Source organism: Podarcis raffonei, chromosome 8 (genome assembly GCF_027172205.1).
Source record: "Podarcis raffonei isolate rPodRaf1 chromosome 8, rPodRaf1.pri, whole genome shotgun sequence".
Lineage (NCBI taxonomy): Eukaryota > Metazoa > Chordata > Lepidosauria > Squamata > Lacertidae > Podarcis > Podarcis raffonei.
In genome coordinates, this window is record NC_070609.1 from 3,008,953 (window position 1) to 3,152,663 (window position 143,711).

Sequence of the window (143,711 nt, forward strand, 5' to 3'; positions counted from 1 at the left end):
TTACTCAGAGTATGCCCTGTGGAGTTGAATGGAGCTTGCTGCCAGGTGTCTTAGGGTTAGGATTCCAATCCTGGGGCAGGATCCGACCAATGCAAGGATTTCTTCTTGCACATCAGGGATTTCTCCCTCTCCCTCTCCAGAGGAACCCCAGAACACATTTGGGGTTGGGCTTTGCAAGGTGAAGAAAGGGGGGGACCCCCATTGCACAAGCAGAAATATTTTGCGCTGGTGGGACGCATTTTTATAGCGCTACATTGGAGGCAATCCTGATTCTTTTCAGCATCACCCAGAGAGGGTAGCAACGCTGCGATGACGCCATTGCAATAAAGGCAAGCAAAGGACTTCTGGCCACTTTCCAGCTACGTGCGACAGAAGCGAGGCCATTTTTCTCAGTCGCACTTCATCAAGAGAGGCAGGTTTTAGTCACCAAACATCTCTGCCACAATAAATCTGCGGCTGTTTAAGGCTCCAGGGGCTCTCAGTCGCTTCGGCCTCCAGTCGTATTGATTTGGGTTCTGCTGCTTATATCTCTGCAGGAGCGGGGATGGAGATGCAGGATTAAATGCTTAATAATAATAATAATAATAATAATAATAATAATTATTATTATTATTATTATTATTATTATTATTATTATTATTATTATTATTATTTATACCCTGCCCATCTGGCTGGGCTTCCCCAGCCACTCTGGGCAGCTTCCAACAAAATATTAAAATACCGTAATGCATCAAACATCAAAAGCTTTCCTAAACAGGGCTGCCTTCAAATGTCTTCTAAAAGTCTGGTAGTTGTTGTTCTCTTTGACATCTGGTGGGAGGGCGTTCCACAGGGCAGGCACCACCACCGAGAAGGCCCTCTGCCTGGTTCCCTGTAACTTGGCTTCTCGCAGTGAGGGAACCGCCAGAAACCACAACCTTGCGATTAAGAGTCTCACACTCTACCAACTGAGCTCATAAAGTCCTGTGCACATTTTTTATAAGCCAACCCACGAAACCCCCGTCCCGAACAGCCGTGTGTTTCTCCCAGCCTGGGCGCTGCCTTTCAGCAGCCGAGCTGAAACCTGGCAAGGCAGCAGGGTTTTTTTTACTATTTGACAGAGCCTTCCATTACATTTATTATTTGTTTAAAGCTTGCTTTATAGAGGCTGGCTCTGATGCAACCGCTCCGTTGCCACGCTGCCTTTGGGGACTGGCTAGGAAACCAAATAAATGATGGGCCACATTAACTCCTGACACCGGGGAGGGGGGAGGGGGAAATGGGGGCAGCGGAGAACCCAGAGACTTTTCCTTGCCTATCCACCACGCTGGAACCATCACGCCTGTCAGCTAATTCATCCAGACTGCTTGCGTTTCAAAGCCAGCCAAGTCGAAGGAGGGCTGCCACCTCTGGGAACCCCCCTCTCCCGCTCCCAACAGACCCCCTGGGGCTCTCCACCTGTCACGGCAAAGCTTTCTGTGGGGCTCTGGCCCCCATAGCTGCTCTGTTGCCTTAGAATCACAAAGTCAGAAGCGGAATCAGCACAGGGGGAGGATGCAACTTCGATGCCCAGAGCAGGAATTATCCTTCAAAGCATCACAGGGTAGTAAGAGCCTAAAAGAGCTTGTGGACAACTTGGCGTGTAGTCCGTGCCAGGAAAACTCAGCCCCGGGTTCAAAATTCTGCACAAAAGAAAAGAAAGTGAAGTCTTGGTGGCGGGGAGAGGAAAAGAACCTGGATACTGTATTTACAGCAACCTAATTTATTTATTGCAAACATGCACTGGATTATGGAGAAAGCTAGAGAGTTCCAGAAAGACATCTACTTCTGCTTCATTGACTATGCAAAATCCTTTGACTGTGTTGACCACAGCAAACTATGACAAGTTCTTAAAGAAATGGGAGTGCCTGATCACCTCATCTGTCTCCTGAGAAATCTCTATGTGGGACAAGAAGCTACAGTTAGAACTGGATATGGAACAACTGATTGGTTCCATATCCTCACTCAGATTGGTACTGAGTGAGTACGACAAGGCTGTATATTGTCTCACTGCTTATTTAACTTATATGCAGAATTCATCATGCGAAAGGCTGGGCTGGATGAATCCCAAACTGGAATTAAGATTGCTGGAAGAAATATCAACAACCTCAAATATGCAGATGACACAACCTTGAAGGCAGAAAGCGAGGAGGAATTAAAGAACCTTTTAATGAGGGTGAAAGAGGAGAGCGCAAAATATGGTCTGAAGCTCAACATCAAAAAAACGAAGATCATGGCCACTGGTCCCATCACCTCCTGGCAAATAGAAGGGGAAGAAATGGAGGCAGTGAGAGATTTTACTTTCTTGGCCCTATGATCACTGCAGATGGTGACAGCAGTCACGAAATTAAAAGACGCCTGCTTCTTGGGAGAAAAGCAATGGCAAACCTAGACAGCATCTTAAAAAGCAGAGACATCACCTTGCCGACAAAGGTCCATATAGTTAAAACTATGGTTTTCTCAGTAGTGATGTACGGAAGTGAGAGCTGGACTATAAAGAAGGCTGATCGCCAAAGAATTGATGCTTTTGAATTATGGTACTGGAGGAGACTCTTGAGAGTCCCATGGACTGCAAGAAGATCAAACCTCTCCATTCTGAAGGAAATCAGCCCTGAGTGATCACTGGAAGGACAGATCCTGAAGCTGAGGCTCCAAGACTTTGGCCACCTCATGAGAAGAGAAGACTCCCTGGAAAAGACCCTGATGTTGGGAAAGATGGAGGGCACAAGGAGAAGGGGATGACAGAGGACGAGATGGTGGGACAGTGTTTTCGAGGTTACCAGCATGAGTTTGACCAAACTGCGGGAGGCAGTGGAAGACAGGAGTGCCTGGCGTGCTCTGGTCCAGGGCGTCACGAAGAGGCGGACACGACTAAACGACTAAACAACAACAGCAACAACAATTTATTCTACTTCTCTTTCCCACCACTGTGTAATTCTCTCTGCTTCCAGTAATCCTGGGGAGACGTGATTGCCAGCAGGGTTTGTCTCCACTTTGGGAAAACATGTTTACTTAGTTGCCCCTTCCCCACATCTCGCATTTTTCTCCAGAGAGAAGAGGCAGCTGGATTAGGCCAAGTTTCCCTCCGCCCATCCCAGTACCCTGTTTGTAGTGATCAGGTGGGATTGCTATGAGGAATTATAAAAAGCCTTGAGCAGACCATTTGTGTCAGCAAGGAAAGCATTGCGTTGACTGGGTTTGAGCCATTTTGATATGATTTCTGATCAACCCACGCCTCTGCATCTCTGTCCTATTTCTCAGCCTGACAGGCATGTATAAGCATTCGAAATACACAGGCCAGTTGCTTCATCAGGCATCCTGGGTCATAAATATGATAGTCAGCTTTGATGCAGCTATCGTTAGGTTTGTTAATCTTAGGGCCAGGAAGAGAGTTCAGGAAGAGAGTTCACAAAGAGATGGTAAATACTACCCACGGACACGAAAGCAATGGATCCAAACTACAAGAAAGAAGATTCCACCTAAACATTAGGAAGAACTTCCTGACAGTAAGAGCTGTTCGACAGTGGAATTGGCTGCCAAGGAGTGTGGTGGAGTCTCCTTCTTTGAAGGTCTTTAAGCAAAGGCTTGACAACCATATGTCAGGAGTGCTCTGATGGTGTTTCCTGCTTGGCAGGGGGTTGGACTCGATGGCCCTTGTGGTCTCTTCCAACTCTGTGATTCTATTATTCTATCCTTCCTCTCCTGTTTATGACCTCCGGAGTTTCCTAAAAGCATTCCTCCTTGCTTCCTCTTTTATTTACTCTGAATTACATATGCATGCTCAAGTAGGAAATAGCTTCTTTGTAGTTAAAATAATTTCTTCTGATCTGACTTTGTCCCACGTGAGGTTTTTGAAATGCTCAGAGGAAATCTGATTGGTTCTTAAGAACACTGTGTAAAAAGTTCTTTTGTGAATACCCCTGGGTATTCACTCTCTACCCCTGGGCCGAGGGGTAGAGAGAAATTATTCAAAGTGTTGGTGCTGACCTTGAAAGCCCTAAACGGCCTCGGTCCAGTATACCTGAAGGAGCGTCTCCACCTCCATCGTTCAGCCCGGACACTGAGGTCCAGCTCCGAGAGCCTTCTGGCGGTTCCCTCACTGTGAGAAGCCAAGTTCCAGGGAACCAGGCAGAGGGCCTTCTCAGTGGTGGCGCCCGCCCTGTGGAACGCCCTCCCACCGGATGTCAAAGAGAAAAATAACTACCAAACTTTTAGAAGACATCTGAAGGCAGCCCTGTTTAGGGAAGCTTTTAATGTTTAATAGGTTATTGTATTTTAGTGTTTTGTTGGAAGCTGCCCAGAGTAGCTGGGGAAAACTAGCCAGATGGGCAGGGTATAAATAAATTATTATTATTATTATTATTATTATTATTATTATCATCATCATTATCATTATTATTTATTATTGGCACCTCCTCCCAGTGTCTTGCTGGTCAAGCCTCTTGTGTATTCTATTAATCAGACTCCAATCCCTCCTTGTTTTGGGAACGCAACACTGTTGTCATCAGAAGAGTCCTTCAGGATCACAGACCCTCCCAAGTGTCCCGATTTCCCAGGGACAGTCCCCGGAATTACAGAAGCCGTCCCGGTTTCTGATTTGACCCCAGACTGTCTCTCTTGCCCTTTCAGAGAGACGTCCCTATTTTTTTGTCCGAGAAATCCCAGAGAGGCTGCAATAGGAACTCTCTTATTTTCACCTGAGGAATATTGGAGAGGATGGACTCATTCTAGTCCAGCATTCTCTTTGCAGACCGGCTAATCAGAGGCCTGTGGGAAACCAGCAAGCAGAATTCGAACGCAAGACTCCACGCCTGCAGCTTCCAGCAACTGGCATTCGGTTGGTAGAGCATGAGACTCTCAATCTCAGGGTCCTGAGTTTGAGTCTCAGGTTGGGGGAAAGATTGCTGCATTGCAAAACAAGAATCACAAATCTGTGATTCTGTAGAGTTGAGAAGCACTGCTGCCTTCTAGGCAAAACATAGCCATTGTGGCTAGTAGTAGCCAACGATAGCCCTCTCCTCCATGAATTTTTCCATTCTTCTGTTAAAGGAATGTGGAAAAGGCATTGTAGGGGAGTGACTAAGGGAGTAAGAGACACTTTATGAGGTTGACAGTGGTACCTTGGTTCTCAAACATCTTGGTTCCCAAACGCCGAAAAACCAGAAGTAAGTGTTCTGGTTTTCCAAACATTTTCGGAAGCCAAACAACTTTTTCGGAAGCTGGCTATTGTTTCCGGGGCGCCTGCACCAATCAGAAGCCGTGCCTTGGTTTCTGAACATTTAGGAAGTTAAACAGACTTCCGGAATGGAAGTTATCTAGTTATCACTAGTTATCTCCCGCTTGGACTACTGCAATGCGCTCTCCGTGGGGCTACCTTTGAAGGTGACTCGGTAACTACAACTAATCCAGAATGCGGCAGCTAGACTGGTGACTGGGAGTGGCCGCCGACACCACATAACACCGGTCCTGAAAGACCTACCGTATTTTTCACTCCATAGGACACACTTTTCCCCTCCAAAAATGAAGGGGAAATGTGTGTGCATCCTATGGGGCGAATGCAGGCTTTCGCTGAAGCCTGGAGAGCGAGGGGGGTCGGTGCGCACCAAGCCCTCTCGCTCTCCAGGCTTCAGGCAGCTATCCGCAAACTTTCGGAGCACTCCCCCAGCCCGCAAGCTCTGGGAGTGGCGGAAAGGCTGCGCAACCTTGCCTCCGCTCCCGGACCTGTTCTGGGGGCTGGGGTCGGGGGAAGTTCGGGCTTCCCCCGCCCCAGCCCCGCTGCTAAAAACTAAGCCGCGCGCAGCCTGGAGAGCTGGAGAGGTTGTGCGTGGCTATAGAGGAAGCCAAGACAGCCAGCGGGATGGATTCCGCTGGCTGTCTTAGTTTCTTTGCTCTTTGGGGCTGGGGGGGAAATAATTTTTTTTCTTTATCCCCCCCCCTAAAAACCAGGTGCGCCCTATGGTCTGGTGTGCCCTATGGAGCGAAAAATACGGTACATTGGCTCCCAGGACGTTTCCGAGCACAATTCAAAGTCTTGGTGCTAACCTTGAAAGCCCTAAATGGCCTCGGTCCTGTATCCCTGAAGGAGCGTCTCCACCCTCATCATTCTGCCTGGACACAGAGATCTAGCACCGAGGGCCTTCTGGCAGTTCCCTCCCTGCAAGAAGTGAGGTTACAGGGAACCAGGCAGAGGGCCTTCTCGGTAGTGGCACCCACCCTGTGGAATGCCCTCCCAGCAGATGTCAAGGCAATAAACAACTATTTTACTTTTAAAAGACACCTGAAGGCGGCCCTATTTAGGGAAGTCTTTAATGTCTGATACTGTATTGTTTTTGATATTTGGTTGGAAGCCGCGCAGACTGGCTGGGAAACCCCAGCCAGATGGGCAGGGTGTAAATAATAAATTATTATTATTATTAAGTTTGGCGCTTTTGTTTTTGCTATCTATTTTGCATTTTTGTTTTAGACGCTTTTTCTGTTCATTTGTTTTTGTGACTGTGTGGAACCCAGTTGAACTACTGATTGACTGAATCTGTGATTGTGGAAATGGATAAAACAGGTCCCCCCCCCCAAACATCATCAGCGCAGGTAAGAAAAAAGAATTATTTTTAATTTTTATCATCTACAATACTACTTTATTTATTTTATAGTACAGAACATTGATTATTGCTTTTGTTTTATGGATCGATGGTCTCGTTAGATAATAAAATTCATGTTAGATTGCTGTTTTGGGGGTTGTTTTTAAAAGTCTGGAATGGATTAATCTGTTTTGCACTACTTTCTATGGGAAACCACACCTTGGTTTTGGAACAGACTTGTGGAACGGATTAAGTTTGAGAACCAAGGTACCACTGTACAGACATATACAGCGGGCTTTGTCACATGGCCAAACGGGGTGTGGCCTACTGCAATGAACCCGCCCCCATTTTTGGTCACATGCACAGGGCTGCAGTGTTTGGGAAACTTAGGAGGGAGGGAGAGAGGATGCCATTTTTGTGGACAGTGCAAACTTTTTGCTGATTTGGTTCTCCTTTTATTGCCAGGCTTGAGCCAATGGAGTTTGGGGGGGGGTCATTATTAAGAAACAGCTTGGTTCATGTTATCCTTTACTCGTTCTGGAAAGAATCATCGCTGTCAACTTACAGATCTGAAAATAAGGGACCATCAGCCTCAAAAATAAGGGATCAGCAGCCAAAATAAGGGATTTTCCAAGGGGCACAGCTATGTTCAACTTCTGAGCCCCTCCCAGCCAAAGGCAGAAAGCCCAGCCAGCAGCCAAACGAAGCCTCAAGCGGTGGTTCCCACAGCGCAGCAACCCGGCAAAGGGGATGCGGCAAGGAAAACCACCGTCACCTCTCCGCTGGGAAGCGCTGAGCAAAGGCGAGTCCCCAGGCAACGCGGCCGATTTGATGGGCACAAGGCATGCAAGCTCCACCCCCAGTCGTTCTTAGACTCCTTATTGGGTGAGCAACGCAGCCAAGCAACACAGTTGGAGCCTCCCTCCTCCCTGGCCGGCAGGGAGGGAGGGAGAGGAGCTGCTTCCTTTGAAACCCAGGAAATTTAAGGGACATCCATCAATAAGGGACAGCAGCGGGACACGGCACTGGGATAAGGGACTTTCCCACCAAATAAGGGACGGTTGACAGCTATGGAAAGAAGCCACACAGACACAGACAGACACCCCTTTTTAGGGAGCTTCCCGGTGCCACCCCGTCCGTCGCTGGTTTCCAACTCTGTTTATTAGAAAATTGCGGAACACAGTTTAGAAAAACGGGAGCGAGCTTCGTAGAAAAGAAAAGCGGGGGTCCACGAATGAGAATCCAGTAGAAACAGCACATGGGTGAGACCTCGGCAGGCGTGGAGCCCAACTCTCCCACCCCGCGGGAGGCGTGAATGAGGGTCTGGGGCAGGGGCTGCTGGCCCCACCCCTCAAATTGTGATGGTGTGATGGGCAGCACCATTGTGATGGGAGAGAGAACGGAGGAGTGATGTGCAGTCCGGAAATTCAACCTGGGGAGGGGGAGAAAATAGGAAAAGGCCTTTAGATCCCGTGATGCTCTGAAATAATAATAATAATAATAATAATAATAATAATAATAATAATAATAATAATAATTTATTATTTATACCCCGCCCATCTGGCTGGGTTTCCCCAGCCACTCTGGGCGGCTTCCAACAGAACACTAAAATACAATGACCTATTAAACATTAAAAGCTTCCCTAAACCGGGCTGCCATCAGATGTCTTCTAAAACTTTGGTAGTTATTTTTTCTCTTTGACACCTGGTGGGAGGGTGTTCCACAGGGAGGGTGTCACCACTGAGAAGGCCCTCTGCTTGGTTCCCTGTAACTTGGCTTCTCATAGCGAGGGAACCGCCAGAAGGCCCTCGGTGCTGGTCCACAGTGTCCGGGCAGAACAATGCGGGCAAAAGTCACGGAAAGCAATTTTTGGGAGACAATGTGAAAATCTTCCCCTATAAGAATCTGGGCTCTCCCTCTCTCCTATAGAGGAGGTGCAATGAAGCTGAATGCTGAAATATGCAGGACAGGTAGCACAACGGAATTCTTCACGGAGCACGAACTATGGAACTCACTGCCACATGAGGCAGTGATGGCCACTGACCTGGATAGCTTTAGAAGAGAATTAGACATGTTCATAGAGGAGGCAGCTATGCTTCTGAACACGAGTTGCTGGAAACCGAAGAGGAGAGTGTGGGATGTGAAACTCAAGAGCAGTCAAGTACAACCTTCCTAGAGGGAACATGTTTACACATGGGGAGGAATGTTTGTCCAGCCAGTTTGTCCTCTGCATGTGACTAGACATGGGCGTGGCCTCTCTTTTTGACTACATGCATCGAAGAAGCAACATCTGCTTAGCCAAAGATGCTCTCTTGGCCTCCAGCCCAGAGAGGACAAAGGGACTGTCTCCTTAGGAGATAGTTTCCAGGTGCATGTTACTTTTCTAAGCTAAGTCTGCCTTCTGGGATCCGACTGTGAACAGAATGTGAGTGAGTAAACTCTTTTTATACTTATATAGAAGACTGTGCCGTGTCTTATCTTTTATGAGGGAATAAGGGGAAAATACCAGAACAGTTATTATAGAGGCTTTAGCGAGCCTGAGCAAACGCATCCGCTGTGAGTTTAAAAGGGGGGATGGTACTCTGCTAAATTGTGAACTTGTTAACACAAGTTGGAAAGGCTATAATCAAACAATATATCCTCTCCTGCATTCCGGAACATTCCCACAGGTTTTAGGTTTTCCTTGCTCTGGATGGCTGCCCTGCCCTGTGCTTTTGTCGTTACCTGCACAGGTGAGGCCACGCCCACCTCTAGTCACATGCAGAGGAAGTCTGTCCCAGCCCAGAAGGAAACAGGAGGTTTACCTGCTGGCTGGACAAACATTCCTCCCCATGTGTAAACATGTTCACTCTAGGAAGGTTGTACTTGACTGCTCTTGTGTTTCACATCCCACAAAACCATGCAATGAAACCATTAAAAAGATAAAAAGCAAGTTTCTTCGTAAGGGAGCCGTTTCACTCCCTTTTTTTGTTTCGGTCACCCTTCTCTGAACCTTTGCCAACTCCACAATATCCTTTTTGAGATGAGGCGACCAGAACATTGCCCTCCATATTATTTTGGGCTACCACCAGCCCCAGCTGGCACTTGCCCCGAGGCATTGTGGGAAAAGAAACATGCCACGTAGCACAAGATGGCCGACAGAATGGTCAAAGCGGCCCCCGGGCCTTCTACCCACAATGCCATGGGGTGAAGGAACTCCAGGGGCATTGCGTTCGGGGCAGGCTTCGCACTCGGCACCCAAATTACCCTTCTGTGTTGCACGGCTGCAGAATCACAGAGAACCCAGGCAAACCGATGTGTCGCATTTCGAAAACGGGACCCGAACTCACCTCCCAGCCTCTTTGCGTGGCCCCCCCTGGCAGCCCCAGCTCAGCCCCCAATCCGGTCCACGAAGGCAGGACTTTGCTCCTGCTGCTGATTCGCTGCCTGGCGAGAGGCCGGGAGGTTGGAGGGACGCGCAGGAGGGGTGAGCTGCAAGTCCCAGCTCCGATCTGAGGAAAGAAAAAGAGAGAGCGCTTGTCTGAGAGTGGGGTGGTTTAAGTCCCCCTGGGAGACCGTTCCTTGAAAGCCACTTGCCCAGAACTCCAGAACTGGCTCCATCATCATCATCATCATCATCATCATCATCATCATCATCATCATCATAATTTATTATTTATACCCCGCCCATCTGGCTGGGCTTCCCCAGCCACTCTGGGCAGCTTCCAACCAAATATTAAAATACAGTAATACATCAAACATTAAAAGCTTCCCTAAACAGGGCTGCCTTCAGATGTCTTCTAAAAGTCTGATAGTTGTTTTTCTCTTTGACATCTGGTGGGAGGGTGTTCCACAGGGTGGGTGCCACCACCGAGAAGGCCCTCTGTCTGGTTCCCTGTAACCTCACTTCTCACAGGGAGGGAACCGCCAGAAGGCTCTCGGAGCTGGACCTCAGTGTCCGGGTAGAACGATGGGGGTGGAGACGCTCCTTCAGGTATACTGGACCGAGGCCATTTAGGGCTTTAAAGGTCAGCACCAACACTTTGAATTGTGCTTGGAAACGTACTGGGAGCCAATGCAGATCTTTCAAGACCGGTGTTATGTGGTCTTGGCAGCCGCTCCCAGTCCCCAGTCTAGCTGCTGCATTCTGGATTAGTTGTGGTTTCCAGGTCCCCTTCAAAGGTAGCCCCACGTAGAGCGCATTGCAGTAGTCCAAGCGGGAGATAACCAGAGCATGCACCACTCTGGCCAGACAGTCTGTGGGCAGGGAGGGTCTCATCCTGCGTACCAGATGGAGCTGGGAGACAGATGCCCTGGACATAGAACTGACCTGCGCCTCCATGGACAGCTGTGAGTCCAAAATGACCCCCAGGCTGCGCACTTGGTCCTTCAGGGGCACAGTTGTCCCATTCAGGACCAGGGAGTCCTCCACACCCGCCCGCCCCCTGTCCCCCAAAAACAGTACTTCTGTCTTGTCAGGATTCGACCTCAGTCTGTTACTCCTCAGTTAGGAAAAGGAACGTGGCACATGCCCAGAGTTTGCCTTAGAAATGTAGAGTCGGACGGGACACCCAAATGTCATCTAGACCAACCCCCCATCATGCAGGAACCACGTCTGAAGATTTCCTGACAGCTCGTAGAATTCTACCGTTCTGTAATGTGTTTGATTTGCTTAAATCAAATCTTTGAAAAACCATGGAATATATTTTTAAAAAATCGTTTCCCCCCAAAGGATTCTGGGAACTCCAGTTTACCCCCCACAGCGCTAGGATTCCCACCCTTAACAAAAATAGAATTCCCAGGGTTCTTGGAAGGTAAAATGATATGCTTTAAAAGCATGGCCAGCCCATGCCAGCCCCAATCCAGTTTATTTTTATTTTTTTATTTTTTTTGCCATATAAATTTTTATTCATTTACTTCAAATAAGGAAAATAAACAGAAAATGAAAGAAAAGAAAGAAAAGAAAAAACACACATTAAATATTTCACATCAAAGATTTTACATTACCGTCTCTTTTGAGACTTCCTTCAGCTTGTCCGTAAATCATTCGTGGTAATAATTAGAGTTACGCATTTCCTGGCTTGTATTGACATTATATATCTCTCTCTTTTCTATTCCCTTTAGACAATAACTCTTAGTCTTTCACAATGCTTCTTTAAATCCCATTAACGTTGTTTGTCCCTCACTTATATGTTCCAGGTAATCTACATATTTTCCCCATTCCTTAATGAACTTTTGGTCTCTTAAGTATCTAATCTTTCCTGTCAATTTATCCAACTCCGCGTAATCTAATAACTTTGCTCTCCATTCATCCACCGTTGGTATTTCCTGCTGTTTCCATTTCTGGGCTAGCATTACCCTTGCTGCTGTAACTGCATGGTACACAAATTTGCAATCCTTCTTTTTTATCTCATTCCCTAATATCCCTAACAGAAAGATTTCTGGTTTCTTTGTAAACGTATATTTTAAGATCTTCTTAAGTTCAATATATATTTTTTCCCAGAATTCTTTCACTTTTCTACACTCCCACCACATGTGGTAAAAGGAGCCCTCCTTGTCTTTGCATTTCCAGCACTTATTACAAACCTTATACATTTTCGATAATTTTATAGGTGTTATATACCACCTATAAAACATCTTCATGACATTTTCCTTTATTGTCATACATGCCGTAAAGTTTAAGCCAGCCAGCCCCAATGCAGTTTAGCTTTTAACGCGTTCTTCTCTCACGAGGCTCTCTTCTCTGTTATTTGGGTTATATGGGTAAGATTTAATAAAAAATACTTTTTTCCTTTTTCTTTTAAAGGCCCAAAGGCAGGAGAAGGAAAAGAGCTGTCTGGAGGCAGGCTTGAAACCAGCCCTGGTCTTCCATCCCTCAGTGAATTCAGAAACCTTTTCCATGCCTGCTATATTCAATTACCCTGCAATAGCCTGTCCGCTATTGATTTAGAAGCCAAGAGCAGGCTTGGTCTGGGCACTGAAACTCATATATATATGAGCAGCGAGCGCAATTCTCCACGTACTCTTCTTCATGTGGACAAAATGATGTCACCAACCCACAATGCGGGGGGGGGGGGGATCAGCCTGCTTGGGGAAAAGAAACTCTGATGCTTGCAGAAGTACAATGGATGGATGGCGGCTAACAGATTGAGGTTGAATCCTGACAAGACAGAAGTACTGTTTTGGGGGGACAGGGGGCGGGCGGGTGTGGGGGACTCCCTGGTTCTGAATGGGGTAACTGTGCCCCTGAAGGACCAGGTGCGCAGCCTGGGAGTCATTTTGGACTCACAGCTGTCCATGGAGGCGCAGGTTAATTCTGTGTCCAGGGCAGCTGTCTCCCAGCTCCATCTGGTACGCAGGATGAGATCCTACGTGACCGCAGACTGTCTCGCCAGAGTGGTGCATGCTCTAGTTATCTCCTGCTTGGACTACTGCAATGTGCTCTACGTGGGGCTACCTTTGAAGGTGACCCGGAAACTGCAATTAATCCAGAATGCGGCAGCTAGACTGGTGACTGGGAGCAGCCACTGAGACCATATAACACCGGTCCTGAAAGACCTGCATTGGCTCCCAGTACGTTTCCGAGCACAATTCAAAGTGTTGGTGCTGACCTTTAAAGCCCTTAACAGCCTCAGTCCAGTATACCTGAAGGAGCATCTCCACCCCATCGTCCAGCCCAGACACTGAGGTCCAGCTCCGAGGACCTTCTGGTGGTTCCCTCCCTGTGAGAAGTGAGGTTACAGGGAACCAGGCAGAGGGCCTTCTCGGTGGTGGCACCCGCCCTGTGGAACGCCCTCCCAGCAGATGTGAAGGAAATAAGCAGCTATCTTCTTTTTAAAAGACACCTGAAGGCAGCCCTGTTTAGGGAAGTTTTTAATATTTAATGCTGTATTGTTTTTAACACTTGATTGGGAGCCACTCAGAGTAAAGGTAAAGGTAAAGGTACCCCTGCCCGTACGGGCCAGTCTTGACAGACTCTAGGGTTGTGCGCCCATCTCACTCAAGAGGCCGGGGGCCAGCGCTGTCCGGAGACACTTCCAGGTCACGTGGCCAGCGTGACAAAGCTGCATCTGGCGAGCCAGAGCCACACACGGAAACGCCGTTTACCTTCCCACCAGTAAGCGGTCCCTATTTATCTACTTGCACCTGGGGGTGCTTTCGAACTGCTAGGTTGGCAGGTGCTGGGACCGAACAATGGGAGCGCACCCCGCAGCGGGGATTTGAACCGCCGACCTTTCGATCAGCAAGCCCTAGGCGCTGAGGCTTTTACCCACAGCGCCACCCGCATCCCAAGATGGGCGGGGTATAAATAATAAATTATTATTATTATTATTATTATTATTATTATTATTATTATTATTTTATTATTATTATTATTATTATTATTATTATTATTACAAAAGCATATTTTAGAGGGAGGAAAGTGGGGGGGTGGAGGTGGGGAGACCCTATAAATCAGGGGTAAGCAAACTAAGGCCCGGGGGCCGGATGCGGCCCAATCGCCTTCTAAATCCGGCCTGTGGACGGTCTAGGAATCAGCGTGTTTTTACATGAGTAGAATGTGTCCTTTTATTTAAAATTCATCTCTGGGTTATTTGTGGGGCATAGGAATTTGTTCTTTTTTTTCTTTTCAAAATATAGTCCGGCCCCCAGCAAGGTCGGAGGGATAGTGGACTGGCCCCCTGCTGAAAAAGTTTGCTGACCCCTGCCCAAGAGGCTCAGTGGTTTAGACCACAGCGCCACCCATGTCCCTCTATCTTAAAATATCCGAAGGACTGTCACATGGAAAACGGACCTGAACCAATGGATTCAAATGATGAGAAAGGAGATTCTGGCTACGCTATAGGAATACTTTCTGCCAGCCGTTCGACGGTCAAACACCCTCGGAAAGCGGCAGGCTCTCCTTCACCGGAGATTTTTAAACAAGAGTTTTGGTGTCCGACTGCCAGGGATTATTTAGCTCTGATTCCTGCGTCGCGGGGTGTGTGTGTGTGTGGACTAGATGACCCTCGGAGTCCCCCCTGTAGCAGGAACCCCCCCACCCCAATCATTCTGTTTGTACAAACTTCACACACACTCACACTCACACACTACATACGCCACATTTCTGTTATAAATTCATAGAAACTCAACCATACATCGGATTTGCACTGTTCCATTTTATTTTACTCCATATGACAAGAACTATCAAAGGGGGGTGGCTTGGTCCTGGTCAGCCATAATCCCTTCACCGTCTCAGCACATCCACAGGAGCCCTGCCCAGTTGCTATGCCAACCCTGATGATCCCAGACAGAAGACAATCAAGATCACAAAGAACTTGCATATGGGAGTGGATTCAGCATGGACTGAAACAAAGGACAATGATCAGATCTTCCCTCTGGGGGCAGGAAACTGCAAACTCCCCTTTGTCTCCTGGAAGTGACTCATGGGGAGGGGGAAAGGAGGAACCAGCCAGGTGACAAGACACTCAGGTTACCACCAACTCCTCCCTCAACCCCTCCTTTCTGTGATGTATGCATGATGTTTCTGGGGGTGGGCTTGACCTAGAGGAGGGGAATTTCAAAAAGTTTTTATAAGACCTTGCACACTATTTTTCGGGGTCTTTCCTCTCTCTTGCAAGTGAGGGGAACACCCTGTTGCAACAGTTCAATAAAGGCCAAGCCTACAGCCTGCTGTTTTGCTCCAAGTTATCCTGGTTGGTGTCTTTACTTTTGTCCAAGGGAGCCCTCGGATTTTTCCGGTAACACCCCCAACTCAGCAGTTCTAAGATTCCAAAATGCATTATCAGCAGCTGCAGACTGCACAATCCTTTAGTCTGCATGCACAGACATGCCCCACTCTGAAATTCAACTTCGGAAGGCTCCAGGGGACTTGATATTGTTAAGAGAAGCGCTGAGATATTGCAAATGGAAATGTCGGCAACAGGATTTGGGTTGCGGATGCTGTTGTTCCAAAGAACTTTATTGGATTTCCCCCCAGCCAAGGGTACATCCAGATTAAATTGGTGGAGAGGGAAAGAAGTAGCATTGTCTATTATTATTGTTTTATTGCATTTCTGTCCCAACTTTTCCTCCGAGTAGCTCAAGGTGGCTTAACGTGGTTCTCCCTCTCCGCATTTTATCCCCACAACACCCCTGCGAGGTAGACTGGACTGAGAGGTATCAGCCGGACCAAGGTGGTCAATTTCATGTCTGAGGGGGGTGGGATTCGAACCCTGGCCTCCCATCTCCTAGTCCAGGGGTCAGCAAACTTTTTCAGCAGGGGGCTGGTCTACTGTCCCTCAGCCCTTGCGGGGGGGGGGGGCGGACTATATTTTGAAAAGAAAAAAAAAAGAACAAATTCCTATGCCCCACAAATAACCCAGAGATGCATTTTAAATAAAAGGACACATTCTACTCATGTAAAAACACGCTGATTCCTAGACCGTCCACAGGCCGGATTTAGAAGGCGATTGGGCCGCATCCGGCCCCCGGGCCTTAGTTTACCTACCCATGTCCTAGTTCAGGAGTGGCAAAATTCACCGGCCATGGGCTGGATCACTCCCATGGCGATCGTCCGTGGGCCGGGCCGGCGCAGCGCAACGCCGGAAATTGCGTCTGCGCATGTTGATGGTGCCGGAAATTGCTTCTGCGCATGCCCAGACAGCGAAAATCACGCCTGCAGAGAAGCGATTTCCGGCGTCTGGACATGCGCAGATGCGATTTCCGGCGCTGCTCGGTGAGTCCCCACACCACGCTGTGGCGGTTTAGCGCAGTGCGCAGGGGACTCGCCAAGCAGGCGACTCGGTTCGGGGGCGGCTCTTGGACTAGTAAAACGGTCTTCGTGGGCCGCACCTGGCCCATGGGCCGCACATTGCTGACCCCTGTCCTAGTCCCACAATCTGACCACTACGACACACAGGCAGGTTTTTTGTTGCCCAGAATAGCAAACCCCTTGCGCACTTGGGGAACATCCATCCCATTAAAAAATTAAAAAACTCATCTGTAGAGAATTTACCCCCTTCCGCAGGACAAATACAACTCACCACAACAAATCGGGTTGAACAAAATTCTACGATTCTGTGATTCTATGGCATTACTAAAAATATGGCATTTTCTGAAAAAACCATGGGACTGTTCCTAATAAATGCCTTTGGAAGATGGACGGAATAAGGCTTCGATTGCTAAATTTATGGGGCGCAGGCTGCTGCGAAAATGGATGGATGTGGGAAGCAAAAATAGGATTTGCGCTCGTGGAAGAAAAAGACCATCCCAGCCAAGGGGAACATTGTAAGAACATATAGGAAGAGTCTACACTATGGGATCAGATGAATGGCTCAGCTAGTCCAGCCTCCTCTTCTCACAGTGGCCAAATACCCCTAAGAACCAAGGGATCCAGATAGACTGCGCCGAGACCTGGAGGTTCCATAAGAAACTATGAAGAGTCTGGTTGCGAGCGCAGGCCAAAGGCCCAGCTAGTCCAGCCTTCTGTTCTCACGGTGGCCAACCAGATGTCCCAATGGGAAACTCACAGGATTCGAACACAAGACCCTCTTCCCCTCCTGCGGCTTCTGGCAACAGGGATGCAGAAGCATCGGTGCTTCTGACGATGGAAGCAGAGAACAGCCGTCCTGGCAAGCAGGGTGGATAAAAATCAATGTGTTTTTTAAAAAAAAAAATAAAAAAAATGTAATCGGATTTTTTAAATTTTAATCAGATTTTTTTAAAAAAAAACAACAACCATGGATTTTTAAAATAAAATGGTTTCGGAGGAAAAAATCTTTCTAAAGATCATTTTCTATTTAAGTTCCATTGCAGTCCAAAGGCTATTCATGAGGAAATCAGGATTTGTTTTAAGTTATCCTTGTGTGCTAAAACTCAATCTAAGGTGTGTGTTTTTTAAACCACGTCAGTTAACAAACATGGATGCGTACACTATAATGCTATTGCTTTTGTTAAATGTTTAAATTGTTATTAAGGAAATGGTTGTTTTTCTCCTTCCAGTAAAGTACAGCAGAAAAGTTGTCCAAATATAAACAGTGAACTTATTAAACCTCACCATAATTTCATAATTATCTGGTCTATGTATTTTCAAATTGTATAACCAAATCAGTAATTTTTGATAGTACCGTAAAAACTACTCTGAAAATTTATCGTTCCTTCATCTGGTTGTAAATATTAAGATTATAGCAGCAAGAATGAGTCTGTAAAAAGAAAAAAGATTTAAATCAAGTCTTACTGACTAGTGAATTAAAACGTGATTTAAATTGATTTGATTTAAATCAAATCCACCCTGCTTAGGCTTTGATAAGCCCTATCGTCCTCCATGGATTTGTTTGATCCTCTTTTTAAGCCGCCCAGGTTGGTGGCTATAGCTGTCTCCTGTGGCAATGAGTTCCGCAGTTCAACTACGCCCTGCAATATTCCTCTGCAGTGGCGGATGGGATGTGGGGAAAGAGAGAGAAAGAACTTCCCACCTCAGGCTCCGGTCTGGCCATGCCTTGTTCCCACTGGGGACCCCCAAACGGAGCTCAGATCTTGACGTCCGTCCATTCGCCGCCATTCTTCCTCTCGCCAGCAGGTGGCATCAGCTGGGGATCTGCAGAGAACAGAGACAACCGGGTGGGGGGGTGTTAGAGAAGAGGCCTTGGGTGCCCCCCCCCCTTTGAAGGGTGCACCCGCTCCTCCGATGGGTGCCAGGCAGGTCGGCATGCCGTACTTGCAGCTTCTCCCCCTTCGCACGGTAAAGAAACAGCACCTGATGAACTTCTGCCTGCCTTACAGCCGTTAAAGATTCAAGAGAGCTCTTCAAGCCAGAAAGCCACACAAACATCAAGTTTCTGGTCCATAAGTCCCGGGGATCTCTTCCCCCTCGTCTATCCTTCTCACTTCTTCCATCCCCGGCCAAAGAATCGCATCCCATTTTCTCCCCCACCCCAATTCTACACTTTGCAACCATTTCAATCAGCTCCAATTTTCATTAAACTGCCTACTTTTCAGGTGGCTTTCCCTCTTCTCCACAAGCAGAACTGCATTGCTTCTAGAAAGTCAGTTCTGTGAAATGCTCAAGCCAGCAGCAGGTATTTAAAATCACAACAGAAAAGCAAAAACGTTCGGATTTTGAACGTAATTCCCCCCCCCCAAATGCAAATGTACAAATGCAAATGTTTGAGAGGCTTCGATTTGCAGGCCTCTCGTGAATAGTTTGGGCAGGATTCACGTATAAAACCTTGCACGAGGTCGGGTGCTCAAATTCCGGATGCCATTGCATGTCAGTCATCAAATAATAATAATAATGAAACCCAATATCACTGCAGGTTGAAGGTCTGAAGAACGGGGGAAGGAGAAGTAAAGTGTAAATGGAAAGGGAGCAGCCATATTCCACATCTCCAATTGCAGCCAGCTGTTCAAAACCACTTGCCTTGTGACCATGGAAAGAGAGCCATTCAGAGAGGGCCAAATTTTGGGCAGAGTCTGCTGGTTGCCAACCCCCTGAACCAAGAAAGAATCGTGTGAGAGACAGTGCAAGTCCTCTCCTCTCACAAGAGAGTGCCAGTCAGCAAGCACATAGTTCAAAGATGAAGTTAATTCTTTATTAGCAAAATAAATTTATATATATATATATCCACAGACTTGGTTGAGTGTCAGGCCTAATGAGCAGAGCAGCTCATTCCTCCATGAAAATCAGTTGCCGATACTGAAAGACCTAGCCTCTCCACAGCCATCTAAGTCCCCTCCTATCCAGGGCTTTCCCCAAACAAGCGGAGACTGCGCCTGTGTGCAGCCAACCTCTCCTCCACCCTTTTCATGCCTCTCCTGGTTCTGGGAGACAAGAGGGGAGGGGAGCTTGTTGCAGCCGGAGGGGGAGAAACCTTTGACTCTTCCCCAGCCAGACTCCTCCCTGCCTCTTGGCCTCTCTCCTCTCCAGCCTCTGCGTCTGCCTCTGCTTCTGAACTTCTCTCTGCCACAGAGTCTCCCCGCTCACCAAGTCCTGTTGCCCTTTCATCTTCCAACACATCCTCCTCGCCATCTTCTCCCTCTTACCACTCGTTTTCATCCCACCACCACTCCGGGCTCTGAGCCTTCTCCCTTTGGGGGTTCCCCAGCTGGTTCATCCCACCATTCCTCTGCATCCTGTGGGCATCTACATACCGTATTTTTCGCTCCATGAGACGCACCTGACCATAAGACGCACCCAGTTTTAAGAGGGGGAAAACAAGAAAAAAAATATTCTAAACGAAAGAGTGGATGTATGATTTTTGTGGTTCATGCTGTGGCCACAGACATGTGATATGACGGTGAGTTTGGGGTAGCCCAATGCAAAAATCCTGAGGATCCATGTGGATCCGTGCTTTGTAACCACGTTTTTGCACCATTGCGGCCCCAGGAAACAGTGGGTACGTGATTTTTTTGGTGTAGGCTGTAGCCATGGACATGCTGTGTGATCTGATGGTGAATTTGGGGTGACCCAATGTAAAAATCCTGAGGATCCATGGGCTTTTACCTCCCTCCTCCCAGGCAGCCTCGCTAGCTCCCTTATCTCCCTCCCGATCGCTTGCCGATCAGCTGTTCCTTTCAACACTCCCTTCCCTCTTGTTTGCCTTAATGTCTTTTCCTTAGCTGGAGCAGTTTTTTGCTCCTCCTTTTCTTCTAATTTCTCTCCTTATTGCTTTAGTCTTCCTGTTTCCCCCCTTTGCTGTCTTTACCTCCCCCCTCCCAGGCAGCCTCCTTTATCTCTAGTGTCCCTTATCTCTCTTCCCAATCGGCAAATGATCAGCAGCTTTGTTTCAACACCCACTTCCCTCTTTCAAAAAGAAAAAAGAAAAAAGCACGATCTGCTTTTTGCCCCTGGGCAATTTGGCTCCAGGGACCACACATTTGCTCCATAAGACGCACAGACATTTCCCGTTACTTTTTAGGAAGAAAAAAGTGTTTTTTATGGAGCGAAAAATACAGTATACAATAAGGTAAAGGAACCCCGGACGGTTAAGTCCAGTCCAAGGCGACTATGGGGTGCGGCCCTCAGCTCACTTTTCAGGCCGAGGGAGCCAGCATTTGTCCACAGACAGCTTTCCGGGTCATGTGGCCAACAGGACCAAACCGCTTCTGGCGCAACGGGACACCGTGACGGAAACCAGAGTGCACGGAAACACCGTTTATCTTCCCGCCACAGCAGTACCTATTTATCTACTTGAACTGGTGTGCTTTCAAACTGCTAGGTTGGCAGGAGCAGGGACCGAGCAATGGGAGCTCACCCTGTTGTGCGGATTTGAACCGCCAACCTTCTGATTGGCAAGCCCACGAGGCTCAGTGGTTTAGACCACAGCACCACCCGCGTCCTTTTGGCATTTACAATGCAGTCAAACCAACAATGCACATTTGCTAGATAGGCACATGAAGGAGCTGAAGCTCACAGGTTTTTCCTGTAAGTTTGGTAGAGGGAATTCTGTGAGAATGTCCCTGACAGGAGGAGGGCATAGCTATCTATATTTTCTTACCTGTCTTTTCTTCTCTTAAAGGTAAAGGTAAAGGGACCCCTGACCATTAGGTCCAGTCGTGGCCGACTCTGGGGTTGCGGCGCTCATCTCGCTTTACTGGCCGAGGGAGCCGGCGTACAGCTTCAGGGTCATGTGGCCAGCAGGACTAAGCCGCTTCTGGCGAACCAGAGCAGCACACGGAAACACCGTTTACCTTCCCGCCAGAGGGGTACCTATTTATCTACTTGCACTTTGACATGCTTTCAAACTACTAGGTTAGCAGGAGCAGGGACCCAGCAACAGGAGCTCACCCCGTCGCGGGGATTCGAACCGCCAACCTTCTGATCGGCAAGCCCTAGGCTCTGTGGTTTAACCCACAGCGCCACCCGCATCCTTCTCTTACTCCTCACCAAATCATCAACCCAGGCGTGTGAGAACAAATGCTAAGGCCCAGCCTCCATCTTAAGCAAGATTAAAGCATTTCTTTGTAACTGAATTACCATTTTAAGCTTACCCGAAATGAGCTGCTGCATCTGTTACTCTCCAACAAGTATTCTGAGTGAGCAAAGGTCATTTTTACCTTTTACACGGCTGCCTTAGGGTTGCCATATTTCAAGAAGTAAAAAAATCCGGACACAAAAAGTTATTCAGCTTTTTGGGGGGAAATTGTTGCGCTTTTCTTGGGAAAGTTTCAAAAAAAACCCTGGATGTTTTGCTGATTTCCAGAAATCCCCCCCCCCCCCGATGCTAATTCCGTCATTAGAATCCCAGACATGTCTGGAGAATTTGGTGTATGGCATGTGGGATGTTACATCACTGTAGCAGTCAAGTTCAACGTTTCCTGTTTGCCCAGAGTGGACACACAGGGGGATGTTACTGCAGCCAGGAGGACTTCCTGTCACACCTGCTCTGGAGCATCCTCCCCCTGCATGTGACCAGGTAGATGGGCGTGTGACCCTGGGAGACCCCATAAAAGGACTGGTCACACAGCCATCTGCCTTCTCTTGAAGCTCTTGATTTCTTCTCCAGGTGTTCTTTTGCTGTCTGCTGGCTCTCAGCCAGCAGTACACGGGCTCAATCCCCATATGGGATAAATTCACACTCTGTGTTGTTGTTGTTTAGTCGTTTAGTTTGACTCTTCGTGACCCCCTGGACCAGAGCACGCCAGGCACTCCTGTCTTCCTCTGCCTCCCGCAGTTTGGTCAAACTCATGCTGGTAGCTTCGAGAACACTATCCAACCATCTCGTCCTCTGTCGTCCCCTTCTCCTTGTGCCCTCCATCTTTCCCAACATCAGGGTCTTTTCCAAGGAGTCTTCTCTTCTCATGAGGTGGCCAAAGTCTTGGAGCCTCAGCTTCAGGATCTGTCCTTCCAGTGAGCACTCAGGGCTGATTTCCTTCAGAATGGAGAGGTAACTACAAGCTAAAGCCTGCCTTCAGGATCATACTGTGAACTGAATGTAAGTAAACTTCTCATCATTACTTTTAAAGAAGACGGTTGTGTCCTTATTGTTTTTAAGAGGGAATAAAGGGGAATTTACCAGGAATAATCCAATCTGGACAAGAGAGATTCAAACGAATCTACCAACTAGCTTCCAGCAATATACAGGGGAATGTACTCTGCTACCAGCTCAGTGTAGTGAGTGAGGAAGGATAATATTTAATCAACATATCCTCTCCTACTATCTGCAACATTCCCACATGGCAAACATAGCATCCTGGGTTTCATAGACAAAAAGGCTAAAACTATCCTATGCAAGCTTCTCTTTTAAGCTGAAAAGCGAGGCACCTTGCTGAACTCACAAGCGCAAGGAAGGAAGGATAATTATCTAAGAAATAGATCCTTTCCTGGCACCTATTCACATCCCTACACGTCTAACAAGACCATGACAGTAACCCAGTGAGGAACGTCTTGCTGCCTTAATGTCACCGCTGGTACAGATCGCACCCCCTACTGCCTGGTCCTTGCTTGGAAAGGCCATGTCAGGGCCTGCCCCGAAATTGCAACCCTATTCCCTGTGGGATGTGGTCCATGAGAGGCAGACAAGTACAACATTCCTTGTTTTCCTAGAGTGGACATGCAAAGGGATGTTTGGTCCAGCCAGTCGAAACTTCCTGTTCCTCCTGGCTGGAACATCCTTCCTTTTGCATGTGATAGAAGGTGGGCGTGACCTAACCTGTCCAGGTAACAAAAGGACGAGTCACACAGCACCCCTCTCCTGCGGTACTTGAGGGTCGATTCCAAAAGATCCCGCCTGAGAAACATCTTTGCCCCTGTGGAGACAGTAGCACCGAAACAGCGGCACACCTCCTCCTGTCTTGCGCTCTCTACGAAGACCTACGAAGGAACGAGATCAACACCCCACTCATACGAACCATCCCAGGGCGCTCAACCACTGCCACAATCTCCTTTCTTCTATCAGATCAAAATGAGCAGATAACAGCAAAGGTTGCTAGGTTCATAGCAGGGGCAATCAGAATAAGAGCCACTAACTGACGGCTGATTCAGGACTTTAAATTGTGCTCTTATACCAAATTCCCTTTTCTGCGTATTCTGTAATGTTTTACTGTTGCTATGGCCATTGGCTAATGCAAATAAAGTTTTATCTATCTACATTTGCACATTTGCAGCACCCCTCTCTCTTTTTTCCATCTCCTTTTCGTTCTGCGAACTTCCTGGGATATACTGCTGGCTGCCAGCCAAGCAGTCCCTCTGGTCATCTCCCTTATGGGGTAAACCTGTTTTTATACATTTGTAACTTTAGGCAAACCTATCCATTCCTAAGGAAATCAGCCCTGAGTGCTCACTGGAAGGACAGATCCTGAAGCTGAGGCTCCAAGACTTTGGCCACCTCATGAGAAGAGAAGACTCCCTGGAAAAGACCCTGATGTTGGGAAAGATGGAGGGCCCAAGGAGAAGGGGACGACTGAGGACGAGATGGTTGGTCAGTGTTCTCGAAGCTACCAGCATGAGTTTGACCAAACTGCGGGAGGCAGTGGAAGACAGGAGTGCCTGGCGTGCTCTGGTCCAGGGGGCCACAAAGAGGCGGACATGACTAAACGACTAAACAAACTTTAAGCCTAAAGCCTGCCTTCAGGGATCACACTGTGAGTAAACTTTCTTTTTATTGTATATGAATAAGACTGTGGTGTCTTTATTCTTTTAAGAGGGATTCGAGGGAACTTGCCAGAAACGTACAATTCAATCTGAGACAGACTGGATTGTATAATAGTGAGAGGCTCACACGAGCCTGCGACCAGCTATCTGCTGTGCGTGTGAAAAGGGGAATGTAAACTCTGCTAAGTAAAGGAACTTGCTAGAGCAAGTTAGGAAGGATATTAATAAACAACATATCCTCTCCACATTCCCGACTCGCTTACCTGGCTCTTCTGCTCTGGACACCTCTCCCCCAGGCCCAGAGGGGTTGCTATGGAGGTCCACATTAGTCCGTGACCACCTCCTTCTCCGGGGAGACGGCGCCTCCTCGGCTCCCGTCTCTAAGGGGTGGCTCCTGGGGCCTTTCTCGCTGTCCTTGCCCAAAGCCACCACACTGCAGTCCCTCCTCACCCGGGCGGCCCCCGAGCCGTCCGCGACCCCCCACCCCTCGGGTCTGGAGGCCGAGCAGGGCAGGCCAGCTCCGTGGGGCTGGTTTCCATTGGTCTGCGAGTAGACGTTGCTGACTTTGGCTTTCTTGTGCTCCTCCTGCCCGCTGTAGACTTTGTACCGGATCATGAGGATGATGATGAAGACCAGGACGGAGGCCACGATGATGCCCCCGATGATGATGATCATGGTGCCCCCCAGAAACTGGGTGTGAAGCGAGTGGCACTGGGGGGCGTCCTGTGGGGTGCTGAACTGCACGCAGCCCAGGCTGCGGGTGGCCGTCAGAGACATCACCCCGTCATTGTAGACCGCCAGAACACACAAGTTGTAGTCCCGCCCGGAGGCCAGGTCCTTCACCAGGAAGGCTTTGCTGGACGAAGGGATCATTCTGAGATAGGGGGAGAGAGAGAGAAAAGGAGTTATCAGGGCTCATCCAAACTTACCTTTTACCCCACGCCATCTAGGCACAGGTCCGCACCTTCCTGGTTTGTGGCCAAGCGTTGTTGTTGTATTATTATTATTATTATTATTATTATTATTATTATTATTAAAATTATTTTCAAAAATAGACAAACAAACAAACAGACATTTGACAATCTCACATACATAAACACAAATGAGGAAAAAAGAAAATAATACCACTCCTGAGCCAGTGTGGTGTAGTGGTTAAGAGCGGTAGACTCGTAATCTGGGGAACCGGGTTCGCTTCCCCGCTCCTCCACATGCAGCTGCTGGGTGACCTTGGGCTAGTCATACATCTCTGAAGTCTCTCAGCCTCACTCACCTCACAGAGTGTTTGTTGTGGGGGAGGAAGGGAAAGGAGAATGTGAGCCGCTTTGAGGCTCCTTCGGGTAGTGATAAAGTGGGATATCAAATCCAAACTTCTCTTCCTCCTCCTCCTCCTCCTCTTCTTCTTCTTCTTCTTCTTCTTCTTCTTCTTCTTCTTCTTCTTCTTCTTCTTCTTCATCATCCCTCTCCCACAGCTCGTAGTCTCTTAAACTTAGAGCTCTTATTGTATATTGCATCTTATATATCTTAACGTTAAATGTTCTTAATACAGTGGTACCTCTGGTTGCGAAAGGGATCCGTTCTGGAGCTCCATTCACAACATGAGCAGAACATAACCTGCGTCTGCGCATGCACGTGTTGCGATTTGCCACTTCTGCACATGCGCGTGATCTCATTTTGAGCGTCTGCGCATGTGCGAAAGGCAAAACCTGGAAGTAACGCGTTCTGTTACTTCCCGGTTGCCGCAACCTGAAAACACACAACCTGAAGCAACTTTAACCCAAGGTATGACTGTATAGTTAAATTTTTCTTATTTTCCTTTACAAGCTTAATCCATACATACCACCATTTTGTCCTTAGACCAGTGTTTAGTCATGTACTCTACATAGCATTTCCATTCTGCCTTCAGTTTCTGATTTGTCTGGTACCTTTTGGCTGCTGTTAGTCTCGCCATATCAATAAATTAAGATAATTTACAAATCCAGTCCTCTTTTGTGGGTATGGTGTTTCCGTTTCAATTCTTTGCAAGTACAGTGGTACCTCGGGTTATATACGCTTCAGGTTACATACGCTTGAGGTTACAGACTCCGCTAACCCAGAAATAGTGCTTCAGGTTAAGAACTTTGCTTCAGGATGATCAGAAATCACACGACGGCGGCAGCGGGAGGCCCCATTAGCTAAAGTGGTGTTTCAGGTTCAGAACAGTTTCAGGTTAAGTACGGACCTCCTGAACGAATTAAGTACTTAACCTGAGGTACCACTATACAAGTCTAGCTGCAGCTATTGCATACAAAATAACCCTTTCTTATCTTGTTGTTGCTGTTACACCATCACTTTCCCCAGGAAAACCTGCTCTTTAATGCTGAATTGGAGCAAAAAGCAATTCAAGTTTTTCTGCAGGTTGCCGAGAGAGTTAAAGAGCGCCTGACTCGAAAACTCAGGAACTAAGAGGACAAAAACTTTACAAAAGAATGGGAAATATTTATAACTTTTCTAAGAGACCACTGTAAGCAGATGGAAACATTGGCAGGATTTTTATTTCACTTGCAGTGTAACAATTACCATGGATAATATAGATTGATATAAAAGTTAAGAGTTTGGAAAAAGATGCGGTTTTAAATGTTTAAAATGGGACTCCAGGGGTGGGGTGGGGGTTAAGTCCTGAGATTCAGAGAAATCTCAGTATATTGTTATATATTTGGAGGGCCAAGTTTGGCCGTGCCTGCCCTAAGAGGAAGGCACGCTTGGCAAACCCTCACTATGATCAACTCCCGCCAGGAAACCAATGTCCCCACTGTGGAAGGACGTGTGGACCCAGAATCGGCCTCCACAGCCACTTACAGACACACTGTTAAAACCGTGTTTATGGAAGACAATCTTGCTCAGCTACAAGGGATCGCAGAAGAAGACGCTTTTTCTCTTAGCTACAGAATTCCCAAGTGCTACGTTTCTCCATAACCCTCGATCAGTTTAGACACCCCTTCATGAACCTGTACCGGGGGTGAGACAAGCTAGAGCCATCAACGTCTCTCTAAGTTTTAATGTTTTAAAGTTATATTTTAATCTGGTTTTCCAAGTTGTATTTCAATCAATTTGTTTTTATATCGGTTGTTAGCCGCCCTGAGCCAGGTCTTGGCTGGGGAAGGCGGGGTATAAATAAAATTTTTATTGTTATTATATAATAATAATTTATTATTTATACCCCGCCCATCTGGCTGGGTTTCCCCAGCCACTCTGGGCGGCTTCCAAATGAATATTAAAAACAGTACAGCATCAAACATTAAAAACTTCCCTAAAGAGGGCTGCCTTCAGATGACTTTTAAAAGTAAAATAGTTGTTTATTGCTTTGACATCTGGTGGGAGGGCGTTCCACAGGGCAGGCGCCACCACCGAGAAGGCCCTATGTCTGGTTCCCTGTAACCTCACTTTTCGCAATGAGGGAACCGCCAGAAGGCCCTCGGCGCTGGATCTCAGTGTCCGGGCTGAACAATGGGGGTGGAGATGCTCCTTCAGGTATACTGGACTGAGGCCTCATGCATCTTGTGGCAGGTAAAGGGTAAAGGGACCCCTGACCATTAGGTCCAGTTGTGACCAACTCTGGGGTTGCGGCGCTCATCTCGCTTTATTGGCCGAGGGAGCCGGCGTACAGCTTCTGGGTCATGTGCCCAGCATGACTAAGTCGCTTCTGGCAAACCAGAGCAGTGCTTGGAAACGCCATTTACCTTCCTGCCGGAGCGGTACCTATTTATCTACTTGCACTTTGACGTGCTTTCAAACTGCTAGGTTGGCAGGAGCTGGGACCGAGCAACGGGAGCTCACCCCGTCGTGGGGATTCGAACCGCCGACCTTCTGATCGGCAAGCCCTAGGCTCTGTGGTTAAACCCACAGCGCCACCCACGTCCCATCTTGTGGCAAAGAGATCCACAAATCCATTGTACCCTGCTCAAAGGGAGAGTTCCCTTTTCACTCTCCTGCCTGGATGCCCGCATTGGTGTCTCACTTCACAAAGAGGAGAGAAATGACATCTCCCTGGACATTTTCCAACTCCACAATGCCCTTTTCTGAGGCCGGGCGACCGGGTCTCCCCCATTCCTCCCCACCGCCTCGCATCAACACAGCCTCCGGAGTTCTGCGTTCCCACGCCTGCAAGCGGGATTTGGAGAGGCACGCAGGCAACATGGCTGCGTTCCGCATCGTAAGTAGGTCACTTAACATTAGCCGTTTCTTTCCGGCCAGGCAGGCAGACAGGCTAGTTCTGGGCCATCTGCCAGGGCGCGGGGAGAGGGGGGGGAGGGGGGGCATGGCTACCCAGGGGACAGGTTCTGACAGCCTCTCTGCCTCCTTGCAAATAAGAAGAGCAACTCAGCAGCTTGGAGGGGGGATGCGTGCAGGAAGAAGGAAAAACAGAAGAGGAGGACGGTGCAGGGAGGCGAGGTGGAATATTCCACGAAAGTCTGGGCAAAGGCGGGATGGGTGGGAGAGCGCACCTGCCTTGCATCTAGAACGCCCCGGGTCCAGTCCCCGCTGGCAGCCTCTAGCTCCTGGTCTGAAATCCTAGGCAATTCTCTCTCAGTTCCTGCAGTCGCTACTGGAACAACAGAGTGGCATGCTCTAAGGTCGAGTCCCCTGTTCCTCTCAATTGTTAATGGAGAAACCTGAGAGCTCCCTTGGACAAAAAAACAAGGACACCAGCCAGGAATACCAGAGCAAAACAGCAGCCAGTAGGCTTGGTCTTGATTGAAGACTGTCGCGACAGGACTCCCACCTGCCACAAGGTGGAACAAGGTGGAAGCCCCAAACAAGAGAGAACCCAAACTTTTATTAGCTGGGTGGCGCTGTGGGTTAAACCACAGAGCCTCGGCCCTGCCGATCAGAAGGTCGGCGGTTCGAATCCCCGCAATGACGGGGTGAGCTCCTGTTGCTCGGTCCCTGCTCCTGCCAACCTAGCAGTTCGAAAGCACGTCAAAGTGCAAGTAGATAAATAGGTACTGCTCTGGCAGGAAGGTAAATGGCGTTTCCAAGCACTGCTCTGGTTTGCCAGAAGCGGCTTAGTCCTGCTGGCCACATGACCCAGAAGCTGTACGCCGGCTCCCTCGGCCAATAAAGTGAGATGAGCGCCGCAACCCCGGAGTTGGTCACAACTGGACCTAATGGTCAGGGGTCCCTTTACCGTTACCTAACCCCCATGTTACACCCCCCAAACTACATCACAGTTACATCATGAAAGGGGAGGTCTGGTGGCAGGAATCTGAGCATCCTGGACCCTGCCCCATGGTTCCCCTTGCCCTCCACCAAACACCCATCAAGTGTAACAAAAGAGATATTTACATTTCCCTGTTTCCCAGCCAAGTGAATCACATCTGTCAGGGAACTGCCATCAGTGCCGGAGGGAGAGAGCGAGCTCCAGAGGGATCCCAGAGAGCGTCCCGGGATTGGGAGAGGCAGCCCATCTTCTGGGGAAGGGAATCAGCTCAGCTCCGGTGGAGAAGGGGGGCAGATGGGGGAATCTGAGAGGGAGCCACATGACTCCTTGCCGGGGACCAGCGGGGGGAATCATAGAATCATAGAGAATCATAGAGAATCATAGAGTTGGAAGAGACCACAAGGGCCATCGAGTCCAACCCCCTGCCAAGCAGGAAACACCATCAGAGCACTCCTGACATATGGTTGTCAAGCCTCTGCTTAAAGACCTCCAAAGCAGGAGACTCCACCACACTCCTTGGCAGCAAATTCCACTGTCGAACAGCTCTTACTGTCAGGAAGTTCTTCCTAATGTTTAGGTGGAATCTTCTTTCCTGCAGTTTGGATCCATTGCTCCGTGTCCGCTTCTCTGGAGCAGCAGAAAACAACCTTTCTCCCTCCTCTATGTGACATCCTTTTATATATTTGAACATGGCTATCATATCACCCCTTAACCTCCTCTTCTCCAGGCTAAACATGCCCAGCTCCCTTAGCCGTTCCTCATAAGGCATCGTTTCCAGGCCTTTGACCATTTTGGTTGCCCTCCTCTGGACACGTTCCAGTTTGTCAGTGTCCTTCTTGAACTGTGGTGCCCAGAACTGGACACAGTACTCCAGGTGAGGTCTGACCAGAGCAGAATACAGTGCCACTATTACTTCCCTTGATCTAGATGCTATACTCCTATTGATGCAGCCCAGAATTGCATTGGCTTTTTTAGCTGCCGCGTCACACTGTTGGCTCATGTCAAGTTTGTGGTCAACCAAGACTCCTAGATCCTTTTCACATGTAGTGCTCTCAAGCCAGGTGTCACCCATCTTGTATTTGTGCCTCTCATTTTTTTTGCCCAAGTGCAATACTTTACATTTCTCCCTGTTAAAATTCAACTTGTTTGTTTTGGCCCAGTTCTCTAATCTGTCAAGGTCGTTTTGAAGTGTGATCCTGTCCTCCGCCGCCTACGCCCTCCTTGTGCAGAAGGCTTCCGCGCAGGGAGAGTAGGAGGAGACTGGGTGTGAAAGAACTTCTATGTTGGAAGAAATTTAAGAAACGCCCACTGACGGATTCTGCCAGCGACTGAGACAGCCACGAGAGAGTGGCTGTCCGGACAGGAAAGGTTCACTCAGGCAACCCAGCCAGGTGTTGGCACCGGCTTACGCACGAGCAACCCCTAGAACCATTACAACATCCTTTTGTCTTCATCTGGGATTGTTATTTCTGGAATGGCTACCTGTCTGGCACTCAGGTATCAGGATGCCAGGAGGGGTCAAGTTCACTGCATGTATGGTGTTAAAGGAAAACGTTATGAAAATGATGTATAGATGGTACTTAACCTCTGTAAAACTAGCAAAGATCTACCATAAAAGTGATAATCTATGTTGGAAATGCAAAGAAAAAGAAGGTGAAAGACTTCTGGGGAAAGATTTATAATGAATTGAAAAAAATGTTGAAATATACATTTATCAAGAAACCAGAAGCCTTTCTACTTGGAATAACAGGTTTGGAATTGCCCAAGAAAGATGTCAGATTGTTTTTGTATGCCACAACGGCAGCTAGAATTTTGTTGGCCAAAAATTGGAAATTACAAGACGTACCAACAGTGGAGGAATGGCAGATGAAGATGATGGACTTTTGGGAGCTAGCCGACCTGACCGGAAGAGTCCGCGACCAGAAGGAGGATGAGTACCAGGAGGAATGGAAGAAAATTAAAGACTATTTATCTAAATATGCTAAGATAATCTAAACAGAATTGCTTGCAAGTATCAGATTGGCCTAGGATTTAAATATGGGATGTTATAGAATAATGTGTTTAAAGTTAAAATGAAAAGAAAGAAAGATGTTAATTGACTATGTAAATTTTATGTGAAAATAGTTTTGGAAAACTGCTACAATGATATATATGGAAACTCAGCCAGGGGAATTTGAGGAAGTCACCTAACAATGTTAACAAAAGAGGAATTATTACAGTCAGGATCTATGTTCGTTCGTTTGTTTTTTGATGTTTTCTTTTTATATTTGTTGATATGTTTGCTATAAATTTGGAAAATTAATAAAATTTTTGGAAGGGGAAAAAAAGGAAGATGATCTCAGGGTCCGGGTAGGTTCATATGGAAAGAGGAGGTCCTTGAGGTATTGTGGTCCTGATCCGTTTAACATCCGCTGGCCCCCCAATCTTGGGGACAACCCGGCACCTCTGCCTCCATGTATTTGTCCAACTCTCGTTAAAGCTACCCATATTTGCTGGCCATCCTGTGGCAGAGAGTTCCGCAGGTTAACTAAACGTTAACCTTCCTTTTCTCTGACCTGAATCTTGCAACGTAAAATCCAGGAGTTCTGGTGTCACGAGCGAGGGAGGAAAAGGGGCTATTTTTTTCCATTCCAGGCATATCCAGCTGAGAAACGGCTGAGTTGTCGGCGTCACGGAATCGCTCCATCACTCTCAAAGGAGACGGAATGAGCCACCTGTTGGGTCTCTGACTGAGTCACTGTTCCTGTCAGGCGGCACATCCAGACAGGTGACTCACACAGACAGAGGGGGTGGGACGCTCTGGGGAGAAGTTGTTTTCGTCCTCACACACATCAGAAGCAACCAGTTTCGGGTTTTAAGGGTGACGAGGGACCGATAATTTCAACGCAGGGTAGATCAATCCCAACGCCGCCGTCTGAAGTTCAGCGAATGCTACCTGAAATCACTCCATGCTGGGGGTCATTAGAACAGAAATTGGAAATAAAACTGCCAATAACATAATGACTAATTCAGCCAGCTAGCCCTGGTGATTATCTAATGCTTATTAGATGGATTTCCCCTAAATTGATTTCTGAACTTTGAATTTTATTGTTATTCATGTTTTTATACTGTATTTTATGCTGCTTTTACAATAAATTTGTTGTTAGCTGCTCTGAGCCCGGTTTTTGAACCAGAAGGGCAGGGTATAAATAAAAATTATTATTATTATTATTATTATTATTATTATTATTATTATTATTATTATACTACAAATCTCCAGTGCGACTGCATTTGGAGAACTTTGCACATAATTCTGGTCGCCTCCCCTCAGAAAGGATATTCTAGAGTTGGGAAAGTTTCAGAAAAGGGCGACCAAAATGATGGAGGGAGTGGAGCGATTCCTCTGTGAAGAACAGTTGTAGTATTTGGGACTTTTTAGTTTAGATAAAAGGAGAAAGGGGCGACAAGATGGAAGTTTATTAAATCATGGCTGGAGCAGAGAAAGAGAGGTGTTTTTCTCCCTCTCTCCTCTAGAGGAGGCGCAATGAAGCTGAATGCTGAAATATTCAGGATATTCAGGTAGTACAAAGGAAATCTTCACAGAGCACGAACTATGGAACTCATTGCCACAGGAGGCAGTGATGGCCACCGACCTGGATAGCTTTAGAAGAGAATTAGACATGTTCATAGAGGAGGCAGCTATGCTTCTGAACACGAGTTGCTGGAAACCGAAGAGGAGAGTGTGGGATGTGAAACATGAGAGCAGTCAAGTACAACCTTCCTAGAGGGAACATGTTTACACATGGGGAGGAATGCTTGTCCAACCAGCAGGTAAGCTTCCTGTTTCCTTCTGGGCTGGGACAGACTTCCTCTGCATGTGACTAGAGGTGGGCGTGGCCTCACCTGTGCAGGTAATGACAAAAGCACAGGGCAGGGCAGCCATCTCTCTCTCTTTGACTACATGCATTGAAGAAGCAACATCTGCTTAGCCAAAGATGCTCTCTTGGCCTCCAGCCCAGAGAGGACAAAGGGACTGTCTCCTTATGAGATAGTTTCCCGGTGTATGTTACTTTTTTAAGCTAAGTCTGCCTTCTGGGATCCGACTGTGAACAGAATGTGAGTGAGTAAACTCTTTTTTTACTTTTATAGAAGACTGTGTCGTGTCTTATCTTTTATGAGGGTATAAGGGGGAAATACCAGAACAGCTTTGGTGAGCCTGAGCAAACGCATCCGCTGTGAGTTTAAAAAGGGGAATGTTACTCTGCTAAATTGTGAACTTGTTTACACAAGTTGGAAAGGCTATAATCAAACAATATATCCTCTCCTGCATCCCTGAACATTCCCACAGAGAAGGCACTTGTGTTCAAATCTGGTATAAGGGTTTCCCACTACAGTGGTACTTTGGGTTACATACGCTTCAGGTTACAGACGCTTCAGGTTACAGACTCCGCTAACCCAGAAATAGTACCTCTGGTTAAGAACTTTGCTTTAGGATGAGAACAGAAATCGTGCTCCGGCGGCGTGGCAGCAGGAGGGGGCCCCATTAGCAAAAGTGGTGCTTCAGGTTAAGAACAGTTTCAGGTTAAGAACGGACCTCCAGAACGAATTAAGTACTTAACCCGAGGTACCACTGTAGATGGGCCATTGACTCGCTCAAGTACCCAGGGCTCTTCTTATGGAACCTCCAGGTCCAGAGGCAGTCTATCAACATTCCTAGATTCCTAGATGTATTAGGCCACTGGATGCTGGACCAGATGGTTCCTTGGCATGATCCAACGGGCTTTTCTTATCTTCTTATCTTATCTTAAGCTCCCACTATACATTTTCTCTGTTCCTGCAGAGCTGCCTTCATAATTTAATAAGCCTCCGCCGTGTGCTCCCTGCCTGCCCCGATCAATGCCGCCTTCTCTCGGAAGGAGCAAGGAGACCCTGTTCCAATTAGTTTATTTAAGAGCCGGGCTATTATCAGGACCGATCGCAGCAGCTGCTTGTCTCTGATACGCTCTGCTCTCTCTCGGCTGCTGAAATCTGTTTTTTTGGTGGGGCATCTGTTTTATTTATGCTTATTCCTCTTCTAATGTTTAGCGTCCTATGGTTTTCCCCCAGCTGCCTCTCTAAGTCACCTTGAAGACTTTTTGCACGCTGTCAGAAATAAGGGGAGCAGGCTACACAACTTGGCCAGGAGGAAAGCGCCTTTGGGAGAGTCAACGTGGGAAGCTAGGGAGATCCTTCATGCTGAATCAGAACACTGGTCCATAAAGCCCAATACTGCCAACACGGACTGGCAGAAGCTGTCCGGGATTTCAGGAAGGAGCCTGTGCTGGTCCCATGGTTTTCCGTGAGGTGTGGTCTGAGTCCAGTCCGAGGTTGAGGGTGCAATATTGAGGCCGTCCATCAAAGCTGTAGCTGGGTCCAAGGCAGGGAGTCGGGCGAGGTCAGGAGATTCGGCAGGACAGGGTTCAGGCAGGAACTGGCTACCAACAATGTTGCTCCCGCAACTTGGGACTGGGGCTGGCTGGCTTTTATCTGCCCCAAGGCACAGGGCGGCCCCGATCCTCTGGTGACTCGCCTCTCCTGGCCTGGAGGCAAGCATTCCTCCTGCGGGAACTTAGTTCCCTCCGCCTCTCTGCCCTGAATCTCTGCAGCTCAGGAGAGGCTGGAGGGTTACCAGATCCAGAGGCAACCTCAGCCTCCCCGACGGGGCTGAGAGTGGAGCACCTGCAGGCAGTGGGTCCTCCATCACCTCAGGACAGGTGAGGACCCTTCAGGCTCAAGTCCGAACCCTGGCTCACCTGGTTCAGGAGGCGAAGAATCCTTTGCAGGCTGGGATTCCTCAGGTTCAGCCTCCGAGTCCGAATCCCAGGCCATCACAGAGCCTCTGCCATCGTTACCTGGAGATTCCAGCAGGAATTGAACTTGGAACCGTCCTTCTTGCAAGACAGATTCTCTGCCACTGAGCCACCGGTGCCCTGTGTGTGACTGTGCGCGTGTGTTCAGCAATTTCCCAGAAGCCGCGATCAAATTCCGTGCCTAAATCCAGCACCCTGATGAAGCTTGATACGGTGACCTGCATTAAAATCGTGCAAATCAAGGCCCTGATTGCCTTTGCATGAATTATCCTTCCTTTTCTTCTCAGCTTCTTTGCATAATTCATTTTGCCTCTGAAGCGCTAGGAGACGGAGAACCGCAGTCTCCTGACCCCCAACCACGAAGCTTACATAAACAGCTCCTCCTCAGGGCTTCTGAGATTCAAAGCCTGCTTCTGCAAACCTAAGGACTAGAAGCTTCGTGTTTTCTTTTTTTAAGGGACAGAGATCTTTCGGAAACCGAACTGCTGCGCTTGCCCCTCAAATCTTGGCATATGCCAACAGCATAAGAACATGGGTCTGGTTGCTAGCTCAGGCCAAGGGCCCACCTAGTCCAATATCCATAGCTGTCAACTTACAGATTTGAAAATAAGGGACCAGCAGCCTCGAAAATAAGGGATCAGCAACCAAAATAAGGGATTTTAGTCAACCAGCAGCCAAACGAAGCCTCAAGCGGTGGTTCCCACAGCGCAGCGACCCGGCAAAGGGGATGCAGCAAGGGAAACCACCATCACCTCTCCACTGGGAAGCGCTGAGCAAAGGCGAGTTCCCAGGCAACGCGGCCGATTTGATCGGCACAAGGCATGCAAGCTCCACCCCCCTGTCGTTCTTAGACTCCTTATTGGGTGAGCAATACAGTTGGAGCCTCCCTCCTCCCTGGCCGGCAGGGAAGGAGGGAGAGAAGCTGCTTCCTTTGAAACCCGGGAAATTTAAGGGACATCATCAATAAGGGACAGCAGCGGGACACAGCGCTGGGATAAGGGACTTTCCCGCCAAATAAGGGACGGCTGACAGCTTTGCCGATATCCTTTTCCAGGGGCAGAGTTGGTTAGAGCATGTGCTGATAACACCAGGTTGCAGGTTCAATCCCTGCATGTGTGGGATGCAATATCACCAAAGCAGTCAAATACAACATTTCCTGTTTGCCCAGGGTGGACACGCAGGGGAATGTCGCTCGAGCCAGAAGGGCTTCCTGCCACACCTGGTTGGGAGCATCCTTCCTCTGCATGTAACTCGCTCTACATGGGGCTGCCCTTGAGACTGACCCAGAAACTCCAGCAGGTGCAAAATACCGCGGCGAGACTCCTTACGGGGTCCTCGCTGGGGGGCACATTCACCCGGTGCTTTACCAGCTGCACTGACTCCCGGTGGAGTACCGGATCAGGTTTAAAGTGCTGGTTTTAACCTTTAAAGCCCAAACGGCCTAGGACCTTCATACCTACGGGACCGCCTTTCCTGGTATGCCCCGCGGAGGACCTTAAGGTCTGCAAATAATAACACCCTGAAGATCCCAGGCCCCAGAGAGATTAGACTGGCCTCGACCAGAGCCAAGGCCTTTTCGGCCGTGGCCCCGGCCTGGTGGAACGCTCTCTCACAAGAGACCAGGGCCCTGTGGGATTTGACATCTTTCCGCAGGGCCTGCAAGACGGAGCTGTTCCGCCAGGCCTTTGGTCGGGGTTCAGTCTGATTCTTTTCTTTCTGTATAAGAACAAGCATTAAAGAGGCCTCCTAGCCCGCTCACAGGTCCTTTATAAGACCAGTGGTAACAGTTGGCCCTGGAGAATATTAACCACTCTCAATTTTACCCGTGGACTGCCATCTGTCCAGATTTTAATTTGCTCTGAACTAATTTTAAGACGTATTTTAATGAATTGATTGCCTGTTTGTATGTTCTTATGTTCTTTGTATGCTGTGTTAGTTTTATGATGTTAGCCGCCCTGAGCCCGGCTGGGGTACAAATAAAAAATTATTTATTATTTACTTATGGTCTCATCTTCACAAGAAGATGAACCTTTCTCTGTAACTGTAACTACAAGCTCAAGCCTGTGAAGTGAATGTAAGAAACCTTATCATTACTTTCTAAAAGAAGACTTTGGTGTCGTTATTATTTTTAAGAGGGAACAAAAGGGGATTTGCCAGGGACAATCTAATCTGGAGAAGCCAGACTGGATTGCTTAACTCAAACGCTTCTAACAAATCCATCAACTAGCTTCCTGCAATATACAGGGGAATGCACTCTGCTACCAGCTCACTAGCGTGAGTGAGGAAGGATAATATTTAATCAATATATCCTCTCCTACTATCCTCAACTTTCCCACAGTTTGGGGCAGCTGCATATTCCTGCATTGCAGGGGGTTGGACTAGATGATCCTCAGGGTCCCTTCCTGTGGGAATGTTCAGGGATGCAGGACAGGATATATTGTTTGATTATAGCCTTTCCAACTTGTGTAAACAAGTGCACAATTTTAGCAGAGTAACATTCCCCTTTTTAAACTCACAGCAGATATGTTTGCTCAGGCTCGCTAAAGCCTCTATAATAACTGTTCTGGTATTTCCCCCTTATTCCCTCATAAAAGATAAGACACGACAGTCTTCTATAAAAGTATAAAAAGAGTTTACTCACTCACATTCTGTTCACAATTGGATCCCAGAAGGCAGGCTTAGCTTAGAAAAGTAACACACACCTGGAAACTATCTCATAAGGAGACAGTCCCTTTGTCCTCTCTGGGCTGGAGGCCAAGAGAGCATCTTTGGCTAAGCAGATGTTGCTTCTTCGATGCATGTAGTCAGAGAGAGAGAGATGGCTGCCCTGCCCTGTGCTTTTGTTGTTACCTGCACAGGTGAGGCCACGCCCACCTCTAGTCCCATGTAGAGGAAGTCTGTCCCAGCCCAGAAGGAAACAGGAAGTTTACCTGCTGGCTGGACAAACATCCCTCCCCATGTGTAAACATGTTCCCTCTAGGAAGGTTGTACTTGACTGCTCTTGTGTTTCACATCCCACACTTCCAACTCTGCAGTTCTATGATTCTATAATTCTATATGATTATTTCAGTGACCAAATACCCCAAAGAACCCGGGGATCAAGATAGATTGCCTCTAGACCTGCAGGTTCCGTAAGGAAATTTTAAAAAGCCTGGCTGCTGTATCAGGCCACTGGCTGTTCTCACAGGGGCCAAATTGATGCCCCAAAGGGAAGCAGGATACGACCACAGGAACACTCTCCTCTCCCGGGGTTTCCAGAAACTGCCATTCAGAAGTGTTCCACAGCATAGCCCTGTCCACAGTTCTTGGCATTTGCTGGATCCTTTCAGTGCTGACCGAAGCCAAAAATCCAGCTCACTGACCGCACAACCTGCCCTTCCCCTCCGGCAAGGATGAACCATCACAAACACGGAGATGTCTTTGAGATGAAAAGGACCCCGGAGCTCCCCTGCTACCGGATTTCCACTGATCGCAGCGTGGTTCCCCTGCTCCGGCAGCTTATGAATTATTCTCCTTCAGCCTCCAGAGGGGAGGATTTCAGAAGGTAAAACAGCAACTTTATCTGAGGCTGACTTCAAAAGGCAGGAGCTGGGCACCCAAAGCATGACGGGTACTTGCTGCTCTCGTTCGCAGGCTGCTGCGGTCGGCGGAGCCAAGGTGAAATCGCGCACGGCGGAAAGGGGAAAGCTGTGTTTCGGGGAAACTCAGCCAGCGTGGGGCACCCACAGGTTCTGACTGCGTGGCAGTTTTTTCGCCAGCAACGGCTTCTGTGCCTCTAAGCAGAAAAACCTGACCTTCTGCTGATGGCAAGAAGGGGCAAGGGCTTTCCTCTATGTTGCAAAAAGTGTCACCTCGAATAAGATTCGGGACAGGTAAAAGAAGCAACCTGTTCATGCAGCACAGAGTTAAACCGTGGAACTCACTGCCACAGGAAGCAGTGTAGGAATGATCACTGGGTTGCGGAGCACACTCCCGCCCGCGGGCAGCCTCAGCTGTCTGCACGCATGACCTTGGTGTGCAGAGCACACTCCCCTCACAGATAAGGCCACAGTTGTCTGAACATCTTGCCCTCTGTCTAACCTTTTGCGGTCTCAGTAGTCTGCCGTGTCCGGTCTGTGACCCTTGTCTCTGAGACCTTTCACCAGTGCAAGGGGAAAATGACGGGGTGGAAACAGGTGCCAAAATAACTTTGTACCACCCCACAATCTCGGGACTGGAAGATGTGTAAAGGTCACAGCCCAAAAATGTACCATATTTTTCACTCCATAAGGTGCCCCGGACCATAGGGCACACCTAGTTTTTAGAGGGGGAAATCATGGGGGAAATTCCGCTTCTCCCAGAGCTGCTGGAGCTGCTGGGGGAAGCCCGGGTTCCCCCCACCCCAGCCCCAAAGAGCAAAGAAGCCAGGACAATTTTCGTGGCGATTTGAACCGCCGACCTTCTGATCGGCAAGTCCTAGGCTCTGTGGTTTAACCTACAGCGCCACCCGCGTCTCTTAGTCAGGTAGTCGGTCTCTAAGGTGCTACTAGACAATTTATTTATATATTTTTTATTTCGACTATGTGAACAGCGTCTCACATCAAATGCGACTCTATGAATGAAAAACAGAGATGCTATATAGGTACCTTTGTTATCCATGAAAATCTTTCGGTAAAAGCACACACACACACACACACACACACACACATATATATATCCTCTCCTAATGTCTAAATCCTCTCACTCATATGCCGCCTCTCCTCATTTAACTGCCAGAGATTTTCCCCGACTCTCAACAAGAACTGCCGCTCTCGGGAACCCCGCGATGCTTACCTGTAGACTAAGGTATCATCCGAGGAGCTGTTGTATTGGATCTGGTACATCCGAATACCGGGCACGTGCCACTGGGGGTACCAGCGGATCAGCACCGAGGAGGCCGACACCTCCGAGGCCGCCACCCCCTTGTCCTGAGAGGCCCCCGTTTCGTTGGCACCGGCGGGGAGGGCGCCCTTAGCCGGAGTCAAGATGTCTGAGGGCCCTGCCGCCTCGGGGAGTTTGGGGGCTGTGCCGTTGGCGAGATGCGGCAAAGGGTTTACCACCAGCTCGATGGACGTGGTGGCCTCGCCGGCGGCGTTGGAGGCGATGCAGGTGAAGGCCCCGGTGTCCTGGACGGTGGCGATGAGCACCTCGAGTGTGCCGTTCTCGTAGGACGTCGTTCGAGAGGTGTTGGCCACCACTTTGCCTTCCGGCGAGACCCAGTGGATGGAGGGCTCGGGGTCGCCCACACCGCGGCACCGGAGAACGGCCTCCTCGCCTTCCGTCACCACCAGCCGGCCGGTGTAGCGGGTGATGACGGGCGGCTCGCAGATGAACTCCTCCTCAGGGATGGTCCAGAAGTATTTCCCTAGCAGGTCCGGCGGAGAGGCGCAGGTCTCCAAGTCGTCTTCGCGGGTGAGCCTCCGCAGCCAAAGCAGCTCGCAGTTGCAGTGCAGAGGGTTGCCGCCGAAACTGAGGACCAGCGAGGACAGAGGAGACCCCTTGGATTTGGCGTAGACGGGGATGCGAAGGAAGAGAGGGTCCGGGGGAATCTTCTTGAGCTTGTTGGACGTCATGTCCAAGCGGGCCAGCTTGAGAAGGTTCGTGAAGACCCCCTCGGGGACGTAGTCGATCAGGTTGTGGTCCAAGTTGAGGGAGTTGACGTTGTTGAGCCGGCGGATGGTGTCCCAAGGGACTTGCACCAGGTTGTTGTAGGAGAGGTCCAGGTCTTCCAGGGTGCCGGCGAAGTCGTCGAAGGCTCCTGGAGAGATGTCCTGGAGTTGGTTGTTGCTGAGGATGAGGTGGCGCAGGTTGGGCAAGCCCTTCAGCTGCTCGGCGCCGATCAACAGCAGGCGGTTGTTGTCCAGGTGTAGCGCGCGGAGGCTGCGGAGGTCGGCGAAGGCGTAGGGCAGGATGTGGCTGATGGTGTTGCGGGAGAGAGTGAGGTGGACCAAGCTGGTCATGTTGGAGAAGTCCTTGCGGCGGACGACGGTGATGAAGTTGTCCGTCAGGCGCAGCTCCACCGTCCGCCGGTCGATGACGGTGGGCACAAAGAGGAGGCCGGTCCGGGTGCAGAGGATGGCCAGGGAGGGAGAGAGGTTCTGGCACATGCAGCGCTTGGGGCACACCTGGGCACGGGCCAGGCTGGTGCTGAGCACCACCAGGACGCAGAGCAGGAGCCGCTCCATGGTGCTGCCGTCAGAGAGAGGAACTGCAGAGAAAACGAAGGGAGGGGAGAGGGGAGAAGTTAGAAGGGGTCAACACCATGGCAGCTCACAGGACTTTAGAAGGAAGAGAGCTCAGCTGGGTCGCATAATTAATAATAATAATAATAATAATAATAATAATAATAATAATAATACTCTGGGCAGCTCCCAACAGAATATTAAAAACGATAAAACATCAGACATTAAATAAATAAATAAATAAATAAATAAATAATTTATTTATTTATTTATTTATTTATTTATTTATTTATTTATTTATACCCCGCCCATCTGGCTGGGTCCCCCCAGCCACTCTGGGCGGCTTCCAACAGAACACTAAAATTCAATAACCTATTCAACATTAAAAGCTCCCCTAAACAGGGCTGCCTTCAGATGTCTTCTGAAAGTTTGGTCGTTATTTTTCTCTTTGACATTTGATGGGAGGGCGTTCCACAGGGCAGGTGCTACCACTGAGAAGGCCCTCTGCCTGGTTCCCTGCAACTTCACTTCTCGCAGTGAGGGACCCACCAGAAGGCCCTTGGATCTGGACCTCAGTTTCTGGGCTGAACGAAGGGGGTGGAGATGCTCCTTCAGTATTCCAGAGTTTTAGGGGTGGAAGGTTCCCCCAAGAATCATCTATTCCAACCTTCTGCAATGAATCACAGCTATAGGTTCGCTTAAAGATGGCATCCAACCTCTGCTTAACAACCTCCAATGATTTGTAGAACCGTACGGTTGGAAGGGACCCCAAACGTCATCCACTCGGACCCCTTTGCAATGTGGGAATCAAAGCCAAAGAATCGTATCCATCCAAGCTCTGCTTAAAAAGCTCCAAATTGTTCTATATTATCCCAAAGGGGGGAGGTTTCTACACCAGCCAGAGGGACAGAGTTTTTTCTGTTGCTTAAATGTTACAGTAAAATGGGCCTCTCTTTGGAATGTCTGATTTGGCGGGTAAAAGATAAGAACAAGGTTGAATGGATGTTATTGTGGCCCCAGACGGGGGGAGACTGAAGACAAGGAGGCGAGTTGAAAGGGAGGAGGGTAACGCAGGAGACAAAGCCCCATCTTAATGCTATTAGTATAAATCACATGTTTTACATGTGAACACGTGTCGAGGTTCATAGCGTGGGGAGGCTGGTGCAGGAAGGAAAGGGGGGGCAAGCCCATGTAAGGACATAGGAAGTTGCCATAACTTTTGGTTTACAAGAAATCAGGTGGTATTGTATTCTGCAAATCTATAAAAAGGGGACGCACCCTGACTGGGTGTGCAGGTTGCGAACTTATTGCCCTGTACCTTTGTTCTGCATATATGCACTTCAAATAAAATCCTGTTAATAATCTGCAAGGACGTTTTGCCGCTTTGTGTGAATCTGTGTTTCGGGGACTCAATAGCAGATGTGGTTGGTCCTTCACAACTAATGATAGAATTGCACAGCTGAAAGGGACCCAAAGGCCATCTATTCAACCCACTGCAATGCAAGCAGCACAGCTAATCACAGTCAGGCCAAAAACTGGGAGCCTCTCAGTGGAAAATAGCCCCAAATCTTACACTGGGCGCTTGTTATCACTCACTCTGGAATTTAGCTATAAGGGATAATTTGAGGTTTCAGCAGGGACTAGAAAATGCATGCACTTTTTATACAATTGAATATACAGTGAGGTCCTGATTTTCGAGCCAACACTCATCACAGCCTGGCAAAAATATTCCCCACTTGGCCTTTGTTATTTTAACTCATGAGCAACTGTACTCATCCTATATCCCTGTTTGACAGCTTTGTTTTTCATTTTCAAAATTTTCATCTGTTGTTATACCGTATTTTTCGCCCCATAGGACGCACTTTTTCCCCTCCAAAAATGAAGGGGAAATGTGTGTGCGTCCTATGGGGCGAATGCAGGCTTTCGCTGAAGCCTGGAGAGCGAGAGGCATCGGTGCGCACCGACCCCTCTCGCTCTCCAGGCTTCAGGAAGCTATCCGCAAGCCTTGCAAGCCTGGCGGGAGGTCTCGCGGGCTCACAAGGCTTGTGGGCTGCAGCCTGCAGCCCCTGCAAGTGTCCGCAAGCCTTGCGCGCCTGGCGGGAGGTCCCAACGGGCGCGCGAGGCTTGGGGCGGCAGCCTGCCGCCCGAAGCACGCGGAGCCCTCCGGAGGGCTCCCCGTGCTTTGGGCGAGCGTCCGCAAGCCTTGCGTGCCCGGCGGGAGGTCCCGCCGAGCGCGTGAGGCTTGGGGTGGCAGCCTGTCACCCGAAGCACGGGGAGCCCTCCGGAGGGCTCCCCGTGCTTCGGGCGAGTGTTCGCAAGCCTTGCGCGCCCGGCGGGAGGTCCCGCCGGGCGCGCAAGACTTGGGGCGGCAGCCTGCAGCCCGAAGCATGCAGAGCCCTCCGGAGGGTGCCCCGTGCTTCCGGCAGGTGTGCACAAGGTTTGAGGCAGCAGCCGCGGCTGGGGGGGGATTTTTTTTTCATTCCCCCCCAAAAAAAACAAGGTGCGTCCTATGGGCCGGTGCGCCCTATAGGACGAAAAATACGGTAACCCTACTCTCTGTTTTATACACATTACAAAAGAAAACTTCAAAACTTTACCAAAAAACATTTTAATAGAGAGAAGAGCCCAGCTGGTTCATAGAGTTGGAAGGGATTCAAAGGGTCATTGTCATTTATTATTTTTTTCCTATTTATTGTATTTGTATTCCAGCCTTCACCCACAGATCTCAGGGCCCTTTGCAGCAGCATAAAAATACAAGATAAAAACACAAAATACAGAATCAGTTTCAAAAACGGCACTTTGAATTGGGCCCGGAAACTAATCGGCAGCCAGTGCAGTCAGGTCAGGATTGGTGCAATATGCTCAGACCGTCTTGACCCCGTAAGCAACCTGGCCGCTGAATTCTGCACCAGCTGAAGTTTCCGAACTGTCTTCATGGGCAGCCCCATGTATAACGCATTGCAGTAATCTAACCAGAGCATGGACAACATAAGTCAAACTATCCCTGTCCAGATAGGGGCGCACCTGGGACACCAGCCAAAGCTGATGGAAGGCCACTGAGGCCATCTGAGCCTCAAGCGACAGGAAAGGGTCCAGGACAGGGGTCAACAAACTTACCGCACCTCGGGCCGGTGTCTCCAGCGCCGATTGCGCGGCGGGCCGGATGCTAGGGGAGCGCATGCCCAAATGCGTGCACATACGCTATTTCCGGCGCACTTCCGGGTCAGAGGAGCACTGGAAATAGCTTGTGTGCATGTGCACGGGCCTCCTCCGACCCGGATGTGCACCGGAAATAATGCCTGCGCATGCGCAAATAATGCTTTCGCATGCACACAAGCTATTTCCAGTGCTCCTCCGAACCGGAAGTGGGCAGCCGCGCAGCGCAGCGCCAGTAAGAGCGGGCGATGGAGGTTGCTGCGGGCTGGATAAACGAGTCCCTCAGGCCTTATCCGGCCCACGAGCCTTAGTTTGGAGACCCCGGTCCAGAAGGACCCCCAAGCTAAGCACCTGCTCTTTCAGAGGGAGTGTGTAACCCCATCAAGAGCAGGTGACCTCCCATCCATGCGATAGGGAAAGTTCTCCCTGATATTTACAGTGGTCCCTTCGTTCTCAAACGCCTTGGCGCTCAAACAACTTGGAACTCAAACACTGCAAACCCGGAAGTAAGTGTTCCAGTTTGTGAACATCTTTCGGAAGCCGAACGTGCTCCGTTTTGAGTACCACGCTTCTGTTTTGAGTGTTACATTTCCGATTTGAGCACCACACTTCGGTTTTGAGTGTTACGCTGAGCTCTGGTCTGTTTTTGCTATTTATTTTGCAGTTTTGTTTTCGCAGCTCTTTTTGTTTTGTTTTTGTGATTGTGTGGAACCCCGTTTTATTGCTTTCGTTTTATGGATCAATGGTCTTGTTAGATAGTAAAATTCATGTTAAATTGCTGTTTTAGGGGTTGTTTTTAAAAGTCTGGAACAGATTAATCCGTTTTGCATTACTTTCTATGGGAAAGCGTGCCTTGGTTTTGGAATGCTTTGGTTTCGGAACGGACTTCTGGCACGGATTGGGTTTGAGAACCAAGGTACCGCTGTAGTCGGAATCTCGTTTCTTACTCCACCTTCCATGTGGCAGCCCTTCAGATATTTGAAGGCAGCTGGATGTGGGTGGCGCTGTGGGTTAAACCACAGAGCCTAGGGGTTGCCGATCAGAAGGTCGGTGGTTCGAATCCCCGTGACGGGGTGAGCTCCCGTTGCTCGGTCCCTGCTCCTGCCAACCTAGCAGTTCGAAAGCACCTCAAAGTGCAAGTAGATAAATAGGTACTGCTCCGGCGGGAAGGTAAACAGCGTTTCCGTGCACTGCTCTGGTTTGCCAGAAGCGGCTTAGTCATGCTGGCCACATGACCCGGATAAACTGTCTACAGACAAACGTCGGCTCTCTGTGCCAGTAAAGCAAGATGAGCGCTGCAACCCCAGAGTCAGTCACGACTGGACCTAATGGTCAGGGGCATAGCTTTCAACTTACAGATTTGAAAATAAGGGACCAGCAGCCTCGAAAATAAGGAATCAGCAGCCTAAATAAGGGATTTTCCAAGTACAGGTATGTACAACTTCTGAGCCCCTCTGAGCCAAAGGCAGAAAGCCCAGCTAGAGACCAAACGAAGCCTCAAGCGGTGGTTCCCACAGCGCAGCAACCCGGCAAAGGGGATGCAGCAAGGATAACCACCGTCACCTCTCCGCTGGGAAGCGCTGAGCAAAGGCGAGTCCCCAGGCAACGCAGCCGATTTGATCGGCACAAGGCATGCAAGCTCCACCCCCAGGTCGTTCTTAGACTCCTTACTGGGTGAGCAACGCAGCCAAGCAACACAGTTGGAGCCTCCCTCCTCCCTGGCCGGCAGGGAGGGAGGGAGAGGAGCTGCTTCCTTTGAAACCCGGGAAATTTAAGGGACATCATCAATAAGGGACAGCAGCGGGACACGGCGCCAAATAAGGGACGCTTGACAGCTATGGTCAGGGGTCCCTTTACCTTTACCTATCCCAGCCATCTTCTGTCCCAGCCACACCCTGGAGCGTTCTGCATGCCAAGCAAGTGTTCCACTCTTTAGAAAGGCAGAGAAGGGGCGGTTGAGGCGTTCCTGCACTTTCATCCCAGACATCCATTTAGCAGCTCTATTTCTCTTTCCCAAGAATCTGCGTAATCCTTTTCTAAAGCCATGGGAGCCAGAGGCCATCAACACATCTTGTCATAATGGAATCCCGTAACTTAATTACGTTTCGGGTAGAGAAATTCTACTTTATGCCTGTCCTGAACCCGCCGTTGCTTCAGTTCTGCCGCGTGACCCTGAGGTCTAGCATTATCAAAGAGGGAGAGAGGAAAATTCCTTCTACTCCACATCATTTACAATTTGACAAAGCTCTCATCTCCGGCTTTTTATATCTTTCCACACACACACAAACCTGACGCTTCCTCTAGCCTGCTTTTCTGAATTGCTAAATTGGATTTCAAGATTCACTCCTATTGACACGGCTCTCCATTCAAAACGTTTGTTTATCCCGCAACGCTCATTCCTCTCATCCCATCTGCAGGGCCTTGACATCATTGGCAACGCTTTTCAAACCGGCAAACAGCGGAGCGCAAACAGAGGCATGGAACAATCGCCAGGTGTGACCTTCACCGATCGATTCCCCGACACACCTCTCCCACAACACCCAGTGCAATTGTTCGGCTGCCTTCCCTGCCCACCATAAACTCCTCCTTTGCGGAGCTCCCCAGTTAAGTGCTCCAATTTCTAAGCAGCTCAAATCAACAGGAGATGATGCTCCTTAGGCATGGGAGGGTGTGAGGCAGGAGGCCGACAGCAGGGGGAGCCAGAGTCAATGAGTGAAAGGGCCCCGTCATTCAGCCCGGACGCTGAGGTCCAGCGCCGAGGGCCTTCTGGCAGTTCCCTCATTGCGAGAAGTGAGGTTACAGGGCCTTCTCGGTGGTGGCTCCCATCCTGTGGAACACCTTCCCACCAGATGTCAAGGAAATAAGCGGCTATCTTATATTTAAAAGACATCTGAAGGCAGCCCTGTTTAGGGAAGTTTTTAATATTTAATGCTGTATTGTTTTAGCACTCGATTGGAAGCTGCCCAGAGTGGCTGGGGAAACTCAGCCAGATGGCGGGGTATAAATAATAATAATAATTATTATTATTATTATTATTATTATTATTATTATTATTATTATTATTATTAAAATAAGAGACAAGGCTCCATTAATAATAATAATTATTATTATTATTATTATTATTATTATTTATACCCCGCCCTCCCCGGCCAGAGCCGGACTCAGGACGGCTAACACCAGTAAAATAATAGTAAAAAACATAATGGGGGGGGAGCCAATTTAAATTACAGGTTAAAATGCAAATTAAAATGCAGCCTCATTTTAAAAGTAGCCCATAAACCAAAACCCTAAGGGGAGGGAAACATAAGGGTCAGACTGAGTCCAAAGCAAAGGCCAGGCGGAACAGCTCTGTCTTGCAGGCCCTGCGGAAAAGTCCCACAGGACCCTGGTCTCTTGTGACAAAGCGTTCCACCAAGTCGGGGCCGGTGCTGAAAAGGCCCTGGCCCTAGTTGAGAACAACCTAACCACCTTGCAACTTGGGACCTCCAAAATGTTGTCATTTGTGGACCTTAAGGTCCTCCGCGGGGCATACCATCAAATCCAGCGTCCTGTTCTCGGGGTGGCGAAATACCCCTAATGTCAGGGACTGGCTAGATGAAGAAGACAGGAGGGAGGACATAGAAGATGATGACTTAGATCGTGGTGGTGGGGACACGGAGGAGCAGTCTGGGGAAGGAATGAGCTAGGATCATAAATCGTAGAGTTAGAAGGGATCCCTGGGGTCATCTAGTCCAACCCCCTGCAACGCAGGAATCTCAGCTAACGCATCCATGACAGATGGCCATCCGATCTCTGCTTTAAAATCTCCAAGGAAGGAGAGTCCCCAACTTCCCAAGGGAGTCCATTCCACTGCCAAACAGCTGGGAGGTGCTAGAAGCAGGATTGAGCGATGGTTCAGGAGAAGGAGAGTCTTCCAGGACAGGGCTAGAGGCTGAGAGTCACAGCGGTGTTAGAATTCCTGCTCCGTGATTGCAGTCATGGGATTGCTGTCTATCACATGACGGTGTATGTTTTGACTCCACTGAGTGGGAAGTAACGGAGACAGGATGTTTGTGTTCCTGTGTTCCATGAAGTGGGACAATTGTCTTTTGTTCTTTCTCTCTTTGCTGTCTGATGCTAGAGAGAGACGGAGCCATGTTGCAGTGCTCCGGGGGTGTTTATATTGATGCTTTTGAATTCTGGTACTGGAGGAGACTCTGGAGAGTCCCATGGGCTGCAAGAAGATCGAACCTCTCCATTCTGAAGGAAATCAGCCCTGAGTGCTCACTGGAAGGACAGATCCTGAAGCTGAGGCTCCAAGACTTTGGCCACCTCATGAGAAGAGAAGATTCCCTGGAAAAGACCCTGATGTTGGGAAAGAGGGAGGGCACAAGGAGAAGGGGACGACAGAGGACAAGATGGCTGGACAGTATTCTCAAAGCTACCAGCATGAGTTTGACCAAACTGCAGGAGGCAGTGGAAGACAGGAGTGCCTGGCGTGCTCTGGTCCAGGGGGTCACAAAGAGTCGGACACAACTAAACAACTAAACAACAACAACAAAGTAGATTAGCCAAAATGCTGAGTTGCTGAGGTCTGTCATGCACATGGTGCGCAGACTCTATGGATCCCTAAGTGCGCAGGTGTCTGTTGGCATCGGTCGCTGTGATGTTCGGGCCGAAGAAAGCTTTTGAAGCTCCCGAACGATTGACCAGGAGGGAGAGAACATGCCAGTCGGGTATGTGTCTCTGCTAGGGTCCTACTCGAGTGTAGGCTGAACTCCTGACAAGTGGGAGCGTAGACCCAGACAGAGAGGAGTCGGCCCTGCTACACAGCAGCAGGGCAGGCCCAGTCCTGCTGGCTCTCCTCCCGCTCTGGCACCCCGTTCGAATCCTGCACCTTGCTGAGCAAAGGGCCAGACAGGCCCAGAGGAGGAGCCCACCCTCTCGAGCCTCTAGATCCAGTGGCTAGAAGGTAAGGGCAGGGCCAGTGGTTAGCTTCAGTGCCCGGAAGAGAAACCTGTTTCAACATATTAGAATCATAGAATGGTAGAGTCGGGAGGGACTCCCAGGGCTCATTTAGTCCACCCCCCCTGCAGTGCCAAATTCCTGCCCACAGCCATCCCCATAGCTGTCAACCGTCCCTTATTTGGCGGGAAACTCCCTTATCCCAGGGCCGTGTCCTGCTGCTGTCCCTTATTGATGATGTCCCTTAAATTTCCCGGGTTTCAAAGGAAGCAGCTCCTCTCCCTCCCTCCCTGCCGGCCAGGGAGGAGGGAGGCTCCAACTGTGTTGCTTGGCTGCATTGCTCACCCAGTAAGGAGTCTGAGAACGACTGGGGGGTGGAGCTTGCATGCCTTGTGCCAATCAAATCAGCCGCGTTGCCTGGGGACTCGCCTTTGCTCAGCGCTTCCCAGCAGAGAGGTGACGGTGGTTTTCCTTGCTGCATCCCCTTTGCCGGGTTGCTGCGCTGTGGGAACCACCGCTTGAGGCTTCGTTTAGCTGCTGGCTGGGCTTTCTGCCTTTGGCTCGGAGGGGCTCAGAAGTCGAACGTACCTGTGCCCCTTGGAAAATCCCTTATTTTGGCTGCTGATCCCTTATTTTCGAGGCTGCTGGTCCCTTATTTTCAAATCTGTAAGTTGAAAGCTATGGCCATCCCTGGCTGGACTTGAACCACCAACCTCCTGGTTAATAGCCAGACACACTGATCCACTGCGCCGCTGAAAGTGGATATCAAAGCCAAGGGTCCTGGCAAACCAGAAGTTTCTAAGGAGGCCGCTTGCCTGAACGTACCTCAAGTTCATTTCTTTTCTTATCGAGTTTTATCTGATTCGCTCGCAAATTGGCAAAGCGCAATTTCCCTGCAAATCTACGCCTTCCCGCGCCTTAATTGGATAACCCATTTGTCTCTTTCCATGATAACAAAAACAGATTATCCAAAAGCGGCTCCGACTTCGCAAATAGGTATATAAATAACCCCAAGGAAATTTAAAGGACACCCAAACTCACAGTGTCTTTATCCCAGTTGCTGGAATAGTTGTGGTTAAGGACATAGGAAGGGCCTAGCTGCTGGATCAGGCCCAAGGGGGCCCATCTAGGACAGCATCCTGTCCTCACAGGGGCCAACCCAGATGCCCCTTATGGGAAACCTGCAAGCAGGACCCGAGTGCGAGAGCAGTTCTCCTCAGTTGCGATTCCCAGCAACTGCCCTTCAGAGGCATACAGTTTCGGACGGTGGAGGAATAATATAGCTGTCACAGCAAGTGAGGTAGAAATTCTGACACATCCATTATCAGAGGCCACATTTCACGTACAGAAGGGTACCCTGCCTGGCCGCAAAACTGGTGAGGGTCGGTTTTAGCAGGAGCCTAACGCTGAATGCAAGGGACGCGGGTGGCGCTGTGGGTTAAACCACAGAGCCTAGGGCTTGCCGATCAGAAGGTTGGTGGTTCGAATCCCCATTACGGGGTGAGCTCACGTTGCTCGGTCCCTGCTCCTGCCAACCTAGCAGTTTGAAAGCACATCAAAGTGCAAGTAGATAAACAGGTACCGCTCTGGCGGGAAGGTAAATGGCGTTTCTGTGCACTGCACTGGTTCGCCAGAAGCGGTTTAGTCATGCTGGCCACATGACCCGGAAGCTGTACGCCGGCTCCCTCGGCCAGTAAAGCAAGATGAGCGCCGCAACTCCAGAGTCGGCCACGACTGAAACTAATGGTCAGGGGTTCTGCACATACAGAAAAAAACTTGGGTTGAGTAAGGTGGAATCTAGACACATAATTGTGGGGAACCCAGTTTTATTGCTTTCACTTTATGGATCAGTGGTCTCGCTAGATAGTAAAATTCATGTTAAATTGTTGTTTTAGGGTTGTTTTTAAAAGTCCAGAACGGATTAATCCATTTTACATTGCTTTCTATGGGAAAGCGCAGCTTGGTTTTGGAACACTTTGGTTTCGGAACGGACTTCCAGAACGGATTGAGTTTTAGAACCAAGGTACCACTGTATTCTGTTGGGAGCCACCCAGAACGGGCAGGGTATAAATAAAATTCGTCGTTGTTGTTTCCAGCAACTGGTATCCAGTTCCCAGCATCTAAGCAGGCCTTGAAAGTCTCTCCCAAGCCACGACATCATTAAAAATATCCGCCATCGCGGAACAACAAACACCAAGCCAGCAAACATCCAGTGAGATTACTATTTCATGACCAAACAGGCAGAGAACAAACACAAGAGGAGGAATCTAGCAAATACCCATTATCGATTTAATTAATCTCAAATTACCCAATATCAAATATTTATTTATTTATTTTTAAAGATCAAACTCTGCTCCCCGACGATGTCTAAGTACACAGAACGGCATTTGCAGGCTCGGTGACACTTGACTGCCTTTCCCTCTGCATTCTCCTCCTAGTCAAAGTTTTATTTATTTACGCCTCGTTTGATTTTCTTCAAAAATGCAATTACAGAGAAAGGTTTGTTCCACCTCCTCGTTTCTTTGGAAGTCCTATCCATCCCCCGTATCCAAGATCATCAGCTGTATGGTTACACACACTTTTCATAAATACATACAGTGGTACCTCAGGTTACATACGCTTCAGGTTACAGACTCCGCTAACCCAGAAATAGTGCTTCAGGTTAAGAACTTTGCTTCAGGATGAGAACAGAAATCGTGCTCCGGCAGCGCGGCGGCAGCAGGAGACCCCATTAGCTAAAGTGGTGCTTCAGGTTAAGAACAGTTTCAGGTTAAGAACGGACCTCCGGAACGAGTTAAGTACTTAACCTGAGGTACCACTGTACTTTTATTTAAAATGCATCTCTGGGTTATTTGTGGGGCATAGGAATTCATTCATACAGTGGTACCCCGGGTTACAGATTCTTCAGGTTACATACGCTTCAGGTTACAGACTCCGCTAACCCAGAAATATTACCTCGGGTTAAGAACTTTGCTTCAGGATGAGAACAGAAGTCGTGCTCTGGCGGCACAGCGGCAGCAGGAGGCCCCATTAGCTAAAGTGGTACCTCAGGTTAAGAACGGACCTCCAGAACGAATTAAGTACTTAACCTGAGGTACCACTGTATTCTGCACTGTGTCTTTTGAAGAAGCCGTTCTAGCATGCCAAGAATTAACCATATTTATTTTTATTTATTGCAATTAGATCCTATCTCCAAAGAGCTCAAGGGGACATGGTCCTCCCTCTCCGCACCCCTCATTTAATCCCACAACGACCCTGTGAGGAAGGCTAGGCGGAGAGGCAGCGACTTCATGGCCGAGTGGGGCAACTTGAACCCTAGTGTCCGGAGGTGGAGTCAGGCGTGGGTCAGCAACAGAACAATAAAACGCCCAATGTCCATGAAGTTAACTATTCAAAGCAACTGAACAGCTCGGTCCTAGTGGTCACAGCAGCCCTTCCCAGTGGCCTTTGCCACAATGAGGCAGTTGGGGGGACTGGAGGTTCTTGCCTTCCCACTGTACATTAAGATCCCTCCTGCCTTGGGTCCTTCCCAATCTGAGACTTCTTTGCCTTGTCTGCCTATGCTCCACCCTCTTCATATCTCTTCTGGTTCTGGGTGACCAGCGGGGATGGGAGCCGGTTGCAGCAAGAGGGAGCGACTCCCTGGATCATAGCTGTCAACCGTCCCTTATTTGGTGGGAAAGTCCCTTATCCCAGCGCCATGTCCTGCTGCTGTCCCTTACTGATGATGTCCCTTAAATTTCCCGGGTTTCAAAGGAAGCAGCTCCTTTCCCTCCCTCCCTGCCGGCCAGGGAGGAGGGAGGCTCCAACTGTGTTGCTTGGCTGCGTTGCTCACCCAATAAGGAGTCTAAGAACGACTGGGGGGTGGAGCTTGCATGCCTTGTGCCCATCAAATCAGCCGCATTGCCTGGGGACTCGCCTTTGCTCAGCGCTTCCCAGCGGAGAGGTGACAGTGGTTTTCCTTGCTGCATCCCCTTTGCCGGGTTGCTGCGCTGTGGGAACCACCGCTTGAGGCTTCGTTTGGCTGCTGGCTGGACTTTCTGCCTTTGGCTCGGAGGGGCTCAGAAGTCGAACGTACCTGTGCCCCTTGGAAAATCCCTTATTTTGGCTGCTGATCCCTTATTTTCGAGGCTGCTGGTCCCTTATTTTCAAATCTGTAAGCTGACAGCTATGCCCTGGATTCTTCAGCAGAGATGCTTCACCTGTCTCCTGGCCCCTTAGCCTCTTCCTGCTCACTGAACCCTACTGCCCCTTTGGCTTCCAACACCTCCTGCTCCCTCTCCTCCCTCTGATCCTTCATCGCCATCCCACCACCAACCCCCTGGCTCTGAGCCTTCTTCCCCTGGGGGTTCCCTGCTCTCCCACCGCTCCTCTGCATCCAGCCAGTCTCTCCCAGGAACACTCTAACCACTGCACCACACTGGCTCTCTCTCTCTGTTACTTTATCATGCCTTCTTCCAAGCCTCTTATGCAGCCTGTACAGATTTGCCAGAATGGGATTCTCCAAGGATGGGCAGCCCCTGGGCCCCTGGACAGGGAACAGCCTTACACAGAGGAAGACCACTGGTCCATCTCACTCAGTACTGTCTACACTGACTGGTAGCAGCTGGTCGCAGGCAGGGGTCTCTCCCAACTCTACCTGGAGAAGTCTGGGGTTGAACGCAGGACATTTTGCATGCAAGCCAAGTGCTCTACAGCCCTCACCACCACCCCAGATTACAATTCCCATCCTCCTGGACGTTTACCAAGGTGGATGGGAGATACAGGTTTTCCCCAACTCTGATTCCGGCCCAACAGGGATGCCAGGCCATAGCTGTCAACCGTCCCTTATTTGGCGGGAAAGTCCCTTATCCCAGCGCTGTGTCCCACTGCTGTCCCTTATTGATGATGTCCCTTAAATTTCCTGGTTTCAAAGGAAGCAGCTCCTCTCCCTCCCTCCCTCCCTGCCGGCCAGGGAGGAGGGAGGCTCCAACTGTGCTGCTTGGCTGCATTGCTCACCCAATAAGGAGTCTAAGAACGACTGGGAGGAGGAGCTTGCATGCCTTGTGCCGATCAAATCGACCGCATTGCCTGGGGACTCGCCTTTGCTCAGCGCTTCCCAGCGCAGAGGTGACAGTGGTTTTCCTTGCTGCATCCCCTTTGCCGGGTTGCTGCGCTGTGGGAACCACCGCTTGAGGCTTCGTTTGGCTGCTGGCTGGGCTTTCTGCCTTTGACTCGGAGGGGCTCAGAAGTCGAACGTACCTGTGCCCCTTGGAAAATCCCTTATTTTGGCTGCTGATCCCTTATTTTCGAGGCTGCTGGTCCCTTATTTTCAAATCTGTAAGCTGACAGCTATGTGCCAGGCTCTCTCCAATATTTCGCGTAACAAGGGTCAGGTGGCAACGGTCCCAGACAATATTAGCTCTCTCGCAACGCACAGATGCCATCCTTGCACGAGTCGATAAGAGCAAGATTGATTCACATTCGCGGCCCCGGCATCCATCGTCTAAATTCATATGAATCATGTGGAGATTCTCCGATGTCATGTACCATTAGCACTTCGAGACGGCTTTTTTCGGTAGCCTGGCCTGTGATGAAAAATTACGCCCTTTTCCAAACATACTCCCAGATCTCCAAACAACTATGGCTACTCCCTACTCAGCTCTCCAACGCAGGAGACATTTTCTACAGAAGAAAGGAAGTGCACACTCCATGCACCAATAGGGTTGCTAAACTTCCAGGCCTGACCCAGAGCGCTTGAATTTACGGATGAGCATATATATATATATATATATATATATACACACACATACATGAAAGAATGATTCCACACAGCTTGCAAGATTTCGCTCAGTGGGAGCTAGCTGCAAATTACAGCATAGACTCTGAAGGTCTGCACTTCTCTACTACCCTCTCCCATTTAATTTCCATCACCGCTGGGGGGTCCTCATGACATCACCAGGGGCTGCCCCCCTAGGTCTCAGGTTTGGTCCCTGAAATCTGAGGATCTGGGCAGTGGCAGACTTGGGGCTCTGAAATTCCAGCAACGTGCAACGCCCAACCTGTGACGCCTCCCATCTTTCGGTCCTTCGCTCTGGCGCAACCAGCGTAGGGAAGCAAAATCGGGATGTTTGGGATCGGGAACAGAAGCCAGGTGATGTCCCGAATAAATCGGGAGATTTGAGGGGTCTGGGAGGCCGCCGCAGCACTCTCTTGACTTGGCACCCAGTGAAGGCAAACCAGTCAAACTCCCCAAAATCCACATCTTGAAAGACCTACAATGGCGCCCAGTACGTTTCCGAGCACAATTCAAAGTGTTGCTGCTGACCTTTCAAGCCCTAAATGGCCTCAAAGGCCCAAAATACCTGAAGGAGTGTCTCCACCCCCATTGTTCAGCCCGGACACTGAGATCCAGCGCCGAGGGCCTTCTGGCAGTTCCCTCATTGCAAGAAGTGAGGTTGCAGGGAACCAGGCAGAGGACCTTCTCAGTAGTGGCGCCCGCCCTGTGGAACGCCCTCCCATCAAATGTCAAGGAAATAAGCAGCTATCTTATTTTTAAAAGACATCTGAAGGCAGCCCTGCTTAGGGAAGTTTTTAATGTTTGATGCTGTATTGTTTTGAACACTCGATTGGGAGCCGCCCAGAGTGGCTGGGGAAGAGAAGAAGAGGAGGAGTTTGGATTTGATATCCCGCTTTATCACTACCCTAAGGAGTCTCAAAGCGGCTCACAATCTCCTTTCCCTTCCTCCCCCACAGCAAACACTCTGTGAGGTGAGTGGGGCTGAGAGACTTCAGAGAAGTGTGACTAGCCCAAGTTCACCCAGCAGCTGAATGTGGAGGAGCAGGGAAGCGAACCCGGTTCACCAGATTACGAGTCCACCGCTCTTAACCACTACACCACACTGGCTCTCAGTGGGGAGACTCAGCCAGATGCGCAAGCTATAAATAATAAACTTTTGTTTTGTTTTATTTTATTTATTTTATTATTATTATTAATAATAATAATAATAATAATAATAATAATAATAATAATATTAGACCGAGGGGATGGTGGCACTCCAAACTCCCGATTTAGACTGAGGAGGAGAACATGAAAGAGACAACAGTGGAAGCTGCTGCAAGTATCTATCTTGCTTTTGTTACCTGCAATGAGGACGATAGGCCAAGGTTTTCGCAGAAAGGAGGGGAAGGCTTGAATCTGCCTGTGGGCAGGTGATGCGCAACAGTGAGTGGCACCCTCATCTCTCCCTCCGCCACAGCGGGGGCTGAGTCACCAGCTCTCTTCGCGAAGAGGCCTCCCCCTTCCTGCCTTGGCCTCCCTCCTTCACCGTCGCCACTGGCGATGCAACGCACCACAAGGATGCAAAAGAAAGAAAAAGAGGGCAGGGAGCCACGTGAGAAGAGCATCTGGAACAAAAGGCACAGGGATTCGCATGCCAAGGCCACCGTCAATCGCACAACCGCACCGAGACCCTGGGCTAGGAGGTCCCGGCAGGTGAACCGCGCTCTGCACAAGCCCCAGAAAATCTGGATCCAACGATGCAATGAAGCTGAAGGTGTGGGGATATTCAAGGATGCAGGAGAGAATATACTGTCTGATAGCCTTTCCAACTTGTGTAAACCAGTTCACAATTTAGCAGAGTAACATTCCCCTTTTTTAAACTCACGGCGGATGCATTTGCTCAGGCTCGCTAAAGCCTCTATAATAACTGTTCTGGTATTTTCCCCTTAAAGGTAAAGGTAAAGGTACCCCTGCCCATACGGGCCAGTCTTGTCAGACTCTAGGGTTGTGCGCTCATCTCACTCTAGAGGCCGGGAGCCGGCGCCGTCCGCAGACACTTCCGGGTCATGTGGCCAGTGTGACATCGCTGCTCTGGCGAGCCTGCACCAGCGCAGCACACGGAAAGCCGTTTACCTTCCCGCTATAAAGCAGTACCTATTTATCTACTTGCACTTAAGGGTGCTTTCGAACTGCTAGGTGGGCAGGAGCTGGGACCGAAAGACGGGAGCTCACCCCGCCACGGGGATTCGAACCGCCGACCATACGATCGGCAAGTCCTAGGCACTGTGGTTTTACCCACAGCACCACCCGCGTCCCTTATTTCCCCTTATTCCCTCATAAAAGATAAGACGCGACACAGTCTTCTATAAAAGTATAAAAAGAGTTTACTCACTCACATTCTGTTCGCAATCGGATCCCAGAAGGCTGACTTGTCTTAGAAAAGTAACATATACCTGGAAACTATCTCATAAGGAGACAGTCCCTTTGTCCTCTCTTGGCTAAGAGAGCATCTTTGGCTAAGCAGATGTTGCTTCTTCGATGCATGTAGTCAGAGAGAGAGAGATGGATGCCCTGCCCTGTGCTTTTGTCGTTACCTGCACAGGTGAGGCCATGCCCACCTCTAGTCACATGCAGAGGAAGTCTGTTCCAGCCCAGAAGGAAACAGGAAGTTTACCTGCTGGCTGGACAAACATTCCTCCCAATGTGTAAGCATGTTCACTCTAGGAATGTTGTACTTGATTGCTCTTGGGTTTCACATCCCACAGAAGGGAGGAAGGAATTCTTTATGCAGCATGCAATTAAACTGAGGAACTCCCTCCCACAGGAGACAGGGGTGGCCAAAAGCTTGGACCTCTTAAAAAGGGGATTTGACACATTTATGGAGAGCTATCAAAGTTTATGCTCTGCTCTCACTGATGTTTCTGAAGCCTGCTTGCTGGTTTCCCCAAAGGCATCTAGTTGGCCACTGTGAAAACAGGATCCTGGACTAAACAGGCCCCCTTTGGCCTGATCCAGCAGGCTCCTCTTATGCAGATTAAATGAACTTACATCCTCCTGCCTATTTTTGCGCAATTTATTCGTCTCAAGGCGGGCAAGCCTCTAGCTGCTGGAATTCCTGTTAGTCCCCTTGGCCAGCTTTTTGAGACCGGTCCCATGCTTATTTTGGCAATCATCACCTTGCCAACAAAGGTCCGTATAGTTCAAGCTCTGGTTTTCCCAGTTTTGATGTATGGAAGTGAGAGCTGGACCATAAAGAAGGCTGATCGCCAAAGAATGGATGCTTTTGAATTCTGGTGCTGGAGGAGACTCTTGAGAGTCCCATGGACTGCAAGAAGATCAAACCTATCCATTCTGAAGGAAATCAGTCCTGAGTGCTCACTGGAAGGACAGATCCTGAAGCTGAGGCTCCAAGACTTTGGCCACCTCAGGAGAAGAGAAGACTCCCTGGAAAAGACCCTGATGTTGGGAAAGATGGAGGGCACAAGGAGAAGGGGACGACGGAGGACGAGATGGTGGGACAGTGTTCTCAAAGCTACCAGCATGAGTTTGACCAGACTGCGGGAGGCAGTGGAAGACAGGAGTGCCTGGCGTGCTCTGGTCCAGGGGGTCATGAAGAGTCGAACTAAACAACAAGAACTGTTAGCCAAGGGAAGCCAAATCTCATCACTTGACTTGCCTCAGGCTCCAGACAAGCAAAGGAAGTTCTATTGTACTTTTGGGTGGTGGGTACTTAACACATATTACGCTAATCTGGTACCAAGGACTTGTCTGGACATGTTTGCCAAGGTTAAACTAGTGTAACCCCTGTCTACCCCTCCCCTTTTGTGACATATCAGTGATGCAGCAATGATGCTGTACGAACTGTATTCTGGGATATGGTGGGGAAGTTTTAAAAGTCCTTGTCACCCCATCCTTGGGGTTCAAAATTCCTCTTTGAGCCTGTTGCGCACTAAACTTTGGTCTACAGCTATTTGCTCCAGTTGGTGGCTGCACTCCTTCCTTTATTCCGCAGGGACCCGCGGGCTCTGCCCGACCAGCTGGGGGACTGAGCAGCCTCGGACCTAGATTTTTCCGTAACAGGGGGGAGCCAAACTTGTTGAGCTTCTTGGGGGTGCCCAGTGATCTACCGGTGATCTACCACAGACGTCCAGTGATCTACCAGTAGATCACAATCTACCTGTTGGATGTGCCTGATCTAGTCCAACCCCCTGCAATAGCAGGAATATGCAGCTGTTCTTTATGGGAATCGAACCTGTGACCTTGGCGTTAGCAGCGCGCTCTAACCAACTGAGCTATCCAGCTGGATCTTTTTAAAACAAAGTAGAGATTCTCAAGTTTCTGAATTCCCCAACCAACAGCGCAAGGGCACATGTGGAGAACCTCACCAGAAAATAACTGCAATATCTGGGAGCAAGGCACAGGATTTATAGATCATATTGTGAGAGCGCTGGCAGGCGTAAGCTCAGCAAACCCTCCTGAGTGCTTGGGGGAGGCTGTGCATTGAAATCCTTGCAGATATCAATGACACAAGCATCTGCTTTTGGCGCCACTGCTATCTGACGTGACATATTTAATGAGGACTAGCTCCCCAGGGACGCGGGTGGCGCTGTGGGTTAAAGCCTCAGCGCCTAGGACTTGCCAATCGAAAGGTCGGCGGTTTGAATCCCCGCGGCGGGGTGCGCTCCCGTTGCTCGGTCCCAGCGCCTGCCAACCTAGCAGTTCGAAAGCACCCCCGGGTGCAAGTAGATAAATAGGGACCGCTTACTAGCGGGAAGGTAAACGGTGTTCCGTGTGCTGCGCTGGCTCGCCAGATGCAGCTTGTCACGCTGGCCACGTGACCCGGAAGTGTCTGCGGACAGCGCTGGCCCCCGGCCTATAGAGTGAGATGGGTGCACAACCCTAGAGTCTGGCAAGACTGGCCCGTACTGGCAGGGGTACCTTTACCTTTACCTTTAGCTCCCCAGAGGGGCTGAGGAAACACTGGAGATGGCCTGAGGAGATGGGGGAAATGTCACCCGGAGGCTGCTGGGAGTAGCCAGCGGCTGGCACCCGGCACCCACAAGGCCAATCACGCAGCCAAAAGGTGCATCCATCTGGGCTTTTTAGCCCCTGAACCTGTTTCAGCCAGAGGGCTGAACCCCGGAACAGATGAAGCCGCCGGAGCAATAAAGGCTGTCAGCCGATTAAATAATTTCCAGCAGATTCATGTCAAGATTCTTCCACGCAATCGCCCAATATTTCATATTTTGGCGCATTACCAAAGCTCAATCTAGCTAATGTGAAGTGTTGACTGAAAAAGCAATATCCTTCCGAAACAAAAAACCTGTTTTGTTTTTAAATAGCTTCTTTCGTTATTCCACCGGGGCTTCCAGATGAAGCAGGGGAAGGGGGAAAAAGAGAGCAGCATTTCGATTTCCCCCAGAAAGGGGCAAATCTAGATTTTAAAAGGATGAATTCAGGCTGGAATTTTGACGTCAAGGACATCAGGAACTTGCACGCACGAGATATATTTAAGGAGGGATGCAAGCCTACCCTGAGGGGCCTAGGATCGCTGAAAGATTCAGGGCGGAGAAAATAAAGCCCTTTTTCGTGCAGCTTGCACACCAACTTGCACAGCCGTAGAAAAGGATTAGACAAATTCACGGAGGGCTATTAATGGCTAGTAGCCAGGATCCACATTTGAAGGCGGCAATGCTTCTGAAAGTCAGCTGCTGGAAACCACTGGAAGGGAGAGGGCTCTGTGTTCGAATCCTGCTTTCAGACTTTGGGGCATCTGGGTGGTCACTGTAAGAACAGGTTGCTGGACTATGATTCCTGCACCGACTATGCAGATTTCTGCAGCACTAGAATTCCCGCATTTTAGGCGGGTTGGACTAGATGGCCTTCGGGGGTCCCTTCCAACTCCTTGGCCTGATCCAGCAACCTCACACAAAACACCCCCTCAAAAGCCACCACTCCCCGCACAGAGTAATGGAGGAAAAATTCGGAGGGAATTAAAGCTCCACAAATTAACATCTGTCTTCGCTGGAAATGACAGCCTATCGATTAGAGGCTGCTCCCCAATGTGTTATGTCGATAAGCAGTGTTCTCACATGCTCAAGCCGCTTTGCAAAGATATTATATGAGCAAGCATATAAGAACAACCCTGCAAAGTAGGTCAGCCTCGAGGTCCACTTTGGGCGGGCGGGAAAGCAAAGGAAAAAAAATGGATTGCTTGCCTAAAGCTGCCGAAAGATTTAATAGCTGGCGAGGCATGTAAACCCAGGGTTTCTGCCCTGGCTTTGTAGTAAGTGGGAGCCTCTGAGCATGTGCAAAGAGCTTTTGCAAAATGACCGTAACCTCCACACACAAACACACTTCCAACTCTACAAATCTATGGTTCTGTGATCCTGTGGTTCCTTCTCGCCTGAAATGAAACGATAATTATGGGAGTCGGAATAAGCCTTGGGTTAGGCTCCTGGCTGAAGGCTGAATTTCTGAAGGTGGTTGGAGGATGGATGGCGGCCAACGGATTGAGGTTGGATCCTGACAAGAGAGAAGTACTGTTTTTGGGGGACAGGAAGCGGGCGGGTGTGGAGGACTCCCTGGTCCTGAATGGGGTAACTGTGCCCCAGAAGGACCAGGTGCGCAGCCTGGGAGTCATTTTGGACTCACAGCTGTCCATGGAGGCACAGGTCAATTCTGTGTCCAGGGCAGCTGTCTCCCAGCTCCATCTGGTACGCAGGATGAGATCCTACCTGACCGCAGACTGTCTCGCCAGAGTGGTGCATGCTCTAGTTATCTCCTGCTTGGACTACTGCAATGCGCTCTACATGGGGCTACCTTTGAAGGTGACCCGGAAACTACAACTAATCCAGAATGCGGCAGCTAGACTGGTGACTGGGAGCGGCCGCCAGGACCAGTCCTGAGAGATCTGCATTGGCTCCCAGTACATTTCCGAGCACAATTCAAAGTGTTGGTGCTGACCTTTAAAGCCCTAAACAGCCTTGGTCCAGTATACCTGAAGGAGCGTCTCCACCCCCATCATTCTGCCCGGACACTGAGGTCCAGCGCCAAGGGCCTTCTGGCGGTTCCCTCGCTGCGAGAAGCCAAGTTACAGGGAACCAGGCAGAGGGCCTTCTCAGTGGTGGCACCCGCCCTGTGGAACACCCTCCCACCAGATGTCAAAGAGAAGAACAACTACCAGACTTTCAGAAGACATCTGAAGGCAGCCCTGTTTAGGGAAGCTTTTAATGTTTGATGTATTACGGTATTTTAATATTTTATTTGAAGTCGCCCAGAGTGACTGGGGAAGCCCAGCCAGATGGGTGGAGTATAAATAAATTATTATTATTATTATTATTGTTATTATTATTATTCCCCACACACACCAGGAAGAGAAAGACAATTGAGATGGAACACCTCTGAGCTGTCCCTGTCTCATCTTGAGTCTACTCTTTGCAGTTGAGCTCCTTGCTGCAATCTGCAAAACTGACTCTGTTAAAATAAGGGGCACTAAGAGTGCAGAGGTCAAAGGCACAATCTCATCCGGTCCAGACATGGTTAATAGATCTTCCCATCTGAGTGTCCAAGGCAGAGAGAGATATTTCCAGAAGGGAAAATTACTTTGGTGCTGCTCTTCCGCATAGTTTGTTACAATTAAGAGCAACGAGGTAGGGAATTAAATCCGGGGGTGGATGGCAAGCTACCTCCAGCCATCACCAGCTAATTAATAAATGAAGAGCATAATTAGGAGCTATTTTGCTTTCGCTGACGGCCTGGGAATCAAAAAGTTCAATAGAAGTTCAAGCAAAGAGGCAGATTTCTCCCTTTGTTAAGTCGATTTGCTCCAGCCTACACACGCAAACGTTTTCTAAAATGATGGAATTCAAGACCACTGGGGGAAAGGATAATTATGGTCACATAAAAAAAAAAGTTGAGATTTCAACTCTGGGCAAACCGCCAAGCAGTCTGGAGGAAGAATATCAGGAGATCTTAAACCAGGGTTCAAGTGTACCTTATTGGTTCTGGCCAATATCCAAAAAAGGACGTCTGTGAGAATGCCCTTTATTGTACAAAGACGGTCCCTCGGTGTGTCTTTCTATCTCTAACAAACACCAGTGCCGGATTTACATATAAGCTAAACAAGCTATAGCTTACGGCCCCACTCTCTTGGGGGCCCCAAAAAAATTAAAGGGGAAAAAACTGGATGCACATTTCCAAAATATAAGATAAAAAACAAATAAAATAAAACCTGCATACAGCAACCGTGCTTTGTGTTGTGTAAGGCTCCTATTTTGTGATGCGCAAATGGCTTTATTGGGTCCATCAGTTACCATATAGCATATGTTCAACACAAAAAACAGTGACAATTTGTTGTTGGCAAAGGACAGCTGGACATATAAAGGGCCCCATTACCTTCAGTAGCTTAGGGCCTCGTCAAACCTCAATCCAGCCCTGACACACACACACACACCCATCAAAATCTGGCATGAAATTTTGCAGAGGCTAAGGAGTTAAGAGAGAGTGTTTTCGTCACAGTTCATGAGGACTAGGAACTTAAGTGGAAGGAAAAGGCAGAGAGGCTGGATTTTGCCTCGAGCTCTCTGTCCCAGGGGACGCGGGGTGGCGCTGCGGGTTAAAGCACAGAGCCTAGGACTTGCCGATCAGAAGGTCGGCGGTTCGAATCCCCACGACGGGGTGAGCTCCCGTTGCTCGGTCCCTGCTCCTGCCAACCTAGCAGTTCGAAATCACGTCAAAGTGCAAGTAGATAAATAGGTACCACTCTGGCAGGAAGGTAAACGGCGTTTCTGTGCGCTGCTCTGGTTCGCCAGAAGCGGCTTAGTCATGTTGGCCACATGACCTGGAAGCTGTACGCCGGCTCCCTCGACCAGTAAAGCGAGATGAGCACCACAACCCCAGAGTCGGTCACGACTGGACCTAATGGTCAGGGGTCCCTTTACCTTTACCTCTGTCCCAGCACAGCCCGAACCTGAGATAAAGGGGTTGAGGTTCCACACTATGGGTGGCACACCAGCTTGTATTTTCATGCTGTAACACAAGCTTTGAAAACAAGCCAATTATTTCCCACCTTCTCCTGTGTCCCAAGATACATCACCTGGAGGAACTAGATTTCTGGGGGCGGGGAGCTCCTTTTCACAGAACAAAAACCCAGGGAGGACATGAGTTCCTCGTCAGCAACACTGCATTGCAGGGGGGTTGAACTAGATCGCCTTTGGGGTGCCTTCCAGCCTTACAGTTCCAAGACTCTATTATCCTAACACAGAACCGTGGCCAGTTCTGCTTGCTGCTAGCCTGTTTTTGCAAGGCGCAGCAATTTTGCAAACCCATTTGCCGCATCCGTGCATGCAAACCATTATTAGGAGTCGTTTCTAGAGTGGACTTTGGGGGGAGGGTTTGGAAGCGCAGTCGCTCCCCTCCCCATGGCAAAAAGGGGTCGTGTGGGGCAACAGTCACACAGTGCTCTGGGAGGAGCGGCCGCACCCTGGCCAGGACCCCTGGCTCTTTCGCAAGCGAGGAACGAGTTCCAGATGGTGCGAGGCAGCTGCGAGGGATGGAAGAGGCAGCCCTGAGATAGAAGAGAACCACAGAATTGTAGAGTTCAAAGGGAACCCCAAATGTCATCCAGACCAACCCCCTGCAATGCAGGAATCACAGCAAAAGACTACATGACAGATGACTATCCAAACCCCAACTGCAGCAGCCATTATTATTCTTCCTATTGGGACGCGGGTGGTGCTGTGGGTTAAACCACAGAGCCTAGGACTTGCCGATCAGAAGGTCGGCAGTTCGAATCCTGAGCTCCCGTTGCTCAGTCCCTGCTCCTGCCAACCTAGCAGTTCGAAAGCATGTCAAAGTGCAAGTAGATAAATAGGTACCGGGGTTTCCATGCGCTGCTCTGGTTCGCCAGAAGCGGCTTAGTCCTGCTGGCCACATGACCCGGAAGCTGTACACCGGCTCCCTCGGCCAGTAAAGCGAGATGAGCGCCGCAACCCCAGAGTCGGTCACGACTGGACCTAATTGTTAGGGGTCCCTTTACCTTACAGGGACTCACCTGAGGTTGTTAGCAGCCAGACATATAAGGAGAGGTGATATTTCAGGTATTCTGGGCCCAATTCATATAGAGGGCTTTATAGGTCATAACCAGCACTTTGAATTGTACCCGGAAACAGACCAGTACCCAGTGAAGTTCTTTTATAGAATCATAGGAAGGGATCCCAAAAGCCTCAGTCTCCTCTTTTCCAGGCTAAACATACCCATCTCCTTCAACCGCTCCTCATCAGGCTTGGTTTCTGGACCCTTGATCATCTTAGTTTCTCTCCTCTGCACACGTTCCAGCTTATCAACATCCTTCTTATATTGTGGTGCCCAGAATCGGACACAGAACTCCAAGTATGGTCTGACCAAGGCAGAATAGAGTGGGACTATTACGCTGTGGGTTAAACCACAGAGCCTAGGGCTTGCCGATCAGAAGGTGAGCGGTTCGAATCCCTGCGACGGGGTGAGCTCCCATTCCTCAGTCCCAGCTCCTGCCAACCTAGCAGTTCGAAAGCACATCAATGGTCAGGGGTCCCTTTACCTTTACCTATACTGGGAGCACATCAAAGTGCAAGTAGATAAATAGGTACCGCTCTGGCGGGAAGGTAAACGGCATTTCCGTGCGCAGCTCTGGTTCGCCAGAAGCGGCTTAGTCATGCTGGCCACATGACCCGGAAGCTGTACGCCAGCTCCCTCGGCGAATAAAGCGAGATGAGCGCCGCAACCCCAGAGTCGGTCACGACTGGACCTAATGGTCAGGGGTCCCTTTACCTTTTATTACTTCCCTTGACCTGGACACTAGACTTCACTTGATGTAGCCTAAAATAGCATTAGATATTTTTATTTTTGCTGCAGCTGCATCACACTCTTGACACATGTTAAGCTTGTGGTCTCCTAAGACCCCTAGATCCTTTTCACATGTACCACTGGGAAACCAGGTGTCCCCCATCTTATACTGGTGCAGCTGGTTCTTCCTGCCTAAGTTCAGAACCTGACATTTGTCCCTATTGAAATTCATTCTATCAGTTTGGGCCAGTTCTTCAATCTGTTAAGGTCATTTTGAATTCTGATTCTGTCTTCTGCAGCATTAGCTACCCCTCCCAGTTCATTGTCACCTGCAGATTTGATGAGCATCCCCTCAATTCCTTCATCCAAGTCATTTATAAAGACATTGAACAACAACAGGCCCAGGACAGAACCCTGCAGCCGCCCACTGGTCACTTTCTCCAGGAAAACAAGGAAGCATTAATGAGTATCCTTTGGGTTTGGCCAGTCAACCAGTTACAAAACCACTTAACAGTTACCTCATTCAACCCACATTTTACCAGCTTCCTTGTAAGAATATCATGGGGCACTTTGTCAAAAGCCTTACTGAAATCAAGATACACTATGTCCACAGCATTTCCCTGATCCACCAAGCTTGTAGCTATCAAAATAAAAGAAATGAGATTAGTCTGGCATGACTTGTTTTCAATAAAAACCCATGCTGGGTCTTAATAATCATAGCTCCTTTCCGAAATGTTCAAAGACTCACTGTTTAATTATCCATTCTAGGACCTTTTATGGTGCTGGAGGAGATTCTTGAGAGTCCCATGGACTGCAAGAAGATCCAACCTCTCCATTCTGAAGGAAATCAGCCCTGAGTGCTCACTGGAAGGACAGATCCTGAAGCTGAGGCTTCAAGACTTTGGCCACCTCATGAGAAGAGAAGACTCCCTGGAAAAGACCCTGATGTTGGGAAAGATGGAGGGCACAAGGAGAAGGGGACAACAGAGGACGAGATGGTGGGACAGTGTTCTCCAAGCTACCAGCATGAGTTTGACCAAACTGCCGGAGGCAGTGGAAGACAGGAGTGCCTGGCGTGCTCTGGTCCAGGGGGTCACGAAGAGGCGGACACCACTAAATGACTAAACAACAACAACAAAAAGGACCTTTTCTGGTATCGACACCAAGCTGACAAGTCAGTAGCTACCTGGGTCTCCTCCCCCCCCCCTTTTGAAGATGGGGACAACATTTACCTGCCTCCAGTCTGCAGGGACCTCATGTATTCCCCAAGAATTCTCAAATATTATACACAGAGGCTCCGAGATTATATCCGCAAGCTTCTTTATTACCCATGGGTGCAGCTCATCAGACCCTGGTGATTTGAATTCACTTAAAGTAGCTTGGTAGTAACCAATAACATGGAGAAAGTCTTTCTTAAGACAGGAACGCGTAGCTACGGAAGCTGAATGCTGGAAGATTTGAGCCCAATAAAGGGAAATCCTCCACACAGCTGAACACAGCTGAACCTAGATGGCTTTAAAAGGGAATTAGACAAATTCAGGGAGGAGGAGAGGACTATTGATGGCTACCAACCATGATGACTATACCCTGCCTCTACCGTCAAAGGCAGAAATACTTCTTAAGATCAGCAGCTGGAAACAGCTGGGGGGAGAGGAGAGAATGCAATGCTGGACTAGGTGGCCTTCTTCCCTGATCCAGCAAGCTCTTCTTATGTCTTTATTCAACATGCCCCCTGTTGTCGTCGTTTAGTCGTGCCCGACTCTTCGTGACCCCCTGGACCAGAGCACGCCAGGCACTCCTGTCTTCGAGAACACTGTCCCACCATCTCGTCCTCAGTCGCCCCCTTCTCCTTGTGCCCTCCATCTTTCCCAACATCAGGGTCTTTTCCAGGGAGTCTTCTCTTCTCCTGAGGTGGCCAAAGTCTTGGAGCCTCAGCTTCAGGATCTGTCCTTCCAGTGAGCACTCAGGGCTGATTTCCTTAAGAATGGAGAGGTTTGATCTTCTTGCAGTCCATGGGACTCTCCAGAGTCTCCTCCAGCACCATAATTCAAAAGCATCCATTCTTCGGGGATCAGCCTTCTTGGTGGTCCAGCTCTCACTTCCATACATCACTACTGGGAAAACCATAGCTTGAACTATATGGAGAAGAGAAAAGAAGACTCCCTGGAAAAGACCCTGATGTTGGGAAAGATGGAGGGCACAAGGAGAAGGGGGCGACAGAGGATGAGATGCTGTCTAGGTTTGTCATCACTTTTCTCCCAAGAAGCAGGTGTCTTTTAATTTCGTGACTGCTGTCACCGTCTGCAGTGATCATGGAGCCCAAGAAAGTGAAATCTCTCACTGCCTCCATTTCTTCATGTAACCGATCCCATTCGGAGGTCTGGCTGCCGCTTTCTGGAGGAGCTGGAGCTCCTGAACACTTTTCAAAGACAGCCCACCTCAGAGTGTGTTGTAGTAGCCCAACCGGGAGGTAACTAAGGCATGCGTCACCATGGCCAGATCCAACATCTGCTCGGGTGGGCGGGTAGGCAGGGGGCAAGCCCTATGAATGTGACGCTTTGGCGCATCTGGGACCAAACGCCAACCCACGTCGAGGGCACCCCATTGAGCCAGGGCAAGGCTGGGGCTCGTCGTGGAGCGAGAGAGCTGAGTCAACTGGCATTAAGGCCCACTGGTCTCCTCCTCCTCCTCCCCTGGTAGCAAATTGCTTTTGCCAGGATCCCAGCGCTTCGTTTGGGAGGCTGGATGCCTGCCCTTTCCCCCGCTCGCAACCCCACCTGCTGTCATTAATTTCATAGCCAATAGGGATCATTATGAGCAATGCTTCCAGCTACAGACGGCCTGTTCTGATGACTCGAGCCTTGCGGGCAAAAGCGAGATGAGGGGAGGCTGAAGGGGGGGGATGACACACAATTAGGTTCAGAATTAGGGCACACCCCTCCTTGCTTTTTTTTGCACTTTAGACCTCCTCCTCCTCCTATTTGGGAGCTGTGAGGGATTAAAGGCCACCTGACCAATCATAGAATTGTAGACGTGGAAATGTTGCAGGAATTTATGTATAGGTTGGGCAGGGGGTTGCCCCTCCAGCAGATATCAGGCACATGCAGCCCACTACCAAACCCAGCACAATCACTTTTGTGAATTGTCCCCACAAAACACTTCATCACAGTTTCTTCCTATCTAATTCAAAGGGCCTCTGCTGCAGAATACCAAATGTAAGAATTCACTGATAAATGTATCTGTGTACTGGCTCATTGGGAAAACTTCAGAAATTCATATAGACATGAGCTCAGCTCCTCAGCAGCCCCTCTGCCTGAGGGATAATCCCTGGCATCCTGATACCTGAGTGCCAGACAGGTAGCCATTCCAGAAAGAACAAACCCAGATGAAGACAAAAGGGTGTGATGAACTTGGCTGGGAAACAGGGAAATGTAAATCTCTCTTTTGTTACACTTGATGGGTGTTTGGTGGAGGGCAAGGAGAACCATGGGGCAGGGTCCAGGATGCTCAGATTACGGCCACCAGACCTCCCCTTTCATGATGTAACCATGATGTATGGGGGGGTGTAACATGGGGGTGCTCTGGTCCATGGGGTCACAAAGAGTCGGACACGACTAAACAACAACAACAACAACAACATGGGGATTGTTATGTACTGAAGTTCTCACCCTGGGCCAGCAGGAGGATACTGTAGATAGTTATGCAAATGAAGGATCGGAAGTGACGTTCAGTGATTGGATGGATACTGTAGATAGTTATGCAAATGAAGGATCGGAAGTGACGTTCAGTGATTGGATAGTTTTAGAATGTTGTTACAGTAACAAGGTACTGGAGCTCTATATAAGCAGGCTGACTGAGCCCTTCAGCTCAGTTCAGTTCTGGCCTCAGAATAAAGAAGAGCTGTTTGAAGAATCGCTGTGTCCTCTGATATGTTTGCCCACAACTTAACAGGGATTAGCAGCTAATAAAAGTTTGGGTTCTCTTTTGTTCTGGGCTTCCATCTTGTTCCACCTGGTGGCAGGTGGGAGTCCTGTTGCGACAGTCTTCAATAAAGACCAAGCCGACTGGCTGCTGTTTTGCTGGCTGGAGTCCTTGTGTTTTGTTTTGTTTTTTTGTCTAAGGGAGCCCTCAGATTTCTCCGTTAACAGAAAAAACACCCAAAGGTCATCTAGCCCAACCCCCTGCAATGCAGGGGGCGTTTGGATGGGGCATTTGGAGCAGGGGCTCCTCCCAGATGACCTGTTTATTGAGCATTCGGCCTGATTTCATAGAATCATAGAATCATAGAGTTGGAAGAGACCACAAGGGCCATGGAGTCCAACCCCCTGCCAAGCAGGAAACACCATCAGAGCACTCCTGACATATGGTTGTCAAGCCTCTGCTTAAAGACCTCCAAAGCAGGAGACTCCACCACACTCCTTGGCAGCAAATTCCACTGTCAAACAGCTCTTACTGTCAGGAAGTTCTTCCTAATGTTTAGGTGGAATCTTCTTTCCTGCAGTTTGGATCCATTGCTCCGTGTCCGCTTCTCTGGAGCAGCAGAAAACAACCTTTCTCCCTCCTCTATGTGACATCCTTTTATATATTTGAACATGGCTATCATATCACCCCTTAGCCTCCTCTTCTCCAGGCTAAACATGCCCAGCTCCCTTAGCCGTTCCTCATAAGGCATCGTTTCCAGGCCTTTGACCATTTTGGTTGCCCTCCTCTGGACACATTCCAGTTTGTCAGTGTCCTTCTTGAACTGTGGTGCCCAGAACTGGACACAGTACTCCAGGTGAGGTCTGACCAGAGCAGAATACAGTGGCACTATTACTTCCCTTGATCTAGATGCTATACTCCTATTGATGCAGCCCAGAATTGCATTGGCTTTTTTAGCTGCCGCGTCACACTGTTGGCTCATGTCAAGTTTGTGGTCAACCAAGACTCCTAGATCCTTGCACTATGTCCAGCCTTCATGACTCATTTGTTCTAATTTAATCATATAATTGAAGAGGTGGAAGGGTCTCCCGGGGGTCATCTAGTCCAACCCCCTGGAATGCAGGAATCACAGTGACTGCATCCCTGGCAAGCGGCTATCTAGCCTCCAATGAAAGAGATTACACCAACTTCCTAAGGGATCTGTTCCCCTCTCAAACAGCTCTTGCTCTCGGAAAGTAACTCCTAATGTTTAGTCAGGATAATCATCATCATCATCATCCCATCTGGCTGGGTTTCCCCAGCCACTCTGGGCAGCTCCCAACAGATTAAAAACAGAATAAAACATCAAACATTAAAAGCTTCCCTAAACAGGGCTGCCTTCAGATGTCTTCTAAAAGGCAGATAGTTGTTTGTTTCCTTGACATCTGGTGGGATGGAGTTCCACAGGGCAGAGGGGTTACCAAATGCATGACTGAGTTGAAGGTTGGCGCTCCGAGGTCGAATCTAGGTGGCACCCTCCAGCTGCTGCTGAACTACAATTCCCAGCATGCACGGCCAGTCGCCATGGGAGTTGTAGTTCGGCGACACCCAGAGGGCCAAAAGTTCACCGTGCCCTATCTAATCCAACCTCCCTCTCCCCCAAAAACTCTTTGGGGGCCTCAGAGAGTAGATGCGAATTTAATTGGTTATTACTGACAATTGTCAGTTTATCTACCCAGGGCAGCTGTTGAGAACGTAGATTTGAAGCGAATCGCTTTGCCTGCCTCCTTTAAAATTTTATGCGCCAGATGTCAAGGCCTGTTGGTGAATATTTAGTTTGCCACTTTTGATGTACAGTTGGCTGATAACTTCAGAAGTGCTGACCTTAACGTGCCCTTCATTTATTTTTATTTTATTTGTACAGGTTTGCTGTGTTGCATTAAGCAACTGATAACGACCTCATGCGAAAGGGAGCTGGTTTGGCTCACGCTGAAACACCTTGCGTAAAATGTGGCCTATATCAGATCTGTTAACAGGATGCTTGAATAAATATATGATATTTCTTCTGCTGCAATAAAGAGTTCTGTATTCTCTCTGCATTTTTGGTCTTTCGTTGATGTGGTAACTCGAGCAAGTAAGCCAAACTGCAAGGCAGGGAGGGAATAAAGCACGACGCTCTCTTTGGGTCTGTTGCGCAAAATGAGGCACAGAGCTTCTTCAGAGCTCCGCTGAGGAAAACAACTTGCGGGTTACTGAATCCATAATGCATACGCTACACTCGGATTTCTGCTCAGAGAAAGTCCAGATTCGCTCCGCTCCAACTAATTTATGCAGAACAGCCTTAATTTACATGACGTATTAATATTGCAAGGCTTTGGGCTTGTTTGTTTGTTTGTTGCAGAATTTATTTAGCTCACATTAGCAAGTGAAACAAGGGCATGGGACAAGGGGGGGGGCAGGAGAAGCAAACACACACCCAAAAAAGAGGGTCAGGGAAGGGTTCAAAATGTCCCACCCCTTTACCACGTGAATGTTTCTGCCTGCCTCTTGCAGAATGACTATTTCTGGTGCAGAGTCAAAATGGGGGCTGGGGACACACAAACACTTTGGGGGAAAGTTCACATGTTCTGCGAAAAAAGTTCCAAGTTCGTGCTCAGTGCGGACCCCTAAACTTCTTTCCGCCTTTCTTGAGGACTAGAGACTTGAGAAAGGAAATGAAAGAGAAACAAATGGATATTCCCTATCTACTCCATGGGTAGCCAGCCCTTTGGATATTCTGGACTACAATTCCCATCAGCCTGTGGCTAATTGTCAGGGTGATGGGAGCCCCCCACAACATCTGGAGAGGATCGCCGCTGGATACCCCAGATTCCCAACTTGAGGTGTGCTGCAGCCCAGAACGAAGATGTTTGGATTGTGTCCCTATACAAATGCTTCTCATACTTGGTTCTCTGGCTTTTTTTGGACTACAACTCCCATCATCCCTAGTTGCAAGAGCAGTGGTCAGGGATGATGGGAATTGTAGTCCCTAAACAGCTGGAGAAACCAAGTTTGGGAAACACTGCCCTATAACCTCTTGTCCCTGTCAGAGGAACGAACCAGGCAACCTCGTCTCTTAACCCATCATTTGCCAAGCAGGCGCCCCCCAGATGTTGTGCGCTGCAACTCCCAGCAGTTTACAGGAGTTGTTGCCCAGAACATCTGGATGGCACCAGATTAGCAAAGCCTGCCTTAAACTAGCTGCTCAACAGCGTACATTCCCAAAATACTTACAGCCCAAGATTCTTGCCCTCTGCTTGCAGGAAATTTCAGGTGGGGGTTGGGAATTGCAAGCCCCTTCGCCCTGGCCTTTGACACTTGGGGCGTATATTTTTAGGATTTTTGTGATTGCAAGTTTATTATTATTTATTTGTTGGTTGCATTCATATCCCTTTTTTCTCCCGTGAGTTCAAGGTGATGTAATATATGGTTCTCCTCTTCATTTAACAACCCTGTGCAGGGGGGGTCAGCTGAGAGGCAGTGATTGCACACACACACACACACACACACACACACACGGTCACAGCCACTCATGTCTTGTGGGAGATTTGAACCCTGGTCTCCCAGCTCCTACTCCAACACGTTAACCACTACACCCCACAGTTTTAAACTGTTTTAAATATTGTGTTTTATCGTTGCAACCCATCCTGAGACTTTAGGATGAAGGGTGGGTTAATAATAATAATAATAATAATAATAATAATAATAATAATAATAATGCAAAAGTCACCAGGTCCCAAATGGCTGAAATTTAAAAAAAAATCAGTGTTTGTGGGAGAAATAGAGTTGGAGCCATCCAAACGAAGCTGCGAGATGGAAACCTGGGCTCAGGAACAGGGGGGAAAACCCTTTCAGTCACTTGCCACACCTTATATCACACACATATAGAGACAGCACGCTCCTGAAATCTCGTAAATTTCCTTAATCTCGCTTCATTGGCTCAGCTCTCCTAGCAACTCCGGCAAGAGTGGGCAGCAAATTTCGGGGTGCCAGGAAGGGCAAGGCGCAAAAACGCACACATACACACACGTCACTCCCACACCGCAAGGGTTTTGGGGGTTCACCCCACGCAGTGGGGGAGGGCAGTACAATTTCAAAGTCCGGAGGAAGCGATGTTTTTCCTTCTAGCTTGTTTTAGAAGGGGGCAAAGCAACTTCTCTCTGTGAGCGCCCGCTGGGCGAGGCAGCCACAAAAAGGGGAGATCATATTATTATGAATCACTGTGCGCTCCCATCTCCTCGCTCAAAGGGCTTTGAAGGAATGATCTCACAACAAAACCCAAGAGTTCAGTAATTAAAAACCCCCATTTTACGGCGGGGGAGGGGGTGATTTCTAAAGCATCTTAATCACTCCTCTTTGTTAAGAAGACAGTCGCTGTAAAGCACTTGGGCATGCAAATTACATCCCATAGTAATCGATAGCAATATCATCCTCGGGAGCCAAGGGTTTGATGGCCATTTGGAGAGTTCTTATTTGTGTCTAATTTTCTTTTATTTTAATCTCCACTGATCCGTCTCCTTAGTGTGTGACACACACACCCATCGTGAAAGGGTAGATTAGAATAATTCTGTTTTTAATGAACAGGGCAGGAAGGGGGGGATGGACTGCGAAAAGAAAATCAAGGCGACAGGAAGGGATGAGGTGGTATAGGACTTCCCCATCACTTCCCATGGCCCTTGCAAGGATAACTGAGCCGTGATGGGGAATGGCACTCTGCACATGCTCTATTTCTTCTTCCTCACCTTCCAGATTTTTTTAAAAAAATGGCCAAAGTCGGGCGAGGCCTCAGTGGGCACAGGAATTCAGTGGCAAAGCAAATGCACTCTGCACATGCTCAGAAAACCACATTTATCTGGTTAAAATCCTGGTTCTTCCTCCAACTCCTCAAAAAATAAAAACCAAATCTATTACAAATCCACCCCCCAAAATGTTTCTAGCCGATGGATGCAACTGAGAGCTCTTTAGCAACATTGATTTCTATTTGAGCAAGGTTTTGTAAGACCCACAAGGCAGAGCATGCTACAAATATATTTTATTTTTATTTTTTTACAACCTTGTCTCCAGAACCAATACCCCCACCCAGCTCCCTCGAGATCCCAGACAGGTCGCCTTGCGCTCCAAATCTCCGGAGGAGTCTCTGGGTGCCAAGAAGCCCCGACAGCCCAGCGACGTACCTACCTTGTTCTGCAGCTCCAGGGACCCATAGGCGTTGGGGTTCACTCCCCACGGCGGCCGGTTCCTAGGGCAGCTGCTCCACCATCCATCCCAGTTCCTCCAAGTCCCTAGAACTGGGAGCCCGGCTCCCATCGGGGAAACCGAAGTGCCCGTTCGGAGGAGAGCACTGCACCGCCAGGGATGCCAGGCAGCGTGCCCATTAGCACCCCGGTTGGCCAAAATCCCCTGCGATGAAATAAGATCTGCAGAGCTACAGAGCGGGGAGAGGGGAGTTCGAAGCCCACCGCGCCAGCCTCGCTGCCTTCTGCCAGGCTCTCGGTGCAAAAGATGGGCTGGAGGTCCCCAGGCAGCGGTCTTCTCGCTGCGCCAGGAGAGGTGCCCGTCGCTTCACATCCTGAAACGATGCTGTCCAGAACAAAGAGGAAAGCCCATCTCCTTCCTGCAAGATCTTCCTAGGTTCACCTTTCGGAAGCGATCCTCAAGCCCTGGGAGCCATCCGACGGAGGGATTCCTTCTGCTTTCCTTCAGCTGGTCTCCAATGAGGAAGATGGAGATGGGGGAAGGGATCTCTCTCTCTTTCTCTCGATCTCTCTCTCTCCCCACCAGGGCGTGGAGCTTGCAAAACTGCCCAGAGGTTTCTCTTCGCAAAGGCAGCGGCCATCCAGAGGACCCCCAGAAAACACCTTTTCCGCCTTAGATTAGCAGCCCCGGATAGCAGAGAAGATACACGCGCACGTTTAATGTATAATAAAATCAACCAGCGGCGACCACCACCTCTTCCGTCTGCAATCCCGCCGCGGCGGAGGACAAAGAGTTAATATTGCACGGGGTGCGCGCCCCCCGGGGGGCTCTCCTGTCCTCTGCCCCCTCCCCACAGCACCGCTCCTCTATCGCCCTTGCAGATCTCTCTAGAAGCCAAAGAGGGCGGCTTGGGCGCTGCCGGGCAAAGGGACTGCTCCGTTGGGGGATGGGCGGCCCACGCCCACCCTGAGCATCGCAGCTTGGAGCGGGGTGGGGGGATACAGCGGCGAGCCCCTCTCCGCCGGGCGCTGCATGTGAAGAAAGCCCCCCGAGGAGGGAAGAGGAAAAAAATCCCGGCGGTTCTAGGGCTCGAGGTCGGCGGGGCAAGAGCGCAGCATCCGCAGAGGATGGAGGATGCAGGTTGCCAGGCGATGGGTACCAGATGCGGGGGATGGAGAAAGGGATGCAGGGAGCGCGCCGGCAGGATGGCCCCGCCGAGGGCAGATGGAGAGGGCCGGAGCCGGCAGCCTGCAAGACCCGGCGCGGGCTCCCTGGCCCAGGATGCCCGGCGCCAGCAGCCGCGCCTTCAGGGAGCGCCTCCTTCTGGCTTGCGCCGGCGAACAAGCAGGGCGGCTTCTGGGCTCCGGACCAGGCACCGGGCGCCCCGCCCCGCCGGCTCTTAAAGGCGCAGCAGAAGCCCCACCCAGGTTAGGGGGCTTGCTGCCCCTGATGGTGGCTGGCTCGCTGGCACGCTCACACGCACCCATCACTGGCACCCAGGGTAGGCTGGTTGCCGCGTTTCTTCTCCCTAAGGTCCCATACCCCTTCATGGCTCACTGCCTTGCCCTGGGGAAGGGGCTTGAATAACTCAGAGAAGCTATGAGCTATGCCATGCAGGGCCACCCAAGATGGACAGGTCATAGTGGAGAGTTTTGACCAAACGTGATCCACCTGGAGCAGGAACCGGCAAGCCACTCCAGTATCCCTGCCAAGAAAACTCCATGGACAATAAGGTCCGTATAGTTCAAGCTCTGGTTTTCCCAGTAGTGATGTATGGAAGTGAGAGCTGGACCATAAAGAAGGCTGATCGCTGAAGTATTGGTGCTTTTGAATTCTGGTGCTGGAGGAGACTCTGGAGAGTCCCATGGACTGCAAGAAGAGCAAACCTCTCCATTCTGAAGGAAATGAGCCCTGAGTGCTCACTGGAAGGACAGATCCTGAAGCTGAGGGTCCAAGACTTTGGCCACCTCATGAGAAGAGAAGACTCCCTGGAAAAGACCCTGATGTGGGGAAAGATGGAGGGCACAAGGAGAAGGGGACGACGGAGGACGAGATGGTGGGACAGTGTTCTCAAAGCTATGAACATGAGTTTGACCCAACTGCGGGAGGCAGTGGAAGACAGGAGAGCCTGGCGTGCTCTGGTCCGTGGGGTCACGAAGAGTCAGACACGACTAAACAACAACAAAGGTCCCAGAGCGGGTTATTGAAACGCAATGTTAGAATAATAGAATAGGAGGGACCTCTAGGGTCATCTAGTCCAACCCCCTGCAATGCAAGAATCTTAACACGTGGTCTCCCATCCAACGTGAAACCAGAGCGGACCCTGCTTAGCTTTGCAAATGTGCTAGCATTAGGGCCATAAGGAACAATTTAACTTACATAAGAACATGATATAAGTAGATGGATCAGCATCCTGGTCTCACAACAGCCAGACAGAGAAACCTTTGAGCAGAACATGAGCACAAGAACCTGCAGCTATTGAAATATCTCATCATTTTCCTCCAAGGAGCTCATTTAATCCCCACAACGACCCTCTTCTAACCCTCAAGGTCACCTCCGGAGAGTTTCATGGTCGAGTGGCGGGATTTGAACTCTGGCCTCACCCAGACCCTAGTCCAACACTTGAACCACTACACTGGCTCTTTCTATGCAAAAATTCACCCAGGCTAGGCCTGCCATTCCTGACATGTCTTGCTTTTCTGTGTAAAAATGGCATCAGGAAGATTTTGCGAAATTGGCAAAATGTCCCCGGATGTATGTCAATGCAATGGAAAAAGCACCGGAAACAGCTTAAAACAGGGGTCAGCAAACTTTTTCAGCAGGGGGCCGTCCACTGTCCCTCAGACCCTGTGGGGGGCCGGACAATAATTTTTTTGGGGGGGGAGAACGAATTCCTATGCCCCACAAATAACCCAGAGATGCATTTGAAATAAAAGGACACATTCTACTCATGTAAAAACACGCTGATTCCCGGACCGTCCGCGGGCCAGATTTGGAAGGCAATTGGGCCGCATCCGGCCCCCCGGGCCTTAGTTTGCCTACCCATGGCTTAAAATCACAATTTTCGGTGGAGGTCTCCCCAAAAAGCTCAAAATTTTGGTGGTTTCCTAAAAGAAAAGGGGGGGGGGACTCAACAGCTTTCCAACTCTGCAATTCTATGATTCTAACTTTTAGCCCTGAGATCTGAGATGTCCTCTCCCTGCCCGCTGCTCTACGGCAACAGATTTATAAGCAGCCTAGTTTCCCCAGCATCTCCTTCCAGAAATGCAGGATGAGGCCTCTCCTGCCCACCCTCCTGCTTTTCTTCCCTATGTGCAGGAACTCAGCCATGGCAGTAACCCAGTTTTTGGGTAGGTTTGGGGGAGTCAGCACTTCATGCCAGGATTAAGCCTGGCGGGCTGGCTCAGCAAAGATATTAATAGTTCCTCTCCCTTCCCCCCCCCCCAGAGCTCCTGGCCAAAACCTGTATGTGGCACAGAAATGGGAAAGAGGGTGGTGGTTCTGTGTAGCTCAGAAGCTTGCTAGCATAAACACAGTGGGTCCTATCTGAAGCATCCAATTTTATCTGGGCACTGAAACCTGCAACGTCCTAACGGCGTTGTCACATGGGGATGCAGAAATTGCAAAATGTTGAGTGCTCTCATAAGCACCGCTATGGGGGGGGTCTGTCTTCTGCCTCCCCCTGCGCGGGAATATTCATCAGAATCAGGGATCGGCTTAGCTTAGCTCAGCAGGGAAGCAGCCTTCGACTGCAGAAAGTCCCAGGAATATTCCTTAATCGTGAAAAGGATCTCTGGGGTGGGAGCTCATAAGAAAATTAAAAGAGCTTGATGGATTAGACCACGGGTAGGCAAACTAAGGCCCAGGGGCCGGATCTGGACCAATCGCCTTCTCAATCTGGCCTGCGGACGGTCCGGGAATCAGTGTGTTTTTACAAGAGTAGAATGTGCCCTTTTATTTAAAATGCATCTCTGGGCTATTTGTGGGCCTGCCTGGTGTTTTTACATGAGTAGAATGTGCCCTTTTATTTAAAATGCATCTCTGGGTTATTTGTGGGGCATAGGAATTCATTCTTTCCCCCCCAAAATATAGTCTAGCCCCTCCACAAGGTCTGAGGGACAGTGGACTGGCCCCCTGCTGAAAAGGTTTGCTGACCCCTTGATTAGACCAGGGCCCACCTAGTCTAGCATCCTCTTATCACTGTGGCTGCGGGGAACCAGAAAGCAGGATTTGAGCCCAAGAGCAACTCTACTCTCCTGCAATTTCCTGCAGCCAGAATTCAGAAGCATCACTGCCTCTGACCGTGGAGGCAGAACAGAGCCATCCTGGCTAGGAGCCATCGACAGCCGTCCCCTCCGTGATTTTTTTCTCCTCCTCCATGAAAGCCATCCAAGTTCATGGCCAACCAGCACTGTGGCAGTGAGTTCCATAGTTTAACTATGTTCTGTGTGAAGAAAGCCACTTCCGCCTGCCCAGGAGTTGGGGTTGCGGGCTTCACGCCCACCCCCCACGTGAGCGGGGGCTGCTTTCAGCCCCCGCGAGAGCAGGGGAATCCCGGCCGTGTCTGCCCCCCCAGCCAGCCAATCAGCTGGCTGGGGGGGTGCGTGACCTGCCCTATTTAGGGCTGAAGCAGAGGGGGCTCGCCCTCTTTTCGCCGGCTAGCCCCCACGTTTTTCCCACCCTCCCTCCCTTTAGTTGGGCTTTAGGTAGGTCTCTGACTTTGCTATGGACTTCGGTCTGTCGCCGCAAGGGGCCTGGTAGGAATTTTTCCCAATTGGCAATTTCAGCCATTTGGTTTTTCGCCTACCTCGACTCGTCACAACTTTTCAGCATTGGCGGTAGGCATTGGTAAGAAGGGGTTAAGAGGATGTGTGTGGGGGGAGGAACGCCATCACCTCCCCCCAGTGAGCGAAGGGTGGTCCCTTAAAGGACTCCGGGGGGCGTGGCCCTGTCCGAAGCCTATGGAGGTGTGGGCCAAAGGCACGCCCCAGAGCGGTGACCCGGGGCAGGAGACTCCCCCGATATAGTGTTAACCCTTCCCCATGTCTCCAGCAAATGGGCTGGAGCCGGATAGTCGCTAGGACCAATGCCTAAGCCAATGCCTCTCATTCCTGAATTCAATAAAGTTGTGGCCTAATTCGCCCATTTAACCTTAAACTATGGTGTCTCGTGTCTTTATTTATCCTGGTGGGGGGCGGGAACTCGCCACGCAAGTACTGGGAATTAATGACAGGAGAGCCGGTCTCCTGATAGCTGAGGACCTCTCTCTGTTGCTTGAAATGAGATCCCCAGTGCAGATTGCTTCTCCAGATGCAATCTTCTGAGCTGAATGGGAGAAGCTGAGCAGAGAAGTTCTTGCAGGAAAGTTAGCAGGAACTGGGCAGGGTGTGTGTTTCGGTATATTGCTCCCTGGGAAATTTGCTGCAAGAAGGCTTCTTTGCTTCCAATACGCTCTGCATGCATATTGGGAAACAAAGAAAAAAATTTTTTTATCAAGCTCTCTTATTGAAAAGAAGCCAAATTTTGTATATCCAGGGCAGATAAACGATAGGATTTATTCACGCAGTGGATAGCTAAAGTGAGGGATTTCCTCCCACAAGAGACTGTGATGGACTAGGATGTTGGACTAAGTGGGTTTAGGTTCTTATCCACCCATTCAGATCTGTGGACCATATACCATATACCAGCATATACCAGCACCCTTCATCTTGTCTCTGTGTTAATGAATTTTCCCTGCCATCATCTTAAGGAACAGGAAGTGGAGGAGAGCTTGCATATGGACGCACTCCCACTCAAAGCTGCAAATAAAGTTTTGTCTAATTTTTGCATTGGGGGAAAAAAGATTGCACAGCATTATGCACAGCAAAGTGATGGTAACTGCAAGGCGATTGGGCCAGTAGTGAATGTGTTTGGTCTGAAGCTCCTGCCAGTTGGGGACACCTCCAGCGCTGCTTTGACCTGTGTCATTTAATAATAATAATAATAATAATAATAATAATAATAATAATAATTTATTATTTATACCCAGCCACTCTGGGCGGCTTCCAAAAATATATTAAAATACTGTAATACATCAAACATTAAAAGCTTCCCTAAACAGGGCTGCCTTCAGATGTCTTCTAAAAGTCTGGTAGTTGTTGTTCTCTTTGACATCTGAAGGGAGGGTGTTCCACAGGGCGGGTGCCACTACCGAGAAGGCCCTCTGCCTGGTTCCCTGGAACTTGGCTTCTCGCAGAGAGGGAACCGCCAGAAGGCCCTTGGCGCTTGACCTCAGTGTCCGGGCAGAATGATGGGGGGTGGAGATGCTTTTTTGGGGTATACTGGGCCTTTGAGGCCGTTTAGGGCTTGAAAGGTCAGCACCAACACTTTGAACTGTGCTCGGAAACGTACTGGGAGCCAATGTAGGTCTTTCAAGACCAGTGTTATATGGTCTCGGCGACCGCTCCCAGTCACCAGTCTGGCTGCCGCGTTCTGGATTAGTTGTAGTTTCCAGGTCACCTTCAAAGGTAGCCCCACGTAGAGCACATTGCAGTAGTCCAAGCGGGAGATAACCAGAGCATGCACCACTCTGGCAAGACAGTCTGTAGGCAGGGAGGGTCTCAGCCTGCGTACCAGATGGAGCTGGTAAACAGCTGCCCTGGACAAGGATTTGACCTGTACCTCCATGGATGGCTGTGAGTCCAAAATGACTCCCAGGCTGCGCACCTGGTCCTTCAGGGGCACAGTTACCCCATTCAGGACCAGGGAATCCTCTACACCCGCCCGCCTCCTGTTCCCCAAAAACAGTACTTCTGTCTTGCCAATCTGTTAGCCGCCATCCATCCTTTAACAAAAAAATTCTCTTTCTCTCTCTCTCACACACACACACACACACACACACAACACACCCTCCACCCTGCCGGCCTGGTGAGTGTGGAATTTTACAGAGAAGAAAAAGCGGCAGATAAAAGCAGCCTTTGCCATTCACTGACAGTGTGGCATAGTGGTTAGAGCGCTGGACTAGAGACCCAGGAGACTCCAGACTCCGAATCCTCACTCACCCGTACAGCTCACCTTGGGCCAGTCAGTCGAACCAATCTCGCAGGGTTGTCGTGAAGCTCAAATGGGCAAGGAGAGAACTGTGTGCCGGCACCTTGAGTTCCTTTGAGAAATGTAATAGACTATATGGAACTTGCCGAACTGACCGGGAGACTCTGAGACCAGAGAGAAGAGACAATGGAAGAAGACTGGGAGAAGTTTAAGGAATGTTTGAAAAAATAAGTCAATATTTAAATCTGAGAAGTGGATATAGGCTGTAGTGTTAGAAGTAGAAGACAGGGTAGTTTAAAATAGTATTATTTGTAAGTGATAAAACGTGAAGTTGTTTTAAGTGTGATTTTAAAAAAGATGGTTAGAAATTATGATATATGTGAACTGCTAAAGGGGATGCAGGTGGTGCTGTGGGTTAAACCACAGAGCCCAGGAGTTGCCCATCAGAAGGTCGGCGGTTCGAATCCCCGCAACGGGGTGAGCTCGCATCGCTCGGTCCCTGCTCCTGCCAACCTAGCAGTTCGAAAGCACGTCAAAGTGCAAGTAGATAAATAGGTAGCGCTCTGGCGGGAAGGTAAGCGGTGTTTCCGTGTGCTGCTCTGGTTTGCCAGAAGCGGCTTAGTCCTGCTGGCCACATGACCCGGAAGCTGTACGCCGGCTCCCTCGGCCAGTAAAGCGAGATGAGCGCTGCAACCCCAGAGTCAGTCACGACTGGACCTAACGGCCAGGGGTCCCTTTACCTTTTATAAACTGCTAAAAGATGAAAATGAAAATCAGATAGGTGGGACTTAGGGAAGCCCACTTAATGTTTAGAAAAATAAGGATATGACACGAATTTGTTTGTACTGTTTGTCTTTTCTGTTTGTCTTTTTTATTTGTGTTATAAAATGAATTAAAAAATTGGGGGGGGGGATGTAATAGATAAATACATACTACAACTCCCATCAGCCCTGGGACACCCCTCTCCTCTCTGCCTCCCAGCCTCCTCCTCTTCTCCCTCCTCCCCTCCCTTTTCTTAGCCAGGAAAATAATTGCTAAGTTCTAAAGAGATCTCCCTCCTTTTCCCCTTGCCCTCCCTCCCTCCCAATTTAATATCGGCAGCTGCACCAAGTTGGCCTCTGGGAGAGGAGTCCGTGAGTGGGATTAATAACCCAGCATCCATAGCCAGGCGCATGTGATGGGTTGTCTGGGAAATGTGGTGCATTGAGGGCAAGGGGTGGGGAGAGAGAGAGAAACAGAGGCTGGCTCCACGAGACCCAAATAATCCTGTATAAAGCATGTCTGATTAGGAAGCTCAGGGACGTGGGAATAATAGGCCTGTCAGTTGCTCTTAATAAAACAGGTACTCTGCGGGGGGAAATGTGCCTGTTCTGCGCAAGTTTCTGGCTAGTTAGTCCTGGGGCATTTGAGAGGTTTAACTTTGCAAGCGAGGTTCTGCCGGCGTCCCAGGCGGACACACTTTCTGCCTCACAAGCTCCTCCGCTCCATTCTGCTCATGCGCTTTGTTCATGCTCAGATGCACCGCCGTCTTTGTTACTGCATTACGTGCCTTCGCACTGCTGGCAGGTTCTGGGGCGATGCCTCTGTTGAATGCTGGACTCATGTTGTTGTTGTTTAGTCGTGTCTGCCTCTTCGTGGCCACCTGTATCAGAGCATGCCAGGCCCTCCTGTCTTCCACTGCCTCCCGCAGTTTGGTCAAACTCATGTTCGTAGCTTTGAGAACACTGTCCCACCATCTCATCCTCTGTCGTCCCCTTCTCCTTGTGCCCTCCATCTTTCCCAACATCAGGGTCTTTTCCAGGGAGTCTTCTCTTCTCATGAGGTGGCCCAAGTCTTGGAGCCTCAGCTTCAGGATCTGTCCTTCCAGTGAGCACTCAGGGCTGGTTTCCTTCAGAATGGAGAGGTTGGATCTTCTTGCAGTCCATGGAACTCTCAAGAGTCTCCTCCAGCACCAGAATTCAAAAGCATCCATTCTTCGGCAATCAGCCTTCTTTACGGTCCAGCTCTCACTTCCATACATCACTACTGGGAAAACCAGAGCTTGAACTATACGGGCCTTTGTTGGCAAGGTGATGTCTCTACATTTTAAGATGCTGTCTAGGTTTGTCATTGCTTTTCTCCAAGAAGCAGGCGTCTTTTACTTTCGTGGCTGCTGTCACCATCTACAGTGATCATGGAGCCCAAGAAAGTAAAATCTCTTTGTTTTATTTGTTTTTGTTAAAATCTGTAAAACTCAATAAAAAATTATTTAATCAAACACAGTCAACATTATCTCAAAAACAAAACAGGATATAAATCCCCAACCATTTCCCCCCTCTCCACGACTTCCCTCAACTTCATTTTCTGGTTCCTTGAATATTTGCTTGCCCTGCTTGTTTTATTCTACCTTAATATGCAGTCTTTAACTTAAGTATTATTATATTCTTAGCATTTTTATACCCTACTTATTTTCATATTTCCTCTTGCACTTTCCTATTTTCCCATTTTCCCATTTTAATTTCTATGCTGTTAATTGTAAATGTTTACTGAGTCCACATCTTTACAGTTTTTCTGTAGGTGCAACATAAATGGTTCCCAGTCTTTTTATAAAAAAATAACCTTTATTATCCTTGTCTCTAAGTTTTCCAGTTAACTTTGCCATTTCAGCATATTCCATCAGTCTTTCTTGCCATTATTCTTTTGTTGGTATCTTGGCTTCCAGACCTGTGGTCAATTTGATCGCCCTCCTCTCCCCACGTTTCAGCTTGTCAATGCCCTTCTTAAACTGTGGTGTCCACAGGACTCCAGATAGGGTGTGGTCAGAGCGGTGCCATTACAGTGGTACCTTGGTTCTCAAACTTAATCCATTCCGGAAGTCCGTTCCAAAACCAAAGCGTTCCAAAACCAAGGCGCGTTGCTTTCCCATAGAAAGTAATGCAAAACGGATTAAACCGCTCCAGACTTTTAAAAACAACCTCTAAAACAGCAACTGAACATGAATTTTTACGATCTAACGAGACCATTGATCCATAAAATGAAAGCAATAAACAATGTACTGCAGTCACACAATCAATCAATCAATTAGTAGCTGAACTGGGTTCCACACAAACACAAAACAAAAAGAGCCACAAAAACAAAAACGCAAAATAAATAGCAAGACCTCAGCGTAACACTCAAAACGGAAGTGTGGCACTCAAGTCGGAAGTGTAACATTCAAAATGGAGCACGTTCGGCTTCGGGGGGAAAGTTCGCAAACCGGAACATTTACTTCTGAATTTGCGGTGTTTGGGTTCCAAGTTGTTTGAGTGCCAAGGCGTTTGAGAACCAAGGGATCACTGTACTTCTGTGTACAGTGGTACCCCTGGTTGCGAACGGGATCTGTTCCGGAGCCCCGTTCGCAACATGAGCAGAACGCAACCCGCTTCTGCGCATGCATGTGACATCACTTTGAGTGTCTGCACATGCGCGAGTGGCAAAACCCGGAAGTAACCCTTTCCCGTACTTCCAGATCACTGCGGGACGCAACCTGAAAAGATTTAACCTGAAGCAAACGTAAGAGGTATGACTGTATGTGGATACCGTCATTTACTATGGCGCCACCTACTGGTGGGCTCCCAGCCTTGTACCCTATGACCCCTGCCTGTGACCTTCCTGAGTCACCACCATTCAGGGTAGAAGGTGCTGGGGCAGATTCTGGTCTGAGTTAATATAACACAGCTTGCTTCATATGCTCAACATCTTCTGCAACATCCTATTTTCCCAGGGCACCTGGTCGGGGGCTCCCTCCAGCAGACTGGATCCTTGTAGTGAAGGTTTCTTCAAGCCTTGAATTTTGAAGACCGTGACTCGGCAGCGCTGCCTTTGGGGCTAGCTGACAAGGAAGACGACGAACCCTCTTAATTCGGGATAACGTTTTGGGGCTGGCAGGCATACGCATGTTTTTGCTCGACATAACAAATTAAAATATGGAGAGTTATTCTTCCCCCTTCGCGTTGTCTTATGCTTTATAATAAAAAAAAAGCGCCGCCCAACCCCGGGCGCTTTCCATCGAGTTATAAATTAAATGCATTTTTAAAAGATGTGTACACTCACATCATGCAAATGTGTGAACGGGAGATTACACAAATAAATACAATGATGGCTTCAAGATGCAGATTTAACACCAGGGCCGTCCTGTAAACGGTGAGGATTAAAGGGATCTTTCTGCGCACAGACAGGCGCGCGCAGAGGCGTTCCAAGTGTATTGTGACGGTGTCCAAGCCGCTGTTTTTCAAATCCAGAAGCTTTGTAATTCCCAGGGAATCGGGCACCAGTCATCTACACAGCCAGGGGTTCCACCACAGCACAGCCACTGTTAAGGCAGAGTGCAAGAATGGCTAAGTTAGCCGCTTAACCGTTGAAGTCGCAAGGACTGGCACATTGCAAATGCATGAGGAAAAAAGAAATGACAGTGTCATTTCCATTCCGCCCAAACCCGCTAAGGCTCTCCCAGAGCCTCAAATTCATTATTTCAGGAGGAGGGTGTGGGATGTGCCAATCTCCACTCCTTGATTTCTCAAGCAAAGAGGCGCCGGGGCTCAACGCTCCGGGAAAGTCAAGGTTTCTGCTTCAGAAGACACCCCCTCCCTTCCTAATCCCAGATGTGCAGAGGAACTCCAGCTAAGCTTAATATTGTCTAAGCAGGGGCTACCCAGGATTTCAGGCATATGGGCAGGGCCAGATTTCGGTTTGATGAAACTACAACTAATCCAGAATGCAGCAGCTAGACTGGGGACTGGGAGCGCCCGCCGAGACCACAGAACACCTGTCTCGAAAGACCTACACTGGCTCCTAGGACGTTTCCGAGCACAATTCAAAGTGTTGGTGTTGACCTTTAAAGCCCTAAATGGCCTCAAAGGTCCAGGATACCCGAAGGAGCGTCTCCACCCCCATCGTTTTACCCGGACACTGAGGTTCAGCTCCGAGGGCCTTCTGGCAGTTCCCTCCATACGAGAAGCGAGGTTACAGGGAACTAGGCAGAGGGCCTTCTCAGTGGTGGCGCCCACCCTGTGGAACACCCTCCCATCAGATTGTCAAGGAAATAAACAACTATTAGAAGACATCTGAAGGCAGCCCTGTTTAGGGAAGCTTTTAATGTTTAACAGACCACTGTATTTTAATATTTTGTTGGAAGCCACCCAGAGTGGCTGGGGAAACCCAGCCAGATGGGCGGGGTATAAATAATATGTTGTTGTTGTTGTTGTTGTTGTATGATGAGACCCTAAGCTACTGAAGGTAATGGGGCCCTTTCTATGTCCAGCTGTCCTTTGTCCACAACAAATGGTGCCTGTTTTTTTGTGTTGAATATATGCTGGATGGTCATTTATGGACCTCATAATATATGCTAGATGGTCATTTATGGACCCTCTCTCACAGAGACACTAGCTATAGAATGAGAAGGAACCATGGAATCATAGAACTGTAGAATTGGAAGGGACCCCCAAAGGTCATCTAGTCCAAACCCCTGCGATGCTGAAAGAAGTCGCGCACACATGCTGCTCAAAAGCCCTTTCATTTTCTAGTGCTTTACATTTTCAAGCAATCAAGCCCTGCCGTTCCAGCTGCCAAGCCCTCGACGCTAATTAAAACCTGGATGGGTCCTCTTCCAGCAGGATTTTCTCTACTAGAATCCTGTTACTTTGCATACCGCCGAAGTCTCACTTTTCTGCCTGCTATAAGGCAATTATCTCCATTGGAAAGAAACTTTGGGGGAGCATCAGAAGCAAAGAGGAATGATGCGCAGATGCTCCAGCACAAATCCAACACTCATGCGTTGAAGTGGTGCTTCAGGTTAAGAACAGTTTCAGGTTAAGAACGGACCTCCAGAACAATTTAAGTTCTTAACCCAAGGCACCACTGTATATCCTCTCCTACTTTTAAACCACAGAGCCTAGGACTTGCCGATCAGAAGGTCAGCGGTTCGAATCCCCGCAACAGGTTGAGCTCCCGTTGCTCGGTCCCTGCTCCTGCCAACCTAGCAGTTCGAAAGCACGTCAAAGTGCAAGTAGATAAATAGGTACCACTCTGGCGGGAAGGTAAACGGCGTTTCCGTGCGCTGCTCTGGTTCACCAGAAGCGGCTTAGTCATGCTGGCCACATGACCCGGAAGCTGTCTGCGGACAAATGCTGGCTCCCTCGGCCAAGAAAGCGAGATGAGCACCGCAACCCCAGAGTCGGCCACAACTGGACCTAACGGTCAGGGGTCCCTTTGCCTTTACCTTTACTTTCCTAAACATTTCCACACACTTATATTCTTATAATGAAACATCAAGCAACCATTCAGGACTATCAGCTGAACAAGAGGTTGGCTGTTGAGCATCCATAAAACTACCTGATAAAAGATAAAAAAATCCTGTCTTTTAGAATAATTGAAATGACTTGCGGTTTTTAAAAGCTTCTCCTGCAAAGGTCTTACAAGACTTTTTGAGAGCACAATACAGGAAGGGTGGCGGAAGGGAAGCAGCACCCAGAAAACAAATGACAGAATGGGGTATGTGGGGGGCACACTGCTGGTGCTCTCTGCCCCTTACAGGGGGCGTTGTGGGTCTTCGCATCTCTGCCACATAGCCAGGAGCTGTGTAAAGGATCAGTTGCATGCATCAAACATCTGTTTTTCAGAAAATGTAAGTTTTCAGATTCTCTCCTGTTCGGAGGGGGGGAGAGAGCAAAAATTAAATCAAGTGTGCCAACCCAGCCCATTGTTAAATGCAAACAATGGTGTCAGTACGCAAATTAAGAATGGATAAGAAGGAATATTTAAGCGATAAGGCGGACAGTGGTGGGAAGTAGGGGGAGGAGAGGTGGGGAAATATTGTTAAAAAGGTGTAGTCATAGGTATATCGGGACGCGGGTGGCGCTGTGGGTTAAACCACAGAGCCTAGGGCTTGCCGATCAGAAGGTTGGTGGTTCGAATCCCTGCGACGGGGTGAGCTCCCGTTGCTCAGTCCCTGCTCCTGCCAACCTAGCAGTTCGAAAGCACAAAGTGCAAGTAGATAAATAGGTACCGCTCCGGCGGGAAGGTAAACGGCATTTCTGTGCGCTGCTCTGGTTCGCCAGAAGCGGCTTAGTCCTGCTGGCCACATGACCTGGAAGCTGTACGCCGGCTCCCTCTGCCAATAAAGCGAGATGAGCGCCGCAACCCCAGAGTCGGCCACGACTGGACCTAATGGTCAGGGGTCCCTTTACCTTTACCTGTAGGTATATCAGCACTCAAATCTGAAATGTTAAATTGTGTTACTAGTGTTATTGTGGTTTTTGTTGCATGTGTTTTTTGTGGTTGTTGTTTGTATTGAAAAAATGATTAAATGAATTAAAAACAACAATGGTGTTAGAAGTGGGATACTTTATAAATAAATAAATAAAGCAAGGAAGGAAGGAAGGAAGGAAGGAAGGAAGGAAGGAAGGAAGGAAGGAAGGAATCTGGAACACAGATCCTCCTCTTCTCCTGCCCGGCGAGAATGGCTGAACCTGACAGAGCCAAGACAAATCTGGGAATGTGTGCGATTTGCAGACACCTTCTCCTCCTGGTTTTGCTGACAGATCTGAAAATGCCTGAGGAAGCCCGAGGCGTTTCGAAGGCATACCTGGCAGGAGAGCAGATCAGAAAAACTTCCGCTCCATGCCACTCAAGAAGGAGGTTAGGCAGAAGAGACAGCTGTCAACAGCTGCCAAGTCCCCGAGTCTCTTCCCAAGCACAAGTTGCCCTAGAAACCTGCAAGAAGCGTCTCTCTCTCTGGGTTTCCTAAAAGAAGGGGAGGCCAGGAGGAATCTGCCCCATGACAGGGTTTTGCTCCTTGATCTCAGCCTGATAGGGAAGAGGAGATGAAAGGTTCATTACCGCCTCAGCAAATTTGAAAGAAGATGAACCCCTTTGGAGTTTCTGAGTCTCCATCCCTTGTGCCAGGAAGACTTAAAAGATGCGAAGAAGGGGGGTGTTGCAAAGAGCAGGGAGTTTTACAGAAACTTCACTCCCCAAATTGACTTTGGCGATCACTCATAGCTGAGTAAGATTGTCTTCCATGAACACGGTTTTCACAGTGAATCTCTAAGTGACTGTGGAGGCCAGTTCTGGACCCACAGGTCCTTCCACAGTGAGGATATAGGTTTCCGGGGGGGAGTGGATCCTGGTGAGGGTTTGCCAAGCGTACCTTCCTCTTAGTGCGTTTCTCCCTTGCGTCCTGAGTTCAAGTGTCTTCAAACCCCATGACACCTTTGGTAAAGGCTGTTCTCCAACTGGAGCGCTCGCAGGCCAGTGTTTCCCAGTTGTCAGTGTTTTTAGAATTGGGATGTTTTGCCCCTATACTTCTGGAAGTTTGTTTGGGTTTTTTGTGGGATGTGAAACACAAGAGCAGTCAAGTACAACATTCCTAGAGTGAAAATGTGTACAAATGGGGAAGAATGTTTGTCCAGCCAGCAGGTAAACTTCCTGTTTCCTTCTGGGCTGGGACAGACTTCCTCTGGACATGACTAGAGGTGGGCGTGGCCTCACCTGTGCAGGTAAGGACAAAAGCACAGGGCAGGGCAGCCATCTCTCTCTCTTTGACTACATGCATCGAAGAAGCAACATCTGCTTAGCCAAAGATGCTCTCCTGGCCTCCAGCCAAGAGAGGAAAAAGGGACTGTCTCCTTATGGGATAGCTTAAAAAAGTAACATTCACCTGGAAACTAAGTCTGCCTTCTGGGATCCAATTGTGAACAGAATGGTGTGTGAGTAAACCTTTTAATACTTTTATAGAAGACTGTGTCGTGTCTTAATTTTTGTGAGGGAATAATACCAGAACAGTTATTATAGAGGCTTTGCCGAGCCTGAGCAACCACATCCGCTGTGAATTTAAAAAGGGGGAATGTTACTCTGCTAAATTGTGAGCTTGTTAACACAAGTTGGAAAGGCTATAATAAAACAATATATCCTCTCCTGCATCCCTGAACATTCCCACATTTTTAATAGTCTTTAATAAAGCTGATGGGGAAATAGTAAACATCTTTAAAAAAAACCATAAGGAGTGTTTGCAGGGTCAGGGCAGAAGGGGCCCAACTAGTTCAGCGTCCTCTTCTCGCAGTGGCCAACCTGATGCTTGTGGAAAACCCACAAGCAGTGTAGGAATGCAAATATCCAGAGTGTGGGGTCAGGTGGGATTACTATGAGGAATTATAAAATATGCATCAAGCCATTGTGTCCACAATGAATGCATTGTGTTGACCAAATCCCACAACCCTCTGCATCTCTGGCCATTCCCTCTACTGTCCATTTTTCTTGCTTGACAAGTCACGTACTGCAGGCATGCATCCTGGGTCATCAAAGACAGTGGGCAACTTCTTTGAAGTAGCCTTTCTGGTATGTTAATCCCAGGATGTTAATCTTAGGGCCAGGAAACAGATCTCACATGAAGGTGATAATGATCACTGTCGTCCTGGCCATCCTTCTTATCATGTATATTGCTTGGGGTTGCCAAATGCTCTCCTTTGTAGTTCTGTTTTGTTTACCCCAGAAATATATGTGCTTAATTATTTTTGGTAGTTTAGCTTTGTCCCCACGTGGGGTCTGTTGAATGCTCAGAAGAAATCTGATTCGTTCTTTCGAACACTCTGTAAAAAATTCTTTTGTGAATAAAACGACCTGGGCCAGGGGCTGGGGAGAGACAGAGACTATTATATGCACCCTTCCCAGAGTCTTGCTGGTTCAAGCCTCTGTGTATATTCTTATTAATCAGAGTTCAATTCTTCCTTTACTTTGGGAACGCCTCAAGCAGGATTCGAACACAAGAGCTCTGTCCCCTTTCCCCTGATTTCCAGCAGCTGGCATTCAGAAGCGTTGCTGTCTCCAACTGTGGAGGGCAGCGCACAGCCATCATGACTGGTAGCCATTGATAGCTCTCTCCTCCTCCATGAATTTGTCCAATCCCCTTTTAAAGCCATCCAAGAGGATGGCCATCATGTCCTCCTGTGGCAATGAGTTCCATAGTTTAACAATGCGCTCCTTGGTCAAGGACCTCCTTTTCTCTTCCACCATTCAGCTTCATTGGAGGTCCATCAGTTCTCATGTCCTAGTCCGGCGTGTTTTGCTAAATGGCTTGGAAATCTCTTCTCAGCTACTGCCTTTATACTGGAGCCCACAAAAGACATTGGTGCATCCTCAACAGAGATGCTTTGCGATAAATTTTTTAAAAGAAGCACCAGCTACAAATCATATACACATCGGTAAAAATTGTGGTCTGTGTGGGTGACAAGAGTTTGGGGTGGGAAAGCAAGCTCCCCCCCCCTCCCCGAGGGAACGCAGTCTCAGAATTAAGTTTACTGCTGTCGGTTTCACTAAAACAATGAATAATCTACTGTTACTCACTGGATGTGCCGCGTTTACATATATTTTACAGAAATGCGACGAGAGAAACCAGGCCTCATCTTGGGAGCCTAGTTTCTTTAATAGCTAGCGAGGCATCAGATCTCTTCGTTAGTTCATTTATATACCGGGTTTCCACTTTAAAGAAATGCCAAAAGAAGCAGACAATATTGAAAAGCATATAAATCAGGGGAGGCGGAGGCGTGCTGCAAAATGGAAAACAGGGCTGGGGCAGGAGGCAGAGGGGGGAGTCGGGATGGAGGGGGGAGCAGAGAAACAGTGGAGGGTGACTCCTTTGCGGGGTGCAAGCCTGGGATCAAGGGGTGCCCAGATGACAAGACCCGCCCCCCTCTCGGCTTTGCTGAGGTGGTCCTAAGGAAAGCAGAGCGAGACATCGGGAGCGAGCTAGGCTGCAGGACTTAGATGCCCTCTAGCATTTGTCGAATGAAAATATTCTATTATTATTATTATTATTACCCCACTCATTGAAAAGCAAGGAGTTGGCAAGGTGATGTCTCTACTGGAGACTTTTTTAAAGTCATAATTGGGAAAAATTGTAATAATCACATATAAAAGAAACAGTATAAAGTCATAGGGAGAAATGTAAAGTATTGCACTTGGGCAAAAAAAATGAGAGGCACAAATACAAGACGGGTGACACCTGGCTTGAGAGCACTACATGTGAAAAGGATCTAGGAGTCTTGGTTGACCACAAACTTGACATGAGCCAACAGTGTGACGCGGCAGCTAAAAAAGCCAATGCAATTCTGGGCTGCATCAATAGGAGTATAGCATCTAGATCAAGGGAAGTAATAGTGCCACTGTATTCTGCTCTGGTCAGACCTCACCTGGAATACTGTGTCCAGTTCTGGGCACCACAGTTCAAGAAGGACACTGACAAACTGGAACGTGTCCAGAGGAGGGCAACCAAAATGGTCAAAGGCCTGGAAACGATGCCTTATGAGGAACGGCTAAGGGAGCTGGGCATGTTTAGCCTGGAGAAGAGGAGGTTAAGGGGTGCTATGATAGCCATGTTCAAATATATAAAAGGATGTCACATAGAGAAGGGAGAAAGGTTGTTTTCTGCTGCTCCAGAGAAGCGGACACGGAGCAATGGATCCAAACTACAAGAAAGAAGATTCCACCGAAACATTCGGAAGAACTTCCTGACAGTAAGAGCTGTTTGACAGTGGAATTTGCTGCCAAGGAGTGTGGTGGAGTCTCCTTCTTCAGAGGTCTTTAAGCAGAGGCTTGACAACCATATGTCAGGAGTGCTCTGATGGTGTTTCCTGCTTGGCAGCGGGTTGGACTCGATGGCCCTTGTGGTCTCTTCCAACTCTCTGATTCTATGATTCTATGATTCATACCTCGGGTTGAAGTAGCTTCGGGATAAGTATTTTCGTGTTGCGCGCTACGGCGACCCGGAAGTAATGGAGCGCATTACTTCCGGGTTTCACCGCTTGCACATGCGCAGACGGTCAAAATGACATTGCGCGCATGCACAGAAGCGGCAAATCGTGACCCGCGGACTTGGGTTGCGTTTGCTTCTGGATGCAAACGAGGCTCCGGAACGGATCCCGTTCGCATCGAGAGGTACCTCTGTACAAGAAGTAAATAAGGACGCCATTTACAGCATAAAGAAAGTCTTTTATTTTTATGTTATGTTTTCTTTGTGTAAGGGGATAGGAGTTTAATTTTGATAATTAAATTGTCAAAGGTGGTGGGTTTGTTTGTATGCACGAGTTGTTGTGGACTGTGTTGTAAATAAAGTAAAAAAAAAATATTTATTTTTTTTTTTTTAAAAAGAGAGAGAACAGGTTGTTGGACTAGATAGGCCTTTGGCCTGATCCAGCGGCTAGGCTCTCTTTAAATTCTCACGAAAGTGCAGGACTTTGATGGCCCGGGGACTCCCTGGAGCCAGTCGTGGGACTCACTCTGCCCTGTGATTAATAGACTCTTTTACTCTGTTGCATAGCCTGGTTTCGTCTCCCCACAGCGACTCCCCCCGCAGCCCCCTCTTTGGGGTAAGCCGCCATTAATGAGGCTGCTTGTTCTTTGCGACTTGACAAGCCCCAGTCTGGCTGGCTCCCTCGCGAGCTGGACTTCGCGGGAGGTGCAGAATTCAATCTATATGCAAATGTGCGTGCGGGGGAAAAAAATAAAAAAATAAAAAATTAGCAGAGGTTGGGGCTGATTGGATCGGTTGTAATGTAAAGAGACAGAACACGTGTACGAGACGAAAGGGCGGGGGGTTAGAGAGAACGGGGGTGGAAAGGCAATGTGAGCCCGGCAACCGGAACAGAAAATGGATTACGTTTGGCCATGCTCTAACCGCTAGGCTTGGCTGCCTTCCAAAGAACCGGGGTGATGCTTATTTATTGCACTTGCACCTCGCTCTTCTGTCCAGCAAAATTCGGCCCCTTCCTCAAATGTTCCAGCCCCATGGGTGGGGAACATTCATAGGATAATAGAATTGTAAAGTTTTAAGGGAACCCCGAGGGTCATCTAGTCCAACCCGCTGCAATGCAGGAAGCACAACTAAATTCACAGCTAGTTCTGTGGTCTTCTGTTTTTTTCAGGGGGATAAAGATGAGGTCTTCATGTCAGAGGGGAACGTGGGTGCGTCCAGGTCATTGAGCAGCACTGAGTGACGGATGAGGGAGTTGGGGATGTTTAGCATGGAGGAGAGAAGACTCAGAGGTGATATGATGATGATAATGATAATGATAATGATAATGATAATGATAATGATAATAATAATAATAATAATAATAATATATTATTTATACCCCGCCCTTCTGGCTGGGCTTCGCCAGCCACTCTGGGCGGCTTCCAACCAAATATTAAAATACAGTAATACATCAAACATTAAAAGCTTCCCTAAACAGGGCTGCCTGTTTATGAGAAGCCTGGGAACAGCTTTGACTGGACGGCTAAACCAGGTGAGGGGAGCTGAGGGGTCTCAAACGCTCGAAGAGTTAGTGCATGGGCCCGGGGTCCAGATCCGGCCCAATCGCCTTCTCAATCCGGCCCGCCGATGGTCTGGGAATCAGCGTGTTTTTACATGAGTAGAATGTGTCCTTTTACAGTGGTACTTCTGGTTAAGTACTTAATTCATTATGGAGGTCCGTTCTTAAGCTGAAACTGTTCTTAACCTGAAGCACCACTTTAGCTAATGGGGCCTCCTGCTGCCACCACGTGATTTCTGTTCTCATCCTGAAGCAAAGTTCCTAACCTGGTACTATTTCTGGGTTAGCGACGTCTGTAACCTGAAGTGTCTGTAACCTGAAGCATCTGTAACCTGAGGTACAACTATATTTTTGTGAGTTAGGTGGAGCAGGGGGTCAGTCTGGATGATGCCCTGAGACCCTTCCAGTTCTCAGGATCCTGTATATTGGTTTGGGGAGGGAGGGGATTAGAAGATATCAGAGCAAGCCTCCCAAGGCAGTCTTTTTGTCTAGGTCAGGCATCCCCAAACTCAGCCCTCCATATGTTTTGGGACTACAATTCCCATCATCCCTGACCACTGGCCTTGTTAGCTAGGGATAATGGGACTTGTAGTCCCAAAACATCTGGAGGGCCGAGTGTGGGGGTGCCTGGTTTAGGTCATGCTTTCGGCTGGCTAGTTAAGTACCACAATTTAGCATGACAAAATAACCTGCTCTGTGCCATAGAAGTGTCTGTAACCTGAAGCATCTGTAACCTGGTGGGACAAATCCAGAAGCTGAGGCTCCAGGACTTTGGCCACCTCAGGAGAAGAGAAGACTCCCTGGAAAAGACCCTGATGTTGGGAAAGATGGAGGGCACAAGGAGAAGGGGAGGACGGAGGACGAGATGGTGGGACAGTGTTCTCGAAGCTACCAGCATGAGTTTGACCAAACTGCGGGAGGCAGTGGAAGACAGGAGTGCCTGGCGTGCTCTGGTCCAGGGGGTCACGAAGAGTCGGACACGACTAAACGACTAAACAACAACAACAAGATGCAAGTTAGGAAGGATATTATTAAACAATATATCCTCTCCTGCCTCCCTGAACAGTCCCACTCATAATAACTTAGGAAGATCCTGGCTGCTGGATCAGGCCAAAGCCCCATCTAGTCCAGCATCTCCTAGATGAGCCCTATCTGCTCCCCCCCCCCCGTCTTCCCTCTGCAACACATGCAGAAACCGCCTTCTTGACCGTTAGACCCCTCTTGGTCTCATCTGCTCATTCTGAAGGTGCCTCTCTTTGCATGCAGGAGGTCCCTAACGCACTGAGGGTTTGAGACACATTGGCTCCCTTAGCCGGCCAGTCAAAGCCCTTCCCGGGATGTGGCCCCTTGTCTCATGGGGTCAGGAGCCACAGGTGAGAGGTTTGCCAAAGGTGGACAAACTACCCTAAAAGGAGCACAATGTGGCTTCCACCAGAGGTACAACTCCTCCCCTAAAAAGCCATAGGTAAAGGTAAAGGGACCCCTGACCGTTAGGTCCAGTCGTGGCCGACTCTGGAGTTGCGGCGCTCATCTCACTTTACTGGCAGAGGGAGCCGGCATACAGCTTCCGGGTCATGTGGCCAGAATGACTAAGCCGCTTCTGGCGAACCAGAGCAGCGCACGGAAATGCCGTTTACCTTCCCACCGGAGTGGTATCTATTTATCTACTTGCACTTTGATGTGCTTTTGAACTGCTAGGTGGGCAGGAGCAGGGACCAAGCAACGGGAGCTCACCCCGTCGCGGGGATTCAAACCGCCAACCTTCTGGTTGACAAGTCCTAGGCTCTGTGGTTTAACCCCCAGCGCCACCCGTGTCCCCAAAACCCATAAATATACCCTATATTATAAAGACCCCAAAGTCTCCACCGCCCCCCATTTTACGGAAACTGAACCCTAGGTACAGACCCTGCAAGTGTCCCTATTTTCCAGGGACAGTCTTGGATTTACAGAAGCCGTCCCGGTTTTTTACTTGATTCTGGGACGTCCCACTTTCCCTTAAGACGTCCCTATTTTCATCCGAGAAATGTTGGAGGGTATGGAGTTATGCGAGCCAAGGAAATAAGTCACTATGCAACCTTTAGAAGACATCTGAAGGCAGCCCTGTATAGGGAAGTTTGCTAATGCCTAATGTTTTATTACATTTTTATATATGTTGGGAAGCTGCCCAGGGTGGCTGGGGCATAAATAATAAAATTATTATTATTGAAAAGGTTGCCCCTATTCTCATGAGAGAAATGTTGGAGGGTACATAGGTAAGTGCCTGGAATTCCTGGAATCTTGCACCATTCAGGCTTCCTTTTGTCTGTTTTGAGTCTTCCAATATTCAGATTCATAGGATTTCCACAAGTTCCATTTTGGAAGCTGCTTTTGGACGCATCAGCGATGGCAAAGGAAAACCTGGGGCACTTATTATCTAAAGCAGATGTTTTGTACTACAACTCCCATCAGCTCCAGCCAGCATGGAAGTTCTCTTGCCCTGCGGCATTGTGGGAAAAGAAACAAACAAACCACATAGGCATGATGGCTGACCAAAAGGCAAAGCAGGCACTGTGTCTTCTACCCACAATGCCATGGGATGAAGGAACTGCTGGGCCATTGCATTCTGGGAAAACTGCTGCTCCGAGGCATTGTGGGTAAAAAGAAAGAAGCCATGTGACACAAGGTGGCCAATAGAAAGGCAAAGCCGGCACTGTGTCTTCTACCCACAATGCCATGGGATGAAGGAACTGCTGGGGCACTGCATTCTGGGGAAACTGCTGCATTGTGGGTAAAAATAAACAAATCACGTGACACAAGTTGGCCGACGGAAAGGCAAAGCCACCTCCATGCGGTCGACCCACAATGCCGCAGGATGCCCAGAACTCCTGGGCCATTGAATTCTGGGAAAACGAAGATGGCAGCTACATCAGATGGCGGCCATCTCAACCCTGGAGCCAGCCCTGGCTGGAAGAGTGTGCGGCTGGCAGGCCAGAATTAAATCAGCCCAGAAATTATTCTGCTGCAGCCAATTATCGCTCACTAGAGCCGAGAGCTACAGGGATGCGAGATTAATTAAAACTACTCATCCCGCTTATTTGTTATTTTCTCAACGCACACAACAGCAGCGGCGTGAGGGACTGCAGGGCCCGTCTGCAGCCAGGAGAGGCCCCAAGAAATCTTGGCTACCAGCCATGTTGGCTGGGCTCTGCCTTCGCAGTTGGAGGCAGCCATGCTTCTGAACTCCACTTGCTGGAAACTGCAGGAGGGAAGAGAGGGCTCGAGTGCGGATCCTGCTTGCGGGTTTCCCACCTGGTTGGCCCATAGCTGTCAAGCGTCCCTTATGTGGAGGGACAGTCCCTTATCCCAGCGCCGTGTCCCGCTGCTGTCCCTTATTGATGGATGTCCCTTAAATTTCCCGGGTTTCAAAGGAAGCAGCTCCTCTCCCTCCCTCCCTGCTGGCCAGGGAGGAGGGAGGCTCCAACTGTGTTGCTTGGCTGCCCGGCCCGCCCCCCTCCAGCCTCCTCTCACCAGCCTCGGCCCCCAGGAGCCCCTCCCCGCCGGGACTGGTGGGAGCCTCGGGCCCTTCCACCACCATCCTCCTCGCGGCCACCGAACTGAGCGTCTCTGCCTGGGGCCTCCCCTCTGCCCGTCACCGCCGCTCCCGCTAGGCCGTACTGCGGCTGTGCCGCCGAAGGACCCAGATGAGATGGGCAGCCTGGCATGGCCTATGAATTGATGAGGAGCCTTGAGAGGAGAGCGAGGACAACCATGGAGAAAGCAGTTCAGAGAGAGGAGGAAGAGGAGGAGGCGGAGGCACGGGCAGGTGTTCCAAGGGCTACAAGGGAAGGACCGCAAGTGCTTCTCCCATAGATTTGTAGTGGTAGACTAGCATAGATGGTCTGATCTGCGGGTTTACTATTCCCCCCCCCTTCCTCCAGCCCCGCCTGATGGAATTGAGAGCTGCAGATGGAGTACGAGAGAAAAGATACAGAACTGCAGCAGCATCTTCATAGCTTGGACTTTGTTTTGCGCGAAAAGTGGTTGCTGCTTGTAGTTCTTTAATTGCAGTGTTTCATCGGCTGGTGTCTTGAGCAGCAACCTCTGGAAACGAAGGGCTAAAAACCGGCGCTGCTCTCCAAAATTATATGGTGCCTTTTAACTTCGTATTTCAGCTGGTTGACTAAAATCCCTTATTTTGGCTGCTGGTCCCTTATTTTCAAGGCTGCTGGTCTCTTATTTTCAAATCTGTAAGTTGACAGCTATGGGTTGTCCACAATCAGAAGGATGCTGGACAAGACAGGCTATCAGCCTGATCCAGAAGACTCTTCTTATGGTCTTAGAAGGCCTCTGGGGGGGAGGGAATTGCATTCTCTGAAATCCAAGAGAAGTTTCCCTCCAGTAGGAAGAGCCTCACTACCCGGGAAATTCAGCAGCGATACTACTGGCCACAGGTCTTCCACCCGCTTCGCAGAGAGGGCGTTCTTCACCAGCCACAAAACCTCAGCACAGCAGCCTGTGATGGCAGGAGGCCATTTCTTTGCAGAAGCTGGCAGAGCGCTCTGGAGGTTTTTTGGCTTTGTCCAGAAAAGAAGCGTAAAAGTATTTCAAAGTAAAACAAAATAAACAAGAGCAGAACCAGAGGATGGAAGAGTGAAGGGCAAACCAGCCAGTCATGTACCCATTCCCCAGACTCACTGGCCTCAATACATTTGGAGGGTGAAATAAAAAAATTAAGGTCTTATATATATAATAAATGTTCATAAATGTACCAAGCAAACACATGCATAGATATATAAACCACATGTCTGAAGCAGCACAGGAAAACAGCCCTGAAACCATTTTGGCTCCCAAGCTGACCAAATGTTTTCTCTGCAAAGTCGAAGGAAAATGGAAAAGCCTCCCCATTGTCTTTTCCTTCACAAATCCTGTCTTAAGGGTATGTCTATATATGAATAGGGTGAGCCTGTGACTTGGCTCAGGAACTAAGTACTTATCATTACAAAAGACTAGCCAGGCTCCTCAGGGTGTCCAATCAAGTAAGCATTAACAGGTAACCTGCCAGAGAGGAGGTAAACAATGCACTCAGATTTCTGCTGTAGACCACCCTTTCTGTGATGTAGGTATGATGTTTCTGGGGGTGGTCTTGGACTCCAGGGCAGGCAATTTTAAATGTCTATATAAGGGCGGGCACACCTTTGTTCTGGGTCCTCCTCCTTTCCTGCATGTGAGGGGAGCACCCTGTTGCAACAGTTCAATAAAGATCAGGCTTACTAGCTGCTTCTCAATATTCTCTGCTTGGCCTCTGTTATTTTCTCCAACCGATGGAGAACCTACAAAGGACTCTATAAGGGCTCTTGTGTCCCCCATAAGGGAATAAGGGCAGATTTTCATTTATTACAAGGGTGAGAGTCTACCACATGGGTAGGCAAGCTAATGCCCCGGGGCCAGATCCGGCCCAATCGCTTTCTAAATCTGGCCCCCGGACAGTCCAGGAATCAGCGTGTTTTTACATGAGTAGAATGTGTGCTTTTATTTAAAATGCATCTCTGGGTTATTTGTGGGGCATAGCAATTCGTTTATTTCCCCCCAAAAAATATAGTCCGGTCCCCCCCACAAGGTCTGAGGGACAGTGGACTGGCTCCCTGCTGAAAAAATTGCTGACTCCTGGTCTACCAGCACAGTGAGGAAACTGCTGCACTTGCAGAGGCTTCCCCAAAGATTCAGAGCCCTATATGGGGATGATAAACAGTTAGAACTGGATATGTAACAACTAATTAGTTCAAAATTGGGAAAGGTGTACGACAAGGCTGTATATTGTCTCCCTGCTTATATGCAGAATTCATCATGCAAGAGGCTGGGCTAGATGAATCCCTAGCCGGAATTAAGATTGCCGGAAGAAATATCAAGCACCTTACATATCTTGATGGCAGAAAGTGAGCAGGAATTAAAGAACCTTTTAATGAGGGTGAAAGAGGAGAGTGCAAAATATGGTCTGAAGCTCAACATCAAAAAAATGAAGATCATGGTCACTGGGCCCATCACCTCCTGGCCAATAGAAGGGGAAGAAATGGAGGCAGTGAGAGATTTCACTTTCTTGCGCTTCATGAAAGGTCCATCTAGTTCAAGCTGGTTTTCCCAGTAGTGATGTATGGAAGTGAGAGCTGGACCATAAAGAAGGCTGATCGCCGGAGAATGGATGCTTTTGAATTCTGGTGCTGGAGGAGACTCTTGAGAGTCCCATGGACTGCAAGATCAAACCTCTCCATTCTGAAGGAAACCAGCCCTGAGTGCTCACTGGAAGGACAGATCCTGAAGCTGAGGCTCTAAGACTTTGGCCACCTCAGGAGAAGAGAAGACTCCCTGATGTTGGGAAAGATGGAGGGCACAGGGAGAAGGGGACGACAGAGGACCAGATGGTTGGACAGTGTTCTCAAAGCTACCAGCATGAGTTTGACCAAACTGCGGGAGGCAGTGGAAGACAGGAGTGCCTGGCGTGCTCTGGTCCAGGGGGTCACGAAGAGGCAGACACGACTAAACGACTAAGCAACAACAACAATGGGAATGATAAAGCAGGCTCTCTGCTAAGAGGTAAAAGAAGAGGCTGCTGGACCAGGCCAGGGGCCAACCTTGTCCAGCATCCTAGGGATCTAGGGATCTAGATAGACTGCTTCTGGAGCTGGAGGTTCCATAAGAAAAGTCTTGTTGCTGGATCAGACCAAAGCCCAACCTAGTCCAGCACCCTCTGTTCACAGTGGCCAGCCAGATGTTCATAGAATCATAGAGTTGGAAGAGACCACAAGGGCCATCGAGTCCAACCCCCTGCCAAGCAGGAAACACCATCAGAGCACTCCTGACATATGGTTGTCAAGCCTCTGCTTAAAGACCTCCAAAGAAGGAGACTCCACCACACTCCTTGGCAGCAAATCCCACTGTCGAACAGCTCTTACCGTTAGGAAGTTCTTCCTAATGTTTAGGTGGAATCTTCTTTCTTGTAGTTTGGATCCATTGCTCCCTGTCCGCTTCTCTGGAGCAGCAGAAAACAACCTTTCTCCCTCCTCTATGTGACATCCTTTTCTATATTTGAACATGGCTATCATATCACCCCTTAACCTCCTCTTCTCCAGGCTAAACATGCCCAGCTCCCTTAGCCGTTCCTCATAAGGCATCGTTTCCAGGCCTTTGACCATTTTGGTTGCCCTCCTCTGGACACGTTCCAGTTTCTCAGTGTCCTTCTTGAACTCTGGTGCCCAGAACTTGAACTGTGGTGCCCCTAATGTTCATTAGGGGAACCCCCACAAACAGAACCTCCGCAGGGATCGGGGTTAGCTGTGATCCCCGCATTGCGGGGGTTGGACGAGGTGAGCTGGGGATCCTTTCAAACTCTACAATCCTATGATCCCATGAGGTTGGTGATGTTCAACAGGGAAGCATTTCTCCAAAGACAGTCTCCATTCCAAAGGCACATAACGCAATAAGTCTACGATTCTACGTCACTCGGCCTGATCTCCCTCACAGGGTTGTGGTGGGGGTGGAGAAGGAAGGGGGCAGCCGTTTTGCTGCGGGAAGGGCAAGATCAGTGAAACAGAAGCAGCCCCCCACCCCAGCTCCCTATGATCCTGCTGGTTAAATTTGTCTGGAAGGTGCCAGACGGATGCACCCAGAACGGCAAAATGAGAGAGGCAGCCGCTTCGCTCCCCAGTCCCTGGGCTGCTGTTGTGGCTGCCAGCCGTTTAAATTTATTTATCTATTTAAAACCTTTTTATCCTGCCTTTCAATACCAGATTATCAGGCAGCCAGAGTAAAACAAATAGAGCATGCAACCGAACAGTAAATTAAAACAGCGACAGGCATCTCTGGAGGAGCAAAAGGTTAAGAAGCCTAAGGAAACACCAGGGTGTTTTTTGACCCAGTATAAAGGTAAAGGGACCCCTGACCATTAGGTCCAGTCATGACCGACTCTGGGGTTGCGGCGCTCATCTCGCTTTATTGGCCGAGGGAGCCGGCGTACAGCTTCCGGGTCATGTGACTAAAGCGCTTCTGGCGAACCAGAGCAGCACACGGAAACGCCGTTTACCTTCCCGCCGGAGCGGTACCTATTTATCTACTTGCACTTTGACGTGCTTCCGAACTGCTAGGTTGGCAGGAGCAGGGACCGAACAACAGGAGCAACCCGAGGTACTAGGACCCACGTACCTACGGGACCACCTCTCCTGGTATGCCCCGCGGAGGACCTTAAGGTCCACAAATGACAACATTTTGGAGGTCCCAGGTCGCGAGGTGGTTAGATTGGTCTCAACTAGGGCCAGGGCCTTTTCAGTACTGGCCCCGACTTGGTGGAACGCTCTGTCCCAAGAGACTAGGGCCGTGCGGAACTTGCCATCTTTCCACAGGGCCTGCAAGACAGAGCTGTTCCGCCTGGCCTTTGGTTTGGACTCAGTCTGACCCTTATGTTTCCCTCCCCTTATGGTCTTGATGAAGCTGTATTTTAAATTGCATGTTAACCTGTATTTTAAATTGGGGTTTTTTCCCATTATGTTTTTACTGTAATTTTACTGGTGTTAGCCACCCTGAGCCCGGCTCTGACCAGGGAGGGCGGGGTATAAATAAAACTTATTATTATTATTATTATTATTATTATTATTATTTCTGGGTTAGCGGAGTCTGTAACCTGAAGCGTCTGTAACCCGAGGTACCACTGTAAATAAATAATACAAAATAAGGCGCGTGGGAATCAGAAGTACAATCTGCTGACTTGAGGGCTACACAGAACTCTGCAAACCCATCTGATGAAGAGCTCTGTTTAGCTCTGAAGCCAGCGCATGATGCTTCAGCCCAGAGAGACTGGGAGGACTTTGCTTTGCCCTACCAAAATTTTGTTTTTTTTAATCTCTTTAGGGGTTTTCTTGCAGCACCCACCAGAGAGAACTGCAGGAGACTCTCTCACTTCAGCCTGACCCCTGAAATTCTTTCCAACCTGCCACCCCCGTTCATGTCTAGCGTCTCTGCGGAAGACCTGGGGCTTCACCCACCTCACCCGTGTTTTCCTGGGCCTTCCATCCCTAACTGTCCTCAGCGACACCCTTTCCTATTTATTTGTGTGTTTGCAATGACGTGCAGCCCAGCTTTTGGTGCAATTTCTCCCTTTCCCCAAAAATATTAGCCTGGGAAGAAAAGGAAGCTGGTTTATGCAGACCACTGGACCATCTACCTCAATGTTGTCTGCACCCGCCGGCAGTGCCCTCCAGGGTTATAGATGGTGCGCAGCCTGGGAGTCGTTCTGGACTCACAGCTGTCCATGGAGGCGCAGGTCAATTCTGTGTCCAGGGCAGCTGTTTATCAGCTCCATCTGGTACGCAGGATGAGACCCTCCCTGCCCGCGGACTGTCTCACCAGAGTGGTGCATGCTCTGGTTATCTCCCGCTTGGACTACTGCAATGCGCTCTACGTGGGGCTACCTTTGAAGGTGACCCGGAAACTACAACTAATCCAGAACGCGGCAGCTAGATGGGTGACTGGGAGCAGCCGCCGAGACCACATAACACCGGTCTTGAAAGACCTACACTGGATCCCAGTACGTTTCTGAGCACAAGTCAAAGTGTTGGTGCTGACCTTTAAAGCCCTAAATGGCCTCAAAGGCCCAGTAGACCTGAAGGAGCGTCTCCACCCCCATCGTTCTGCCCGGACGCTGAGGTCCAGCGCTGAGGGCCTTCTGGCGGTTCCCTCCCTGCGAGAGGCCAAGTTTCAGGGAACCAGGTAGAGGGTCTTCTCGGTAGTGGCACCCACCCTGTGGAACGCCCTCCCACCAGATGTCAAAGAGAAAAATAACTACCAAACTTTTAGAAGACATCTGAAGGCAGCCCTGTTTAAGGAAGCTTTTAATGTTTAATAGGTTTTTGTATTTTAGTGTTTTGTTGGAAGCCGCCCAGAGTGGTTGGGGGGACCCAGCCAGATGGGTGGGGTATAAATAATATATTATTATTATTATTATTATTATTATTATTATTATTATTATTATTGATGGGGTATGTTTGTCTCTCCCTCAGCCCTGCCTGGAGACACCAGGATTTGAACCTGTGGCCTTCTACATTCAAAGCTGATGCTCTTTCGCCTAGCTACCTTCCTTTCCTAAAAAACTGCTTGACACCCAGGATCTCTCCAATTCCTTCGTTTCCTTCCTATCCCCACAGCAACCTCCCCTCCCTCCCCACACGTGCCAATGTTCTCCCCCATGCGCAAATGTTACGCACTCGGCTGCCAGGAGACGGGGGTCTGGTTAAAAAATCATGAGGCTCTTTTGAAATAATAATGAGGTTTTAAAGTATAATAATACCTTGGTGTGCTCTTTTTCTCTGCCTTCTGGGGTTCTAACCTTTGCGGAGGAGGGGGAGCGATGTAGAGTTTGCGCTTATTCGTGTTTTTCGCCCGCAGGAAGGCGGCGTGAGCGTACGCGCCAAAGCCCTCACCCGGTTTTATCAACCAGTACAGAGAAAGGAGCTGGCGTCTGGGAAGTTTTAAGAGATGTTGTGCATGAGAAATGCAAAGACCCCCCTAAACTGGAGCTCGTTTTGGGGGGATGTCCTCAGCTGAGGTCATTGTCCGGGGCTAGATTAACTATTAAGCAAAATTAGCTCACGCACCAAGGAAAGGGGGCAAGACAGAAATTTCCCATTGTCAGATTTTTAACACTCATGGTCACAGATTGCTCAGCTGAGCGTTCCTTTTCTCAGCTGAAGTCTATTAAAAATCCAACAGAACAACGAGGCAACAAGGCAGGCTGGATGCCTTAACTCCACTAAGTATAGAAGCAGATGTGTGGCGTAAGATTGGTTTTTTTGAGGATCTGATCAAAGGCTTTGCAACCAGAAAAAGGAAGAGAAAAACGTTGCAAATGTAAAGTAGAAGCATACCAAAATAAACATCATTTTGCCGTAGCTTTTGTTTCATTCTGAAAAGTACAGTTTTATTTTACAGCTTCTCACTGTTAAAAATTTGAATTAGGTCTTCTATATGGAGGCGCTGAAATCTTTTCAGTGATTAGGGTCTTGATCTGGCCCTGTCGCTGTCTTACAAAGAGACGTTAGATTCTAAGCCTTGTTGGCTACAGGATACGGGGCATCATCCATCCACAACTGCCATGGTCTTTTAACAAAGGATCCCCCCCCCCAAGGCACAAAAATAGAACCGGACAGAGTGCCCACCTTAATGCCCAAAGCAGGGGCACCTCGGCTGCCTGGGCTGCCAGCGAGAAGGGCCGCGGTCCGAGGAGCGCTGCATCCCCAGCGTTCTTGGTGACTTCGCACAAGCCATCGCTCTCAATTAATGCAAAATATGTCTGCATGTAAGCGCAGTGTGGGGCCGGGAACATGATCTGACAGGTGCCCCCCTCTGGAACGTCTCTCTAAATGGCACTGCCTACGTGCAGCTCTAGAGAGGGGCGACCCGGGTCCCCGCGCATCTGGGCATCTGAGGAGAGGAAAAAGCAAAAGGCATTTCAAAGGACAGCCAATCCCACGCAGAGCAACTTCGGAACTGACAGTTCCATCCATTATTCAAATGGGCTCAGGAGAGAAACGGCCCCTTTCTTAATAAGAGAGGCTTCCTCTCGCCCTTTCTCTCCGGGTGCGAAATCCACGTGCAAGATTCGCGTGGGGCACGCTTTCGGGTGATGCCTTGCACCCCTCAAAAAAAGAAATTGGCAAAAAGTAGAGACATCACCTTGCCAACAAAGGTCCGTATAGTAAAAGCTATGGTTTTCCCAGTAGTGATGTATGGAAGTGAGAGCTGGACCATCAAGAAGGCTGATCGCCAAAGAATGGATGCTTTTGAATTCTGGTGCTGGAGGAGACTCTTGAGAGTCCCATGGACTGCAAGAAGATCAAACCTCTCCATTCTGAAGGAAATCAGCCCTGAGTGCTCACTGGAAGGACAGATCCTGAAGCTGAGGCTCCAAGACTTTGGCCACCTCATGAGAAGGGAAGACTCCCTGGAAAAGACCCTAATGTTGGGAAAGATGGAGGGCACAAGGAGAAGGGGACGACAGAGGACGAGATGGTGGGACAGTGTTCTTGAAGCTACCAGCATGCGTTTGACCAAACTGTGGGAGGCAGTGGAAGACAGGAGGGCCTGGCGTGCTCTGGTCCAGGGGGTCACAAAGAGTCGGACACGACTAAACGACTAAACAACAACAACAACAAAAGCGCTGGTGCAGGGGGTCTTGCTCCATTGGCCAAGTGGAAAAGCTTGCACAGGCGTAAGGTTTGTAACGGTGTGACGCTGAACTTCGCCCTACCTGCGCACAGGTCATGTTGGAGGAGAGAAAGTTCTACCCCAGAGTTTGAGTTTCCTCGTACCCCTTCAAAGTCTGGCATCAAGTGGGGAGTCATAGGACGACAGCAGTCTTCAGACCTGGCCCCCTAAAAACGAAAACAAAAACAGAAGATTATTCCCTCTGCTGCCCGTCATCATCAAGCTTATTTCTATGCAGCTTTCCCAAATTATGCTCAAAGTGTCGGAGTCTCCGTACGACCGAGCTGTAATGGCTACTCCTCCGACGGTGATTAACGACCTAAGCTGTGATGGCCCGGGAATCGGATTCAGAGGCTGGACCTGAGGAATCCCAGCCTGCACAGGAGTCCCTGCCTCCAGGACCAGCTGAGCTGGGGCTGGGGCTTGAACCTGAAAGGCCCTTACCTGTGCCAGATCCTCAGGAGCAGACACCAGCTGAGTCTGCTCTGGCTCCGGAGGTGATGGAGGACCCATTGCCTGCAGGTGCTCCACTCTCAGCCCCGTCAGGGGAGGCTGAGGTTGCCTCTGGGTCCGGGAACCCTCCAGCCTCTCCTGGGCTGCAGAGGCTCAGGGCAGAGAGGCGGAGGGAACTAAGTTCTCGCAGAAGGAGTGCTCACCTCCAGGCGAGGAGAGGCGAGTCACCTGTGGACCGGGGCTGCCCTGTGCCTCAGGGCAGATAAAAGCCAGGCAGCCCCAGTCCCAGGTTGCGGGAGCAACATAGTTGGTAGCCTGTTCCTGCCTGCACCCTGTCCTGCTCTTCTGCCAGAGTTCCTGACCTCACCTGACTCCCTGCCTTGAACCCCGCTTCAGCCTTGACGGACAGCCTCCATACCACACCCTCGACCTCGGACTGGACTCGGACCACGCCGCACGGTTACCCTCGGGACCAGCACATAAGCCTTTGAATGAGACTTCAGGCACACTCTCCCTTGCTCAGACAGCAGCAGAAGGAGCCAGAAATATGTGCTACATTGCTACTTTATTTCTAACTACGCAAGACAGAAAAGAATATGCCTCTGCTCTCTGTGAGAGACAGAAAACAACAAGACACAGAAACAGGAAACCAGTAACTTCAACATCCGACTCCCATGAGACTTCCAACAGTCTGGAATGTCAACAGAGTCTTGTGACTCCACACAGTGGCATAACAGAAAGCTAACATCCTCCCCCTTTCTGTGAACACCACTGGGCAGTGTGTCAGTCCAAACCCAGTTTCTGTACATAGGTATAGTGTTGATCCCTTGGAACAACCTTGGACAATAAATCAGCAGGAATTTCATTACCTGGCATGTAGGACACCGTTACGAGTCCTTCCTGAACACATTCTCTAGCATGTTGTAGCTTCAGTTGCAAGTGCTTCGTGCTTTGCTTACTACCTTCAGAAGTCAGCAAAGGCAAACATGCTTTGTTGTCCTGATAAACCTGGATTGGACACTTAACAGGAATTTTCATGTCTTTACACAATTGTAATAACCATTCACAATCCACAAGTGAATAAGACAGTGCATTCAGTTCAGCTTCACAAGAACTTGTTTGCTTCTTGCACGACCAAATAGACCCTGGTTGTACATGTAGCAAACTCCAGACGTGCTTAGTCTTGTGACTCCAAGAACTGCACAGTGGCATAACAGAAACCTAACACAAAGCAGCACAGCAAATATATCAAGGACCGGGACAAGTTCAAGGTGTCACTATTAGTATATAAAGCCCTTAACAACTTGGGATCAATTTACCTGCCTTCCCCTCTGGTACGGTTACAGGTGCCACATAATCCCCGTCCGCATTTGTGAGAAATCTATCGGTGAGTGTGGCAGTGCCTAAACTCAGGCAAGGGCCTTCACTATACTGTTTTGGCACCTGCTAAAAACACTACGGGACACGGGTGGCGCTGTGGGTTAAACCACAGAGCATAGGGCTTGCTGATCAGAAGGTCAGCGGTTTGAATCCCCACGACGGAGTGAGCTCCCGTTGCTCGGTCCCTGCTCCTGCCCACCCAGCAGTTTGAAAGCAAGTCAAAGTGCAAGTAGATCAATAGGTACCTCTCCGGTGGGAAGGTAAACAGCGTTTCCGTGCGCTGCTCTGGTTCACCAGAAGCGGCTTAGTCATGCTGGCCACATGACCCGGAAGCTGTACGCCAGCTCCCTCAGCCAATAAAGCGAGATGAGCACCGCAACCCCAGAGTCGGCCATGACTGGACCTAACGGTCAGGGGTCCCTTCACCTTTTACTAAAAACACTACTGCCCTGCCCCCCAATGTTTATAAAGTTGGTGCAAATTCTAGTCTGTTTTTTGCCCATTGTTATTTTAACTTTTCAAAAGTCTTTAAATTGTGGCTGCAATTTTTTTGTATGGATGATTTCATCGCTTTATCCTTTTCGTAAACCGCTCTGAGGGCTTGTTTTTTTGCTGCGATCAAGCGGTGTGTAATTTTTTACAAAGTAAGAAAATAAATAACACGGGCACAAAACAAAACATATTGAACGTAAGGCAGGTATCTGAAATCCACGTCAGCTCTCTAGCAAACGTTGCCATTAGAATTCCCCTAAACAAAAGGAAAAGATTCCTTCACTGCACATAAAATCCACAGTTGGCTAACAAACCTTTCCATAGTTGATCCAGTTATCATTATTATTAATTAAATTTCTATACCTCCGAGGATCCCAGGACGGTCTGCAATATAAAAACACAAAAATGCATAGCATGGTGGGAAACAAATACAATAACACACACCCCCAAATCACTAAGCAAGCAATAGCCGAAAAAGAAATAAAAACCCACCCGAAACATCAATATTCATACGTTTCAGTTTTAAACCCCATTTAATTCAAAGTCTGCAAAGCAGCAGAATTAGAGTAAGGAAACCAGAGGAGAAGTCATTAATCTCCATCAGCTCCACTGGCAAGTCCTCCCACTGCTTCCACTAAGTAGAGGGGGCAGACTTCAGGTTTGTGAGATACACTTCACTTTCTCCTTAAAAAAACACCCCAGGGCCCCCACTAATCAGACCAAGGTGCAAATCTGGGGAGGTGGGCAGGGAAGTGGAGTCCATGACCTAATGAGTTGCCAGAGCTGTAAGCACAGCTACAAATCTACGTCCGAGTTACTCTAGATCAAGAGTTGTAAAGGCCCCTTCAGAGCTGTTGTTTTTCTTCCAGGGATAAACTTGCAGCATGGATCATTCACACATCACACTGTTCTATGGGCTGTTCTGCACAGTGGCGTAGCAAGGTCAGGTGGTACCCAGTGCAGAAAATTTCTTGTCACATGGAAATCTAGTTGGACTCCAAAGAGACTGCAAACTACTTACAGTATAAATATACTGGCTGTGATCTACCCATTGTCATTGCTTGGAGTTGTTGAGCTTTTTTTAAGGGTTGTTGAGATAGATAGATAGATAGATATAGATATAGATATAGATATAGATATAGATATAGATATAGATGATATAGATATAGATATATAGATATTAGTTTTTTTAACATATCATTTCCAACCATCACATAACTTAACTTCTTATCTTATACATTGTTTTAGACTTCCATCAACACTTCTGATGATTTTCTGTACTTTATCACTTATTCTGCATTTCTTAATATATCTATTACAGTGGTACCTCGGGTTAAGTACTTAATTCATTCCGGAGGTCCGTACTTAACCTGAAACAGTTCTTAACCTGAAGCACCACTTTAGCTAATGGGGCCTCCTGCTGTCGCTGCGCCGCCGGAGCACGATTTCTGTTCTCATCCTGAAGCAAAGTTCTTAACCTGAAGCACTATTTCTGGGTTAGTGGAGTCTGTAACCTGAAGCGTATGTAACCTGAAGCGTATGTAACCTGAGGTACCACTGTACTCTTAATTATTATCAACTAATAATTCTCCTCATAGTCTTTCTTGCAATATTTCATATAGTTCCCCTTACAAAACGGCTTGCCGTCCTACTAGAGTACAGGGATTCGCAGGGATTCTCAGGGATTCAAACCGCCAACCTTACAGCCTTTCATAAGCAAGAGGCTCCAGGAATTGATGCTTTAGCTGAGATTCCTGCATTGCAGGTTGAGAGGATCCTTGGTGTGGTTTTTCTACAATTCTATGAACTGGAAGTGGGCCAGGTCTCCTACCTGGGCATCACCTGGCAATGCCAACCCCTCAGCCTTGCAGAGGCCTATATCTGATGGACGCGGGGACCAGCCCTTTGCCCATACGCCAGCAGCCTCGCCCCCTCTCTTCTCCCCATTCCTGTCTCACTCCGCTCGCCCTAGTGCCGCAAAGAGGTTCTGGGGCTACGCCCCGGGCATGTAGGCACGACATGAGTCGGAAGAGCTACCAGCTGGCTCAGCCGTGCTGTGCAGCTGGCTGGCTCGACGACCCACGTTGGTGCATTGAAGAAGGGGGCGGGCGGGAACCAGAGTTCACACCTGTCAAGAGAAGCGAGTGCGAGGCAGGCAGTTGCAGCAAACTCGACAGTGGCTTTCTGCCAGCTCCCCTTGCCTCCGGGCTGCAGGATTCGTAGCGGAGCTCCTTGCACGGGCAGTAGGGGTGTGGGGAGCTGCTGATGCCAAGGGTCTGCCGCCCCTGTGTATTTGCAGATGTTCCAGCAGGCTGAAGCAGAAAGAGGAGACCTTGGTGCTCGGCCGCAAACAGCTGGCAGCCTGGAAGGGTGCCAGGTTCGTTTAGTTTTCCCTTTAATGAGCTAGCCGGAAGGTCAAGTATGAGTCAGAATCGGCAGAGCCAGGCTGGGGGTGAAGGCAGGAGGATGAGGGGGCTGCAGGCAGCTCTGATTTGGTCCATGGAGCATCGTTGCCTTGGGAAGCCATTTGGGATTAATAGGTTTTGATCTTCCGAGGCTCCCAGGGTGGTCTGTGTGGTTCTCCTCCTCCCTGTGAGGTAGGCCAGGCTGAGAGATGGTGGCTGGTCCAAGGTCACCAATACCCAAGGTCAATCAATTTATTACTATTAGGATATGAACCCCTTAAGAACTTGGGAATGGTTGACCTCCCGGATCGCCTTACCCAGCCGCTGCAAAATATATATACAGTGGTACCTCAGGTTACATACGCTTCAGGTTACAGACTCCGCTAACCCAGAAATAGGAACTTTGCTTCAGGATGAGAACAGAAATCATGCTCCGGCGGCACAGCGGCAGCAGGAGGCCCCATTAGCTAAAGTGGTGCTTCAGGTTAAGAACAGTTTCAGGTTAACAACAGACCTCCGGAACGAATTAAGTACTTAACCTGAGGTACCACTGTATATATATTTGTTTAGACAAGCCCCCCAAGATGCTTCAAAAGTTGATGTGTGTTTGTGAGTTTTAATCTGCTTTTAAAGGTAAAGGGACCCCTGACCATTAGGTCCAGTCGTGACCAACTCTGGGGTTGCGGCGCTCATCTCACTTTACTGGCCGAGGGAGCCAATGTCTGTCCACAGACAGTTTTTCCGGGTCATGTGGCCAGCATGACTAAGCCGCTTGAACCAGAGCAGCGCACGGAAACGCCGTTTACCTTCCCGCTGGAGCAGTACCTATTTATCTACTTGCACTTTGAGGTGCTTTCAAACTGCCAGGTTGGCAGGAGCAGGGACCGAGCAACAGGAGCTCACCCCGTCTCGGGGATTCGAACCGCCAACCTTCTACCTGGCAAGCCCTAGGCTCTGTGGTTTAACCCACAGCGCATTAGTACGGTATATGAACCCCTTAAGAACTTGGGAATGGTTGACCTCCCAGATCGCCTTACCCCGAGATCGCCCATAATCCCCATTCTGTATTTGTAAGAACTCCATCACTTAGTGTTTCAACAGCACCTGCCCTATGGAACTCCCTGCCTTTTGATGTCAAGCCTTCACTGTCCCCTTTTCAGCCCCTGCCAAAAAAAAATGTTTCGACAAGCCCACCCAGATGCTTCAAAAGTTGAGTTTTAATCTGCTTTTAGTCTATTGTTATTTTAGCTGTCTGTCTTAACTTATTGTTGTTCGCTTTTCTTACCGATAATTTTCTCATTTGATCTGTATGAGGGTTGGAGTTGGGTCTTTTTACAACCTAGTGGTATGTAAATTTTATGAAATAAAATAAACTTTCCCACCCAACAGTAGGGGGTGCTGCAGAGCAATATATATAGATAGCCACAACAGAGTAACCCAGAGCATGTGCAGAGTGCCTTTTCCTCCCCCTTCAACAAGCACTGCAGCCTGCTTTGCCGGGGGGAGGCAGGTGGGCTTGTGTGAGACCTCGGGTTTCCGGCCAGCGGTTTCCAACCTGCTGCCCTCTAGATCTTTGGAACTAGAACTCCCAGCACCCCCTGGGCAGCTCAGCACGATGGAAAGAAGGAAAGCAAGTGAGGTTGACACAGGGAGGCAGTGAGGATGGAAGAGAGCGTGAGTGACATCTGGAAATTTGTCAGCGACATCTTTGGGGATCTCATTGACGCTTCCCGCAAGGCATGTCAGCTTTTCTGATCTCTGCACCCTTCCACTGACACGCTGGGTTCTTCTAATTAACTGCAGAGACTGGAAGGCGGCTGAGACAAGACAGAGGAAGGGGTGCGTGGCAGAGTTTCTTGGGTGACCTCAGCGTGCTTGAAGCAGCATGTAGCGGAAACTACCCCCTAAAGAAGTGCTGGGGTCCAGTCGCTGTCTCTCAGCTTAGCCTCCCTCGCAGGGCTGTTGTGGGAATTAAATGAGGGCTAGGACCCGGGAGAGGCTTGGGTTCGAATTCCCACTCAGCCACGAAGCTCGCCGGGTGAGCTTGGGAGCCAGTCCCTGTCTCTCAGCCCTACCTCGCGGGGTTGCTGTGAGGAGGAGCAGAACCACGTGCACCACCTCAAACGCCTTGGAGGAAAACGTGGTACACAGACACAACATCAAAACAACTAAGATCATGGCCACTGGTCCATCACCTCCTGGCAAATAGAAGGGGAAGAAATGGAGGCAGTCAGAGATTTTACTTTCTTGGGCTCCATGATCACTGCAGATGGTGACAGCAGCCAGGAAATTAAAAGACGCCTGCTCCTTGGGAGAAAAGCAATGACAAACCTAGACAGCATCTTAAAAAGCAGAGACATCACCTTGCCAACAAAGGACCGTATAGTTCAAGCTCTGGTTTTCCCAGTAGTGATGTATGGAAGTGAGAGCTGGACCATAAAGAAGGCTGATCGCCGAAGAATGGATGCTTTTGAATTCTGGTGCTGGAGGAGACTCTTGAGAGTCCCATGGACTGCAAGAAGATCAAACCCATCCATTCTGAAGGAAATCAGCCCTGAGTGCTCACTGGAAGGACAGATCCTGAAGCTGAGGCTCCAAGACTTTGGCCACCTCATGAGAAGGGAAGACTCCCTGGAAAAGACCCTGATGTTGGGAAAGATGGAGGGCCCAAGGAGAAGGGGACGACAGAGGACGAGATGGTTGGACAGTGTTCTCGAAGCTACCAGCATGAGTTTGACCAAACTGCGGGAGGCAGTGGAAGACAGGAGTGCCTGGCATGCTCTGGTCCAGGGGGTCACAAAGAGTCGGACACGACTAAACGACTAAACAACAATCTCGAGAGACAACAGAGGGTGCCTTCTCTCCTGGGTGCAAGCCTGGGCACTGTGGCTGGAGGTCCTGGGCTGCCCAGAGGACGACCCCCGCCCCCATTGGCCAGCTGATGTGGTCCAAAAGAAAGCAGAGCAAAATGTTGGCATCTCTTTGGCTGCAGGACTTGCCAGAAGGAGGTGTTCAAGGCGCCATCCAATCGCCGTAGCGACTCCGATCCAGATATGTGTTGGGTTTACTTGTGAGCCTTTTCTTCCCACAGAGTTGTCCTGCAAGGCAGTAGAGACTTGGGACCAGAGTTTTCCTTCTCCTAGATCCGGCATCCCCAAACTCAGCCCTCCAGATGTTTTGGGACTACAGTTCCCATCATCCCTGACCACAGGTCCTGTTAGCTAGGGATAAAGGCAATTGAACCGCTGACCTTCCGATCGGCAAGCCCAAGGCTCAGTAGTTTAACCCACAAATGTAATAAATAAAATAAAATAGGGAGATGCTGGATATGTCCTTTTTCTCACACCAAGGATGGATTTGTGGGTCGTCCACTATTACCAGGGGCAAAAGCATCTCTCCTCCATCAATGGCTCAAATGCCATTGAACAACAACAAAAAGCCCCTGGTCCACAAACGCAGTTCAGGAGAGGCAGGCGCCGAAACGACAGGCTGTGAGCATTGCGCGGCGCTGCCTCAGTGCTTATGCGTGCATCTTGACACACACGTGCATCAAAGACAGGATGTGTTCCGCTTCCTGCTCAGAGATATCACTGTGTGTGAGAGCTGGACCCTGAAGGCTGACAGGACTAGGGTGGGATGCAGATGGAATTCTAATAAGCGATCTTCAAAAGGGCAAATACAGGGGTGGTGGCTTTCCAGGAAGAAGGACCAGAAACACCCCACTAAATAAGAATGCTTGGAGGGGGCTTCTAACAAAGGCTTGGCTTCCCTTTACCCCACCTGTAAAATGGGTTTGTGGTACCTTCATTAAAAGAACCAGACAAGCATACAGTGGTACCTGGGGTTAAGTACTTAATTCATTCTGGAGGTCCGTTCTTAACCTGAAACTGCTCTTAACCTGAGGTTAAACTAATGGGGCCTCCTGCTGCCGCCGTGTGATTTCTGTTCTCATCCTGAAGCAAAGTTCTTAACCCGAAGTACTATTTCTGGGTTAGTGGAGTCTGTAACCTGAAGTGTCTGTAACCCGAGGTACCACTGTATTTTTGTGAGTTAGGTGGAGCGGGGGGTCAGTCTGGATGATGCCCTGATCCCCTTCCAGTTCTCAGGATCCTGTATATTGGTTTGGGGAGGGAGGGGATTAGAAGATATCAGAGCAAGCTTGCCAAGGCAGTCTCTTTGTCTAGGTCAGGCACCCCCAAGCTCGGCCCTCCATATGTTTTGGGACTACAATTCCCATCATCCCTGACCACTGGTCCTGTTAGCTAAGGATTATGGGACTTGTAGTCCCAAAACATCTGGAGGGCCGAGTTTGGGGGTGCCTGGTCTAGGTCATGCTTTTGGCTGGCTAGTTAAGTACCACGATTTAGCATGACAAAATAATATGCTCTGTGCCATAGAACAAATGGGTGGGCCTTTCCCCCAACCAGCTGCCAGGTGTAACTAATCCAGAATGCGGCAGCTAGACTGGTGACTGGGAGTGGCCGCCGAGACCATATAACACCATTCTTGGAAGACCTACACTGGCTCCCAAAACATTGCAGAGCACAATTCAAAGTGTCGGTGCTAACCTTGAAAGCCCTAAATGGCCTCAAGGAGAAGGGGAAACCAGTATACCTGAAGGAGCGTCTGCAACCCCATCGTTCTGCCCGGACACTAAGATCCAGATCCAAGGGCCTTCTGGTGGTTCCCTCCCTGCGAGAAGCCAAGTTACAGGGAACCAGGCAGAGGGCCTTTTCGGTAGTGGCTCCCGCCCTGTGGAACGCCCTCCCACCAGATGTCAAAGAGAGAAACAATTAACAGACTTTTAGAAGACATCTGAAGGCAGCCCTGTTTAGGGAAGCTTTTAATGTTTAATAGTTTATTGGTTATTGGTAATAGGTTATTGTATTTTAGTGTTCTGTTGGAAGCCACCCAGAGTGGCTGGGGAAACCCAGCCAGATGGGCGGGATATAAATAATAAATTATTATTATTATTATTATTATTATTATTATTATTATTATTATTAATGATCTCTAGCAGGCAGGCAAACCCCGATAAGAAGTAATGACCATCCGGCAGTTTTATATACATTTATTTTCAACAAAGCACACCCAGAGCATGGCTTCTTGCCTGCTCATATTGACGATAGTTGGTCAGTCTGAATCTTCACCCCTCCCACAGCAGGAAGGACGCCAGACCCCCACCTTTCCCCTCATGCCCTTCTGTTGCCCTCTGGTCTTATCCAGCCTCCTAGAACAGGGCCTGAGAGGATGGTCTTCGCCCTCCCCACTTTCACTTGACACAGTCTCAGACCTCTGCTTATCTGCTGATTGCCTAGCAACCCTCTGACTCCCTTCCAACTCTTCCTCTTCTTGAGAGCTAACAGTGTCTTCCTCGAGAAGGGGGGTCGAACTGCCCTTTCTCGACTCTGTCAGCCAGCTCTCATCTGCAGAGTCAGTCCCTCCTTCACTTAGCTCAACTTCTGACTCTTCTCCTGCGTTCTGGTGAGCCACGTTCCTGACAGCAGGTCGGAGAACAACAGCCAACGTTTTGGGGTGTGAGATGAGCTGGAAGATGGGGACACAGAAACCTGCTTGCTCTGTGCTGGCTCCAAAGCTGTGATTAATGGGGAAGCAAGATCTGTTAGGCTGTGAATGCTGCAAGCCCCTCCATCCTAGGCTCAGCTATAGTATACTGTAGTAGTAGTAGTAGTAGTAGTAGTAGTAGTAGTAGTAATAATTTATTATTTATACCCCGTCCATCTGGCTGGGCTTCCCCAGCCACTCTGGGCGGCTTCCAAAAAAATATTAAAATACCGTAATACATCAAACATTAAAAGCTTCCCTAAACAGGGCTGCCTTCAGATGTCTTCTAAAGTCTGGTAGTTGTTGTTCTCTTTGACATCTGGTGGGAGGGCATTCCACAGGGCGGGTGCCACCACCAAGAAGGCCCTCTGCCTGGTTCCCTGTAACTTGGCTTCTCGCAGTGAGGGAACCGACAGAAGGCCTTCGGTGCTGGACCTCAGTGTCCGGGTAGAACGATGGGGGTGGAGACGCTCCTTCAGGTATACTGGACCGAGGCCATTTAGGGCTTTAAAGGTTAGCACCAACACTTTGAATTGTGCTCCAAAACATACTTTGCATATACGTGCATATATACGTGCGTATTTGCATATACGTGCAAATCATGGCTGTCAACTTACAGATTTGAAAATAAGGGACCAGCAGCCTCAAAAATAAGGGATCAGCAGCCAAAATAAGGGATTTTCCAAGGGGCACAGCTATGTTCGACTTCTGAGCCCCTCCCAGCCAAAGGCAGAAAGCCCAGCCAGCAGCCAAACGAAGCCTCAAGCGGTGGTTCCCACAGCGCAGCAACCCGGCAAAGGGGATGCAGCAAGGAAAACCACCATCACCTCTCCGCTGCGAAGCGCTGAGCAAAGGCGAGTCCCCAGGCAACGTGGCCGATTTGATCGGCACAAAGCATGCAAGCGCCACCCCCCAGTCATTCTTAGACTCCTTATTGGGTGAGCAAAGCAGCCAAGCAACACAGTTGGAGCCTCCCTCCTCCCTGGCCGGCAGGGAGGGAGGGAGAGGAGCTGCTTCCTTTGAAACCCGGGAAATTTAAGGGGCATCATCAATAAGGGACAGCAGCGGGACACGGCGCTGGGATAAGGGAGTTTCCCGCCAAATAAGGGACGGTTGACAGCTATGGTGCAAATAAAACCATAGAAAGACACCACAATCTCCTCTGATCTTCCTTCCAAGAAAACAGAACCCTGCATAAGCGCCTGGGACCCCTGGAGTCTCTCGCCGCTCAGGGATTGGGGTGGTGTGTGACGATATTGCTCCATGCACCGCAATATCCAAGCGGAAACAGACTCCAGGGGCGCCTGCAATGACTCAGAGTTTGTGTTCCTTGGAACGAAGGTTGCTGGAGACGGTGGTTTAAGGTGGTTTTCTTTGCACATCTATACAATCTTATGGGGCAGAGAGGCTTTCCGCACTAACACCCCAACGGGCCTTGCTTCCCCATAAGGTTTTCAGCGAAGCCCCAAGCTCACAGCTCTGGGTCCAGCACAGAGCAATGCCAGCATTGCACGGGGTTCGGCTAGATGGCCCTTGGGGGTCCTTTCCAATCCTGCACATCTATGTTCAGGCTCTGCGTCTCCCGCTTTCAGCATCAGCCGAAACTCACACACACACAAAGCTCTGGCTATTGTTCTTCCACCTTGCAAGGGAGGGGAGGGGGTCACTATGGCAACAGGGGGAAACTCTTTGGACATGTAAATGGAGGTACTTCGCTGGCTAACTAAGGCTATTATCCTCTTAAGAAATTCATCTGCAGTCGTACCTTGGAAGTCGAATGGAATCCGGTCCGGAAGTCCGTTCGACTTCCAAAACGTTCAAGAACCAAATCGCGGCTTCTGATTGGCTGCAGGAGACTCCTGCAGCCAATCAGAAGCCGTGGAAGCTCCGCTGGACGTTCAGGTTCCAAAAGAATGTTCGCAAACCAGAACAATCACTTCCGGGTTTGCGGCGTTCGGGAGCCAAAACATCCGAGTTTCCATGGCGTTCGGGATCCAAGATATGACTGTACTAGATTCTAAACCTCAGATACAAGGCTTGGTAGGGACCCCTGGATATCATCCAGACTGGCTCCCCCTCTCACCAATCCTATGTCAATATCAAGTCAAATGGAAAAGCGTCTAGACAGAGAGTGCAGTGAGCTCACACGCGCCATTCATTTTTGCAGGCAGGATACCTGCCAATCTCAGTTGCTGGGGAGACAGATGCTGTTGTACTCGGAAGCTTCCCAGAAGAGACAACTCGTTGGCTACTGCGAGAGGCTAATGTGCTGGACTAAATGGTTCCCGGTGGCCCTGATCCTTCTACTGAGGTTCCTACGTGCCACTCATGCCTGTTTGGGCTGGTCCACATAGTACCTTTACATCAGATCCAAATCACATTTTAAAGCACGCGACTTCACTCAGAGACTCATGGAAACTCTAGTTTGCTGTGGGTGCTGGGAATTATAGCGCTGCCGGGGAAACTACAGCTCCCAAGATCCTTTGCGGGAGCCGTGTGCTTTAAATGCGATTTCATTTTGGTGTGGTGTGGATTCGACCTTCCTCTCCCGTCTCCAAGATGTCCATCCCTCCCCACTTCCCGCGGGTTAGACTAGATGACCCTGGGGGTCACCTTCCACCTCCACCGTTCGACATTTCTGCGACTCTCTCCGACAACCTGGCATGTCAGTTTTGCTGATCGGGTGACCTTCCCGCACCCTGCACAGTTTAATCAGGGCTCCGGCGTACAGCCTGTAAGATTAATTTACCGGTGCCGCCGCTGCAGCCACGGGGGTGGCTAATGGATGATTAATTAGATGTTAATGAGACAGTGGCATAAATTAATCCTGCCCAAAGGGGGCTTGGAAAGAATGGGGTTGTGGTAGGGAGATCTATAGGAGGCGGGGAAGGCCTTTAAATTGAGCCTCCATGGGGACGTGTTTGGGAAGAGCGGGTCAGGATGAAATTGCTGCACCCCAGAAGGAAGAACCAGGAAGGGGGGGGGCGTTTCAGCCTCACCCCCACCCCTCTAGGAAGCCGAATCGCTCTTGGCGTCTCAGACGCTCATGGATAATTCATCGCCACCTGCTTGGGGAGCCTCACAATGAACAGCAGAGCTGCCAGATGTGCCCCCCCAACCTGCTCCCTCCCCTACTAGGCCTTTGTCCTAGGCCTTTGTTGTCTTCCTAGAAAATCCAGGGAGCTCACGGAAGATCAGCCAGGGAGCTGCGTTCTTGGCAGGCGTGCAGATTCCTTTGGAAGTGGGGGAGGGGTGCAGAGGAGGAGGGAGGGAGGGAGCTCGAGCGGCTGGATCCATCAGGCAGGTCAGCCTTGTGCAATATCAATTAAATCAGCACTGTGCACGCCAGACCAAACTCCAGATGATGAGAATAAAGCCCAACAACTGCAGAGCTCTTTATTTTCAGGGTGATTCCTCCCTGCAAGAATGAGGAGAGGGTAAGTGTGGGAATGTTCAGGGATGCAGGAGAGGATATATCGTTAGATTACAGCCTTTACAACTTGTGTTAACAAGTTCACAATTTAGCAGAGTAACATTCCCCTTTTTAAACTCACAGCGGATGCGTTTGCTCAGGCTCGCTAAAGCCTCTATAATAACTGTTCTGGTATTTCCCCCTTATTCCCTCATAAAAGATAAGACACAACACAGCCTTCTATAAAAGTATAAAAAGAGTTTACTCACTCACATTCTGTTCACAGTCGGATCCCAGAAGGCAGACTTAGCTTAGAAAAGTAACATGCACCTGGAAACTATCTCATAAGGAGACAGTCCCTCTGTCCTCTCTCGGCTGGAGGCCAAGAGAGCATCTTTGGCTAAGCAGATGTTGCTTCTTCGTCGCATGTAGTCAAAGAGAGAGAGATGGCTGCCCTGCCCTGTGCTTTTGTCATTACCTGCACAGGTGAGGCCACGCCCACCTCTAGTCCCATGCAGAGGAAGTCTGTCCCAGCCCAGAAGGAAACAGGAAGTTTACCTGCTGGCTGGACAAACATTCCTCCCCATGTGTAAACATGTTCACTCTAGGAATGCTGTACTTGACTGCTCTTGTGTTTCACATCCCACAGTAAGGAGCTAGGAGGCGGGTGCCGGTGCTGGCAGGGATCACCCCAAGGAAATGCTGGAAAATTCAGGGCAGAGAAAATAAAGTCCTTCGCACAGTTAAACTGTGGAACTCCCTCCCACAGTAGGAAGCGACAGCTTTAAAAGAGGACTGGGGGAAATTCACGGAGGAGAGGAGGGCTAGCCATGCTCTGCCAACACAACTAGAGGCAGCAGTGCTTGCAGGTGCCACTTGCTGGAAGCCACACAGGGTTGATCTTGAGTTTGAATCCCGCTCACAGGTTTCCCTTCAGACATGCGGGTGACCACTGTGAGAATAGGATGCTAGGCTAGATAGGCCAATGGCCTGATCCAGCAAGCTCGTCTTTGTGGAAATGTTCAGGGAGGCAAGAGAGGATATATTGTTTATTAATATCCTTCCTAACTTTCGCTAGGAAGTTCCTTTTATTAGCAGAGTGCATTCCCCTTTACGCAGCAGAAAACTTGTTGCAAACTCATGTGAGTTTCTTAAGACAATAACCACTTAAACCTGGCTTGTCCAGATTGAAATGTGTTCTAATATTTTCCTGGTTGTTGTTGTTTTGTTGTTTAGTCGTGTCCGACTCTTTGTGACCCCCTGGACCAGAGCACGCCAGGCACTCCTGTCTTCCACTGCCTCCTGCAGTTTGGTCAGACTCATGCTGGTAGCTTCGAGAACATTGTCCCACCATCTCGTCCTCTGTCGTCCCCTTCTCCTTGTGCCCTCCATCTTCCCCAACATCAGGGTCTTTTCCAGGGAGTCTTCTCTTCTCATGAGGTGGCCAAAGTCTTGGAGCCTCAGCTTCAGGATCTGTCCTTCCAGGGAGCACTCAGGGCTGATTTCCTTCAGAATGGAGAGGTTGGATCTTCTTGCAGTCCATGGGACTCTCAAGAGTCTTCTCCAGCACCAGAATTCAAAAGCATCCATTCTTTGGCGATCAGCCTTCTTTATGGTCCAGCTCTCACTTCCATACATGACTACTGGGAAAACCACAGCTTTAACTATACTTTAACTATAATTTTTTATTGTTGTTGTTGTTATGTGTCCTTTTTTCTGCTTCCAGAGAAAAACTTCCATCTTCCGCAGCCCCATTCCACGTCCTCGCCTCCCCCCTCAGTTTTCCCAGGCTCTCTTCCCTCCTGTAAAGGGAGGAAGACGCAGCGATGAGATTAGAGCATCAGCCGGCGAGTGTTTTATTTCGTGCAGGAGGGCCGCCCGCGCTCTCTCTCGGCTCCCGTGAGCTGTGCTGCTGTGCAAGCCCCCACAAAGTGATTTCCCCAGGGACCATAACCCCCCCCAGCCCCGAGCCGAGCGCGTGGGCTCGGATGCTGACCCACTGTCAATTCTCATCAGGTCTCCGGCGGAACGGCTCTCCGCGGCTGCGGCGCATGGAGGATGCCAGCCACACAGGCAGGTCCTCCTTGACCCGTCACGCGGCTCTCTGAGGGTCTTTCTGTGCGAGGAGGCCTTTGCACCAGAACAAATCTGGTGGTATTTTGGGTAGGGGGTGGCCAGAGGGAGGATCGAGAAAGGGGGGGAACTGAGGGCTCCCCTGGAAGGAAAGCGTTGGAGACAGGAGAAGGTTGCAAAGGAAGCGTTCATGGGTGAATGTCTGAAGGTGGTTGGAGGACGGATGGTGGCTAACAGATTGAGGTTGAATCCTGAAAAGACAGAAGTACTGTTTTGGGGGGACAGGAGGCGGGCAGGTGTGGAGGACTCCCTGGTCCTGAATGGGGTAACTGTGCCCCTGAAGGACCAGGTGCGCAGCCTGGGAGTCATTTTGGACTCACAGTTGTCCATAGAGGCACAGGTCAATTCTGTGTCCAGGGCAGCTGTTTACCAGCTCCATCTGGTACGCAGGATGAGACCTTCCCTGCCCGCAGACTGTCTCGCCAGAGTGGTGCATGCTCTGGTTATCTCCCGCTTGGACTACTGCAATGCACTCTACGTGGGTCTACTTTTGGAGGTGACCCGGAAACTACAACTAATCCAGAATGTGGCAGCTAGACTGGGGACTGGGAGCGGCCGCCGAGACCATATAACACCGGTCTTGAAAGATCTACATTGGCTCCCAGTACGTTTCCGAGCACAATTCAAAGGGTTGGTGCTGACCTTTAAAGCCCTAAAAAGCCTCAGCCCAGTATACCTGAAGGAGCGTCTCCACCCTGCTTAGATTTTTTTTGAAAAAGTTAAGCAGTATATAAATCTTGCTACATAAAATAGGCACCGAGTGGCAAAGCAGAGTATAAACCCCACCGACAACAGTTATCCATTATCCTTTCCAAAAATGGACCAGAGCTAAAATTAAGCCCCAAGAGCTGCCAATGTTTTTTACCAGCTCTGCTCATATGTCTTTAACAGTATTTCAGCCTGCAGGTGTTTTATTGTATTTTTAATATTTTGCTGGAAGCTGCCCAGAGAGGCTGGGGAAACACAGCCAGATGGGTGGGGTATAAATTATTATTATTATTATTATTATTATTATTATTATTATTATTATTATTCCCTAACCTGGTGCTATCTGGATGTTTGGACTACAGTTCCTGAGTTTTGGACTATAGTAGGGCAGATGAGAGTTGTCGTGCAAACCGCCGGGTCAACAAAGCGTATTCTGTTAGGATATTTCCGTTCCACCTTAAAAGGGAGCAGGATGTTTGTATAACAGCCTGCGTAAGTTCCTGTCTCACAGGATGTTTATGTTGTAAGTTCCTTTCGTTTTTGGCTGTTTTGCCTGAGCAGTCGGAGCAGACGGTCATGCCTTCTTTGTTTTGACCAACGCTGAATAAAACTGTAAATATGCATGTCCTGCTCTCATGCTTGTGCAACTTTTTGCTGTGTGAATTCTGCTGTTATAGTGTGCACTAAGCCTGAGGCTTAGTGTCGCTGAATTGCTGATATTGCCTGACTACGGGAGGTTGATGGATCGTCCGGCACCGAGCTTGGGGGCTCAGATGGACTTTATCTCCCTGGCAGTATCCCAACAACAGGTTTCGGGCCCAGATTCACGGCACTTGCAGAAGAGTAAGACAGCGACAGACTGCTGAAAGGTATGTTGGAAAAGCGAAAGCAGAGGCTTTTCTGTTTGCCGCGGAAGACGTCTTTGATGTCCGGCAAAACTAATTGGCCTGGGAGCCGAGCCAGAGGCATCGTGATTAATGAGCTGCCGAGATAAGAAGTCTTTGGAGGCATAACGGCTCACGTAAAAAGCTGGAATGGAGTTTTTCCAAGCTTCAGAGGCCACTCAGTGCCCAAAGTTAAATCGGCACAATTATCAGACCTGGGCAAAATGGTGTGAGAGTTTGCTGCGTCAGTTTGGAGTCTGGCATACTGTATCTCAAGCCACTCCAGTTCCTCGGACAGAGAAATGGCAGGGCCAGAATTTGAAGGCCGTGGATATTATAGTCTTATCCGTCTCTCTGGAGGAAATAAAGACGCTTGCTGGAAATCTCACGGCACGTGACATGTGGGATGCTTTGAAAAAGGCCCACCAGCCAATAATCCCAGCCCAGAGTTTGACTGCATCGGAGGTCCTGGCTGTTTCCCAGAATGCTAGTGAATGCAGGGATGCTGAGGGCACCGGTTGCAAGCTGCAGGGGGAGCAGACTATAACGTCATCCCAGGCAGCATTCCAGCCTCCAGGGGGAGCCAAGGAGTCGGCTGCTGAGAGCTCTGTTTCTCGTGAGAACCAAGGTCAGAGCCTATGCAGAGGCCGGAAGGCCAGATGTAAACAGAGCAAGATGCTTGCAGGTGGCCAGGAGCGGGGGGGCAAGTTGCAAAAGCCCACGCCAGTGGAAAACAAGGCTATGTTTGCTGGCACAGCTCCACCAAAGGCTAAAGGCACGTCTGATGGCCAGGAGCAGGGGGGCAAGTTGCAAAAGCCCTCGCCAGTGGAAAACAAGGCTATGTTTGCTGGCACAGCTTCACCAAAGGCTAAAGGCAAGCTGCAAAAGCCCACGCCGGTGGGAAACAAGGCCAAGGCCAGGTTTGTTATTGACTCTGGGTGCTCGCACCATCTCACCAAAGACCGCCATCTGTTTATCTCCTTCACACCTCAAGATGGAGAGGTCCAGCTGGCTGATGGAAGGACTTTGCAAGCTACAGGAGTTGGGACTGTGAAACTTGAAAGTCTGCATACTACCATTAAAGATGTACTTTTTGTTCCAGGAGCTGCGGACAATTTGATTAGTGTACCACAGCTGACTGGGCGTGGTTTTGAGGTTTCCTTCAAGAGGACTGTCTGTGTCATCAGAAAAGGCAAAGAGGACATTTTGCATGCAAAGTTGATGGATGGTTTGTTCAGTCTAACTTATGATGACAATGCTGTTATGTCTAATGCTGATTCTTGTTGTGTTGCACAAACTAACAAGGTTCTTCATGCAGGATGCATTCACGATGCACATCGCAGATTTTGTCACCTCTCTTGGCAAGCGCTAGCCAAGATGCCTGAGTTGGTTGAAGGTTTGGACATCAAACCTTGTAAGTTTCACATGAAATGTGTATCTTGTGCAGAGAACAAGGTGAAGGTTGCTCCAAAAGGCAAGGAGTCTAGCAGGCAGGCTTCCAAACCCTACCAGCTAGTTCACGCAGACCTGGTAGGTCCTCTAGCGCCCTCTTTGGGTAGAGCAAGGTACTTCATGGTTCTAATTGATTCTTTTTCCAGGTACATTCATGTGTTTATGCTCGAGCAGAAATCGCAAGCATTTCCTAGGTTCAAGGCATTCTGTGCTTGGTTGGAGAATGCTCATGGTAAACGTATCGGTTGTCTGTTTACTGATCGAGGCGGGGAATTCACTTCTCAGCAGTTTGAAGCTTTCCTGACTGAGAAGGGAATCCAGCATGACTTGTCAACGCCTAGATCGCCATGGATGAATGGGCTTGCGGAGAGAGCAAATCAAACGTTGCTGCAAGGGATAAAAACCATGTTGCATGATGCCAACCTCCCTGAGAAGTTTTGGGGGGAGGCTCTCTCGAATTTTGTTTACACTTTTAATCGCAGACTGTCATCACCTATTGGCTGCACTCCCTATGAGAAGATGTTTGGTAAGAAACCTAACACCAAGCACTTGAGAATCTTCGGTTCTGACATGTGGGTACACACCCCACAAAGCAACAAGCTTGGGAAGCGTGGGGCACATGGTTTGTTCATGGGGTACGAAAAAGGTGCATACAGGGTATGGATGACTAACTCTAAATCCATAAAGTTCACAAGGAGTGTTGAGTACAATCCTAAGTGGGGGGAAAATGTGGGAATTTTCCAGAGTTACCCAGAGGAGGATGAAGGTGATGTGAAGAAAGCAGATCATGCTGAGAAAGCTGAGGAAACTGATGATGATGATGATGATGATGATGATGATGATCAGAGTTCGGATTCCAGTTCAGTGGGCGGCGCTGCTGCTGCTGTCAGTGACAGTGATGACACAGCAGACTACAAGAGCGCAAAAGCCTCAGTCAGACCATCTGATGAGTCTGACAATGAACTGGAAGAACCACTGTTCACCATTGGTCGTTTTTCTCCTAAGAAGGAGGAAATGAGTCCAGAAGACTTGCGTCTGGTTCGCAGGTCTGAAAGGGCGACCAAAGGCAAACCTCCAAAGAGATTTGCTGATGAGTTTGCTAAGACGGCAACTGCCGTTCTTAGTAGCTCAGAGAAGGTGTGGGAACCTTCAAGCTTCAAAGAGGTCCAGGAGTTAACCTCTAAAGATGCTGAGCCTTGGCTTAATGCCATGAAGGCTGAAGTTGATTCCTTGAATAGGAATCAAACTTGGGAACTGGTACCGGTAGTCCCAGGAATGAGACTGGTTGGCAGCAAATGGGTCTTCAAGGCAAAGACAGACCAGAATGGCAAGGTTGTCAGACACAAAGCCAGATTGGTTGCCAGAGGTTTTTCACAGGTACCAGGGCAGGATTACCACGAGACCTACTCACCCACGGTCAAATATGAGAGCATTCGGCTGATGCTCAAGATCGCTGCGGAGGAGAAACTGCATGTTTCCCATCATGACATAAATACAGCTTTTTTGTACGGGATTTTGGGGGAGGAGCTGTACATGCTTCCACCTGACGGGATGCAGATACAGAAGGGAATGGTCTGTAAACTGCGGAAATCCTTGTATGGTCTCAAGCAGAGTGCCAGGTGTTGGAACACAAAACTCACTGAAACGTTGCTTTCTCTAGGTTTTCACCAGGGCAAAGCTGATCCGTGTGTGTTTGTCAAGGAGGAGGGGCAAAACAAACTGTATTGTTTATGTTTTGTTGATGATCTTCTGATGTTTTGGAAGAATCAGGCTTTTTACCAAAGCACCCTAGCTCAGCTGAAGGAGCACTTTGACATGAAGGATCTTGGTGAGGTATCCAACTATCTTTCTCTGCAGGTGGAGAGGGACCAAGCAGGTAATTTTCTGGTACACCAAACACAGAAAATTGCTGATGTATTAACCAGGTTGAATTTGGTTGATGCAAACCCAGCAGACACACCGATGGTGACAGGTTACCAGGTAGATAGTACTGCTGAAGCGTTTTCTGACACAACGCTGTACAGATGCATTTTAGGCAAGTTGAATTTCATTGCTAGATGTTCGAGACCTGACATTGCTGTAAGCACTAACCTGCTGAGCAGACATGCTAACAATCCTACTGTTCAGGATTGGAAAGCTCTGAAGCGCATAGCCCGGTATTTGAAAGGGACTATGCACTACAGGCTGAGGTTCACCAGTCAGAAGACTGGAGGTCTTGAAATCTTTGCAGATGCAAGTTTTGGAAGTGACACCACGGATGGTACAAGCACTTCTGGAGTATGCTACATGTACAACCACTGCCTGTTTGACTGGTTGTGCAAAAAGCAGACAACAGTTAGCCTAAGTTCCTGTGAAGCAGAACTCAATGCTCTGTCATTTTCACTCATGGATTGTGAATGGTTGATGCAACTGTTTAAGGACATTGGGGTTTCTGTGAAATGTCCTATACAAGTGTATCAAGACAATAGATCTTGTTTGGCTTTGCTAAACTCAGAGAGTTGCAAGCAAAGAACCAAGTACTTGCAGATTAAGCTACATCGTGCAAGAGAGTGTATTCAGAAAGGACTCATTCAGGTGTCCTACATGCCAGGAAATGAAATTCCTGCTGATCTGTTGTCTAAGGTTGTTAACAGAGAACAACTGAAGGTTTACGCACAAAGGTTGCAATTGGGTTGAACCACAGGTACTACAGGTTACACGGAAAGGGGGAGGATGTTAGGATATTTCCGTTCCACCTTAAAAGGGAGCAGGATGTTTGTATAACAGCCTGCGTAAGTTCCTGTCTCACAGGATGTTTATGTTGTAAGTTCCTTTCGTTTTTGGCTGTTTTGCCTGAGCAGTCGGAGCAGACGGTCATGCCTTCTTTGTTTTGACCAACGCTGAATAAAACTGTAAATATGCATGTCCTGCTCTCATGCTTGTGCAACTTTTTGCTGTGTGAATTCTGCTGTTATAGTGTGCACTAAGCCTGAGGCTTAGTGTCGCTGAATTGCTGATATTGCCTGACTACGGGAGGTTGATGGATCGTCCGGCACCGAGCTTGGGGGCTCAGATGGACTTCATCTCCCTGGCAGTATCCCAACAAATTCTTCCCCTTCAAAGAATTCTGGGCACTGTAGTTTCCTAAGGGCTGCTGGGAACTCTGCGAGGGGTGAACTACAGTTCCCAGAATTCATTGAGGGGAGGGGATGTGTTTCGGATGTGCTTGATAGGTATAGTGTATAATCATCCAGCTTCTTCATTGGGTGATATAACGTTATGAAAAGCTTTGCCTCTTGAATTCTGAACAACTAGATGTAGAACCAAGAAAAAACCAGGCTATTGCTGTATCCAGAAATGGGGAGACAGGGAGCAGTCAACTAATAATAATAATAATAATAATAATAATAATAATAATAATAATTTATTTATTTATACCCCGCCCATCTGGCTGGGTTTCCCCAGCCACTCTGGGCGGCTTCCAAAAAAATATTAAAATACCGCAATACATCAAACATTAAAAGCTTCCCTAAACAGGGCTGCCTTCAGATGTCTTCTAAAATTCTGGTAGTTGTTCTTCTCTTTGACATCTGATGGAACGGCATTCCACAGGGCGGGGGCCACCACCGAGAAGGCCCTCTGCCTGGTTCCCTGTAACTTGGCTTCTCGTAGCGAGGGAACCGCCAGAAGGCTGTCGGCGCTGGACCTCAGTGTCCGGGTAGAACGATGGGGGTGGAGATGCTCCTTCAGGTATACAGGACCGAGGCTGTTTAGGGCTTTAAAGGTCAGCAACAACACTTTGAATTGTGCCCGGAAACGTACTGGGAGCCAATGTAGGACTTTCAAGACAGGTATTCTATGGTCTCGGCGGCTGCTCCCAGTCACCAGTCTAGCTGCCACATTTTGGATTAATTGCAGTTTCTGGGTCACCTTCAAAGGTAGCCCCACGTAGAGTGCATTGCAGTAGTCCAAGCGAGAGATAACTAGAGCATGCACCACTCTGGCAAGACAGTCCACAGGCAGGTAGGGTCTCATCCTGCGTACCAGATGGAGCTAATAAACAGCTGCCCTGGACACGGATTTGACCTGTGCCTCCTTGGACAGCTGTGAGTCCAGAATGACTCCCAGGCTGCGCACCTGGTCCTTCAGGGGCACAGTTACTCCATTCAGGACCAGGGAATCCTCCACACCTGCCCGCCTCCTGTCCCCCCAAAACAGTACTTCTGTCTTTTCAGGATTCAACCTCAATCTGTTAGCCGCCATCCATCCTCCAACTGCCTCCAGAAAGATATGGAGAGGATACAGGCAAGAATTTGCTCCAGTCGCTTCTAACTTTCTCGGGTGCTATATAAAACACAAGAATCCTGGAAGCTATGGTTTGTTAAGGGTGCTGGGAATTCTAGCTCCACTGGGGGCAAACTATAGTTCCCAGCATGTAAATGTGCTCTAAATGTATGGCATGCCACCCAAACATGCGTTTGTGGTGTAGTATTTTAATTAACTGTTTGTTTGTTTGTTTGTTTGTTCTTATTTCTATTACTTTTTATTGTAATTCATATTTGGTGTTAGCCGCCCTGAGCCTGAGCCTGTCCGGGGAGGGCGGGGTATAAATAAAAATTTATTTATTATTTATAGTGAGATTTACAAGCCGAATAAGCACTTGGGGCTTCTGATGTCAGGAAAGAAGTGAAAAAGAGAATGGGTTGGGAGGAGGGAACAGGCAGTGTGGACACAATAAACACAGCAATGCCCTCCCACCCAATTTTTAAAAAATGCCTCCTCGTCTATCAAGCAAGTGGAACCTGTGCCGTGATTCAGCAGAACCAATTAGCAACAGGGCAAAGAACAGAAGGAGGAATTTATTCACTCTCCAGGCAATTAACCTACAATTAACCTTCGGGATTCATTGCAGCAGGATGTTCTGCGATGGCCGTAGCATCAGCTGCTCTCTTTTAGAAAAAGGAAAAGAAAGAATTTGACAAATTCAAGGAGGGGAGGGGAGTTCTCAGGGCTGTCTTACGAATATGCAGCGCCGGGGTGCAAATATCCGCCCGGCGCGGCCCCCCTGAGAGCCCGGGGCCCGGGTGCCCCACACCCCTAGCACCTATGGTTAAGACGGTCTTGGAAATTCCGCATTCAATTTAGTTGGACGGAGGCCACAGAGTCCTGCACAAGATTACGCCTACAATACCTAGCTGTGCACCTCCACGAACTACAACTCCCATGAGCCTCAGCCATAAGATGCTGGAAGGGATGGGAGTGGTAATCCAAAATAGCTAGAGGGTACCAGGTTGGGGGAGCTGGGTTTGGGCTTGGGCATACTTCTAGTGGCAAAGAGTTCCACACGTGCAGAACTGAAGCTTGAGTGCACATCCTATATGTTTTCAATAGGCTGTCTAGCCACGAGTCCTCCTGTCTGATGTGGTGCTTTTTTTCGCTGGGAGATTCAGGATGGATGAAAGAAAGTCCTTCATGCAGTCCATAGTTAAACTGTGGAACTCCCTGCCACATTGGCCTGATCCAGCAGCCAGGCTCTTCTTATGTTCTTATAGAACCTCCAGCTCCAGCGGCACTCTATCCAGATTCCTAACTTTGTAGGGCCACTGTGAAAAAAGGATGTTAGGCTAGTTGGGTCATTGGCCTGACCCAGCTGGCTCTCCTTATGCCCTTAAGGGCTTCCAAATGTGCAGATAATAATAATAATATAATAATAATAATTTATTATTTGTACCCTGCCCATCTGGCTGGGTTTCCCCAGCCACTCTGGGCGGCTTCCAACAAAGATTAAAAATACATTAAAATGTCACACATTAAAAGCTTCCCTAAACAGGGCTGCCTTCAGATGTCTTCTAAAAGTATGGTATTTGTTTATCTCTTTGACATCTGGTGGGAGGGCGTTCCACAGGGCAGGTGCCACCACCGAGAATGCCCTCTGCCTGGTTCCCTGTAACCTTGCTTCTTGCAGGGAGGGAACCGCCAGAAGGCCCTCGGAGCTGGACCTCAGTGTCCGGGCTGAAAGATGGGGGTGGAGACATTCCTTCAGGTATTTTGGGCCTTCGAGGCCGTTTAGGGCTTTAAAGGTCAGCACCAACACTTTGAATTGTGCTTGGAAACGTACTGGGAGCCAATGGAGATCTTTCAGGACTGGTGTTATATGGTCTCGGCTGCCATTCCCAGTCACCAGTCTAGCTGCCACATTCTGGATTAATTGCAGTTTCCAGGTCACCTTCAAAGGTTGCCCCACATAGAGCGCGTTGCAGTAGTCCAAGCAGGAGATAACTAGAGCATGCACCACTCTGGCGAGACAGTCCGCGGGCAAAGAATAATTGGTGCCCTTCAGCTATTTTTGGACTACAACTCCCATTTGTCCTGGCTGCGGCTGATGGGAGTTGTAGTCCCCAAAAAATATCTGCAGGGCTCCAGGTTAGCTGAGATGTTACGTGACCCGGAAAGACGAAGAGATTCACTGTGGCGTGGGCTTTCTGCCTCCTGCCACGATGCATTTGTGAAACGTCATCCTTCAGACGCCACAGGGCTCCGCGACTGTTCCGCTAACAGGGCTCTGCAAGCCTCCAGGCCCATTCTTGGTTAGCAGGGAAATCCCAGCTCTCTCTCTCCTCCACCTACGGCTTCTCTTTACCTGCCTGCCACCTGCCCTAAAAGCTGCCCCCCCCCACTCTGTATTCCTGGGAGCGGAATAATTTAGACTCAAACATGAAGTGTCAGGTAGGGAGCAGGTACAGCATACCTGGCTGGGGGCATGACAGGTAGGGAAAACGTTCCTCTTTTTCTCTTCCTTCTCATATAAATGGGCTGGCACTGTGGGACGCGGGTGGCGCTGTGGTTTAAACCACAGAGCCTAGGACTTGCTGATCAGAAGATTGGCGGTTCGAATCCCCGCGACGGGGTGAGCTCCCGTTGCTCGGTCCCTGCTCCTGCCAACCTAGCAGTTCGAAAGCACCTCAAAGTGCAAGTAGATAAATAGGTACCACTCCGGCAGGAAGGTAAACGGTGTTTCCATGCCTGCTCTGGTTCGCCAGAAGTGGCTTAGTCATGCTGGCCACATGACCCGGAAGCTGTACGCCGGCTCCCTCGGCCAGTAAAGCGAAATGAGCGCCGCAACCCCAGAGTCGGTCACGACTGGATCTAATGGTCAGGGGTCCCTTTATCTTTACTGCCAAAAGGGGGGGCAACGAGGGCATCCCAAATGCGCTGCTATTGAGCGGAGACCCACCACGCCCTCACAACAACATCCCCAGGGAAGTGTAAGGCTAACGGGAAGCACATAATGTGTTTCATTTGGAGGATATGCCTATCAGTGGAGCCTCAGGCCCACGGTCCGTCTAGTCCAGCATCCTGTTCTCACAGTGGCCAAATGCCCCATAGGATCTAGGGATCTAGATAGACTGTTCCTGCAGCTGGTGGTTCCATAACAGCAGAAAAGCCTGGCTGGATCAGGCCAAAGGGGGTCCACCTAGTCCAGCATACTGTTCTCACAGTGGCCACCCAGCTGCAAGTGGGACCAGATGGATGCTTTAGGTGACATTCCTGCACTGCAGGGGGTTGGACTAGATGACCCGTAGGGACCCATTCCGACTCGACAACTCTATGATAAACCTGTGCCACACTAAGAAACCCTTTCAAAATGCTGGAGAGGGTGCACCTCCACAGGCACATACTTCCACATGTGGTGGGAGTGCCCCAAAATCCAACTATTCTGGACAGCAACCGTACGAGAAATAAATAAAATAACTAAACAGGTATTGGAAACCACCCCAGAACTGGCCTTGCTAAACATCTTCCAAGACAACAATGCCCACTTACACCACAAAGAACTCATAACCCACCTACTTCCAGCAGCCAGAAGCATCATAGCCAGACACTGGAGAGACCTGTCAGGAGTAAGCATGGACCAATGGTACCAAATAGTATGGGAAACAGCCCTACTAGAAAAATGAACCAATAAACTGCAACTGACATGGGGACAAATAGAAGAAGACGCCTTGTTGCAGGAATTTATGTATAGGTTGGGGGGGGGTTGCCCCTCCAGCAGATATCATGCACATGCAGCCCAAAACCAGCACCATTGCTTTTGTGACTTTTGTGATTTGTCCCCACAAAACACTTGTTCACAGTTTCTTCCTGCCTATTCAAAGGGCCTTTGCTGCACAATACCAAATGTAAGAATTCACTGATCAATGGATCTATGTACTGGCTCACTGGGAAAACTTCAGAAATTCATGTAGACATGTGAGCTCAGCTCCTCAGCAGCCCCTCTGCCTGAGTGATAATTCCTGGCATCCGGATACCTGAGTGGTCCAGCTCTCACTTCCATACATCACTGCTGGGAAAACCATAGCTTTAACTGTATGGACCTTTGTTAGCAAAAAGACGACCACAGCCAATCACAAATAAACAACCACACCCTAGGCCAACCCCAACCTCTTTCACCACCAAAGGAACACAAGCGAACAGCAAAGAACCTGCACAAGCAACGCTGACACCAAACCCTATAGTAAGTAAAATATAAACATTGCCACCTGACCCCAACCCCACTCATCTTCCCCCCCCTCCACCTCTTTCCCCCTTTTCTTCCCAATGCCTCAACAAATGAAACTGATTTGTAAAAATGTTACATGGAAAAAATATATATACGAGAGAGAGACATTGCACATGCTTTTGTAAATCAAGAAAATCTTTAATAAAAACAAAACAAAGAAGCCCTTTCTTTCCTTGTGCGATGTCTGCGAGTTCTAATGCCACAAGAGCGGGAGAGAAACGCTTCTCCGTCCAATTTCCCACGCCATTTGAGCATCTTCTATCGCGTCCCCTCTTGCCCGCCTTTCTGCTAAACGGAAAAGTCCCAAACGCTGCAACCTTTCTTCGCAGCGGGCAAGCCTCGTACGGTGTGGGTGAGTGGGCTCTGACAGGCCCGGCCCTACCATTAGGCAGGGGCAGAGAGACAGCCTGTCTCCCGGCTGCCATTTAAACGCAGGGGAAACGGCTGAATTATTTATCTCGACGCTCCCAACTTATCAAGTGGATTTCCAGCTCCAGGCACTGAAAACGGCTTGAGACATATCTGTCAGTCTGGGAGAGGAGGCTTGTCTGGCTGTCTGGCTGTCTCCTCGCTTTGCACCCGGAATCCATTATACAGGGGAAGCTCTGGGGGTTTTCACCATTTGGGTCATAGACGGCAGGGAACCTCTCTCAGCTCAAGATCTAGCCCAGTGGTTCTCAACCTGTTTTTCTCTGGGCCATGCTTTCCAAATAAAAACTTGCTCGAGATTTAACTATTGAAGCTGCCAGTATCATATATAAGACCAGTTCTTTCGATGATATACAGTGCGAACGTGTTCCGTGCGTGTTCGCAACCCACAGCGTTTGCAACCCGCAGCTGCATGTCTGTGCATGCGTGGGTTGCGATTTGGCACTTCTGCGCATGCGCGACCGCCAAAACCCGGAAGTAACTGGTTCCGGTACTTCCGGGTTTCGGCGGTCCATAACCTGAAAAAACGCAACCTGAAGCGTCTGTAACCCGAGGTATGACTGTATCTACAATGGTGAAATATACTTGGGGTCCTGTAGTGATGTCATGCTCTTTATTGCAGCTTGTAAAACAGTGGTTTAATTGCCCCCCAAACCTCAGGCTTTTATATACATTATTTACACAATGAGTTTTCCAAATAGTGATGTATGGAAGTGAGAGCTGGACCATAAAGAAGGCTGATCGCCAAAGAATGGATGCTTTTGAATTCTGGTGCTGGAGGAGACTCTTGAGAGTCCCATGGAGTCCCTGGCGTGCTCTGGTCCAGGGGGTCACGAAGAGTCGGACACGACTAAACAACTAAACAACACCACACAATGAGTCCCATCTGACTGGCTGATTCTGCTTCCGCCCTGGAGACTGATAGGTCTTTTCCTGCAAGCCAACCGGCTGTTGCATTCTAGGATCCTACTTGCCTATTGATCTAGGATCCAAGGTTAGTACATTACAAATGGCATCATCGAAAACGTTCAGTAACATTAATCTTGGGCAGCAAACAATAGTTTTTTTAATCATTCTTGTCATGGATGCCGTAGCTGAGATTCCTGCATTGCAGTGGGCTGGACTAGATGACTCTGTGATTCTATGGTTCTATGACATAGAATCATAGAATAGAATCATAGAATCATAGAGTTGGAAGAGACCACAAGGGCCATCGAGTCCAACCCCCTGCCAAGCAGGAAACACCATCAGACATAGAACACGTCTGCTTTCTAATATGATCGTGGTACATCCAGAAAGCTGTCCATGGAGGCGCAGGTCCATTCTGTGTCCAGGGCAGCTGTCTACCAGCTCCATTTGGTATGCAGGATGAGGCCCTCCCTGCCCACAGACTGTCTCGCCAGAGTGGTGCATGCTCTGGTTATCTCCCGCTTGGACTACTGCAATGCGCTCTATGTGGGGCTGCCTTTGAAGGTGACCTGGAAACTACAACTAATCCAGAATGCGGCAGCTAGACTGGGGACTGGGAGTGGCCGCCGAGACCACATAACACCGGTCTTGAAAGATCTACGTTGGCTCCCAGTACGTTTCCAAGCACAATTCAAAGTGTTGGTGCTGACCTTTAAAGCCCTAAACGGCCTCGGTCCAGTAGACCTGAAGGAGCGTCTCCACCCCCATCATTCAGCCCGGACACTGAGGTCCAGCTCCGAGGGCCTTCTGGCGGTTCCCTCATTGCGAGAAGTGAGGTTACAGGGAACCAGGCAGAGGGCCTTCTCAGAAGTGGCACCCGCCCTGTGGAACACCCTCCCACCAGATGTCAAAGACATAAACAACTACCTGACGTTTAGAAGACATCTGAAGGCAGCCCTGTTTAGGGAAGGTTTTAACGTTTGATGAAATAATAAATAAATAAATAAAAATTTAAATTGTCCAGTAGCACCTTAGAGACCAACTAAGTTTGTTCTGGGTATAAGCTTTCGTGTGCATGCACACTTCTTCAGATACACTGAAACAGAAGTCACCAGACCTTTATATATAGTGGGAGGGTGGGCTGGGGGTTTTTCTCAAAGGGGTAGTAGGAGATGGGTGATTGACTCAATGGGCATGGAAAACCTGTTGACGGCTGTTAATGTTTGATGTTTTATCGTGTTTTTAATATTCTGTTGGGAGCTGCACAGTGTGGCTGGGGAAACCCAGCCAGATGGACGGGGTATAAATTATTATTATTATTACGCAATGCAGCTACACAGATCCTTCCCAAAATATGATATTGGCTGTCCTCGAATCTTCCTGCCACAGTTGCCATCCGCTCCGGCCACACCAGGGAGGCATGCGCCACACCCTGCAAGAACCACTGGGCTAACCTCAAGGGCAGAACACAGCGCATTGCGAAGGATCTGTCCGCACCAATATCCTCTAAGAGCTGCAAAGCGACAGCGTTTGCAACTATGATCCCTCTCCCAACAGATAAACGTCAAGCCCGCTAATAATCTATTGCCATTGCCACCCTTCGCCAGGCCCTCCCTGACAGTCAGGATGAAGGGTTGATGGCCCATGAAACCCAAGCATAAAACAGTCCCTCCAGCCCCCTCGTTTGTCGACAGCATGACTTTGATTGACGCCTGTCTGCCCGGCCCCTGGAAGCCACAAAATGGCCCAGCCCATCTGCATGAGCCGCAGCGGAGAGAGGAGAGGCAGAGGCGGTGTTTTGACTAGGGAGGTTAAATGGCGTGCCTTTTGCTTTCGGCAGAGAGCTAGTTAGGAGAGGCAGTGTGGCACAGTGGTTAGAGCGTCGGACTGGGACCTGGGAGAGCAGGGTTCAAATGCGGAGTCGGCTGCAAAGCCCTTGGGCAAGATATAGAATCATAGAATTGGAGAGTTGGAGAGGAGGATGAGAGTCAACTGGTTGAAACCTCAGCAATGTAGGAATCTTTCACCCAATGTGGGGCTCGCTGCGTGAAAGAGCGGGCGACGAGGAGGAGAGGCTGCTGCCTTTAAAAAATGCTTTGTGCATTTTGCAGCTCATCTTGCCCTTTTCTAAAATTTATTGGTGTGACTTTTTGTAAATGAAATATACTCAGAGTCGAGAGTGGATTTCATGCTCTTTGTTCAGCTCATAGTGGTGAGGAGGAATAGAAGTTCCCCAAAAATGTCTGCTTTATATACATTATTTACACAATGGGCCCCACGTGACTGGCTAATTCTGGGATTCTCCTGTAGGCCAATCAGGTTGCAGATTCACTTCCACCCGGAGTTGGATTGGGTGGCTCCTGTGGACCAATCAGACTGCTGCATTCTGGATCCTATTGTTCTAGGACCAATCAGGCTGCTGCATTCTGAATCCTATTGCTCTAGGACCAATCAGGCTGCTGCATTCTGAATCCTATTGCTCTAGGATCAATCAGGCTGCTGCATTCTGAATCCTATTGCTCTAGGACCAATCAGGCTGCTGCATTCTGAATCCTATTGCTCTAGGACCAATCTGACTGCTGCATTTTGGATCCCATTCAACTCAGTAAAGGTAAAGGGACCCCTGGCCATTAGGTCCAGTTGTGACTAACTCTGGGGTTGCGGCGCTCATCTCGCTTTATTGGCTGAGGGAGCCGGCGTACAGCTTCCGGGTCATGTGGCGAACCAGAGCAGTGCATGGAAATGCTGTTTACCTTCCCGCTGGAGTGGTACCTATTTATCTACTTGCACTTTGATGTCCTTTTGAACTGCTAGGTGGGCAGGAGCAGGGACTGAGCAACGGGAGCTCACCCCGTCGCGGGGATTCGAACCGCCGACCTTCTGATCGGCAAGTCCTAGGCTCTGTGGTTTAACCCACAGCGCCACCCACGTCCCTATTGAACTCAGTACATAACAGTAAATCTACCAAAGAATAAAATAAAATCGGGATTCAGGGTTTTTCTCACAGCAATGGAGGGCATGTGTGCTTTGTTCTGTTAATGTAGTGGTGTTGGCACTGAGGGGCAAAGCGTGGGGCATGCCAGGGGGGCTGTGGTCCCGGGCACACAATTTTTGAGGGGGTGCAAACCAGCCCGGCCTGACCTGGTGCCCCTCTCCACCTACCAAGGGCTGTGTCAGCCGGGTGGGCTCATCCTGGCATGGGCAGGCGGGCAGGCGGCTCAGTGTGGCCCCACTTTGCTCCAGCGAGGGTAGGATCGCTTCAGTGGCATTGGCAGCGAAGCCTAGGCTGGCAGCCCCACTGCCCAGTGCAAGGGTGCACGTGTGCCCCAGGAACCACCAAGCAATGCTATGCCACTGGCGGCACTTCTTCTGATTGGAAATGCTCTGCAGGAGGTTGTGGTTGTTGTTTAGTCATTTAGTCGTGTCCACCTCTTTGTGACCCCATGGACCAGAGCACGCCTGGCACTCCTGTCTTCCACTGCCTCCCGCAGTTTGGTCAAACTCATGCTGGTAGCTTCAAGAACACTGTCCCACCATCTCGTCCTCTGCCGTCCCCTTCTCCTTGGGCCCTCCATCTTTCCCAACATCAGGGTCTTTTCCAGGGAGTCTTCTCTTCTCCTGAGGTGGCCAAAGTCTTGGAGCCTCAGCTTCAGGATCTGTCCATCCAGTGAGCACTCAGGGCTGATTTCCTGAAGAATGGATAGGTTTGATCTTCTTGCAGTCCATGGGACTCTCAAGAGTCTCCTCCAGCACCAGAATTCAAAAGCATCCATTCTTCGGCGATCGGCCTTCTTTATGGTCCAGCTCTCACTTCCATACATCACTACTGGGGAAACCATAGCTTGAACTATACGGACCTTTGTTGGCAAGGTGATGTCTCTGCAGGAAGTAGGAACCAAAAAATATTGGGTTGAGGAGGAGGGTCAGTTGCGGGGGGGGGGGGGGAGAGAAATGTCCCTGTTTCCATCTGAGGAATGTCGCAGGGTATAGCTTAGGGCTTTGAACACCAGGGGCACATTTCGAAAACCAAAAACCGGACACAAAAGTTGATGAGCTTTTTGGGGTGGGGTTTAATAAGTTTTAAAACTATTTTTAAGGAAATTCCTCCAAAAAAATCAGCATTTCTGACGTGAGTTGCCACACAGCCGGTTTTCCAGGACATTTTTGCCAATTTTCGCAAATTCTGCCCGGATGCTATTTCCTTCCCCCCCCCAAAAAAAAAAATTATTAGTTTTCTCTTATAAGACACAGACAAAAACACAAAAGAAAAACATTACATTTGACACAACATAAAAACTTAACAACAAAAAAACACACAAAATAAAAGAAGAATTTTTCCTTCTTATTCCCTGGTGTAGTTGCATTGCTAAAAGACTTCCTCGACACACTCCAATCTGGATTTCATCATATCACATATGTAGCAGTTCCCAATTTCATATTTATAACATCAGTATCTTCTTTCACTACATACTTCTTAACCTTATTACCAATTGTAATCCATAATAATCTTTATAATTAATCTTTTTCTATCCCTTAGCCTAATCTGTTACAGTGGTACCTCGGGTTAAATACTTAATTCCTTCCAGAGGTCCGTTCTTAACCTGAAACTGTTCTTAACCTGAAGCACCACTTTAGCTAATGGGGCCTCCTGCTGCCACCGCGCCACTGCTGCGCCATTTCTGTTCTCATCCTGAAGCAAAGTTCTTAACCTGAAGCACTATTTCTGGGTTGGCGGAGTCTGTAACCTGAAGTGTATGTAACCTGAAGCGTATGTAACCTGAGGTACCACGGTACTTCTAGGATTTTTTAAAGTATCTTATATTACAATATCTTACTAAATATTCTTTAAATTTGGATGCTATTTCCGATGGACAAATCCCAGACACGTCCAGGAAACCACGGACATATAGCAACCCTACGATAGTGGCCAAAATAGCGGCTAGGGGCAGGGTGAGGGCGTGGCGGCGCTGGCAGCTACCCAAAGGTTCCTGGCGCCAACGTGCCCCCCAGTCGCTGTGCCAGGCCCTGACACCCGGCGGCTTCTCCTTCTGCTATTTACAATTTTAATGAAAACCCTAATAGACTTGTAATCTTTCCATCAGTATTCTGGCGGCATCTTTCAGCATACACTGGGTCACCTTTAAGCCGCCGACAACATTCAGGCCTGCTTGGGTTTGCAGTTCCAGGGGGGCGTTGGATAGGGCGGCGGCGAATGATGAACAATTTATCCTGTTCTTCTCCTTATATTATTTTGATTGTCCGCTTTGCCTGCTGAGCCGGTTCTCAGAGCAAAAGAGGGAGGGGCTGTCACAAAATGTCTGGGAAACTGGCCGCGCTGCCTCTAAGCACCACAGCCTCTTTGCCTCTCGCCCCTGAAGATGCACGCCCCACGCTGAACCCCAAATTGAGTCTGGGAGTCAAGGGATATAATAATAATAATAATAATAATAATAATAATAATAATAATAATAATAATAATAATTGATTATTTATACCCCGCTGAGTCTCCCCAGCCACTCTGGGCGGCTCCCAGTCGAGTGTTAAAAACAATACAGCATTAAATATTAAAAACTTCCCTAAACAGGGCTGCCTTCAGATGTCTTTTAAAGATAAGATAGCTGCTTATTTCCTTGACATCTGGTGGGAGGGCATTCCACAGGGAGGGTGCCACCACCAAGAAGGCCCTCTGCCTGGTTCCCTGTAACTTGGCTTCTCGCAGGGAGGGAACTGCCAAAAGGCCCTCAGGGTCCGGGTAGAATGATGGGGGTGGAGACGCTCCTTCAGGTATATAGGACCAAGGCCGTTTACTCGAGATTTGATGGTCGCCTCACTGGGGTTGGACTAGATGACCCTGTGGAGCCCCTTCCCGCTCTGAAGTTCCCTACTCCCTAGCCGAACCTCAGCCCAGCCCAGAGAAGTTGCCTCTCCAATCAGCTGCTCTTTACAGCATCTGTGAACCAAGCCTTTAATCTGTCAAAATCTTGTTATCTCTTTCCCCCCCCCTGAAATGGGGGGGGCGCAAATGGGAATGTATTTCCACTGCCACCCCTCCAACAAGGGGAAAGGGGGGGAAATTGTCTCCCTGGCTTGTCTTCTCTCCAGTCGCTTTGCTTTTAACCTTCCCTTTCAGCCGGCTGGAAAACATGATCTGAAATCGTTAGAGAGTTCATCAACGGAATTAATCAGGGCATTTGGCTCCGCGGGATTTTAGGCCGGGATGGAGGAGGCGAAGTGGCTGCGGCGGCCGACTCTGCTCTGCTCCCCCCGCCTCTCTTTCCTTTTTGCAGAAAAAAGAAAATCTCCCCTCGACTGCTGTTCCTTCTCCGCTGCTGGAATAAATCAGAGGCGCTGGGTGGCAGAGGGAACGCAGAGGCTGTTTGGCATGCTGGAAAATCAAAGAGGTTTAATAGCTTCGCTGGGTAGTTTGCACCAGAGAGGGGTGAGGTTTTCAAGCAGAGTTTAGAATGGGCATCTGCCAGGGATTCTTCACTTGCAATTCCTGCATCGCAGGGGTGGGGGGGGGTGGAATGGATGACCTCTAGGGTTCCCCCCCATCTCTACAATTCTACGAATTGGGAGAAGAAGGAGAGCAGGTCGTGCACAAAGCCCCTTTCTACAGAGGGCCTCAAAAGCAGGCTGTTCTGACATGGTTGTGAGGGCAGTGCGCTCTGCACATGCTCCAGGGCACTCTGCTGGAGCCAAGAGCAGCGCGTAGAACATCAGAAGGTTCCTGCTGGATCAGGACCAACGCCCAGTCCAGAGTCCTGTTCTCACAGTGGCCAACCGGATGCCTGTTTTGGGAAACCCTCAAGCACGACAGCATTCTCCCCGCTTGTGATTTCCAGAACCGGGTATTCAAAGGTATGCTGTCTTTGTTGGAGATGAGAGGTTTGGAAGAGTTTCCTTACTCTCTCATAGCAGAGTGTGCTAGACCCGAGGGCTAACCGTGCAGCGAGGTCCAAGTCCAGTCCGAGGTCAAGGGTGCGGTATGGAGGCTGTCCATCAAAGCTGAAGTCGGGTCCAAGGCAAGAAGTCGGGTGAGGTCAGGAACTCTGGCAGAAGAGCAGGACAGGGTGCAGGCAGGGACAGGCTACCAACAATGTTGCTCCCGCAACCTGGGACTGGGGCTGGCCGGCTTTTATCTGCCCTGAGGCATAGGGCGGCCCCGATCCTCTGGTGCCTCGC

General features: G+C 49.2%; 1 protein-coding gene across 1 annotated transcript; it reads right to left on the bottom strand.

The window, feature by feature from the left end:
• Positions 1 to 7,734: 7,734 nt before the first annotated feature.
• LOC128418204 (leucine-rich repeat and fibronectin type III domain-containing protein 1-like protein) lies at positions 7,735 to 76,526 on the bottom strand. Its single transcript, XM_053397662.1, has 6 exons — positions 75,172 to 76,526; positions 39,982 to 41,395; positions 24,408 to 25,018; positions 18,029 to 18,150; positions 9,923 to 10,084; positions 7,735 to 8,025 (listed from the first exon to the last, which is right to left on the bottom strand). Exons 2-4 carry the CDS (start codon positions 41,370 to 41,372, stop codon positions 18,083 to 18,085), a joined length of 2,070 nt encoding a protein of 689 aa, XP_053253637.1. The 5' UTR covers positions 41,373 to 41,395; positions 75,172 to 76,526; the 3' UTR covers positions 7,735 to 8,025; positions 9,923 to 10,084; positions 18,029 to 18,082.
• Positions 76,527 to 143,711: the final 67,185 nt, after the last annotated feature.

Bases quoted from the DNA above. Each gene is read 5' to 3' on its own strand.
- LOC128418204 (XM_053397662.1), bottom strand. From the start codon at position 41,372: ATGGAGCGGCTCCTGCTCTGCGTCCTGGTGGTGCTCAGCACCAGCCTG. The intron at 25,019-39,981 runs GTAAGCATCGCG...CCCCTATCTCAG, and splicing joins GATGATACCTTAGTCTACAG to AATGATCCCTTCGTCCAGCA. The intron at 18,151-24,407 runs GTAAGCGAGTCG...TGTTCTCTGCAG, and splicing joins GTCCAGAGCAGAAGAGCCAG to ATCCCCAGCTGATGCCACCT.